At 33.5% G+C, this 121,896-nt stretch overlaps 2 protein-coding genes across 2 annotated transcripts; one reads left to right on the forward strand and one right to left on the reverse strand.

The window, feature by feature from the left end:
* The first annotated feature begins 34,670 nt into the window (after nt 1-34,670).
* LOC114328828 (uncharacterized) lies at nt 34,671-42,160 on the forward strand. Its single transcript, XM_028277776.2, has 2 exons — nt 34,671-34,868; nt 41,853-42,160. Exons 1-2 carry the CDS (start codon nt 34,728-34,730, stop codon nt 42,063-42,065), a joined length of 354 nt encoding a protein of 117 aa, XP_028133577.1. The 5' UTR covers nt 34,671-34,727; the 3' UTR covers nt 42,066-42,160.
* A 19,432-nt stretch (nt 42,161-61,592) lies between these two features.
* LOC114328826 (cathepsin L) lies at nt 61,593-115,603 on the reverse strand. Its single transcript, XM_028277774.2, has 7 exons — nt 115,440-115,603; nt 115,095-115,195; nt 84,554-84,683; nt 78,102-78,325; nt 75,050-75,235; nt 65,566-65,737; nt 61,593-62,116 (listed from the first exon to the last, which is right to left on the reverse strand). The coding sequence occupies exons 2-7, from the start codon at nt 115,185-115,187 to the stop codon at nt 61,911-61,913; spliced, it is 1,011 nt and encodes a 336-aa protein (XP_028133575.1). The 5' UTR covers nt 115,188-115,195; nt 115,440-115,603; the 3' UTR covers nt 61,593-61,910.
* Nucleotides 115,604-121,896: the final 6,293 nt, after the last annotated feature.

Genomic DNA, 121,896 nt, shown 5'->3' on the forward strand with positions numbered 1-121,896 from the left:
TTAAATTACTGACAACAAATATAAAAGACTAAGTGTAACATCAGGACTTAGACAAGGACACCTCCTATCACTGTTGCTATTCAATTTGGCCTTAGATTATGTAATAAGTAAAATATAATCTAAGCTGGTAGGGGGATTTGCGAATCAAGGATAAATAAAGAAAAGATGAAATACATGCTAATAACCAAAACTCAAAGACGAAGAGTTAGGCAGAACATAAGTATTAATGACCACAACTTCGAAGTAGTAAAATAGTTTAAATATCTTAGAGCTCTATATCACTCACTATCATCATTATTAAGATTTAAATTGCGAAAAAAACAATCTAAATTAAGACTGTACCTGCCAATTATTCGCCCAATGGTTACATATAGAAGTGAAACATGGACTCTATATCAAAGGGAAATAAATAAGCTGCTGGTGTGTGAAAGTAAAATTCTCAGAATGATATCTGGCCCTCAAAGAGATGAATTGACAGGAGGGTGGAAAAGGTGCCGCAAAGTTGAATTGGTGACTGTGTATGGTAGTGAAAACATCGTCAGACATATAAAAGCTGAGATAAGATGGGCAGGCTACGTGGTAAGCTCAGAGGAAGACAGAGTGTTAAAGACAGTATTTTTTGAGAGACGGTAGAAGATCAGTAGGTCGTCCCAGAAAAAGATGGAAGGATGTTGAAGAATTGAAGTATCCTAAATTAGTACAAACAGCTTGTAGAATTATTTGCATATTTGTAACAACGATGTGAATCATCTTATTTCACTTTCATAAATTTCGTGAAATCCAATTAGTGAGAGAAAAATTTATTACCATTTTTACACTTTTTAAATAATTGTTTAATTGTGAACGAAAAATTTCAAATTTTGAAAAATGGCTCGGTGTAACAAAGAGCTTGGCCACCCCTGATATAAAGCGTATTCAGAAACAAATTTAAGGTGAAATGGATATGACACCAAAGTATAATATTCGCAGATATGACTGGCCCTTGGTCTTGCCTTATTAAACATTTTAATAAATGGAGTCATTAAATATGAAACTCATTTAAAATGGGTAGAACTTAGTGTTTCTACCAAATAATGAACTCATAATCTGTAATATTTTCAAAGCACATTTTCATCGGACAAAATATTTGATATTGTTTTATGTTATATTTTTATGGTTGTAGATTGTATTTATAACGTGAATTCTCAAAAATTTTATGTTTAACCTTTATAAAAACTTTTTGTTTTGTAGAATGGATTACCCGTAAATAAATATGAATAAAATTACTATAATCTAGTTGATCTGTCAAGCTGTCACACACCTTTTCCAGCACCACCAATCTAATCCAAAAAAGTCCCATGAACTCGTCAAAACCAATCACACCGGTAATCAGTAAACACGCGGATTTCCCAAATAGTTTTCCGATTTTCCGGTAGGTGTGTGTATATCCGCCGCGGAGAAACTGCAGCTTCAGACTGACACGACAGGCGAGAGATGAATTTTCAGATTTTCCCGAAAGCTCACGCGCTTAGAGTGCAGAGTGGGAGGGATGTTGGGGACTAAGACCAAGGTTTCCGAGGGTGAACGTACACGGTGAAAAAGATTTATAAAGAACAATTATGGAGAAGGTGTGAAGATGAGAGGGAATGTAGGTCAACTGGTCAGGGTCCGGGTTGCTAGAATCATCTAGCGAATTTAATAGAAACAATTATAGAATAAAAAAGTAGTGAAATACTTTATAAAAAGTGTTTTTTATTTAAAAATCCCTTAAAGGGTTACAGCACAGAACATTTTCAAAATAAAAAGTTCATCGTCAGTACTGTTTGCCTGAAATGAATATAACCATTTTAATCAAAGCAAGCGTTAAGGCCCAAACCAGACAGGCCACTCTGCAGCGCTACTCTGTGGATCCACAAAGCAGCTTCCGATGATTTACCGTGGGTTCTTATGTGAAGTGGACGTCGCACCCCAGACGAGCGACTGTGGCCAGCCAGCCACAGTCGCCGAGCCTCACTTCTAGTGGCGTCCACTAGTGACAAACGCCATTTAGACGGACCACTTTTGTAGCTGCCGCAGATGTTTACGAAAATTTATAGGGTGAGCACCTAAAATGAACGGTTTTTGATTGAACAAAACAGACTGGATATATGTGATACAAGAACCCAAGGGCATTAAAAGGAAAAGCGTGGGCGTCATATTTGAATTATTTGTTTCTGATTTTAAAGAAGATAGCCCTATCGAAAATAATAAATCCCATAAGTAATATTTTCTCTATTTATATTTACATTTTATTGTACATTGGATGCATTTGAACTGAACAAAACAAATATGTACTCACAATCTTGTTTGTTTATTTATGTTAAATAGTGGGGTCCCAGCCTAGGTCAAAAAAGGTTTTATTGTTTTTTGCTGAAAACAAAACGATAAGATATCAGTTAAAAGAGGGTTTCAAGCTAACATGTTTTTCACTTTCACTCAGTTGTCAGGTTGTATCAAACTATTTTACGCCTGTAGGATACCAGATGTACTGGTTGATTTTTTATGTGCTTCTCTCTGTGATATAGCTGTTTTTGGCTGGTTCTTATTAATTCCATTTATGGAGTTTATTGGTATTTTTTCAAAAGCGTTGAAATTTTATAAAATATTTAAAATTATGGACATTACAAACACTGATTTTGACGAACACACTTTTTAAAAAAAAAATAGCCGGCAAGTTTTTAATCATTTGATTAAACTTACTATTTTTTCTAACCCATTAATTAAACGCCGCACCCTTCCAAACGATCCACTTCGCAGCGTAGTCGCCGGCGCTAGAAAATCGCCTGTTTCAGCCACTCTGTGAATCCACAGAGTAGCACTGCAGATAGGTCCGTCTGGTTTGGGCCTAAGTTGAAATTTTGACTAAGGTTGAAAAAAATACAAGTTTGATCTGTATTTGTCGGAATGGGACGTTTCATCGCCGCCGGTTAATCGCTGCCTTTTCGATGCCACCGATTCATCGCCAGTCCATTTCATCTCCGTCCGTTTCATCGCCGTCCATTTCATCGCCAGTAAGTCAGTTGATTTTGTATTATAGGAGATGCCACGACACGACCTTAAATTCAGTTGAGAACTTAAGACAATTAAAGAGATAAAAAATAATATTATATTAATTTACTCTTCTATTTCTACTTCCCCTAAATTTGATACTAAATAGTACTAAATTTGTAGTGTTAAATGGCTTTTGTAGAAACATTTATGTTCAAGGTAGTGTTAGGTTAGGTTAGGCCATTTCCTAGAATTCCTAATTAATATTAAAAATAAATAAGAAAAGTAACTGTCAAAAATTGGTCGGAGATTCGGAAAGAATCAGTTAGCGATTAACTGACTGGCGATGAATAGGCCGGCGATGAATCGGCCGGCGATGAATTTACCGGCGATGAATTGGCGGCATCCAAAGATCCTAGGCGTCCTAGATCCGTATTTGTAGAGTAGGTAGGGCGAGTCAATTCCTACAGCACTTAGGTCACAATTGACTGATTGTGGACCCTCAAAAGGAGCTGCCGTCCTTAGCTCATTGTCTATCCTGCCATTTCCAGAAGGTGAACAAATCACCAGGGAAGACCTCCCCTATGTCGGTAGGTGTAGGCCAAGACTAGCTGAGTTCACACTCTCGTATTGATGATAACTCAGAACATTTACATAAAACTTGCTCGACAGTTTCGTCGTCTCGTTCACAATTTCTGCGTAAAGGTGTGTCTACTAACCCCAGTGTGTGGAGGTGTTTTCTTAGTTGACAATGGTCAGTTAAAACCAACTGTCAAGCGTAGGTTTTTCCTTGTTATTTCAAGTACTTTTCTGATGCTGACTTTCCAAACTTCCTTAGTGTTACCTTGAAAAGTTTACAACCTGGCACTTCTTCCCACCTGTGAACGGTTTGCGTGTGGGAGCGACATTTGGAAATTTCCGCGATTGTTGTAGTTGGCCAGCCAAAAAGATCACCAGGTCCTAAGAGTCGTAGCTTTTTTAACTAGCTGGTCTGCAATGTGATTGCCTTTATTTCCATTGTGTCCTTAAACCCACCTCAGGATGATGTTGTTACCATCCGAAGCTTAAGCTAGTGAACCATGACACTCAATGACTAACCTTAATGTGACACTTGGTCTATTCAGGATTAGTAGCACTTCTTTGCTACATGTGCAGATTATTATGGTTTTACCGGTCATACCGGATTTCCCAAATAGTTTTCCGATTTTCCTGTAGGTGTGTGTATATCCGCCGCGGAGAAACTGCAGCTTCAGACTGACAAGACAGGCGAGAGATGAATTTTCAGATTTTCCCGAAAGCTCACGCGCTTAGAGTGCAGAGCGGGAGGGATGTTGGGACTAAGACGGGACTAAGGGACTAAGTTTCAAACGGATACCAATTTTAACATTATACATTCACCTAATTATTTCATTCTTTAACTACCCGCGCATCAGGTTATAACATAACTACACGCGGGGCGTATTTTATACGCCACAAGAAAATACACTTAAGAACAGCGGATTTATTTATTTTTTTTTGAAAAAATACACTTAGTTGTTTGTTATAAACCTTATTCGGCATCAGTGAATTCTTGAAGTTCCTTCTCAATAAGCCAATTGGGATTTATAACTGGAAACATGGAATAACTAGATTCCATGATAAATAAAATTACTAATAAAAAAGTTTTTGAAATATGATTTTTTACAGAAGAAAAAGTATTGTTTGTAAAGAAAAATATATTTTGTGCCATAATGACTAAAAAACAATTGAAATATGTACTTATATTACGACTTATATTAATATAATCGTGGCGTATATTGTCCACCAGCGGAAACAACAAATTAATAATAAACTGTAAATTACGATTTTCCCAGAACGCCGATTATAACAAAACTAGAACCAAATTATAAAGCCAATTCCAGTGATAGGTTAGAGAGATAAACAAGATCGAAAATTAAATTTTTAAATATATTTGCAGTGGAATTCTTATATCTGGCGTACAAAATACGCCAGCGCGTGTTGTTAAAGGTTAAAAAGTATGTTTCAAATATAAAGGTTTATTTTCAAATTTCAATTTTAATTGGAATTGAGACACAACCTGCTTTTTATACATTCAATAGCATATGATATAGAAAAAAAAAAGAGGAAAAAAAAAGTTATTAGTTACATTTTATTTTATTTGGAAGAAATACGCGCTTTATTTCATTATACATACTTATCTACAAGGCAAAAGCAAAACTGTGTTTTTTATGTGGAGAAAAAATTTAAAAATCCTTCAATTTTAACCAGAGCTGAAATTCCTATTGAAATGATGTATCGAACGTGAACACTGATTTCTCATTAAAAAAAATATTTTCAGTTCACATGAACGTTTAACCTATAAAGTTTGTACACATACTTAGTAAACATTCTGCATATACAGAGTGGCTGTATAGTGTGACAAAGCTAGATATCTCGGAAACTGTTCATAAGGAAATAACTGAAAATACAAAAATCAAAAAAAATCATTTTCCGAAGAATAGCTTTTAAGTTCCAATTAGAAACAAATATGGTGGAAAATCTATTATACTGGAAACTGTTGAATTGTCATAGGAATAATTTTATTTCTGTTTCTACATATACGGTTTTTTAAATGTCATTTTTGGGTACTACAGAAACGACGTCATCAGTATTCTTTTCATAAAATGTGTTCTTATACGACAGTCTAATACGGAGCATTTTTTTTTAATTCGATTGTACTCCCTTTTTTTTGACGTTCGATTGCTTTTTTTGTTATTTGAGTGGCCTGCTTACGGTAAATACCCTGTACTTACTGTTGTAAAATTATAAGATAACGCTAGAAAAGTTAGAAGAGTAATGTTATGGTAGGGGAGCCCAAGCGGGGATTTTTGCAGTTACTCGAGCGCGTCAGATTATCATATGGGGAGAAACGTGGTACCCTGCAGATGTGCCTCTGCCATATATTGGCTCTTAACACAGGGGAGTTCGTTTAGTGGGGGCCGAAATAAAAAATCTCTCCTTAAAAATACTCGAAATTGTCATATTAAGATAAGGTAAGTTAAGTACATGCAAAACAGTGTATATTTAAAAAATCTGACGATTTGAGTGGGGCGTAAGGAAATTGGTAAGTCACAAAGTTTCACAAGAAAAAAGCGAATATTTCGCGAAATGAACGTCAGATTGAAAAACTAAAAACTACACGTTCAATATTTTTCAAAAATCTATCGAAAGATACCAAACATGACCCTCACAGACAGGGATGAGGGGTAAATTTAAAATTTTAAATACAAAATACGCGATATTTACCAAAATAAACATCAGATCGAAAAACTGCAAAATACACTTATTTAATATTTTTGAAAAATATATCGAATGATACCAAACGCGACCCCACGCGGAGGTGGGGTGGGGGGTTACTTTAAAATCTTAAATGGGAGCCCCATTTTTTATTGCAGATTTGGATTCTCTGCATAAAAATAAGCAACTTTTATTCGAAACATTTTTTCTAATTATGGATAGATGGCGCTATAATCGGAAAAAACCATTAATGGAAATGGAAAATTAAATTAAAAAAAGGCAAGCGCCCGCTAAAATGGAAAATTTTACTTAACTTTTTTTGGTTTTGGGACCTAATAATCACAACCCAATAGGTCCCCACAGCGCTCGAGTGACTGCACATTTAGCATACTTTGCTCCCCTACCATAAAACCAATTCCCCTTAATCTGTTTTACCACCTATCAAAGTATATATCAAAATTGTTGATTTTTAGCTTAAAATATTATGTATTTTAAAAATTCGATATTGTTTAATAGACCAGTAAGGATCTGTTTTTAGGTGGATGTGAGAGGTGGCATTCAGATTTTTGCGGATAAAGTTAGGCGATAACTTCGTTAATAATAACCCACATAACAATGATGTTCGTATCATGTTCTAAGCATATACTACCAACATTCGTCAGAGTATATTCTTTTTAGTATATGCGTAGTACAAGCATAGCATGTACCTTAAAAAACATTCTAAATTTCATGTTCTTTGCACATACTTTAAAGTATATTCTCGTACCGAATATACTGAGTACATTCGTGTACGTAGTAACTCGGAATATTCGTAAAAGTTTATTCTTAGAATGTACCTTTACCGAATATTCTTAGCACATACTTATAAGTACATTCTTAACACATACTTATAAGTAGATACTATTCTCAGAATATACTTTTACCGAATATTCTTAGCACATACTTATAAGTACATACTTAACACATACTTATAAGTAGATACTTTTAAAATATCTTAAAAATAATATATATGTATGTATAGGAAGAATAATGTTAGCCTATAGATTATCAACTTCGTTAAGAATAATTAATGAAATTTAAAAATTTATGTATGTAGGTACTATTAATTAAACTACCGAATTCATTATTTAAAATTGTTTTAATTGTATGGTAAAAATGTTTAAGAATTAATTGTATTAACGAAAAAGGAGAAATTGTCGTTTCGCTTTCATAACTGAAATGCATTTACTATTTTGATTAAGTTTATTGAGTATTCTTATGAAGAATTTTATTTTTACATGGAATTGACATTCAGGTAAGCTGTGTGGCTGAGCCAAAACCCACAACCGGCACAAACAAAGCGGAAACGACCGCTGCATACCTGCATAGGGGTTAGCGGGTAGGGGGTTGGGAACAAAGGAAAAATACAAAATATGAAAATAGTTACTGAATAGGCATTTGGCATTTGTGTCTACACTTAACACTAACAATGTCTATGCTGTGTTGTGAGGAAGACCAAGTATTTCAACCAGGAATAGGAACATGCATAATTAAACGTTTTATTTTGTTTGCTGTCAACTTACAAATAAAAAATTCATTTTGGTACTTCAATATTACTTAAATAGTAAGTATGTATATAGGTACATATAAGCAACATATAAATTTTAGTTATTTACATACATATGTTACATAATATTTATTTGGGTACGATGGGTATATGAATATGAATATATAAATTTATATATTCAGCATTTTTATTTTTATATGCACATAATAACTAAATATATATACCTACTTACCTATATAATATTGATATAACTAACTAAAATTTATATAATATTTTATATTTACTTTTTAAGTAATATTGTAGAATGTACTAACTACATTCTCATATGTAATATGTAAATTTAGTAGAAAGTAGAACCTAGGATGAGATTCGGTGATGCTGAAAACATGCTATATAGCACTTCCTTGTAATATTCTTCCCATATACTAAAAAGTACATTCTTCCTATATACTAAAAGATGTGAGGTAGTACATTCTAAGTATATAAATAGAAGGTTTATAGCACCTTCTTAGAATATCCTAAAAAGTATATTCTTGGTATATACTGAGAAGAAGTGCGGTAGTACATTCTAAGTATATACATAGAACGTTTAAGTACTGTAATGTAGTATATACTCAGTATGTGCTCTGCACATTCGCAATGGTAATTACGCATATTCTTAGTATATACTTTTTCTGAAAAGTATGTTCTATGAATCTACTAAGAACATGAAATTGTTATGTGGGAAGTGAATTATGCTCCTTCTCAAATATGCCCGGAACATTAATAAAAAAAATAAAATATTAAAGAATTTCAAAAAATTTCGTTTTTTTTTCTACTTTCTTTGCTTATAACTTAAGAACTGTCCATTTTAGAACAAACAAAGGTAATTTAATTTTCTATCAGATGCGATTGGTTAAAAATAACTTAATTTATCACCCTTGCTTCAAAATAGCAATAAATATAAAATAAGGGGGCAAAACAAGCCTTATTCAATGATTTTCCATCATTTAGGTTACACTTGGAACCTTCCTAATTCGCTTAGAAAATTTTTGTAATGTGCTGAAACCGTACACCAAATTTCATTAAAATTGACTTAGGTACTAGATTTTGCATAATAATTTTTCAATCTAAAGTTTTTTTTTAAATTAAAATTTTTTAAAATCTTGCACAACAAAATCTAGAACATACAAAGATTTGTCAATTTTTTTACATATAAAGAAGTACTCCACCTATCTAATGCACTTTACAGAATTGAAATCAGATTATTTAAGCAGCCTCAGCAATGTTTTAAAGTTATAAACAATTTTTTGGCTTATAAACAAATTAGTGCTGTGACCAGGAGGGGGTGCTACGGGCTCCTTTATTTAGATGGACTTACCCAAGTTTTTTTATGTATTTTGACCCGTATAACACGAATTTTTTGGGTAACAGTTGATCCGGATGTCGATAAGATTATTATAAACAAAGAACTTGAGGAATTACATATCATCGATTTTTCGCAAAATAAAACATTTTTTTTTTTTTGTATTTCTTGGGTAATTCTAAGCAAAAAATGTTTTTACAAGTTTTTTCGTAGGATGCATAGTTTTCGAGATAAACGCGGTGGAACTTTCAAAAAATCGAGAAATTGCAATTTTTGAACGCGAATAACGTTTGATTAAAAAATAAAATTAAATAGCAATTCTGCTGACAGCATTTGAAAGTTTAAGTCAAATTATACCAGTTTTAATTATTTGCATTGCTAAAATTAATTTTTTTATTATTAACCAAAGCTATTTGTTTATAAGCCAAAAAATTGTTTATAAATTTAAAACATTGCTCAGGCCCCTTAAATAATGCGATTTTAATTCTGTAAAGTGTATTAGATAGGTAGAGCACCTCTTTATATGTAAAAAAATTAGCCAACTTCTAAATGGTCTACTTTTTGTTCAGAAAGATTTTAAAAAATTTGAACTTTTTTAAAAACATTTAGATTGCAAATTTATTATGCAAAATTTATTAGGTCGATTTTAATGAAATTTGGTACACGATTTAAGTATGTTACAAAGAATTTCCTAAGCGAATTACTAAGGTTCTAAGTGCCACCAAAGTGGTTAAGAAACATTGAATAACAACAGGCGTATTTTGCCCACTTATTTTGTATTTATTGCTATATTGCAGAAAAGGTAATACCTAAGACATTTTTTTACCAGTCGTATATCATACAAAATTCAATTATCTTTATTTTATTTATCCACGACTTTGTTCCAAAACGAATCGTTTTGGTGCTGCAAGACCAAGACCAAGACCGCAAGACCAAGACCAATCTCGCTTATCACTACAACAACAGGCTAACACACAAATTTAACTCATATCAACCAGTAATTAGAGCAGGCAGGATTTCGAAAAGGATATAGCACCACTGACCATCTTTTAACAATTAGGACACTAATAGAGAAAGCTAACGAGTACCATATAGATCTGCACTTAGCGTTCGTCGACTGCGAAAAAGCTTTTGACAGCGTGGAAATGTGGGAATTAAAAAAACTAAAACAACATTGACTATGTATTTTAGAAAGGAACTACAACGTTAACAGGGTTTTATTGTTTCATATAGTCAATGGACCTTTATATTTGAAAAAACCGCGGAGTTAATTTAAATGGTTGCGTTTTTGAGAAAGGGGTGAGTTAGGGTGAGTTCTATGCACATTTAGTGCAAACACATCTATAGGAAAATTGTTCCAGGTTAAATTTACTATCGAAATATCACATTTTAAAGTCAAAAATATGGTTTTCTACAAAAATATATCCAAAAGAAAAGCAAGAAAAAACATGAAAGATATCAATTTTGTTTTTTACCTCATAACTTTTTTCCACGGGGATATAGGTATGGGCATTGCTTCACAGAGAAAAAACCCTGTCATTTACAATTTCCAAAATATGATTTTTCAAAATTCGCCACTCACAGCGGTTTTGGGATATTTTCCTTGTTACTTCGCAAACATTGTTCTGTAGCTTTTTTCTACGCGTTTCTAGGAACACGCAATGGTACATTTAGTAGAAAGAGAAGTGTCAATTACCTTTAAAGTGTTCTATCGTAGAAGGCCGTATGGCTATATTTAAGCAAGACATGGTTTTTACTTTTTCTCATTATACCTTTTTTTATTGTATATTTGGGTATACAGAGTTTTTCATTAATAATTGTCCATATAGTACCTGGAGAAACCTTAGCATAAAGTACGAAGATTTAACCTAAAACACTTAAATAAAATGTGGTTCCTTACGAAGTTACAGGGTGTTTTATCTAAAAATTTAAAAATTATTTTTGCTCAGCATTTTAGAACTATTTGGCGTATCCTTTTCATACTTGGCAGAAAGTGCGACTACTATACACCCTACTAAATTGTGATAAAAAAACGTTTCTAGCTACTACCCGAGGTGTACGACAGGGGATAGAGAGGGATAGTGAATGGCTGACCCTTCTCAAATTCTACGCCACTGGAGGAATTACTATTTTAGTGCCATTTTTAGATTCTCCAATACTTTCTACGAAAATAATATACTCTTTACTAGTAACGATAAAGTCATTAGTTTTCGAGATATTTGAAGTTAAATATGAAACGGCACAGTTATTTTGATTAATTTATGATATGATTCATATGATTAAAATTTAAAAATTATTTGTACCCAGTACTTTAAAACTAGTTGGCGTATCCCTATAGTACTTGGCAGAAAGTGTAGGTACTGTAAACCCTAGTAAATTAAGATAAATAAACGTCTCTAGCTACTACCAGAGGCGTACGACAGGGGATAGTGGCTGGTTGACCCTTCCCGAATTCTACCCCACTGACAAAATTGCTATTTTCGTGTAATTTTTTGATTTTCCAATACTTTTTGAAAATTAAGCGGCACAATACATTAATCAAAATAACCGTGTCGTTTCATTTTTAACTTCAAAGATCTCTAAAACTAATGACTTTATCGTTACGAATAAGCAGTATATTATTTTCATAGAAAGTATTGGAGAATCTGAAAATTGAACTAAATAGCAATTTCGCCAGTGGCGTAAAATTTGGAAAGGGTCAACCATTCACTTTCCCCCGTCGTACGCCTCTGGTAATCGCCAGAAACGTTTGTGTAACATAATTTAGTAGTTTGTACAGTACCTATACTTCCTGCCAAGTGTGAAAAGGATACGTCTAATAGTTTTAAAATGCTGAGCAAAACTATTTTTTAAATTTTTAGATAAAACACCCTGTAACTCGGTAAGGAACCACATTTTATTTAAGTGTTTTAGGTTAAATCTTCGTATTTTGTGCTAAGGTTTCTCCAGTAACTATATGGACAATTATAAATGAAACACCCTGTATACATTGTGTAATAAAAAGGAAAGCTCATTTTCTCTACTTTAAAATGGTGTACCGTAAAAAATTCTAGGACTATTTTTAAACAAGATATGCTTTTTCAAAGTGTGACATATACACATGCAATAGTTGGAACCATATGGAAAACTTTTTTAGTATTAATATTATGAAAAAAAAAACGGTAAAAAAAAAGTCGGTGTCAGAGAATGGCAAGAGACTCGAATTGAATCAAAACGAAACGATAATTTTCATTTTTGTTTTATATTATACCATACTCTGTATTAGAGTACAAAATGGCACGTTCCCTATGGGTAATCTGCGACGCATTATTGGAATATTTTCCTACCGTCGCGTCGCCGTTTGGCACTGAGTACCTCGGTTAACAGATTACTTGATTCGTTGTCGAAATTATTTTTCACTCATTTCATCATTCCCCGTTAGAGGTCAGTCTAACCATACTCCGGTGTAAATATTTTAATATTTGCACTATCTTCTCGTTTCGTTTTGATCCAAATCAGTCTTCTTGCAAAGCCTCTTTGAAAAGGGATAGATTCCGAAACATCGGTGTCGGAGGATGGCAAGAGACTCGAATTGAATCAAAACGAAATGATTATTTTCATTTTTGTTTTATATTATATAAACAAAATGACACCTCTCATATAGGTAATCTGCGACGCATTATTGGAATATTTTCCTACCGTCGCGTCACCGTTTGGCACTGAGTACCTCGGTTAACAGATTACTTGATTCGTTGTCGAAATTCTTTTTCACTCATTTCTATTTTAAAAATTGTAGTTATGCTAATAAACTAAGCCTACTTCTACCACCACAATGGGTTTATTGTTAAAATACAGTGTGGGCCAAAGAAAACCGTCCACCTCGATATTTGGCAGTAGGTAGTTATTAGATTTTAAAGAAATGCTGAAACAGGTCGGTTTTTGGATCTAAGGGGGACACATTTTTACGGTACATAAATCTGTCATTTGTCAACCCCTCACTTCCACTTCTCCCACCCCTTATTTTTAAATGGGGAATAGGGGTCGTGTGATAGCTCATTTGAAAGGTTATTCGATTCTGTATTTAGTAATATTAACATTGATATAATTATGTATACAGTGTGTCCAAGGAAAATTATTTTGAATTAAATTAATTGGCACAAAAAAGAAGAATGTATGTAATTTTTAACTCAATATAAATTCTACAGCTGACAGAAAACAAATAAAAATGTTTATTTGATAAATAAACATTATTTGTTGCTTAAATTCAATATTCAACCTACCAAGAGACAGATGGGTGACAGCTTGAACACTGAAATCAAACAAAAAGCAATTAGTGCAGTCACTGAAGATTTTCGCCTCCGATTTAGTTGAACCTCCATCGATTTTCATGAAAATTGGTGAGGAATTAGAGAATACCTCAAGGAACTAAGGTGACATAATGCCAACTTGCGTTTTTACCCTGGGGGTCGATTCCACCCCTTCTCTGGGGTGAAAATTATTTTATTTAAAATAATACCATAAATCGATAGAGAGACAAATTCTTAGCAACATTTTTTTTATAAAGTTATTAAAATAAATGAAAACTTTTTGAATTATTAAAGATCAAAGAGTTTAATTTTTCGTGAGAAAAATCCATGTTTTTAACCGATTTTTCATAAATAACTCAAAAACTATAAGTTTTTTCAAAAAAGTTATTATTACCAAAATTGCAGCTAATAAAAAACGAAATAAACTCATTGCTTAAAAAACTAAATGAATGTTAATTGAAAGTGACGTATAGCTAATTAAATATATATTTTTGAAGCTAATAAAAAACGAAATAAACTCCTTGCTTAAAAAACTAAATTAATGTTAATAATTGAAAGTGACTTATGAATGTATATTTTTTTAGACGAGTACTCAAATCTAAGTATTCAAGCTTAAATAACGAGAAAACGATGCATTTTATAAAATATACGTGCTATGCACTTATCAAAGTACTTCGGATTAACTATCAAATGAGCTCCATAAGAAGTTAATAGCATCAAATTTAAGCAAGTTATGATAAAAATAAGAGAGCTCTTTCGAATTTTTTAGGAAAAAGTGAAAAACAAAACACGCCATTTCCACAAAAATTAAAATTCATAGCAATCCTTACAAAAGTTTCTTTTTTGTTAGTATAAGTAATGATTTCAAAAATTTTGACCGGTTTAGAATGCATATCTTTGAAAAAAATATATAATTTAAGAAAATCAAAATTTTTAAAATTATTGTTATTTTCATTTTCTTTTGATAATAACTCCAAAAATAAACCCCCTCTGTGGCTCAGTGGTAAGAGCGCCTAACCTTTGGATCGAAAGTTCCGAATGGTAGTGAGTTCGAATCTCACCAGGGTCAGCAATTTTTTCATTTATTATAAATTAATAAAGGAAAATAGTTTCTGTCCTTGTGGGATCGGTACTCACCGGAGGGACCGCAGACGTTCGGATACAATTAGCGTCTCTTTGCAAAGACAATGACGTCGACTTTGCAAAGTAACAAGACACTTACTCAACACACACACTACACATTACACCTGAGTTAGTGATAAGTTATACAATTACGTGGCTAAAGGTTCTAGTTCTAAACCAAGGCCAGAATCAGAGAAAAAAAATACTCAATATACGTAAAAAATTATATTTAACCAAATTTTAGCTTTTTCTGTACTAAATATTCTACCGTTTTTACTATTACTCTAGGGTAAAAAATAACCGAGATAGAAACGTTTAAAGCTTAAATTTTGCTGCGACAACCATGAAATCGGGACTATTTAACCTTTTATTTTTAAAAAAGTAAGAAGTTTAAAAGAATAAATTTGACGTGGTTTAATATCCCTTTAAATTAACTTTCAAATGGTTTTTAGGCGAACCTGAATACCATAAAAATTGACGGAGTTATTAAAAAAAAGGCAACATTTTTTGGAAAAATTTTTAAAAGATCAATTTTAAAAAGAATTTGGAGCATAAAGTTTTAATGCTATCGACTTGTTCGGGGTCTCATTTGATAGATATTTTTAAGTACTTTAACAAATGTTTAACATTTTATGTTATAAAATGCATCATTTTCCCGTTATTTAAGCTTGAATACTTGGATTTGGGTACTCGCCGAAAAAAATATATATTAATTACTTATAACTCACTTTAAATTAACACTAAAACATTTTTTTAGTAAGGAGTTTATTTCATTTTTTAGTAGCTTCAATTTTGGTAACAACAACTTTTTTCTAGAAACTTATAGTTTTTGAGTTATTTATGAAAAATCAGTTGAAAACATGCATTTTTCCCACGAAAAATTAAAATTTTTCATGTTTAAAAACTCAAAAAGTTTTGATTTATTTTAATAACTTTATATAACTAATTTTGCTTAGAATTTTGTCTCTCTATCGAATTATGGGGTTATTTTTAATAAAATAATTTTCACCCCCTAGAAGGGGTGGCAAGGACTCCCAGGGCAAAAGCGGAAGTTGGCACCAAGTCACCTTTATTCCTTGAGATGTCCTCTAACCACTCACCAATTTTCATGCAAATCGATGGAGGTTCAACGAAATCGGAGGTAATAGCTCATATATCATACACCTTCAGTGACTGCACTAAATGTTTATTTATCAAAAAACATTTTTTTTTCTGTTATGTAACACCAGTAGAATGTATTTTGAATTAAATAAATTACATATATTCTTCTTTTTGTGTCAATTAATTTAATTAACCAATTTTATTCTTGGACACCCTGTATAAATAATTATTATGTTATTGGTTTTTCGTCTTCCTCGTATATTATGTTATTGTTTATAAGTTTATATTATTGAATAGATAATTGAATAACTTTTGAAATAAGCTAGCACACGACCCCCATTCCCTATTTAAAAATAAGGGGTGGAGGAAGTGGAAGGGAGGGGGTTGACAAAAGACAGATGTATGCAGGGTTGCCAGATTGGGGAATTTCCCCCAAATTTGGGGTATTTTTTCTTGTTTGGTGGATTTTTTGGGGGTATGCACTGAATGGGGGATTTTTTGGAGGAAATTTTTTTTGCATTGGGGTTTTTTGGAGTATAATTTTAAGAACACATTCCATTGCTTGGCCGATTTTGAATTTCAAGTTAAACTGTGATTCACAAAAATCTTTGAATATAAATTCATTTACAGTCGATTCTGCCATCTAGTACAAACTACTTAACTTATTTTGTAAAGCATTACAGTTTTCTTCAATAACGACACAACAAAATTTGGTTTTTGGGCGCTTGATGGTGTATTTAAATATTCATAATGGTACCTATGTGAAACACAGAAAATTGTATCTCCAAGTTTAACTTAACTTTATTTACGTTTCTAGAATTAACTTTGAAGAAGGTAAGAAGGTTATATTTCTGGTGTGTTCAATAATACGCATAATTAATTTAAATTAGTGTTTGTAGACGTGTTAATCTAAAAATATGCCTAAAGAAAAGGAATTGCTTAGGAAATACCGAAAATACCGAGTTGCTTGCGAATCGGATGTGGAACTTAAAGAAAGGTAATCTGTTTAATAGAATTTTAATGGTGTGGGTCATTAATAATTAATTATTATATGTATGATGGATTGGTCCTGTATCAGAAGATGACACAAAATCATTTTGTAAGATATGTAAATGGCAGATTTACAATATTTTGTACAAAATCTACTAAAATTCTACGCTGGTAAAATGACACTTGACAGCCAAAAAGAAGAAAAAATGACAGATGACAGCCCAAAAAGAAGAAGGAATTACAGATGACAGCTCAGAAAAAAGAAGAAGAAATGGCAGATGAATTTTGGGGGATTTTTTTAAAAAAATGTCATTTTTGGGGGAATTTGTAGTTCAGGTTGGGGGAATTGAATAAATCGGTCTGGCAACCCTGGATGTATGTAGTATGTACCGTAAAAATGTATCCCCCTTAGATCAAAAATCGACCTGTTTCGGCATTTCCTTAAAATCTAATAACTACTGCGAAATATCGAGGTGGACTGTTTTCTTTGGCCCACACTGTATAATAAAAATATGAGATGTTTCTATCCAAAACTTAATAGACTCATTTAAAAAGTAGCGATATAAAATTAAATGATTATAGACAGCTATAAACAATTATAGCTAGAATGATCGCCAATATTCGAAACGAGTAGGAACCAAAAGAAGAAGATATATTTAAAAAAGTATTTTATGATATCACTTACCAATTTCTGCGAAAGATACATTCCAATCAATGCAAACAGCAAATTACTTGCTTTTTAAACACGCGAAATACAACACACATCACGATTTGATGTCCATAAATAATCATTTTATCGCCGATAATTAATCGAAACAAAATTAAAACCAGCGAAATAATCTGCTTATGTGGCCTAGGCAACGACACATTCTACTGACTAATAAGTCAGTTAGTCATAAGTTCTAACGACGACTTGTTGCTTGTTTACCCGGCATTCTTGATAATTGATTGGCTAGTTTTTGTGATTGGTATTCTTTTTTGCTTTTTCTCTTAGTCAAGGGCGGATCTGTTTTGAGATGGACGTTGAGAGGTGACTCAATTTTTTTTGCAGAAGTTGCTTGAAAATAAATCAAATTATAATATTTGAGTTATCCTCCCTCTCAAAAAGGTCCGGAACATTGTTTAAATAATCAAAATGTCAAGAATTGAAGGAAAAATTCGATTTTTTTCTTCGTTTTTTCATTATAACTTTAAAAGTATTCATTTGCGAGAAAAGTTGTACTGACATAAAAGTTGCGCAATTCAATTCACTACAATATAGAATTGGTTAAAAATTTAAAAAATAGTCACCCTAGTTGCAAAATAGCAATAATTACGAAAAAACCATACAAAAACAAGTATTTGCATTTTACGTTTTTCAACCATTTATGCTTCACTTAGGACCTTCGTATTTCACCCAGAAAAACTTTATGATACAGTAAAACAATACTGTAAATTTCATTAAGATCGGTTAAATAGATTTTGCAAAATAAATTGTGCAATACAGCTTTCGCAAAAAAAATTCATTTTTCAAAATGTGACAGGACTGAAAATAAAGCAGATAGCAAGTTGAATTTTTTTTTGCTTATAGAAGTGTACTGTACCTTTCATTTGCAATTTTCAAAATTAAAATCGATTAATTACCACGGCCTCAGAAAATTTTTGAAATAAACAATAATTTTTGGTGCTACGCGCAGGACAGCGGTGTTCGATTCACACAGGTTGATCTCCACCAAAATTTCTTCCAATCTTTATCTAATATATTATTTTCTTACTCTATATTTTGTTGTATTTTAATTTTTTAATTCCACAAAAATCAAACTAATTTTATTATTGTTTGTGAAATATTGTTTAAACAATTGTTTAAAAAAATAAACTTTTATTATTTAAGTTAAAATATATGAACAAAGAAAGTTTTTGCTAATAAGTGTTATTTCAAAGGATAGAGTATGTGTTTTTATTTTGCAATAAACAAATTTATTTATTTATATCGAAATGTCATAAAAATTAAAATGTATCAATCATTATCAAAGGTCATTGGAACGCCCAATCAGAGCAACCTATCCGCTGTCCTGCGCGTAGCACCAATAATTAATGTTTATTTAAAAAAATTCCTGACGCCGTGGTGTTAAGCGATTTTAATTTTGCAAAACTGCAAATTTAAGGTACATCAATTACCTTTAAAATGGTCTACTGTATAACGTTGTACGACTTTCTTTTAAAGAGATTTTTTTGATGAGAAAGTTTTTCAAATTTTATACTTTTATTTTATAATATAATATAAAAATAAAATAATATTATTATATAATATATTACATATTATATAATATTATATTATATTCTATAATACATAATATAAAAAATATCATTTTTTACGATTATTTTTGAAATTTCTCATTATAACTTTTTTTCTTCTACATTAAGGTATATATTATATTATATAATAAAATAAGCTTATTTTTTTTACTTTAATGGTGTACTTCAAAAAATTCAAAAATATGAAAAACTACAGATATTATTTTTCAAAATGTAATAAGTACTTGCAACGATTTTTGATTTTAGGATTATTTTTTAAATTTCTCATTATAACTTTTTTTCTTGTACATGAATATACTATATATTGCTCAATAAAGAGGGCTTACTTTCTGTCCTTTAAAATGGTGTATCATCTATATTTAAATAATGGAAACCAAGTGATTCTTTGATATTTTTTTACCTGTGTTATTTAAAATTATTTCTTTTACAAAAATTACATAAACATTAGTCTTAGAAAACATCACTTTAGTTAAAATTATTTAAACGTTGCCATTTAAAAAATTTTCAAAATCAAAGTCCATCTCTTTGTTAGCATTAGCTTCAATATCTTCCTCTGACACCTCAGTTATCTTAGAGTTCCCACAATTAGTACACATGCACATGCACCTTTGCAGAATATTGAACAACTAATTCCTATCTCCCTACAACCGCAGTTTTTTGTACATCCTTTGGTACATTTACATGCTATTTTTTCAAGAAAAGCTTGTGGTGCAGGAGCTTTGACAGTAAATATTGGAATTAATCCATATTTTAAAGTTTGCCCGGCCGAGTCAAGTTGATCCAAAGTATTACCTATAAAAAATAAGATTCAATCATAACAGACAATCACATAAAAAAGTTATAATGAGAAATTTAAAAAATAATTCTATAATCAAAAATCGTTACAAGTACTTATTACATTTTGAAAAAGCATATCTTATTCAAAAATAATCCTAGAATTTTTTATAATACACCATTTTAAAGTAAACAGAATAAGCTTTCTTTTTTATTATATAATATATACCTAAATGTAGAAAAAAAAAAGTTACAATGGGAAATTTAAAAAATAATCGTAAAAAATATAAAAACTCGTTAAAAGTATAAAATCTTGAAAAAGATAACCTCTTTAAAAAGTACAACATTATACAGTAGAACATTTTAAAGGTAAATGATTTCTATTCCTCTTACATGTACCATTGCATATGCCTAAAATTGCGTATAAAAAAGTTACAGAACAATATGTATTTGCGAAGTAACAAGGAAAATTGCCCAAAATTGCTGTGAGTGGCGAACTTTGAAAAATCATATTTCGAAAACTGTAAATCCTAATGACCTCTACCAAACATCATTTTAAAGAGAAAATATGTAAGTTTTTTTTCTGTGAAGCAATGCCTATACCTATATCCCCGTAGACAAAAGTTATGGGACAAAAAACAAAATTTCTTTCTTTTGGGTTTTTTTGTGCTTTCTTTCTTTTTAATATATTTTTGTAAAAAAAGTATCTTTGACTTTAAAAAGTTATATTTAGATAGGAAATTTAACCAGGAACAATTTTTATGTAGACGTGTTTGTACCAAAAGTGCATAGAACTTACCCTAATGTAACCTGTGCCCAGGGACTAATTCACCTATTTCTCAAAAACGCACCCCTTTAAATGGTAGCACTCCGCGGTTTTTTCATATATAGAGATTCATTGACCATATGAAATAATAAAACCCCGTTAACGTTGTAGTTCCTTTCTATAGTACATAATCAATAGCCTAGGCTATTGATTATATTCAAAATAAGATAGCTAAAAGGAACTACAACGTTAACGGGGTTTTATTATTTCATATGGTCAATGGACATATATATATATATATATATATATATATATATATATATATATATATATATATATATATATATATATATATATATATATTGATGCACGTTAAGTTGTGACTTCCGGTATACAGAAGAGGCTGTCCGACTTCCACCTTTTCTACTAGGAATTATTTTTTAAAAATTGTGTATTTGGTAAAAGGGGGGCTTATAAAATGGTTCTACCTATTGAGGGGAAAGGATTTACCAAAATAAATTTTGTATATATATACGTATATACCGAAGCGTACAGCATACGTTATGGCTTCCATATATAGGGTAGTTCAAGGCGCGTTGTCACTTCCAGCGGTGTTGTCATATTTTGGAAGTCACAACGACTCGTCTGCTAGATTTACCTCCTATTTTGAGCGTAATGTGTGATCTTTTGAAACTTTTACTGTGAATACAGTTGCCTGTGTTTTAAAGTTGTCTATTTAAATTAAAATATTGATATTCTTTTGATTATACAGGTTTACAAAAAAATACATTTCGGACTATTTGACGAAACCATATGACTAGGGGGGTTTTTGGGGTCGCTGGTTACGAATCCGGGGTTCGCTAACCTCTATCACGTCAGGTAAAGGTTATTTCAAGGACAAATCAAGATAAATCGACAGTCGCTCTGAAAAAGTATATTAGGAGGGTTTTGGGGTCGCTTATAACGAATCCCGGATCCGCTGACCTCTATCACGTGTAGCTGAAGGTCATTTCGAGGTCAAATCAAGATAAATCAACACAATCGCTGTGAAAAAGTATATTAGGGTGTTTTTGGGGTCCCTGATCACAAAACTGGGGCCCGTTGAGCTCAACCACGTCAGGTAAAGGCCATTTCAAGGTCAAATCAATTTTGTTAACTCCTCCTGATTTGAACTTGAAATGACCTTTACATGACGTAGTAGAGCTCAACGGACCGCAGTTTTCATGATCAGCGACCCCAAAACTCCCTATACTTTCAGAGCAATTGTGTCAATTTATGTTGATTTGACCTTAAAATGACGTTGAACTAGACGAGATAGAGGTCAGCGGACTCCGGATTCATCTTCAGCGACCCCAAGAACCCCCTAATACACTTTTTCAGAGCGACTGTCGATTTATCTTGATTTGACCTTGAAATGACCTTTACCTGACGCGATAGAGGTGAGCAGACCCCGGATTTGTGATCAGCCACTCCAAAAACCCCCTTGTCATATGGTTTCGTCAAATTGTCCGAAATTTAGTTTTTTTGTAAACCTGTGTTATTTATGATAATATGATTGATATTTATTTTAACAAAAATACTAATATATTATTATTGCTGTAAAATGGATTTATTGGAATTAATTAAAAAAGTGTAAGACAAGTAAGTCATTTATTTATGAAAATTATATCAAAAATGTTAATAAATAAATTTGAACTTATAGAAAATTTTAATATTTTAGATTTTATTACAGGCACCGTCCTTTTAATTTTTGATGTACCAATAATAATATGTAATAAAAAATTAAATGGCTAAACCCTCCAGGTGGGGATTACCCGCTAAAAAGCTATCTAGATCCATCTTTTTCGAGCAGATTTTTCCCAATCTGCTACTCGATACTATTGACTATGCTTCTCCATTTCTTTCTATCCTCTTTTGTTTTTCTGCTAGTCTCTAATTCCTGCCCTATATAAATCTTCCTTTAATTCCTGTAACCATTTATTCTAGTTCCTCCGCGTCTCCTTCTAACTCCGGGTCTCCATTGTAAAATTGAGTTTATAGTTGTTGCGCTACCTGCTCTCCATATATGCCCCAACAATCCAACTCTGTGCCCAAATCTGAAAATCTGGAATAATATCTACCCGGGTCGAAACATTTTTTTTTTAATATATGAAAATAGTTATTTATGAAACGGAGTGAGTGCTATACATCGCGTAAGTTCGCAAAAAGTACTTCACGCACAATTTCATACAATATTTTATCTACGATAAACAAATAAAAATACTGTAACTCTTCGTCACTGGAATTCATTTCTATTCTACAATTCTTAGAACTGTGACATATAAAAATTCTAATTTCTTTCAAACCACAAAACTGTCAAATTTTTTTTTGTAATTTATTGCTCATTATGTCATCACCTCTCTTGTGCTCTGCACAAGAGATCTAAGGTTAGAGCTAAGAATAAGGTTGGCTAGGTGCTACGTTTTCTCGACTCTGTTTTACGGAATGGAAGCTTGGACCTTGAATGCGGCATCAATGAAAAAACTGGAATCATTCGAGATGTGGGTATATAGAAGAATTCTAAAAATATCATGGACAGAACACGTCACAAACAAAGAGGTTCTGAGAAAGGTGAATAAAGAAATGGAAGTCTAAAATACAATTAAAACCAGAAAATTGGAATATCTCGGACATATTACACGTGGAGAGAGATACAACTTGCTCCAACTCATTATGCAGGGAAAGATTCAAGGAAAAAGAAGCATAGGGAGACGCAGAATATCGTGGTTGCGCAACCTGAGAGAATGGTACGGATGTACATCAAACGAACTTTTCAGAGCAGCCGTCTCCAAGGTCCGAATAGCTATGATGATTGCCGATCTCCTTCGCGGAGATGGCACTTGAAGAAAAAGAAGATGTCACCATGAAACGCGAAAGTTAAGAAAGAATATTTAATTATATGAAAGTGTGTCAAAAACAGTGAGAAAAAGTAAATCCCATTTAAAATACATTGTTACTTCATGCTTACTTTAAAGCACTGCTATCTATAATGACAGTTTTCACAAACTAAAAATTTATATATTATAATATGACATAGAGTAGATAAAAGTCATTTATTAATTATTAATTGATTATAGTCAGAAGAAAATTAGATCATGCACCCCTTGTTTTTTATAATTGTTAACATACTAAATTACATATCCAATAATTATTGTTATCCATTAAATATATCGATGCAGATCGGCCTTATATCGGATCCTCTTCTATTAGTCCGTTCGCTGACGGTAAAATATTGCAAAACCCATAAATTTTAAAAAACCACTTAAGATTGACATGAAATTTGGCATACACATAGGTAACATATCAAAGAAGAAAATTGATATTGTGCCGATGTTTTCTTTTGCCAAGCAGACATTCCGTTAGCATTTTTAGTCACAACATAATATTCTTTTTCTCATGATCATCTTTCAGTGCGTCACAGTTTTTCGATTTCTCTCTAACGCATTAAATTGTATGTGACAGAAAAAAAGGCACGTCTGGGAATACTTCGGTAATTATTCTAGTTCGGTGATTATTCTAGTTGTCGATAGATGGCGCCATAATCAAAAAAGAATTATTTATTAAATAAAATAATAATATTATCAATATAATCTGTACAATTTATAAGACTATACAAATGAAAGAAAATACCATTTTATAAATGCAATAGACACAATTGATTTGGTTTTATTCCAAATTGAAAATAAAATTTGACAACTGTCAGATTTAACTAAAATGTCACGTTAGAATAAATGTCATAAATGTGTATTATCACGGACTTACCTTTTTTTCTATAATTTGTGACGCACTGAAAAATGTTCATTAAAAGGAGAATATCAATGTTAAAGTATTATTAGAGCAACGCGTTATGGTGTCACATTTCTTTTAATGACCGACACACAAAATATTTTAATGACGGATCCCACACTAGAACCAGATTTTTATTACCTACTGCTGATAAGGTAAAGAGTTATTAAATATCACTCGTTGTCATCTCTGTGTTAATTTGAAATAATAAAATATAAATATTGTAGTTTTGTATTCTAAAATATTTGGAAAAAGTATCTATGTATTTTTTTTTTTCATTTAGGTACACATCATTTTAAGGGATTGTCCGGAAGAGTACAGGCTCAGTATATCGGCAAATGAATTTTGTTTTAAATACCGTCCGTATAGAGGAGGTGCTCGTTGGGGATAGGCGCAAAATCTTAGTCCAGTGCTAATTAAATGCATTAATTTTTTTCGAATTCTGAGAAAACTAATAAGTATTTTTGAAAAATTTAAACGCAGAATGGAAGCTTACATTATTACCGAGGGCAGAAAGTCCCTGAAAACTTATATAATGTTTATTTTAATAACTTATATACCTAATATATGTTTATTTTAATAAAGATAATGGGATGAAAAAACAAGAGAAAAGTTAGTGTGATTTTTAATTTCGAATATTTCATTCAAAAGAAACTTTTTTTATTCTAAGGGACTTTCGGTCCCCCGTAATAATGTTATCTTTCATTCTGGGTGTATGTTTTAAAAAATATTTATTAGTTTTCTCAGGATTCGAAAAAAATAAATGTATTTAAATAGCATTGGACAGAGATTTTGCGCCTACCCCCTTAAGAGAGAGTTTACTGTATTTTATATTATTACTAGAATTTATTACTTTAAACTTTTTATCGCTCTTGATTCATTTTATCGTGTATTTAATTCCATTCAATTGTAATTGTACATTCAATTTTTTTGTAATTTTTACACGTTTTATTACTTTCGAAATAACAATAACTATAAAATCGATTTTTCAGCCTACTTGGGTCAAAAAAATAAACAATTTTCGGAAATTTCGTTAAATGAGAACATTTACCTACATTTCTTGTATTTAAGCTTTTAATAAGATTTTTAAAAATAATTTAGATTATTTAATAGATACATTCACCGGCACGAAAAACGGGCACCCCAAAAAATGGGTCATTTTTGATGGCTCGTATCTCCTAAATCTATTCTCCGATTTAAGTATTTCTTTAATATGTTATAGCCTTATTCTTTAACTATATCGCTGTAATAATATTGTTTCTAGACAGGTAAATTTTCATTGTATACTGGGCGTACCAATCAAACTGGTTTTTTTTTTCAATTTTCACAACACTCTGTGGAATATTCTAGCCTTTATACAATATTGAAATTAAAACCCAACTATAGCCCCAGGTTTTCTTAATGTTCTGTTTGTTATTCATTCGCTTATGTTGGATAATAAAAAAGTTAGGGACTTTAACAATTAAACATGTTCTTTATCAATACATGGTGTTTCTAAATAAGTGCGACAAACTTTAAGGGGTAATTCTGCATGAAAAAATAATGATCGTTTACTTGATAAAGCTATGTCCGCAAATGCTTGCAAATATAAAATTATTTTGCCAAACGATCATTATTTTTTCATGCAGAAATTACCCCTTAAAATTTGTCGCACTTATATTTAGAAACACCTGTATCGATAAAGAACATGGCTAGTTGTTAAAGTCCTTAACTTTTTTATTATCCAACGTAAGCGAATGAATAAAAAAACAGAATGTTAATCAAACCTGGAGCTATAGTTAGGCTTTAATTTAAATATTTTATAAAGGCTAGAATATTCCACAGGGTGTTGTGAAAATTGAGAAAAAAACCCAGTTTGATTGGTACACCCGGTATACAATGAAAATTTACCTGTCTATCAACAATGTTATCATAGCTATATTGTTAAATAATAAGGCTATAACATATTAAAAACATTACTTAAATCGGACCAAAGGTTTGGGAGATACGAGACATCAAAAATTACCCATTTTTTTAGGGTGCCCGTTTTTCGTGCCGGTGAGTGTAGATTAAATTAGAAGTTCATTGCAAAAAAGGAAGTAAACAAAAACACGAGAAAAATGAATTTATATAAGTAAATAGGTAAGTAAATATTATAGATTGAAATAAGTACAGAAAATATATAATTATAGAGATATATAATCACAATCACTTATTGTACCTTCATTTAAGGCTAACTTTAAAAGTAAAGCAGATCTGCTATTATTCATGTTTAAAAACAAAAGGCACACAAAACACTAAGTACGATTAGGACCGCGAATCTACAACAGATAAATGTCTGGAAACCGTTACACAGGGTTGCCAAAAAACGGAAGTCACACCGAGCGGTGTGGTATACGGAAGACGCTACGCGTTGTGTACATAACCTGTATAGTAGCACGGGAGCGACACTAGCGCTGGTGATATACCGTCGAACTAAAATCTGATCTTATGAGTATGTTAGATACGATATGACTTCCAGCGAAATTTTTAATATAAGCCTTCTGATACCATCTAGTAGCCAAATTCGTAAAAATATAGGCAAAACGTTGTGATTTCCGAAAAAATCGGAAGTCATAACGGTATATATGAAGTAACAACGTATTACGAGAATCTACTTTGGAAGTCACATGGATACATGTATCAATATATATATATATATATATATATATATATATATATATATATATATATATATATATATATATTATATATTTTAAATATAATTTATTTATTTATTATTTATTTATTCCACGTTGGTTGAGCCAATTATTATATATTTAATAATGATAACAATAATGATGATGACTCATAATAACTATAATTATTATAATTAATTTTTTTTTTTTTTTTATTTAGTTTTTATTATTTAATGATTTAATAAAATTATTAAAAGATTTAATTTAATTTTATAATTTTAATTATTTTATATTTAATTTATACAATTTTTTTTTTTTATATTATTATTAAACACATTTTGTTATATCATTATTGAAATTTTTATTTATTGATTTGTATCGAATCTATTGGGCGCCATCTATTGAGAAATTGTTGTACCTACCAGCTCAGTCAATGTCTGAATCCATATATTGCAGGAAACTCTTTTCTTTAGAGGTGTGGGATGAAATTAATTCTATAAGAGGGATTAAGGACAAAACTGTAAAAATATGTAACCAAAAACAATTGAAGACCACACTGTGATGAAAAATTTCGTAAATATATTTAAATGAAAGAAAAATACGCTTAATGCAACATCAATCTCGGTAAATACATAGAATAGTGTTAAATGTTTAATATTATAACATGTATATGATACATACTCTGGTTTATATATTTTTAATTCGCCACATGAAGGGATATGAAAACAAAATGGAAGTTCAATGACTCTGAAAATTTGTGTGATTATGGAATATAAACCAATTTATGTAAGTAAGGAATATTTCTCTCTTAAATTTTTATTTTTATTATGCATGCTTTTCTCTTTAAATTTTTGTTAATCATGATATCATGTTAAAGTTTTGTAATGTCACCTGATAATTGTCCATCGAAGATGTTCGAACTGTTTCAACACTCCCAGATGCTGCTATACGTTGAAATTCCGGATCTCCCCAGGTCCATTCAGCTTACAATCTTATTTTTAGTAACTTTCTAAAGTCAAATCTGCTTGGAAACACTTTCCATACGAAAAGTAACTCTTAATGTTTGTTTTTCACTACTTTTTGATTACATTTTCCGAAAATTTATATTTTAAAATCCAAATCTTTTGGGAATAGCTTCACAAAGCGTCTGTTCCCTCTGAAAATCTCGAACCTTCTGCTGAATTCAATTTTTTAAGCTTGGCGTCGTTTTTACAGCCAATCATATTTAAATAAATTAATAATTCATGCTTTGGAAATTTAAATGAACCAATAAGATAATTTTACAAATTATGACATTTAGTCAAAAGGGTATTTTTTATCTAAAATTTGGAAATATATGCCTAAATGGTGATTTTATTCTCTTATTTGAGTAAAATTGAATTAAAGAATTGAATTCATTGAACTTTATAGATTCTTTTCATATATTTTGCATATCTGAGGATACTCCCAATAAGTTTTTATAGCTACTTTAAGCGAACACTGTCCGTACACTTTCTATACCTTTCATCACTACCTCTACAAATTAAAGTCCAAATATTTTCACTATTAATACATATAAAGTACTGATATAACTTTCATATTATTCAGAAATAAATTACCAATCGATAGTACATTAGCCATATCTCAGAAAATCATTTTTCTTTGTTAAAATTGATATCGAATTCTGACATTTCCCAAACCTACAACTTTAATGAGCTGTTTTCAACATTTTGGTCAAATTAACATTAATAAAATCTAAAATTGATCTAACTATTATTCTAAATTTTTAGATTGGAGCCTCTTCTAAGATACTTTCATAAATTTACAAACTTAACCAAATCATGGAGACCGTAGTACATCAATCAACATTTTCTCCAAATGATCTTTAGAAAAAAGTAAATTTTTTATGATTATTAAACAGAAACAAGGTCATCCTGGAACAAATTTGTAAGTTATTCTTTTGGTAAGACTAAATTTCAAACTATTGCATGTTTAGCAACAAATTCATACATTCTATGCCTTTTAAATAGCTTCCTTTATATAGTACGGTCTATTTCAAACTTTCTTGTTACTTAAACTGTATAACTCTAAATAAATTCATTCTATAACTATTAAATCAATTAAAATGCAACTTTAACTTCAATTCCCTTTAGTACTCTCATTCTATTCAACTCTCCAAACCAATCACGTCTCTCGAACAAAACCTATATCAAAATACTTACTTAACTGCTTTGGCAGTGCAAAATCATTAAATTATTTATTATTTAACTTATTCTATCAATTTGGTATCTTAAAATCATGACAATATATATATATATATATATATATATATATATATATATATATATATATATATATATATATAGACTTTAGTTTTTTATTGAGGTTGCAGTCATTTATTTCTAAGGGGCAGGGTAAGAGAAACTCTGTGTTATAATCAAGCTTTCGCAAAATTTATTTGCTTCGTCAGGATTAGCTAAAATTATTATATAGTTATAAATAAATACAACGAAATGAAAGAACATTGCATAAAAATTAGTACAAAAACTTACAACGTGAGGCTTGTTCCTTAATTTGACATTTCTACAAAACATAAAATATCTAAAAAAATCTTTATCCTAATGGTTTTCAAGTTCCAATGTTTTAATTTTTACAATTCATGATAAAAAATATGATTTATTAATTTAGTTCTAAATTTGACTAATGCCAGAAAGACACTTAAATAATGTCAAAAAGACACTCGTAGGTATTTGTTTATTTGATTTTAAGTTGTTAGAACTAGATTTTTGATTATTACTTGCTTGTGCATTTTAAAATTTTAGAAGTTATAGATGTATACACATATATATATCGAATACCAAATACCCAATAACCAAAAATATATTAAATACCAAATGAATATGTAAATGAATGAATGAATACCAAATACCCATATATATGGCATTTATAGATTTTGAAAAGGCATTCGACTCTACAGAACACTGGGCAGTGAAACAATCACTACACAATAGCAGAGTAGATTACAGGTATACAGAACTAATCTCTAATATATATAGTAAGGCCACAACTACGATCCAACTTGAAACAGAATACACATCTCATATCTATCAAAAGGGGCGTTAGATAGGGAGATACGATTTCGCCGAAACTCTTTAACCAAGCACTAGAAGACATTTTTAAGAGATTACAATGGGAAGAATATGGAATCATTATTAACGGCCAATATTTAAATCACCTAAGGTACGCTGACGACATCGTCCTTATCGCTACAGATACGGGATAAATACAAATAATGATACAACAATTAGACCAAGAAGCCAGTAAAGTTGGATTAAATATGAATTACAGCAAAACAAAAGTAATAACAAATCAAGAAGATGAGTTAAGAATCGTAGTTAAACAAAATCAAATAGAGGAAGTGAATGATACATATACTTGGGACAAATAATAAAATTGAATATAGACAACCAAATAGTAGAAATAAAGAGACGAACGAAGTTAGCGTGGGCCTCGTTTGGTAAGCTCAGCTTCATATTGAAGAATAAAAAATACCCTCAATATCTAAAAACGAAAATCTATGACAAATGTATCCTTCCGGTCTTTACATATGGATATTAAACATGGAAAGTTCATAAAAGCGAATATGGACAGAATTGCGAAAACACAAAGAGCAATGGAAAGACAAATGATCAACGTAAGACTGTCTGATAGAAAAAGGAATTCCTGGGTAAGAAATATCACAAAATGCCTTTTCAAAATCTATAAATGCCATATATATGGGTATTTGGTATTCATTCATTCATTTACATATTCATTTGGTATTTAATATATTTTTGGTTATTGGGTATTTGGTATTCGATATATATATGTGTATACATCTATAACTTCTAAAATTTTAAAATGCACAAGCAAGTAATAATCAAAAATCTAGTTCTAACAACTTAAAATCAAATAAACAAATACCTACGAGTGTCTTTTTGACATTATTTAAGTGTCTTTCTGGCATTAGTCAAATTTAGAACTAAATTAATAAATCATATTTTTTATCATGAATTGTAAAAATTAAAACATTGGAACTTGAAAACCATTAGGATAAAGATTTTTTTAGATATTTTATGTTTTGTAGAAATGTCAAATTAAGGAACAAGCCTCACGTTGTAAGTTTTTGTACTAATTTTTATGCAATGTTCTTTCATTTCGTTGTATTTATTTATAACTATATAATAATTTTAGCTAATCCTGACGAAGCAAATAAATTTTGCGAAAGCTTGATTATAACACAGAGTTTCTCTTACCCTGCCCCTTAGAAATAAATGACTGCAACCTCAATAAAAAACTAAAGTCTACATATTATCAGTCAATAATACCAAACTTCTTTATATATATATATATATATATATATATATATATATATATATATATGAAAATTACTAAGTTCTCGGGAAGAACCGCGTTGAGAATTTATAACTCGACGTTTCGGCACCCTTTTTGGAGCCATTATCAAGAGGGGTATGGTTCCGTTCGAGTTCGGGGTCTCAATCTGCCTACTCCCCTCACTCGTGACGTACCAGTAGTGTCTTGTTCTCTAGGAGAACGGTCAAGCGGCACTGAGGTCTCAATCTGCCTACTCCTCAGTGTCGAGTGACGACCTGTCTTCGCCTGTGTAGCTCCTTTTATACTCTCAGTGCGCGCGGGAACTGTATGCGCGGGAGAGGCCTGAGTGGGATCGACTGACGTGGGGATTCGCCGAAGCAGCGGTCGCCATGTTGCCGGCAGTCTTTTGGCGTCATCGCGTGTGTTTAGGCTGTGAGGGCGTTTTTCAATTTCGATGGCTTCACGGATGATTCTCGATTTTAAGGAGCGGACAGGGGCGATGGTTTTTGCTTTCTCGAAATCTATTTGGTGACCTGTCTGAAATAAATTCAATAAGGCAAACACTCTTACAAAACGGCTACCATAAAACCCAAATCAATAGGAGCATTCAGAAACATCTAAATCCCATTCCATCTAATAAAGAAAACTTGCCGCTCGATCAACCCAAAATCTTTCTACCTTTTATCAAAGGTGTCACTGACAAGATTAGTAGAATTCTTACCCCTCTAAATATCAAAACCGTCTTCACTACTCACTCCAAGTTGTGCAATCTTGTCAGATCCGTAAAAGACCAAATCCCCAATGAAGACCATGGTGTCTACGAGATACCTTGTTCCAGTTGCCCACGGACATACATAGGACAGACAAACCGACGAATCCAAAACCGTATCTACGAACATTCCATATCTGTAAAACATTCCGACACTACTTCAGCCCTTGCCCAACATCATATTCAGACAGGTCACCAAATAGATTTCGAGAAAGCAAAAACCATCGCCCCTGTCCGCTCCTTAAAATCGAGAATCATCCGTGAAGCCATCGAAATTGAAAAACGCCCTCACAGCCTAAACACACGCGATGACGCCAAAAGACTGCCGGCAACATGGCGACCGCTGCTTCGGCGAATCCCCACGTCAGTCGATCCCACTCAGGCCTCTCCCGCGCATACAGTTCCCGCGCGCACTGAGAGTATAAAAGGAGCTACACAGGCGAAGACAGGTCGTCACTCGACACTGAGGAGTAGGCAGATTGAGACCTCAGTGCCGCTTGACCGTTCTCCTAGAGAACAAGACACTACTGGTACGTCACGAGTGAGGGGAGTAGGCAGATTGAGACCCCGAACTCGAACGGAACCATACCCCTCTTGATAATGGCTCCAAAAAGGGTGCCGAAACGTCGAGTTATAAATTCTCAACGCGGTTCTTCCCGAGAACTTAGTAATTTTCATTTACCTGACCGCGGAAATCTTTCCGAACAATATATATATATATATATATATATATATATATATATATATATATATATATAAACCGCGGAGTGCTACCATTTAAAGGGGTGCGTTTTTGAGAAATGGGTGAATTAGTCCCTGGGCACAGGTTACATTAGGGTGAGTTGTATGCACTTTTGGTACAAACATACTTACATAAAAATTGTTCCTGATTAAATTTCCTATCTTAATATCACTTTTTAAAGTCAATGATACTTTTTTTTACAAAAATATATTCAAAAGACCAAGCACAAAGAAACCCAAAAGAAAGAAATTTTGTTTTTTGTCCCATAACTTTTGTCCACGAGGATATAGGTATAGACATTGCTTTACAGAAAAAAAACCTACATATTTCTTCTTTAAAATGTTGTTTAGTAGAGGTAATTAGGATATTTTTTCCTTCGTGATTAAATACTTATTTATAAAGTTCCCACAAGTAGGTGCGAATTCTACTGCCGACGAGGCAGTGCGCCCTTGCCAACGCTCTAGAAATTTGAAAAAATTTAAAAAGTAACTTCTATTGAACAACAATCATCATGATTTTTGTTAAATGTTTTTGAACCAATAGATTTTTCTGTAGAACCAGCTGAAAAATTACTCAAACTTTTCAAAAATTTGTTTGGAGTCTCCAGAGAGTACCAAAGAGTGTAACGGATTAAAAGCGATACCTGCTGGGAAACTGAAGCTATATTTTTATGGCATCCTAATATAATTTACTATAATTTACTACTCCCAATAAAAATAGTCAATTACTTATGGATTTAAATTAAAATTAAACTTAAAAAAATTCACAAGTAATATTGATTTACTTAGTGGAGGACTTTCCATTTTTTAATTTAATTTTCCATTTCCAACAACCGTTTTTTTCCGATTATAGCGCCATCTATCCATAATTCTAAAAAATGTCTCGAATAAAAGTTACTTATTTTTACGTAAGGAATCGAAATCTGCAATAAAATACTCTCTATTTAAGATTTTAAAGTAACCACACCCCTCTCCTTGGGGGGTCGTGTTTGGTATCATTCGATAGATTTTTGAAAAATATTGAAAACACATTTTTTAGTTTATCGATCTGAAGTTCATTTCGCGAATTATTCGCTTTTTTGTGAAACTTTGTGACTCGCCAATCCCTTACACCCCGCTCAAATTGATCACGACTGGATTAGGATAGATTTTTTCGGGCTTCCCTTAACGAACTTCCCTCTATTAAGAGCCAATGGGTGCATTCAGCAGACGCAATCGCTAACTAATCGATTAGTGATTTTCTGCTGAATGCCACATAAATTGTGGCATTCAGCATGTAAATCACAAATCGATTACTAATCGATTAGTTAGCGATTGCGTCTGCTGAATGCACCCATATGCTAGAATTACATTTACAGTGTACAAGGTATCTCCCCATGTGATAATCTGACGCACTCAAGTAACTGCAAAAATCCCCGATGGGGCTCCCCTACCATTGGGATTTGAAAAAAGTTTGATGTAAAGCAGGGGTTCTGGCGCCTTTGTTTAGAGATTATTAGGTTGGCTGGCGCCTTTTTTAGAATTTGGGTCGGCGCCTTTTTTATGAGCCCTGCTTAGACGTTTTAACATGGAATATAAAACGCCTACAAAATACACAATACGCCTACAATTTTAGAAAATTTACCTATTGACTAATGCTAAATTTGACAAACAACTGACAATATTGTATTTATAAAGAAAAAAATAATAAAAATTAATGTTAAGAATTTTTTTATATTACAACGCCACGTCAATCGGCAACCAGTTCTACAACTTTGACCCTCATTGGCGACGGCTTTTAGATAGAATGACGTTTTCTCCGTTTTCTCATTACGTATCACAAAAAAGAAAGAGAAAGAAGAGGAGGAATTTTTTGGTTAGGTTTTCTTTGTCAAAATGTCGAAAGCATACGATTTAGATCCTGCTGCCGTTAAAGTTATAGAAGCAAAAGCCCAAAGAAGGGCAGATTTGCGACAACAATTCTTAAAATTAAAATCTAATCCTTTTATCCATGCAACGGGAGAGGGTGGAGCAGTGGTAAGCATATTTTTTGGTTAGAAAGACAGATGTTATGTCATACTTATCAGAATAACATTGGGTTTTTAGTGTATTTATTGAAACCTAGTCTTTAGTTTTTTGTAATGTGTAATTTATATTTAGCATTAAAACCTTAATATCAACTTAATTCTATACAGCTAAATATGTATTTGCTGCTTCTAGGTCTAGGTACTGCTGTAGGTCATAAATTAAATTCTACAGTCTAGGCTGGGGCCAAAAAGTGTTCCATTGAACCTAACGTACCTTAGTACAAATGTACACATAAAAAGACTTACAGCCCTTTGAAGTTACAAAATGAAAATCGATTTTTACCAATACAGTAGAACCCTGATTATCTGTTTGTTGATTATTCGGGCTTCGGATTATCTGTGCATTATATGACGTGCTGGCTGTTATAAAGCATTAGGTTAAAAAAATTCTCAGATACTTAACATATTTTAAAAAATGGCACCCCACTTTTGGGTTTCAGATCCTCTGAGCGCTGTGAAACCCAAATGTCGGTTGTCATTTTTTTTTCGAATTCTCACAACTCTGTGTGTGCTAAAATTGTAGATGTTTTGTTGTTTCCAGTCCATTCGTGTTGTGTTGGGACCTGTTGGGAAAGCTAAGCTATCTATTAGAAAACTTGACCAGCAAATTCAAATAGGTCTACATTCCAGATAAATCTGTCTGCATAGATGAAACACTGGTACCCATCAGAAGGAGACTCTCATTTAGGGAATATATCAAGAATAAGAGGTTCAAATTCGGAAGAAAACAATATAGACTCTGTTGTAAAGATGGCTACACAATGTGTCATGATGTCAAAGTATAATGTGGATAAGATAAAAATTCAGATAGGCCTGCTACAGTATCAACTGTTTTATCCCACTTTTAGATCATGAATGCATTTCAGGATCAGGTCCTATCTCCATTCATAGATCTATATCGCCTGGTGAGAACAATAGTGACGAAACTTCAAAATGAACATTTAGAGATAATCTTATTTGAAGTTTTGATGAAACTTCCTAAACAGTATAACTGACTAATAGGTAATCATTTTGCAGATTTTTTCTAGTAATATGCTTCTAGCCATTTAAACCAATTAGTAGAAGTAATTTTATTTGAAGAAAAGTGGACATTGTATTTATTTTTTATTTTTTTTCTGCGTTACGCCATTATTGCATTATCGAGGATGTTTAATTTGATGTTTCGCCACTATACTTTACCACTACTATACTACAACAGTTTAGTTTCTGTTTTAAATAATTAAAAAATTTACTTTTAAAAATAAATTAAACGCACCAAATAATTCGCAAAATGAAACTAAAGTATAATAGAAAAATAACAAAATAGAATCTTAAGTAATGATTATGTCTGTTCAACACATTGTCTGTTCAAGAAAACGATAAACATGATAAAAGATAAAAAGTAAGCAAAAGAACTATGAATAATAAAATTAAGTTCATCATTTCACTCACGTATGTTTCATATTTCAAACTACTAAAGACTTCTTTTTAGAAATGAATATTGGTTCTCGATAGTGTGGAATTAAACAATACTGAAAAGTGGATAGTAGCTTTCTTTATTTGCTATTTCTAAGTACTTAAGAATGATTGAAACTAAGTTTCTCTATAAGAAGTTTTATAAAAAAAAACACAAAAGCAAAAACGACCACACAGACAAAAGTGCTCATTCGCCACTATTGCGCATTGCACTACTATCTTTAATAAGATATCTAATATTTCAAATATATGCAAACACAGCATAATTACAGATTCGCCAGTGTTGATATAAAGTTTGGTGTGCTTTCGTCGTTAATGCATCTATTTGACAAATTCACAATACCATTAAGACTTGTAGGCGCCCTCTAATAATAAGGAAATTATATAATGGTTAGCCGATATTGCACATAAAAGAGGGCATATTTAGATGTCAGTTGATGGACTTAACTCAAAAACGTTGATTTTCATGTTTCGCCACTATTGTTCTCACTAGGCAATATGATCAGTTGAAGTCATATTCTTCCCCTTTGAGTAAAGGAATCAAGTTTTATAAGTAGTATAACTTGCCTTTGAAATATTACTTGACCCAGCTGTAGTAAATGCTTTTATACCATACAAAACAGTGATAAAGGCCTAAATATCAATTACAGGTTTTAGGCAGAACATTGCTCTTAGTATGTTATAAATCCATGAAGTGAATGTCAGGAAAGTGTTGGAAAATGAAAACAGAAAGCATCGAAAATGTCTAGTATGTTACTTGTGTGAAAATAAGCACTGAAGAAGGAAGGAAGGAAGACAAACCACTCAAAAGAAGGAATCAAAATTAAAATCGCCATTAATCTGTATAACTAATAAAGACTGTTGGTGTTATTTGATTAAAATAAAAATGGATTTTCATAAATTCATATATATTTTTTTCGAAAAATCTTTAATGATAACAAACACATAAAAAGTGCCGAGCTCATTCACTAGTATTACCCATTACACTCCTGTGTAAAAACTTCCATACAGATACATGTATTGCGAAGCATGGCAGTTGGGTTACAGCTTTAATGTTCACGTTAATAGTGAAAGTTGCCCTATGGGTGTTGGAGTGTGTACGACCACAAGATGTGAAACCCAACTGTCAGGTGTCATGGTGATTATTAAGAATGTGTTAAGAAAAACGAAATATTCTATTACAATGAATTATACTTTTTCAGAAATGGCAGATATGCATTTAATTCTGGTTAAGTTTGAGCAGGCTAAATTAGGGCTTTAGATAATTATTTTTTATTTGGTAATTACAGGTGAATACCAAGAGAATAGAACAGCAGCTGCAAGGTGTTATGTGGAAAAATAGCCTAATCGAAATACAGCCAGATGATTATTTCTGTCCAATGTTCATGATTTCCAAGAGACAGGCACATTGCGACCACAACTTGTTGGTAATAATGGTTGACCAAAAGTAGATACAAATGATGAGGGGATTATGTAAGCAATTAAATAAATCTCTGGCGGCAGTACAAGAGTAGTAGCTGCTCAGTTATTTGTTTCTCAGATGATGGCTTGGAGTAGATTCAAGGAACAGCAGTTTTACTAAATTACCTGATTTCTGGCTGAAGATTATCCTAAAATCATAGGATTTGTGATTGATTTTTAACGGAAAACACTCAAAATGTCAATGTTATTAATCATGTTTTGTTTACTGAAGAAGCTACCTTTAACAGAAATGGCATCACGAACCATCATAACACATACATCTGGGCCAAAGAAACCCCCACGCAAAAAAAAAGTCTCTCATCGCCAAAGAACTTAAGTCAATATTTGGCCAGGAATTGTGGATAATTACATAACAGGGCCAGTATTTCTTCCAAACAATTTAATGGTGAAAATTATTTACTTTCTACAAAACGTGTTACCAGAGTACTTAGACAAAGTCAATCTTGTAGTCAGGAAAAATATGTGGTTTTTACAGAATGACACTCAACAATGGCTTTTACATAATAAAATCAGAGAATATCTTTTCGGTCAGTATCCTGGACATTGGATTGGAATAGGCCCTGATGTGCCTATTTCTTGGCCACCCAGAGGTGATGATCTTAACCCAATTGACTTTTACTTCTGGGGTTTTATGAAAGGAGACATATATTCTGTAGCAATTATGAACGAAAAACAACTAAGGAATACAATCACGAAAACTGCAAATCAATTTCGTCAGAAGCTGATGATTTTCCAAAAGATTTGATTTTCCTTTTTAAAATGGCGCCGAATGTGTATTCACGAAAATATGTATAGGTAATTTTGAACATTTCTAAAATCCATCACATATTTGTAAATCTTTAAATAACATTATAGAGACCTGGTAATAATATAAAATTTAGAACTTTAAAAAGGGGGTAAACCCTGTAGTTGGCTGTATACCTTCAATATAACAACGTGGAATGAAGTAAACACTTCTGTTGTATGTAGGCATATATGAATTTATTAAAAAATCCTTAAAATTTATCCACGAAGGAGTGGAAGTACAAAACGTTTTCGGTCAGACTGACCATCATCAGTGTAAACGTCCAATGTACAAGTAATTGTAACTAGCCACACTTCAATAGGTATAAAAACCTTTGAAATACATTATTGTTATATTCTATATTAAAAAGTGGTCGACATTAAGTTGATGTCTTAAGATTTAAAGATCATATGTGAATCTATTTCATCCTTGCTCGAAAATTGCACAAGGTAAGTACTTTTGTTCAGGTGAGAGGTTACGAACCAACTTGGAACCAAGTAAATGCTGAGAGAGAGAACATGTACTGATACGCACCTGAACACAAGTACTTACCTTGTGCAATTTTCGAGCAAGGATGAAATACATTCACATGTGATCTTTAAATCGTAAGACATCAACTTAATGTCGACCACTTTTTAATATAGAATGTAACAATAATGTATTTTGTGGAGTGTGTGGAGTATACCTATTGAAGTGGCTAGTTACAATTACTTGTACACTGAATGTTTACACTGATGATGGTCAGTCTGACCGAAAACGTTTTGTACTTCCACTCCTTCGTGGATAAATTTTAAGGATTTTTTAATAAATTCATATATGCCTACATACAACACAAGTGTTTACTTCATTCCACGTTGTAATATAAAATTTAATTGGAGCATACATAAACATTGGAGCGGTCTAAGGGAACAAAAACCCCATAAAATTTTTTTTATAGGGCACGCAAATTTCAGTGTTATTTTTGTTTAAAATTCCTGCCATAAGAAAGCCACATCTATTTTCGGTATAAAATCTCTTAACAGTTTTCGATATATTGGAAAAAAATCGATTTTATTTTGTACTTCCAAAGGGCTGTAACTTTTTTTTTATGCGCTAAGATATTAAGTGTACTAAGATAAGTTTGGTTCAACCGAACAATTTTTGGTCCCAGAATATTTGATTTAATTTATGACCTACCTTCTTGTGACACCCTTTATACAGTGATGAGTGCCCTAATAACCGGCAAATAACGCAAAAGATAGAAAACATATTAAGTTGTGGGATAGTAAGAGATAAAGCTATTTCTTATATTTGGCTAGTCCGACTTGTCATAATTATACATATGAAGTTGAGAAACATTCACTGATTCCTAATAAATTTACTATTATTCTTAATAAATTAAGTCAGATTAAGACAGATGCTAGTAAAAAAACATTAAGTAGTAGCAATTTTAATTATAAATCAAACTACATAATATTAAAAATATTTTACAAAATGTCATACATGTTATTATGACCGAAGCCAACTAGCTCATTAAGCTAATATCTGAAGATGGCAAACTATAGGTTTCTAACAATAATTCGCCACCTCTACTACACACACCTGCAAAATTAGCCCAACACCTTAAAAATGGGACATGTTTGATGTCTCCAATTTCCTAAACCTGCTGTTCGATTTGAGTGATTCTTTTAGTATGTTATAGCTTTATTAGTTAAGAATATAGGTGTAATAATATTGTTGCAAGACAGGTAAAAGTCATTTTATACCGGGTGTTAAAATCATACTGTGTTTTTTTCTTAAAGTTCGGAACACCCTGTGGAATATTCTAGCATATATAAAATATTAAAATTAAAACTCTATTGTAGACTTAAGCTTTCTTAACATTTTCTTTTTTGATTCATTTGCTTGTGTTGGAAAATGAAAAAGTTATGTTAAGTTATCAATAAATCCTCCTAGTAGGGGAGGAAAGTATGCTAAATTTGCAGTTACTCGAGCGTTATGGGGACCTATTGGATTGTGAAGATTGGGTGCTAAAATCAAAAAAAGTTAAGTTTTTCATAAAGTGTGGGACTCTCCATTTTTTAATTTAATTTTCCATTTCCAACAATCGTTTTTTCTGATTATAGCACCATCTATCCATAATTGGAAAAAATGTTGCGAATAAAAGTTGCTCATTTTTACGTCAAGGTCCAAATCTGCAATAAAAGTTGGGGGCTCCTATTTAAGATTTTAAAGTAACCCCCACCCCACCTCCGTGAGGGGTCATGTTTGGTGCCATTCGGTAGATTTTTGAAAAATATTGAATAGGTGTATTTTGCAGTTTTACGATCTGATGTTTATTTCGTGAAATATCGCAGGGTTAGTATTTAATATTTTGAATAGCCCCCCCACGGAGGTGGGGTGGGAGACTTAATTTAAAATCTTAAATAGGAGCCCCCAATTTTTATTGCAGATTTGGATTCTTTACATAAAAATAGGCAACTTTTATTCGACACATTTTTTCGAATTATGGATAAATAGCGCTATAATCGGAGAAAAATGATTGTTTCAAATGGAAAATTAAATTAAAAAGGAAAAGTCCCCCACTTTATGGACAACTTAACTTAACTTTTTTCTGATTCTAGCACATACTCTTCACAATCCAATAGGTCCCCATAACGCTCGAGTAACTGCAAATTTAGTATACTTTCCTCCCCTACTATGAGGATTTATTGATAATAAACATGGTAGATGTTAACGAACATAACTTTTTTATTATCTCAGATAAGTAAATGAATCAAAAATGAAAATGTTAAGAAAGCCTAAGTCTACAATCGGGTATTAATTTTAATATTTTACATATGCTAGAATATTCCACAGGGTGTTCCAAACTTTAAGAAAAAACACAGTATGATTGGTACACCCTGTATAAAATGTTATTTACCTGTCCAGCAACAATATTATTACAAGGATATTCTTAAATAATAAGGCTATAACATAATAAAAGAATCACTCAAATCGGACCAGTGGTTTAGGAAATTCAAGACATCAAACATGTCCCATTTTTAAGGTGTTGGGTTAATTTTGCCAGTGTGTGTAGTTTCATTTGTTTTTATGTCATAACATATGTTTTCCACCTTTTGCGTTATTTTGCTAGTTTTTAATACACTCAGCACTGCATTTAGTTCCTGCTAATATCAGCCCTTATTTAAGCCCTACTTTGTTTATACAACCCTATTTGTATGTATATTTTAGTTTGATCCTGCCATGCTAAGGTATCAAGCTCTGCAGGTCAGTGGTGTGGATCACTTCAAAGCAAACAGGAAAACTGGTTTCTATGGTTTAGTATTCTTTTGCTTACCCTTAGCAGGATATTTCTATGCCATGTATAGCACTAAGTGGAATCAAGAAGCAAAATTAAGAAGAGGTGAAGTAGCATATAAAGACCGTAACTTCAAATTTATTTAAACTGTATATTTTTGAGACATTCATTTTTAACCTATTAGGGGAATTAAAAACATTGTAGTAATTTTTAAGTGTAAATATAAACTGTAAATTAAGAACGTGTTTTATTACCATATTGATAAGAATATAAATATGGGAAAAAAGTATTTTTCAAATGTGTAATGTTTTTTTAATTTCCTAGCTGGATGCTTTCAGCTTACAAAGCCATCATTAGAGCTATGATACAATAACAGAACTTTAATAAGTAACTAAATTTAGATTTAACAAAGTTTAACTTACGTCAAAGATTTAAAGTATCACTAAAAAGAGAAAGTGATTCCATTTTGAACTGCCAAATAAATCCTTGTTTTTCTATAATACAAAATTTTGGTCGTTGGTTCTTCTTCATCTTCGTCCTTCTTGTATATAGGCTTTAAAGCCTGTTTCTTCTTCAATATTAGCCTCTTAAATTGTTTAAATTATCGCACCATCTTTTTCTTGGTCTGCCAATACTTCTTCGTCCATTTGGTGACATCTCGTGTAGTGGGGTGTGAGTCTAGAATATTTCCAAGCGAATATTCGCGAACATTGGAAAGTTTCCGAGAATATTCGCCTATAAAAAATGGAAATATTCCCCTGACCGCGAATATTCCCGGAAACTTTCAATGGAAAATTCTCGAGAATATTTCCGAGAACTTTCAAGAATGTTTCAGAGAACTTTCCATAATATTCCCGAGAACTTTTGAGAATATTTCCAAGGGCCTTTTGGACATCAGTGTCAGTGACGAAATTTGAATTTACATGGAAGTAGCGCTATTTAATTCACACGGCCGGCGAACCTATACCACTGCCAAGTACAAGAGGAACATTGTTGCCTAAATCTGTACTAAAATTTTAATAAAGATGCACTAGAAATAAACAAACCAATACACGTTGAATATTACGAGGAGTAGTCACGAATCATGATTTAAAATGTATCTTTTTCTTCACGTGCCATATCAGAATTATCCGACGTTGGCGATCACCATTGCGAAGGCTTCTCGATCTTGTGCAATATGGAATAATTGTCCAGCATTTGGTATCTGAGTCCATTCTCGAATGTTTTTTAACCAAGAAACTTGTTTTCTTCCTCCACCTCTACGGCCCTCTATTTTGCCTTTAAGGATCAATTGTAATATTTTATATCGACTTCCCCTCACTATATGTCCCAGATAAGACATTTTTCGATGTTTAACAGTCTTTAGCAGTTCTCTATCTTTGTTGACCTTCCTTAGTACTTCTTCATTAGTTTTTCTTGCTGTCCAGGGTATCTTCAGCATCCGTCTACGAATCCACATTTCCATTAAAATGTATAAACTTTGCAAATCATGATTTGGGACTTTGGGGGTCCTCCTCGAACATTCAGTGTGTCTTGGTTTGTTTATTTCTAGTGTATCTTTATTGTGATTGTATATAGGTATAATGCATGGGAATATTTCAAAAGAAAAATAAAAAAAGAAAAAATTCAAAACTACAATAAAGTTAACTATCATTAAAGCTTTCTGTAAAAACTAGATGGAGTTCAATTCTTAATTATATAAATAACATACAGAACTGTCTGGATGATGAAATATTTTGGATAAAGTTGTAAAAAGTAGCAGTTGTGCTAACGCCAATTGTGAAATGGATTAGACTTTATTGGAAGGCAATATGTTTAAAATATCTCAGGTTGTCGAGGCATTTAAGGATACAGAAAATATTTTTACCGAGAATATTCCATTACTTCCAATCAATAAGTCTGAGGAAAAGGAATGCGTATCTAAATTAGAGAAAAGAAAAAAATGACAGTGAAGCCTGTGCACTATGCTGGAAACTTGCTTGATTCTTCTTTAACAAGACAGAGCCTCACTGGTGAAGAGCATATATTAGCTATGCAGTGTATAGACAAGATATTAACCAATCATCTTAAGTTTGTTGACAAAAAAGAAAAAATTTTTACAGAACTAACAAAGTTCTGTGCAAAAGCAGACCTTTGGTCAATGGATTTTATTTGGCTTTCAGCACGATCAGTAGATTGTATAAGCTGGTGACAAGGTATGTGCACCAAAACTTCTTTAAAAGATTTGGCAATTACAATACTGGGGTTATCAGCTTCCTACGCTGAAACAGATCGTAGTTATATAACATACTCTTTCATACATAATAAAAGGAGAAATATACTGAGAAAAAACTCACTAAAAGGTCATAAACATGGAAAAATGGTATGTGATGAGAGTCATCTGTTGGAAGCAGGGTAAGACTCTAAATCCATATCAGAAAATGAAAGATTAAGCGAGACGGAGAGAGACTCTTCATTATATTCTCTTCATAATACAGAGCCCAGCTTGTGTGAAGACAATTTCGTTGACACAAGAATAGACTCTTACTTATTTATATATTTTATAATTATAATTCCTTGGGACAGTGTGTATTTGGATTCCGAGCAGTAAAGACGTACCATATCGCTCTCGAGATCCAAGTTTTTGTGCCGGTCTCGGCTATCGGCCGGGACTAGTTTATGGTAATTAGTGAAATAATAATTAAAAAACGATTTGAGTGATTAATTCTAAATTACTATTTATGTGATTAATTTTTAACTCAGTGGCGTACTATATTAAGGAAATGTACCACCAAAATCAAGTGCCAAATGGGGGGTTGTATAATGTGCCCCAAATATATACACAGCCTCAACAACCTCCAGTAATATCGCCCCCATTTTATGGATTCCCGAGCAGCCAACAGACAACAAACCAATATATCCCGCCTACTCCATTCCCAAACAATAATCACCAATATAACCAAAACCTCCCTGCACCTCAAATGGATCAACCAAATACATCAAATGCTTCCCAATACATCCTCAGTGGAGAGGAACTTGTCATGGAAAACTCAAGCGATGAAGACGACGAAACCATAGAAAATGTCCATGATTGGCAAACAGTCAAAAAAATTACAAAAAAAAGAAAAGCAAACCCCAAAGATGATAACACAACAACAATGCAAGTGAGTACAAACAACAGATTTGAACCATTAGAAAACCTAACTGATAATAATAACACACCAGTAACACCTAAACCTCGACCTATATTTATCTATGGGGTAAATGATATCAAAAAGATGACTGAAAACCTATCGACAGTCATTAAAGCAGAAGACTACCAGTCGAAAGCTCTCCCAAATGACACAATAAAAATAAACACAAAAACTATTGAGTCATACAGAAAACTTATACAGCATTTAAATAGTACCAAAATAGTTCACCACACATACCAAGCAAAACAAGATAGAGCTTATAGGGTAGTTATAAGAAATTTACACCACTCGATGCCAGTTGAAGAAATAAAAAGTGAACTAGCTAAATCAGGGCATACTGTCCGTAATATCATTAACGTATTACACAGAGTCAATAAATCACCACTGTCAATGTTCTATGTGGACCTAGAACCGAAAGAAAACAACAAACACATCTATACACTGGATTCTATCGGCAATATGAAAGTCAGCTTTGAACCTCCTCACAGAAAGAAAAATATAACACAGTGTCAGCGCTGTCAACGTTATGGACACACAAAAGCGTATTGTACAAGACCTTACGCATGCGTGAAATGTGGAGGAAGTCATCCAACGCCAGAATGTACAAAACCCAGAAATACACCAGCAAAATGTGCCCTGTGTAACGGAGAACACACTGCAAACTATAAAGGCTGCGTAATTTACAAGGACTTGCAAAATGTAAGAAATAATAGACAACGCGGAAATCAGTCAACCCATAATAATCAGAACCCACATCAAAATGTTAACCCAGCACCAACTTCACAGTATCAGAGTCAACAATCACAGTACCAACAACAGAATGGAACCCAATCCTATGCCCAAGCAGTAAGAGCAGGAAATCAAGTAGCTGACATAGGGTCTCAGATGAACTTATTCTTAAACGAATTTAAAGCAATGTTCACCCAACTAATGAATCGAAACAGCATGATCCTTACCACGCTAACAACATTAATTAATAAAATTCATTAGATCTGTTCGAATAGCCGAATGGAACGCAAATGGTTTAGCAAACCATAAAGCAGAAGTAATCCAATTCCTAGAGGACAACATATGTTGTCCTCTAGGAATTGGATTACTTCTGCTTTATGGTTTGCTAAACCATTTGCGTTCCATTCGGCTATTCGAACAGATCTAATGAATTTTATTAATTAATGTTGTTAGCGTGGTAAGGATCATGCTGTTTCGATTCATTAGTTGGGTGAACATTGCTTTAAATTCGTTTAAGAATAAGTTCATCTGAGACCCTATGTCAGCTACTTGATTTCCTGCTCTTACTGCTTGGGCATAGGATTGGGTTCCATTCCATATTATATAATAGACATCCTCTTTGTAGCCGAAACGCATTTCACAGAAAGAAGCCTAATTAAAATACCTCAATACTCAGTCTACCACACTAGTCACCCAGATGGAACAGCCCATGGAGGATCTGCAATAATTATAAGGAACAATATACAACATCATCAAATGCCGGAACATAAAACAGATAAGCTACAAGCAACAATACTTAATATAAATGCCAGGCCTTGGAACTTCGAAATTGCTGCAATATATAGCCCTCCTAGACATAGAATCACAACTGAAGAATACGAAGAACTATTCAACAAGCTAGGTAACAAATTCATTGTTGGAGGTGATTGGAATGCTAAGCATACGAATTGGGGTTCACGACTCATTACACCAAAAGGCAGAAGCCTACTAGATGCCATCAACAACACAAACTGCACCTACTTATCGACGGGACAACCAACGTACTGGCCGTCCGATACAAATAGACTACCAGATCTACTCGACTTCTTTATCCTAAAAGGAATTGCAGCAAACTACACAAACATAGAAGCAAGTTGGGATCTCTCGTCTGACCACACACCAATCATAGCAACAATCAGCACCCACATAATCAAACGACCTGAAATACCCAAGTTGACTTCCCCTAAAACTAATTGGTGTGAATTCAAGTACCAGCTTGACACGAATATAAATCTTGGAATCAGACTCAAAGAAAAAGATGACATAGATAAGGCTATAAACCACTTCACCTGTCAAATTCAGCAAGCTGCATATCGAGCTACACCATCAACTCCAAAGCAAGAAAACAAAAATACCACTTCGAATTATATTAGACAACTAATAGTCGAAAAACGAAGAGCAAGAGGTAGATGGCAAAGAAGCCGCAACATTAATGACAAACACGAATATAATCGATTAACCAGACAATTAAAAACAGCGCTAAATGAAGCACGCAATGCCACATTTGAACACTACATTAGTACCTTGTCTAAAGAAGATCACTCAATATGGAAGGCAACAAAACACTTAAAGAGACCTACAGAACACAACTCGCCAATTAAGAAAGATGATGGTACTTGGGGAAGATCAGACGAGGAAAAAGCTTCAGCATTTGCAGAATACTTAGCTGGTATTTTTAAAGAACACCAAGTAGAGAATAATGATGATGGAAACTTAATAAGAGACTTCCTGGATAGTGCTTGCCCTATGACGCTTCCAATAACACCATTCAATACATCAGAAGTTAAACTAGAAATAGAAAAATGCAATAACCACAAAGCACCTGGATTTGACCTAATAACAGGATTAATACTGAAACATCTTCCGAGAAGAGCATTGGTCATGCTAACTACAATATACAATAGTGCAATCAGACTGACATATTTCCCAATCACATGGAAATTTGCGCAAATAATAATGATTCACAAACCGGGTAAACCTCCAAATAAAACATCATCCTATCGGCCAATCAGCTTGTTGCCGATAATGTCTAAGATCTTCGAAAGACTACTACTTGGTAGACTGAAGAATGACATTAACCTAGATGTAGAAATACCCACACACCAGTTTGGTTTTAGAGAGAGACACTCCACAACACAACAGACTCATAGAATTATAACAAAAATCCTTACTGCTATTGAGGAAAAAAAATATTGCACAGCGGCATTCTTAGATGTAGAAAAGGCATTTGATAGAGTATGGCATACTGGACTTTTATACAAACTCAAATGTATTCTTCCAACCCCCTACTACCTAATCATGAAATCCTACATTGAAGATCGTTACTTCCAAGTAAAATATAACACAGCAACTTCCACATATTTTCCCATTAAATCAGGTGTACCACAGGGTAGTGTCCTGGGCCCTCTCCTTTACCTATTATTTACCGCAGATATCCCAACCACTGAAACAACCCAAATCTCAACATTCGCTGATGACACCACCATAATCGCTGTCAATGAGGACCCTATTATCGCGTCTGCACAACTGCAAAACCACCTTGACCAATTGGGAACATGGCTCAACAAATGGAAGGTGAAAGTAAATGAAACGAAGTCAACCCAAGTTACATTTACAAACCGAAGAGATGTATGCCCAACAATAACACTAAATGATACACAATTACCAGTCAGCACACAAGTCAAATATTTGGGACTAACCCTTGACAAAAGATTAACATGGAAGCCGCACATCCAAGCCAAGAAAACCCAGATCAACATCAAAATACGACAAATGAGCTGGCTTATTGGTCGAAAATCAAAACTCAATATTGAAAATAAACTGCTCCTGTATAAAACTATGATAAAACCAATTTGGACCTATGGTATTCAACTCTGGGGATGCTCAAAGCCATCAAATATCAAGATAATACAAAGAGTCCAATCAAAAATATTGAGGATGATATTCAACGCACCCTGGTATGTAAGCAATAAAACCCTACACGAGGACTCAGTTACACCCTTGGTAGAGGAAGAAATTCCAAGGATCACAAAGAGCTACCTTGATGGACTGAGAAGTCATCCAAATGATGAAGCAAGACTGCTGAACACTCCTCCCGAATTCGCAAGACGACTGAAGAAACTATGGCCAACAGATTTAATAAATTAAATATATACATATTGTGATCAAATGTAAAAAATTATAATAGGAGGGTTGCCACAGGGCAGCTTCTCCCTCATGTATTTAACATTCAAACTATTTGCTTATAGCTTCGATGAAGCAGATTGTAAATGAAAATATATAATAAAAAAAAAATAATTCCTTGGAATTTTGTAGTGTCTTTTATTATTATTTGTTAAGAAAAGAGTTCCTGCTTTAATACTATATAGGAATACAGATTACCTGAAGTAAGTTCCTATAATCAATTTTGGTTAGGTTATTGTATGTTATCTTTTTTATTTTAATATATTTTTAAATAAAACAACTTTTTTACTTTTAATTATAACGACTAATAACAAATATTCGGAGTATTTTTTTTTAATTAAGTTAAATTTTAAAATTTTGGACATTTAATTTTTAACAGATTTTTTCTGTAGTCGTAATACCACAAAAATAAGTAAAGCTAACAACTGATTTGTATAATTTATTAAAATAATTTTAATAAAAATACAATATTTCCATAAGTTTCCGAAAGTTTCCAATATTCCCGGAAAGTTTCCGGAAACTTTCCGGCGTTTGAATCTTCCCGGAAATTTTACATCACTAATCTCGTGCTATTTGTACTACTACCCTATCCTCTGCCATTCTACTAATGTGTTCGTTCTAATCCTGTTTCCGTTTTGTCACCCATCCATTTATGTCTTCTACATTGCATGATCTTCTTATGTTTTCGCTTCTCTCTCGTTTTTTCTGCTGATATTATCATATTATATTTCTTAGCTATTGTATTGAATATGTGTGTTAATCTTTGGAGATCGTCTTCTGTCTCGGCGCTTAATGCGGCGTCGTCTGCATAACATAATATTTGGATTTCTTTGTTCCCCATCCTGTAACCATGACTTTTACGTACTGCTTCTATTATTTCGTCCATTATTATATTAAAGAGAAGTGGGCTTAACGACTCACCTTGTCTGACTCCGCTTTGTACTGGTATAAACTGTGTTAGTTTTCCATTTATCTTTGCCTGTATTCGATTATGGAAGTAGACGTTTTCGATGGTTTGTATAATATTGATTGGTATATGTTTCTTCTATAGAGTAAGTGTAGGACGTCTTCGACTTGGATGCGATCGAAAGCCTTTGTCAGGTCTATAAAACATAGATATGCTGGTTTATTGTACTCGATTTCTGGGATGGTCGTTGGTTGAATATTCTAATTTAATTTTAAGAAGTGATAGTTATAAGAAATTTAAAAAAAAATCTAGGGCAGCACATATGAGACTTTCACAAAACAGATTTAAATAATTTTGAGCATGGTAAGGTTTTAAATAACCTACCTTCTGAACCGGCAGAGTGAAAGCAGTATTTTAACATGTTTTGTGAAAGTCTCATGTGTTATTCTAGATTTATTTTTTATTTTTTACAACTATCACTTCTTAAAAATTAAAATCTGCAACCAACGACCAAAGTTTTTTATTATAAAAAAACCTTGTTTGGCAGTTCAAAAATGGAATCCCTCTCTTTTTTCAGTGGTACTTTAAATCTTTGACGTAAGTGCAATCCAAATTTAGTTATAGAGTTCTTCCATTTTAGCATAGCTCTGATGATAAAAGCACTCAGCTAGGAATTTTTTTCCGTGGAATTTATGGCTTTGGTGTGAACCAATTAGCCAGACTATGTTAGATTGAATAATTAATTTGTGTAAAATGTTTCATAGTATCAAACTTGAGCATGCTGTATTCATTTGTTTTGTTGGTAATATGTAGCATTAAAAAATCTTTTTCCTAGTGTTCCTCCTATAGAAACTTTTGTTTTAGTTAAAAACCTTTTAGAACATAATAGTACAAATCCGATCATTGCATCTGAAATTTTACACCTTCTTGAAATTTGCATAAATCAAGACTATTTTGAATTCAATAATCAAATTTACACAAACAACAGTGCAGGACTTATTATGGGTAATCCTCTAAGCCCATTACTATCAGATATATTTATGAACCAACTTGAAACAACAATTTCTAAACACCCCGTATTTAAACAGTTCTTATATTGGTGGAGATACGTGGATGACATACTAGTCTGCTTTACAGGAACTAACAGACAACTTGACCAATTTCTATCATACATTAATTCACTTCATAGTAATATTGAGTTCACAATAGAAACAGAACAGAATAATTCCATAAACTTTCTAGATGTAACGATTACCAGACTACACAACAAACATGAGTTCTCCGTATATCATAAACCTACCCATACTGACACAACTATACACAATTCATCATCCCATCCTACACAACACAAATTAGCAGCCTACCATAGCATGATACATAGACTGACAGAAATTCCTATGACAAAAAATAAATTCGAGACAGAACTAAATATTAGACAAATAGCAGTAAACAATGGCTATAACGAACAAACAGTTAACAACATTTTAAACCAAAAACTCCATAAGAAAGCCTTGAAATTAGTGTATCCACCACCACAGAAAGAACCCAGTACCTTCTGCCCTCTCACATATACTGGCAAAATAACAACAAAAATAGCCAGATACATAAAAAAGAAAGGAATAACGCCAGCTTTCAGAACTAACAACAACTTAAGCAAACATATTAAAAACAATAAAAGCCGAAAGAGAAAGCAACTACAGAGTGGTGTGTACAAACTAACTTGTGGTGACTGTCCGAAAACTTACATCGGTCAAACTGGCAGAACTTTTGACAAACGGATAGCAGAACACAAAAGGGCTTTCAACAGTAGAAAAACAGACACTTCTACATACGCACTTCACCTTCTAGATCATAATCATTCTTTCAGTGAAGAGTTTCAAATTCTACATATTCAAAATAAAGGCCTTAAGCTATCACTTTTAGAATCAATGGAAATTAATAAATTGAAAAATACAGATATAATTCTGAATGACCAACTCGAGACAAACAGCTCCCCACTCCTCAACCTCTTCAGTTAAAGACTTAAAAAGGCAAACACATTGTAAAATATATCACTTGAGAAAGGCACTTTGCCGAAACAGCTGTAGTAATAACATAGTTGTAATAAATTTTGTGGAAGTATAGAAAACAAACGTTTTTCAGTGTTTTATTGTGAGATAAAATGAACTTCCATCAAGTAACGGTCGAATCCATCAATTAATTAAAAAGAACTTTACACACTTCACAAATACTTTCGTTTTCCCATTCTTTCAGTGTCATAAGTGTGTACAAAGCATATCAGTTTTTCAATTTTCAAAAAAGGAAGTCAATATTATCATCATCCAGCCTTCTGCATCCAAAGTTGAACATAGACTTCCCCTAATTTCTTCCAGTTCTGTCGATCTTGGACTTCCTGCAACCAATTCCCAGCAACCCTTTTGACGTCGTTTGTCCGTCATGTAGGTGGGCTGTCTCTACTTCTTCTGTCTGCTCGTGGTCTCCACACTGTAATTTTTGGGGTCCACCTCCCGTCCTTCATTTTGGCTACATGGTCCGCCCAATTCCACTTCAGCCATGCTATTCGCTCTGTGACGCCTGTCCTTCTTCTGATTTCCTCGTTTCTAGCCCTGTCTCTGAGAGTCAGTCGGTCAGTAAATTCTTCTTTGGGTCACTCAAGTTTGGTTGCTGTGGCCTGGGTTAACGATGTTTCTGCGCCGTAACGTAAGTGATAACTGGAAGCACATATTGGTCGAACATAATTTGGCATATTGCTCTTGAAGATGTCTGATAGAACTCGATATGCGGCCCATGCCCTAAGTATTTATATTTATGGACCAATGCTATTTCGTTGGAGTCGACTTTTATTTTGTCTTTCCTAAATTTATGTTTAAACCAACTTTCTTACAAGGCTACCTGTAAGAAAAGGAATTAATAATTGCAAAATATGAAATTCATATTGTGCAAACGACCTTCATATCTCTACCAAAGTCAAATTTGAGAAACTGAAGAACCGATGCATATTAGAGACCAAATATTGTACATCCTTCAGTTGTATTCTGCCATACTTAAAGTATGCAAGACATCCACACCATATTATTTGTTAGGTATTCAACATGCTACACAATTGTGTTTTCAGTCCGATGATTTCCCATATGTGTTCTTTTCTGTCTTGTAATATTCTTCATGATCTCCATACATCCATTTCCATAGATTTTAATCGTAATTTTTGTCATATTTTATCCATATCCATATTTCTGCATATACAGGGTGTTTCATTGGGAAAGTAACATACGTTAATTATTGTAGAAAGAAGACACTTAGGCAGTCTCAAAAATGCCATACTAACTTAATGTGTCTTACTTCATTAATAAAAAGATACTGAGTGTTTTATTTATTTTGCCATTTTCTTATTCTTCTCTTGGGCGCCAGTCAATTAGTTTTCTGGTCCATCTTGAGTCTTTGAAGTCTTGTCTGATGAAAATAGGTCCGGTTCAGCCGAACTTCCGGGTTATCGGAGGCCGACTTATCGGGGTTCCACTGTACCTTCAAATTGCGAGATAATTGGAAATAATAAAGCTGACATATTAGAATAGAAATATGCTTTATTGTCATGAAAAATTTAACAATTTTATAGACAAAGCTTACAAGAATCATAAATAAAAACAATAACAAATACAATTTACTAAAATTATACAAATCGTCAATATAAATAAAACATAATAAAGTCAAATAAAAATCAGTAACAATCTATTGCAAAATTAAAAAAAATTGCAAATTGCGTAATCTACCTTAAGAAATTTAATAAGTTATGCTGCTGCATATGACACTCAAATATAGATTAAGATTCTACTTATACATAACAATACTGTAATTTCTTAGTTATTGGTTAAGAAACTCTGCTATTGAATAATATGGTCTTTCAGATAAATAGGCTTTAGTCATTTTACGGAACTTGGGGAAAGATGTTGCAGATTTAAGTTGTAGAGGGAGATGGTTGTATAGTTTTTTTGCAGAATATAATATAGATTTCTTTACTAACTCACTGGACGGGATCGGTAAATAGATGTCAAAAGTAGAATTTCTGGTGAAATAGTCATGTCTAGGTCTTTCTGGAAAAACATGTAGATGTTTACGAATTAAGCAAACAGTTTCTAAAATATATAAAGAAGGTAATGTTAGAATTCTGTGATCTTTGAAGTAGCTTCTGCAATGTGTTGTTCTTCTGAGGCCAAACAGATATCTGATTGCTCTTTTTTGCAATTTAAAAATAACATCGGATTGGGCAGCTGTACCAAAACCCCAAAAAGGCAGACCATATCGAAGATGGGACTCGAACAATGAAAAGTATGTTATTTTGGAAGAGGCTAAATCCATTTCCTTAGAGACAGATCTTATTGCAAAGCAAGCTGAGGATAGTTTCTTGCTTAACACATCGATATGAAGGGACCATTTAAGGTTGCTATCTAAAAAAATACCAAGAAACTTTACAGAATCAACGATACTGATCTGGCTGTTATGAAGAGGTAAGGGTTGAAGAGTTCCTTTATAGGGTAATGCTACTGTTTTATCTACGTTAAAAGAGAGTAAATTAGAATCTGACCAGGATTTTATTGTGAGTAGATCAGAAGTTATAGTAGCATGAAGAGTTGCGATATTTGAGTTGCTCCAAGTGATACTGGTATCGTCAGCAAAAAGAAAAACTTTTCCATCGATTTTTAAACTAGTGATGTCATTAATAAAGATAAGGAAAAGTAGAGGACCCAATACTGAACCCTGCGGTACCCCACATACAACATTTCTGAGACTAGAGTCTGTATCATTTGCTCTAACCAGTTGTTTCCTATTTTCCAAGTAAGATTGAAACCAGTTCAAAGAAATACCTCGAATTCCATAGAAATCTAGTTTTTTTATCAAAATGTCGTGATTTACACAATCAAAAGCTTTGGCATAATCACAAAAAACAGTGGCAGTGTGGAGATTATTGTTTAATGCTTGATAAACCTCATGTAGTACAGAAAACATGGCATCGGTGGTACATTTATTATTTAAAAATCCAAACTGATTTTGTGATAAAATCTTGTTATCAACGAGAAAGGACATAAGTCGGGCTTTTAGGAGTCTTTCAATAATTTTGGAGAGTACCGGTAGTAATGCAATAGGTCTATAATTGCAGGCAATAGATTTTTCACCACCCTTATGAAGAGGAATAATGATGGCCGTCTTTAGGCACTCTGGAAATTTACCTTTCTCAAAAGAATCATTTATTAGAGAGATGAGGACTCCCAACACATTGTCTGGGAGATTTGAGAAAATTTTTATTGATAGTCCATCGGTACTACAGGAAGATTTGCTTTTGATACTATTGATTGTTTGGATCAGTTCAGATTTACCAACCGGTCTTATAAAGAATGAATTCGAAACCTTTCCTGAATTAGGGAGATAGGAAATGGGATCTTGTTGTGACACAATAGTTGATGTTATATTTTTACTCACATTAACAAAATATTCATTTAGATTTTCTGGGTCTGGAAGGGAAAATGTTTGAGCTGTGTGAGTTTTATTTCGAAGATCGTTTATTATGGACCAAGTTTCTTTTGCAACACTTTTGGAGCTTCTGAGACGATTTTGATAATACAATTTTTTAGCCGATTTTATAAGTTTTAAATAGATTGCCCTGTACTTGGTGATATATTCAGTAACAGAGACGTTGGTAGTAAATTTCTTGATATACAGTAGTGAACGCATGTTTTTGGCTGATATGCGGACACCTTTGGTAGTCCAGGGTTTGCGATGTTTTTGCTTAATTGTGATTAAAGGAAATGCTTTATTGAAGATACAGACCAGCTTATTCAAAAAATCACTGAAATTATAATCGACGTCCATGGAAGGAAAGTGCCACTCAGAGGTTAAGCATAAATTTTGGAATTTACGAAAGTTCCGACCGGAAAAAATCCTGCCTAAACGTCGAGTTTTCGAGGAGGACTTGCTAAAGATGTTAAACTTCGTATAAACCGCTTCATGATCAGATAGTCCCGCATTAACAGTTGTAGCGCAGACATCAAGGGGTGAGAAATCTGAGACAATATAATCAATTATGGTAGATGAAGTTTTTGTAATCCTTGTAGGAGAATCAATGTGCATTGATAGACCATATGATTCAAATATGTTGACCAGCGATATTTGTGTAGCACAAGCAGCAGCATAATTAATGTTGAAGTCCCCGCATAAAATTTTTCTGCTTTTATGGGGCAGGTCATCTAACAAATTAAGTAGGTTCTGAAAAAATAGTTCCACGGAAGAGTCAGGTGATCTATAAATGCAAATAATATAAAGATTAAGGTTCTTACTGTAAACTAAGGAAAACTCAAAGAATGCTTCACTTAATAGAAAGTCATATTTTGTTACCAGAGAAAAATCATTATTTGTAGAAAGAATTAGGGTGCCTCCATGAGCTGAACTTGGACGGTCATACCTAGCAATAGTGGAATATTTTTCTACAAAAAAAGGCTCGTTGACTTCAAGCCAGTGCTCAGTAACCGCAACTATCGGTGGAAACCCTAATTCCTCTAGAAACAGAAATAATTCATCAGTTTTATATCTTATAGAACGAATATTAATCAGAACCATGCTAAAGTTGTTATCACTAAAATAATTTGAGGATTCTAGTCCCTCAGAACACGTCGTGATGTTTAAAAATTTCATTAATTAACATTTCATTTCATTATTAACAAAAAATGCAAGTGAGAATCCGTTAAAAAGACATCATAACTACTGCCTGCGTTCACACTGATTTAAAGCAATATTTTAAAAACAATGACAACACAAAAAAACATGTTACGGTGAAAACTTTCTACTAAGAGAAGAGGCCAAGTTATCATCGAGATTGCGACTTGGACATACTAAGATAACTCATGATTTTATATTAACGAATGAACCTCCTGCGACGTGTTATGAGTGTGATAGTGAACTAAGAGTGCAACATATATATTAATAGAATGTCCTCTCTTTTTACGTGCCTTAGGACTGAGTAACCAAATTTGATATTAACTTTTTGTTCACTTCATGTAAATACAGTTCAGTGCTATAACACTTTCGAGGTTCAATCGAATTGTAAATAAAAAAAATACTTTATTCAATTTTAGAGCGAAATGAGAACCCAGATCTAAACAATAAATCTGAAAATTCTCGTGGAACCACTTTCTGGTAACATCCTTAATTTCTGCCTTTTACAATTTATAAGGCTAGCAGACGATGAATAAAGGAGACGAAAGGGATTCTACAATATGCAGTCACATTCCTTCTATTCGTCTAGGAAAATTTCCAACGAAAGTTGATTCCGTGTACTCAAAATATGAGTAAAATTAAAAATTAAAAACAGCTTATGATTAATTTCGGCATCAAAAAATAGGCAGTTTGGTTTCGTTTCAGAGGTGTTCATTTAGCACCACTAAAGGGGTCTGGAGAGACGGAAATGGACGTATGGGGATGGTGGATCATCTTTGAACGGAAATGAAACATAAACTGTTTTTAATTTATTCAATTTTATTTAAAATTTAAAAATACACAAAAAAAATTGTATGAAGCTTCATGCTAGTCTACAGTCAGGGGCGGCGTAACAGAGGCCACCGCAGCATGAAGTCTGATATCAGGTAAGTAAAAATCGGTTATTGTTATATTCTTTTACGCTATGTGTTTAAGGGGGAGGGGGGTATGGTTTGAAATCAACAAATCAATCACATTTTCGTGAATTTTTTTCGAAGCTATGGTACAATTATTTTATTTTTAAATTAAATAAGCATATTAAGTACAATTCAAAGAATATTTAGAAAAAAAATCAATCCAAAATATCGAAAAATAAGCCATTGGTGACAAATTTTGACAGGCAGCTCACAAAAAATGGATTTTGCGGTGGACATCAGAACTCGACACTCGATCATACGAAACAAAAAATTCAAAAAGATTTAATTAGCTTAGGAGTTTCACGAGGTCACAACGTCGAGTTTTTTTATTTTTAATGATTTTTGAATTATTGGTATCACTCAGAAATAAAAAAAAATGAAATTTTTGGTAAAAATTTTGTGAAAATCAACAGATTTATTATTGTTGAACAAAAAATAAGCAAAAAAAGAAAGATATCTCGACGTTGTTACCTCATGAACATGAAATGTCTAAAGAAAATCTGTGCAAAATATCAGGTAGATCGGCCGAGTAGTTTTTCAGTTACAATGTCCACCGCAGTTGAAAAAGCAGTTTTGAGAAAAATGCGTTTAAAGTTTTGACAACTGCATCTTCATCTTCTTATTTGTCTGCCAAATCGTAAAGTGATGCACATTGGAATATGTTTTTTGAATCGAGGACTAATCTACAAAAGAGAAGGCGAACAGTTGTTTAACGTTTCTCACTACGCTCAAGCGTGTTGGCGCGAAGTCGCGGCAAAGCGAGTCGAACATAGGGATATTCAACACCCTGTATCTCTTGTAATTTTACTCCGATTATTTTGAAATTTTCAGAGAGTATTCTTGAAAGTATGAACTTTTATATGAAATAATAAAAAAAATTAAATATTTCAAACCATACCCCACCCCCCACCCCTTAAATTTAAGAATGTAAATTTCTAAATAGACATATTCGGCAAGTGAATCATTTTAGAAATTTAATCGCTTCCGGTCTCCCGAACTTTAATGGTGGCGACGATAAACTATAATGCTTTGTAGGTACGTGAGATATAAGCATCCCTCTACGATTAAGAATGCTAAAAGGCTACGTATTTAACACGCTATTATACGGTGTAGAGGCCTGGACCCTCAAACAGAACAACATAAAAAATATTGAAAGTTTTGAGATGTGGTGCTACCGTCGAATGCTGAAGCTAAGTTGGGTTGAAAGAATCACAAATCTTGAAGTAATACGAAGGATAGGAAGAGACCCAGAAATTTTGTTAACGATAAAACGAAGAAAACTCGAATATTTGGGTCACCTGATGAGAGGTCATAAATACGCATTACTTCAAAATATAATGCAAGGAAAAATAGAAGGAGAACGGAATCCAGGCCGTAGAAGAATGTCATGGATGCGGAATTTGAAAGAGTTGTTTGGCTGCACCACTAATGAACTTTTTAGGTCAGCTGTAAACAAAGTCAGGGTAGCCTTGATGATTTCCAATCTCCGATAGCAGTGGCACAAGAAGAAGAAGGTACGTGACTATTCAAAGATTTGAGAATTGCAATTTTGGGAATGTTGGAACAATATTTCTACATCTAGAAATGGGTTTTTTCTTTACGTTTACGTTTAGTATTTCTATACAATAATTACCTATCCGCAGTAGTTTCATCTATCTTAATTTGTTTGGTTTGAATTTTGGGTTATTTGTGTTGTTTCACGGTTATAGTTGCATCAGTTTGGTACGCATTTATTTATCAATTTATTGACGACTTTTCTTGTGTAATCATTGGACAATCTTTCAACAGATAAACGATAAGATAAGGAAATTATAACACTCCAAAATTGTTTCGGAACAAATCAAACAAGCTTATAATTTTCTAAAACATTTTTTGATAGTTTATATATTTTATGTTAAAGTAAAAAGTTCTACCCACAGATTTAGCCTCTAATTGTTTATTAATTGTTTAAACAATAAAACTGTTTTGTATAAATAATTTTAAAAATATCTGTGAATTATAATCATTCATCATTTTACTTTGATCCAAAATTTTTCTATTTTCTTTTTATTATGCTGAATCCGAATATAACATTATAATTCAAAAATTTCAAAAAAAATTTTTAGTATGTCTGCGTGACTTCGAACCATATGGGAAACTTTTTTATTATCAATTTTACTAAAAAAAAGTTATTCTACATGAAATGCTCTGAATGGTCTTAAATCTAAGATACAACCATATCAGAAAAAATATGAATCTAACTCAAGACTTAAAGTACGTTTATATTCCACAATATACAATTTTAATTTTAAGATGCAATTACATCCTCCTAATTAAAAAATTAATTTTTGCCAATTTTTCTCAAATTACGGATGCCCAACATTATTTTATTACAAATTATGATAACTAATTTATTATTAATTTTACGAAAAGACGTCATTCTTTATAAAAAGCTCTGCATTGTCTCAAAACTAAGATTCAATCGTAATATATCACATTTTATCAACTTTATACGAGGTATGTCTAAAAACATGAATTTGGCTCAAGAGTCAAGTACCTTGATATTTTACAATATTTCAACTGCAATTATATAATTGCATATTTAAACATAGTTTTTAATTGCGAACATCTTTTTATAGTAAAATTTTTTAATCTTGTAAAATATAAAGTTACTTTACTATCGAGCAAAATTAATATTTTTGACATACCTCGTATAAAATCCATAAAATTTAATATCTGATGATTGCAACTTAGATTTAAGCACAGAATTTTATGAAGAATAACTTTTTTTCGTAAAATTGATAATAAAAAAATTTCCCATAGGTTCCAAATTACGCAAACACACCGTTACACTAAAAACGTTATCGGTGACTAGGTGGTCATCCAGATTTCAAATTGTGCATGGTATAAAGCAGAACTACATGACAATTTTAAAAATAATATCTAAATAGTTATTTATGATGTAAGTTTGTGAAACCGCATGTGAAAGTTTGCAGAATGAGCGATAGCGAGTTTTGCAATTCACATGAGTGCCTTAAAAATGTACTTTTTAACACGCATATCATACAATATTTTTTCTACAAACGTAATTACAGGACAATATCTACAATAACTTTTACTTGAACTTGACCGACATTCAATTTTTATATTTTTTGACATTACATCAAAATTGCCTATACAGTCAATACGAACTGCAGTGCCTTAAAAATTTTTTAAAGCACTAGTGCCTTAAAGTAGCATTTTTAACGCTCGTATGGAGTGCTAAAAATTGCATTTTTAACACGGTCGTAGAAAAATATACTAACTTCCTCAGACCGTGAGGAGAGAATGACGGCTAATAATTTAAAAAGTAAAATGGAACAGTTTGAATTTGTCTTCCTTTTACAAAATAAAGTTTTGGAATCTATACATCTAGCTCTCACTCTTTTGTAGTCCAAAAATATGGATCTCTCACGCGTAACAGTACTTTTACATAACTGTAAAGACTTTTTATCTAATCTTAGACAAAACTATACATCACAACCGCTAGTTCAGAGAGATCTTTTTCTAAACTTAAATTAATAAAATCATATCTTCCTAGCACAATGTCACAAGCATTGAAAATGAAGTTGCTCATCAGATAGATATTAATAAAATTGTAAATAAATTTGCTGATAGTAGTGCACGAAGAAAGTTGTTCATCTCATAGAATAATACTCAATATGTAATAATGTAATCTTTTATTAATGTTTGTTCCATTTTATTCTATAAATTCTATACCAATAAAGATGAGAAATGTAAGTTGTTATAAACAGTGCATTATTAACACAAATAAGTTTTTGTTACACAGTGCATTATTAACACAAATAAGTTTTTGTTACACAAGTCGTATTTAGTAATTGTTTAAAGGGGGCCCCATTTCCAATTCTGGACGACGTAGTTTGTTACGCCACTATCTACAGTCCAGCTAACTGTACCATTTTTTTCTTTCAAATTTAAAAGTTTCTATGAAATAAAATACACAAATCGAATTCAAATTTTATTCTAAAATATACAGACTTCAATATATAGCTATTAGAATTGGTAAAAATCATAAAAGAAAATAAAATGGCACACCTATTTTGTTTTTTTTATTTATTTACTATATTTTAAGTTGTAATATCACCAATATTAAAAAACATACATCCTAACCTAACCTAACCGAACAATACAGATACTTTCAGGACAAACTCAAAACATGATTCGAGACTTTCGCTATTTTAATTACATTACTAAAAATTTACTTTCTTGTTTTTATTTCTCTACTTTTTGGTTTTTTGTTTAAACTGAGCATTATTTATAAATTTAAACTAAAGGATAGCTGGCTTGAGTTGCAATACCACAGGAATTGTTCCTGTTTCTGGCCATTTTGATGTAACCGTCTAGTCCCCAAGATGGACCCCAGGAGTTCTTGACAAGCCAGTAGTCTTGGTCGTCTTCAGTACCATAGCCAACAACGAGGACACCGTGATCTAATTCTTCTGAGCTGCATTCAGGCTCATAATATACACCTATAATAACAAAAAACATTAACACAACATTAAGATTAACAACCAAAGTGATAACAAACAAACTTTATGAAATTATAACATTAGCAGAAGAACGACCAGGTTAGGTCGGGAAGATCATGCACCGACGCTATATTTATAAATGAGGCAAGTTCAAGAGAAATCATTAGAATACAACATACCGGCATATTTGTTTCGTGGACCTTAAGACAGCATTTGACAGGGTCAAATTAAAGGACGTTATCCACCATTTGTTATACTCAAGAGAGGTACCTCTAGGAATAATTAAAACGATCAAAAATATCTACCAGAACAACACAGTAAAAGTAGAAGATTAACTAACTGACCCAATTGATACTGGCAATGGGAGAAGACAGGGGGATTCCCTGAGTGCTTTATTGTTCAACCTGACCATGAATGAAATAATAAAAAAAAGTAAGAACTAAAAAAGTGTAGCAAATGGGAGAAAAACAACTTCTACTATGCAGACGATGCAATACTAATCTCTCAAAGTGAAGATGGTTTACAACGTATGCTGCACCAACTGAATATAACCGCCAGATTTAACATGTTAATTTTCCCAAAAAAGACAAAATGCATGGTTATAACAGCAAATCCAATAATGTTGTAACAAAAGAATACTTTTGACCGACCCCCGTATAACAGGTTCTATCTTGACAGCCATATGTTTACCGAAATATCGTGGTGAATGGCGCAGCGAGAGGGGAGGGGAATGAATTCTGGCGAACTGCGCGAACAACTCAAGGAACGCGAGGAAGACGTCAGTGGGTCCAAGAAAATCCTGCAAGCACGACTCAGGGATGTTCTTAAGAAGAATGGAGATGAACCTGAGACATTCCAATTCCAGTCAGCGGAAAAAGCAGTACTAAAGAAAATTGAAGAAACGTCTACAAAAAATAATGAGAAATTCGAAAGTGTTTCTCAAAAGATAGATGAAACATTTAGAAAAAGCGACGAAAAATTCGAAAATGTTGCTAAAAGATTTGACGAGACTTCTCAAGTAATTAAAGAAGCTTGTTGACAGAACAACGAGAAAGTTGAAAAAGTTTGTAGCCAGAACAATGAGAAATTCGAAAAAGTTTCTAGAACACTCGATAAGATACAGAAAAATGTAGACGACGTAGAAGAGAAGATCAAACAATTAGAGAGTATGATAAGCAATACGAAAGTTCTACCACCAGTAATGTGGTAATAACATAACATAACATAATATAACAGTTAATGCAGTAATTTCAGCCGTAGAAGAGAAGATAAAATAACTAGAGAGCATGATAACCAATACGAAAGTGCAACCACCAGTTAATGCAGTAGCTTTAGATCCTGTAGTGAAAGAAGAATCACCGAAAGACGAAACGTCGCATCATATGAGATTCAAATTGCCACCATTTGATGGAAAGTCTTCTTGGTCCATATACCTTTGACAATTTGAAGCTATTGCGACCGCCAATCATTGGGCTGAACAAGAAAAGGCTGTTTAGTTGACTGCTGCTCTACGAGGCGATACTGCAGATATATTAAGGTCAACTTCTAAGGGCCAAGAAAAATGTTACCAGACCTTGTTCACCCGTCTAGAAAAACGCTATGGAGACGCTCATCTACAAGTATACAAAGCACAACTGCGAAGTAGAAGTCAACGAGCAAGTGAGAATCTGTAAGAATTTGAAGCTGATGTTGCTCGTGTGGTAGTAGATACTTTCGTCAATAGGTTGAAAGAAAGTGAACTATACGACTAGCGAGGCCGAAAGTTTTAGATGAAGCGCTCGCTACTGCCTTGCAGCACGAAGCAGGTAGCCAACCGTGGAAAAAGGCGCTAAACGAAAGGATGAACGTTTGGAGGAAATGGTATGGAGCGTGGTTGACACAACGCCGAAGAGACGCGCGAAGAGGGCTGGAAGAGTTCGTTCAAATACAGATGCTCCCTGGAGACGGCCATGCGGTGAAAGTTGTAATCACTGGCTTAAAGTAGAGGAACAGCTTTGTCCTGTGCGACGAACCACCGTCGTTAATGAGCAATGGCAGCCCCAGTTACAAGACGCCCAAGAAGATGATCCATGTGTAAAAAGAGTATGGGATTGGATGCGTCGAGGTGAGAGACCTAATGACTCTTGCAAACATTAGTGCATGTAGTCCAGAAGTCAAGGCCTACTGGAGCCAATGGAATTGTCTGCCACTAAAAGATGATCTTCTGTACAGAACCTTTGAGAACGATGACGGTACAGAAACTAAGCTTCAGTTGATTGTACCTTAAAGTAAAGTGTCAGAAGTATTGCGTCAGTTGCATGATGGAGCATCAGGTGAACACTTTGGTATTACGAAGCCTCTGCAAAAGGTTCAAGAACTATAAAGGTTCTATTGGGTGAAGTGTAAAGATGATGTAAGAAGATGGTGTCGGAAATGTGAACTGTGTGCATCCAGTAATGGTCCAGTTGGTAAAATGAGAGCACCCATGAAACAATACAACGTTGGTAGTCCTATGGAAAGAGTAGCAATCGACATTGCAGGTCCATTTCCGGGAACCGATGCTGGAAATAAATAGATCCTGGTAGCAATGGATTATTTTACGAAATACAAAACGTTTGTAAAATGATTGGTGTCAATAAGACCAGAACGATACCCCTGCATCCTAAATCAGATGGAATGGTCGAGAGGATGACCCGAATGATGGGTAAGCACTTGTCCAAAGTTGTACGTGAACACTGGAGATATTGGGACCGGCACATTCATTTATTCCTAATGGCCTACCGCTCGGCCGTGAATAAAACTACAGATCAGACCTCAACCTGCCTGATGTTGGGTCGTGAAGTTCATTTGCCCTGCGACCTACAGTTTGGCGGCAGACTTACCGAGGAACATGCTGCAGGCGACGAATATGTCGACCGCCTGAAGTTACGAATGAACAACATTCATGAACTTGCCCGACAACACATCCAGATATCCAGTGACAGAATGAAAGATCAATATGATTCTCGATGCACGAATAGAAGCTTTAAAGTAGGTGATCTTGTCTGGCTTTATAATCCACAACATCGTCGAGGTTTGTCTCCTAAACTACAAAGACAGTGGACTGTTATTTCTTTTGAAAGGGTGTATGCAGAGCTGGAGAGTTCTGTAGATTCCGCCATCCTGAACCTTCTGTTGATGGGGACGCTCAGATCTTAAGAGGGGAGCAGTGTAACGAAAGAATACTTTTGACCGACCCCCGTAAACAGATTCTATCTCGACAGCCAGATGTTCACACCAAGACACAGAGTCCCACCAGAGCTCAATCCTTTGATACCGTAGGTATCTGAGATGACTCAATTTTCCCCTTAGCGGGAGTGAGAGCCGTATGGCTAAATCTGGATACTGAGTATAAACTAAAATACACCGATAGTGGACAAAAAGTCATATTATATGCAGATGAAAAACATGAATTTTCAATAAATACTTACCTTGATTGTAGAGTTGGAAGGTTTCATGGCTAGCATCGATGGCTACGGAGACTGGTCCGACGGTGGCGACAGCAGCCTTAAGGGCATCTTCGCTTCCAGATTCGATATCTACGAAACCTTTGTCAGTGGCTCCCACCTTCTTGGGATTGAAGTGGCACTTCTCGTCTTCGGCCTACAAATCAACAAATATTTATGTTTGACAAAAGTGATCACATTAAAATAAACTCTAGTGCCTTAATTGAAATTCAAAGTTATAACTCCTTCTACAGTCGGAAAAATGAAAGAATACACATGAACGATCACATCAATCACTTATTTTGTATTTGCTGTCTTTTTCTATAAATAAAAAATGTTTGTTATAGAAAAAGGCAGCAAATAGGGCTTTTCATCGATTGTCATTTGTTTCGAGCTTCTGTCATGTATCTTCTTCTAAAAGTGCCTATCTTCTGGAGATGTTGGCGACCACATTGACCCATCGTATTTTATTTACGGCAGCTCGAAATAGATCAGTTGACGTTAGACCAGTCCACTTCCTAAGATTGGCCAGCCAGGATATACGTCTACGTCCAGGGCCTCTCCTGCCCTCAATCTTGCCTTGTAGAATCAACTGCAGCAGTCGGTATTTTTCATTACGCATAATGTGGCCGAAGTAAACCAATTTTCTGTTCTTTACGATGTTAATTATTTCTTTGTCTTTTCCTAGCCTCTGGAGAATAGTTATATTAGTTGTGTGGTGTATATATGAGACCCTCAACATACGTCGGTAGCACCACATTTCAAACGCCTCTAACCGGTTTATGGCATCTTCTGTCAGGCTCCAGCTTTCAACTCCGTATAGGAGGACACTAAAGACGTAACATCTAAGAATTAAATTAAATCTCAATTCAATGTCAATTTAAAAAGTTGCCACCCCTATAATTTGGTCCCTATAAAAAATCTAAAAATATACAAAAACACGTCAAATTTATTTGTGAGGGGGACATTTTATAGACCAGTTTTCAACTAAATTACACTAACCCTCTAGCGGGGGCGCACACAACCCCCAAAATCTTTAATGAAAAGGGGGGTTGAGGGATACCTCATTTTAAAGGTCGTTTGAATACCTTTTCAAAAATACCACATACATTATATTTCTTTTCAGTAATTTTAATTTTTTTATAATTAATTTTAGTAATTAAATATCGAATTCAGAATTCCAAAATTTTTTTTTGGAGTATTGAGCTCCAAATTGAATTTTTTTTTGGGTGTTAAAAGTATTTAGAGTATTTTTTTGAAGTATTTTTGGAAAAATCAAGTAAAACCGTAAAGATATTAAGTATAGAGTTCAGAACTCCAAAATTTTTTAGAGTATTGAGTCCAAGATTTTTCCAAAAGTACTGAACAGAAATATAACGTATGGGTATTTTTGAAAAGGTAATTTAATGACCTTCAAAATGAGGTATCACTCAACCCCCCTTTCCATTAAAGATTTTGGGGGTTGTGTCCGCCCCCGCTATAGGGTTGATGTAATTTAGTTGAAAACTGGTCTACAAAATGTCCCCCTCACAAATAAATTTGACGTGTTTTTGCATATTTTTAGATTTTCTATAGGGACCAAATTATAGGGGGTGGCAACTTTTTAAATTGACACACTGTATATTAATATTATGTGACACATGACAGAAGCTCGAAACAAATGACTGTGAATGAAAAGCCCTATTCGCTCTGAGCTTCGCTGGTGTCGCTCCTAGTGGATTATAATTCAACTTTTACCGGTAATTTTTAAATTTATTATTAAATTGATATCGCTTAATATTTACAACGCTAAAAAGTAATTAAATTGTAAAAGATTTTTTTAAGATTTTGCTAATCATTTTGACGTTCTATTGATGAAATATTAATTTCTTACTTCGGATACTTTCACAATTATCGTGTAGATGGCGTAATTTATAATTACATATTACGGAACATTAAAAAACGTAAATTGGGTATTTAAAACGTAAGTATATTTAAGAGGCTACAGTAGCGAGCAACAGGTAGCAGCAAACGCGTTCCAATATTGCGGCTCTAATTTTGAATATTTTGTCGAGATATTTGGCACACATATTCGTAATATAATAAAGAATGGCGGTACAGAGCCCAATCTTAGAAATATGTTAGTACGTGGAAATTACTCTATAACTAAATAAAATATTGAAAAAAGGAGCCTGTACCGCCATTAAGAAGAAAAAAATAATAAACTTTCTTCAAATAAACTTTTTTATCTCATGCCTAGATTTTGTGTAATCTTGGAACTACTAAAATTTTTTATTTCTAATAAGAAATCGAACATATTATAACTAAATAACTAATTAGGCAACATAGAGAAATTATCAGTGTCATTTTGACAAACCTGCGTCAGATTTTCTCTAATTTGTTCTGTCATCTTTATTGATATCAGTCCAGTGCAGTAGTGTGTTAATTTAAGAATTCGTTATAGTTGTTTCATAGGAAAATAGTGTTTATTGATAGTTATTTATTATATTTTTGTTGTTGTTGTATAAGTTGTTGGCCTGTTTGAAATAATAGATTGTTGTTAATTGTGTTTTAGTTCAGTTCTATGTAGGTAGGTAAGTATATTTTACGTAAAAACATTTCGAATTCTAATGCGAGTATAAAGATTTAGGAGGATATTTTATTTTTAACATATTATCAATAGTTTAACGAAATGGGAAAAGTTAATCAAACGACAAATAAAGCGAATAATTCCAAGAAAAAGTCCATTAAAAGCCGTGCCAAAATTATGAGAACATCGAAATTGGAGCCACCACAAATTTTAACAATGTAAGTACCTATGAGAAGTAATCTACTGTTGTCATACATAAAAAAAGTGTGAAAAGTTGTTTCCCATGAAAATGAAATTCGTAATAAATCTATGTTTAGGTACAGAAATCCTGACTACAGTACAAATGCCAATTTTTTTAGGTAGATATTCATAGTCCTGTCGCCAAGGGGGTACAACGGCCTCCTTTATTCAGATGGTCTTACCCAAGATTTTTTTATGTATCTTGACCCGTAGAACACGAATTTGTTGGGTAACAGTTGATCCGGATGTCGATAAGATTGTTATAAACAAAGAACTTGAGGAATTACATAACAGCGATTTCTCGCAAAACAAAACATTTTTTTTGTATTTTTTGGGTCATTCTAAGCAAAAACTGTTCTGACAAGTTTTTTCGTAGGATGCATAGTTTTCGAGATAAACGCGGTTGAACATAAAATCGAAAAATTGCAATTTTTGAACCCGAAAAAATTTATTTTTGCTAAAGGTGATACAGTAGCGATCAACAGGTAGCAAAAACGCGTTCCAAGATTGCGGCTGTAATTTTGAATATTTTTTCGAGATATTTGGCACACGTATTCGTAATAAAATAAAGAATGGCGGTACAGGGCCCAATTTGAAAAATATATTAATATGTGGAAATTACTCTGTAATTAAATACAATATTAAAAAACGAGCCTGTACCGCCATTAAGAAGAACAAAAAAATACAATTTCTTCAAATAAACTTTTTTATCCGATGCCTAGATTTTGTGTAATTTTGGAACTACTAAAATTTTTTATTTCATTAGTAGTTCCAAAATGACACAAAATCTAGGCATCGGATAAAAAAATTGAAGAAAGTGTATTTTTATAAAAAGTGCAGGAGCTAACAATGCCGAGGAAGATCTATCAGGCTGCATCTCACTTCCCGCCTGTCCAGCACGGTAAAATTCCAACAAAGCTTAGTTCCGAATACTCAGATTACGAGTAGAACTAATCAAAATAATAAATAATCATTCCATGAAGTACGACCTAACCTTGTAGATTTCCCTCGGCCTTCTTAGCTCCGGCAATTCGTTGGCTTGCAAATTTTAGAAGCCACAAGCCACGATTGGTTTAACCAGAAGACTAGTTCTAAGTTTTATTTTATTTTTGATATTGTTAATATTAGAAGTAAAACTTTCGTTCGTCTTTAGCAGATACCGCCACGGCATTCATGCCATCATTTCGTTGTGAACCGATAACGGTAGCCCGAATTTTACTAGTTCAAAGAGAATGAAATATGCACCTCTGATGGGACCCTAAGAAGGGTTAAAGGGTGTTCTAGAGTGCCTTTGGCGCTCTATGAACTAAATAAAATAAGACTGCTCTCGTTTCGCTTCACAATGAAATTATTATTTATTATTATTTTTTCGTACAAATACCTATGTTAACATAAAATTTTCACCCATTTGGGTTTATTTTTATAAATATTTATTTACTAATAACAAAATTGTTTTCGGTTACTTCCATTTAGCGCGCCTATGAGTTAAATTGTCAATAATATTAATCTTACATAATGTCAAAGATTACCAATGTTGCCAAAGTTTATGATACTATCTCCCGAAGTTATATTTTATTGCTACCTGTTGATCGCTACTGTTTACTCTTAAGGTAAAAATATATACCACAGCTTTGACCAACTAATATTTTTTATAATTAATGTATGACATTTATGTCAAATTTCCAGTAAACGTTTACAGACTTGTCACTACTGGCGCTCCCGAATTTATAAATATCCCCTCTACGTACGAGCTCACAGCGTATACAAAATAAGTGATTGATGTGATCGTTCATGGGTATTCTTTCATTTTTCCGACTGTAAGTAGAGTCTACATGCATTTCTGCTAATCTCGCTCATAGCATGGTCGCCATTCTTTGCGCATCTCATAGACAAAGTAAAATTTGCGAAGTTGTATTTTGTAGTTTTAGTTGTCGGAGATAATAAAATTAAAATCATTCTCCTAAGTTCGTTCGTCACTTTGCGCCATCACTTTCTTCTCCTTATACAAAGAACAGAAGTGGGACAATTAGGCAAGGGAATGCGGGATAAATAGTCGGACAGAAGCGGATTTTGCTCGTGATAAGTAATATGGACAAACTATACGGGGATATGTTGAATTAGTCGTGTACATCACTTTCCCACACGGGAGGAAACCAGAGCGGAAGACGAAGGTAGTTATAAGGGGTCAAAGTCGCGGTTTTTATTATGTTTTGTGACGCTCATGATCGAGATAGTGCACCAAAATTTGGAATAAGTAGATCATGACGTAACTAAGTAAAATTTTCAGGGGCGGAACCCTGCGTGGGGAAACAAAGGGGTGGGAGCAGGGTTGAATATAAAAATTATAAGGGATTTTTTACGACGTTCGTGATCGAGAAATTTGGGAATAAGTAGATCATCACGTAACTAAGCAAAATCTCCAGGGACGGAATGCTGAGGAGGGACAAAGGGGTAGGGGCCGGGGCGAATATAAAAATTTAAGGGATTTTTGTGACGTTCGTGACCGAGATAGTGCACCAAAATATGGGAATAAGTAGATCATGACATTACTAACTAAAATCTCCAGGGGCGGAACGCTGCGTTGGGGACAAATGTTGTGCTGCGTCACAAAAAAAATAATGCAAACTGCGACTTTTACCCCTTAAAACTAACCTCATCCCCAACTCTGGTTTCCACCCCTGGAGATTTTGCTTAGTTACGTCATGACCTACTTATTCCCAAATTTTGGTGCACTATCTCGATCATGAGCGTCACAAAACAAAATAATAAAAACCGCGACTTTGACCACTTATAATTACCTTCGTCCCCCACTCTGGTTTCCTCCCGTATGGGAAAGTGATGTACACGACTAATTCAACATATCCCCGTATAGTTTGTCCATATTACTTATCACAAGCAAAATCCGCTTCCATCTCTTGGACTAAAATGTTAGTGTTGTCAAAATGAATTAACAAATTAAATCCCAAATAAAAAACAAAATGCGAGTCAAAATCAGACAGCGTCCTAAAAAATATAATATGGATAACTGAAAGTTGACAGAGTGCACACTAAATTTCATTAAGTACCACTGTCGATATGCAGTGCGAAGAATTATAATAAAAATGAAAATAAAAAAGGAAAGAATTTGGAATTTCAGTACAGTAATGGAATACACTGACAAAAATAGCAATCGTGTGAAATGCAGTCATAACTACCAACTTGAAAACGATATCAGTTTATAGTAAAACAGTAAAACTATGAGGAAATTACTTTAAAAAATCGTAAATGAAGGGGTGTATGCATATAAATCAGTTAAAACAAGCTGAGAATGAGAACACCATCATCACGAAAACTTTGTTTACGGTTAGCAAACACCATTTCTATGTTACTACACTAAGCACCAAAATTAACGCACCACCTTAAAAATGGGACATTTTTGATGTCGCGTATTTCCTAAACCTGTTGTCCGATTTTAGTGATTTTTTTAGTATATTATAGCTTTATTCTTCAAGAATATCAATGTAATAATATTATTGCTAAACAGGTAAGTGTCATTGTATACCGGGTGTAACAATGATACAGTGTTTTTTCCTCAAAGTTTGGAACACCCTGTGGAATATTCTAGCGGATATAAAATATTAAAATTAAAACTCAACTGTAGCCTTAGGCTTTCTTAACATTCTGCTTTTTGATTCATTCTCCTATGTTGGATAATAAAAAAGTTAGGTGATTTAACAACTAGCCATGTTATTCATCAATACAGGGTGTTTCTAAATAAGTGCTACAAACTTTCAGGGGTAATTTTGCATGAAAAAATAATGACCGTTTGCTTTATAAACAGATGTCCACAAATTCTGCGTTTCTGAGATACGGGATGTTGAATTTTTTCTTACAAACTGATGATTTATTTATTGCTCTAAAACCGGTTGAGATATGCAAATGAAATTTGGTAGATTTTAAAAGGTAGTTATTGCGCATTTTTCGATATACAATTATGAATTTTATATTCGCCATTGGCGTGCATACGGGATGTACCTAAAATATTTATACCCGTATGCACGCCAATGGTGAATATAAAATTCTTAGTTGTATGTCAAAAAATGCGCATTAACTACCTCTTAAAATCTACCAAATTTCATTTGCATATCTCAACCGGTTTTGGAGCAATAAATAAATCATCAGTTTATAAGAAAAAATTCAACATCCCGTATCTCGGAAACGAAGCATTTGTGGACATCTGTTTATAAAGCAAACGGTTATTATTTTTTCATGCGGAATTACCCCTAAAAGCTTGTCGCACTTATTTAGAAACACCCTGTATTGATGAATAACATGTCTAGTTGTTAAAGTACCTAAATTTTTTATTATCCAACACAGGCGAATAAATCAAAAAGCAAAATGTTAAGAAAGTCTAAGGCTACAGTTTAGTTTTAATTTCAATATTTTATATGTGCTAGAATATTCCACAGTGTGTTCCAAACTTTGAGGAAAAAACACATTATCATTTTTACACCCGGTATACAATAACACTTACCTGTTTAGCAATAATATTATTACATCTGTATTCTTGAAGAATAAAGCTATAATATACTAAAAAAATCACTAAAATCGGACAACAGGTTTAGGAAATACGAGACATCAAAAATTACCCATTTTTAAGGTGGTGCGTTAATTTTGGTGCTTAGTGTATATTTATATGCAATACAATATTATATCCTGACTTTACATGATAATATCATATTCCTTAAGTCCAAAATTCGATTTTTCGATTTGATCGGTTATATCGAATTTGGTTCGAGATATCTTTTTTTTATTATCTCCCTTTATTGACAATCAGATATAAAACAAACATCTATAAGTCAATTTGTTGGTCTTACATTAAATTAAATTATTGTAAATGTGGTGACGTGGAGAGGTAAACATCCAGCGATGTTTACTCAGTTACCTCTTAGGTCGGAGGGCCAGCTTCTTCTGAGTCTTCTATTGTGGACAGGTTGCAGTAGTGGATGAAGTAGTGGATTAGGATGGTCTTCTAGTTTGTTGTGGTGTTTTCTGTTGTTTTCTCGGATGACTTCGGTTACATATGGAATTTTTAGATCTGTGTGTAGAGTTTGGTTTGATACATACCATGGTGCATTAACTATTGCTCGAAATATCTTGGATTGCGCTCTCTGGATAATCACAGTATTGGATTTGCTAGCACAGCCCCACAGTTCAATGCCATAAGTCCAGATTGGCTTTATCACTGCTGTATATATTACCAATTTGTTTTTTATTGAAAGGTGGGATTTTCTTCCAATGAGCCAGTAAAGTTCTTTGGTTTTTAGGTCAAGTTGCATTCTTTTCTTTGTTATATGGTGTTTCCAGTTAAGTTTATTGTCAAAGTGTAGCCCTAGATATTTGACTTGATTACTTTGTGGTATTTTTATTTGATTGATGGTTACTGGTGGGCAGGTTCCAGTCCGGAGAGTGAATGTTATATGGGACGATTTTGTTTCGTTTACCTTACTTCCACTTCTTCAGCCATATTTCAAGTGAGTTTAGATGCTCTTGGGAGATTTTGTGTTGCTGCAATAGGATCGTCATGCTTGGCAAAAATAGCAGTGTCGTCTGCAAATGTCCCGATGGTTGTTTTATCATTTGTAGGCAAGTCATATGTATATAGTATGTACAATAATGGCCCTAGTATGCTCCTTTGTGGTACGCCAGAGTGAATAGGCTTGCATTCCGAGACTTCTTCATTAACTTTTACTTTAAACTGCCGTTCGTGTAGGTAGGATTTCAGTAGGTTGTAGTAACTTGCTGGGAGAATTCTTTTTATTTTGCATAACAAGCCTGGATGCCAGACTTTGTCAAAAGCCTGACTGATGTCTATAAAGGCTGCTGTGCAGTACTGCCGATTTTCAAGTGACTGGGTGATGGCGTTGACTATACGATGGCATTGTTGTATCGTTGAATGGCTTTGTCGAAATCCGAATTGATGATCTGGGATCCAATTTTGTGGATTTATTTCTGCATTTATTCTGTTTAGGATAAGTCTTTCAAGCAACTTGGAGATTGTTGGTAATAAGCTGATAGGCCTATATGATGAGACATCTAGAGGGCTTTTGCCAGGCTTTGGTATCATAATTATTTGTCCAATTTTGAGTGCTTTGGGCCAGTAGTCACATCTAAGTATTGCATTGAATATGTGCAGTAGTTTAACTATACCCTTTTTGGGTATTTCTTTTAACATTTTTGCGGTTATCAGATCTTCGCCTGGTGCCTTCTTTGGGTTTAGGGTGGCAATTACGTCTCTAATTTCTTTTGGAGTAAATAGTTTTATTCGGTCCTGTACGAGACATCTAAGTAGCAATATGATATTCGTAATTTACGTGAAAAACACATTGAATTGATATATCATAAAATGCCTTAAGTAAAAAATTTGGTTTTTCGACTTCGAGGTCGGTTATCTCGAAGATAGTTGGGATTCGGATGGAAGTAAACGGAAATGCCGTTTAGATCGGCTCCGTGTATTGCAGGGGTGGCGACGGACAAACGAACGAACACTTTGTGAATTTATAAATGAAAACGAAGTTTTCGCTGAAAAACATCACCGCTATCACATCTTGATTATAAACAGCGACTCGGGCATGTAGGTATATTTATATTTACATTAGATATTTAAAGAATGACACTTACCTTATATTTGTAGCTTGCTTCAGTGTCGATACCACCGTTGGCTTTAATATAACGAAAGGCGTTATCCATTAAACCCCCATTGCATCCGTTGTTGCCGAATTTAGTAGAGCAGTCGACCAAGTTTTGTTCAGAAAGGGAAACCAATTTTCCTGTTTTCCTGTAGTGTTGTCCTTCGAGAGATCCAGTCTAGAAAATACAGAATAGTTTGAACTAGGAACGATGCACAAAGAACGATATACACTTCTGCAAGAAATTAACGCTTCACATTAAAAATTGGTCATTTTTAATGTCTGAAATTTCCTGAATAAGGGTCATATTACCCGTATGCGCGCCAATGGTAAATATTAAATTCCTAATTGTATATCAAAAAATGCGTAAAATAACTACCTCTTAAAACCCACCAAATTTCATTTGCATATCTGTGAATATCGCATGCATGCGGTTTTAGAGTAATAAAGAAATCGTCAGTTTGAAAGAAAAATTTCAACACCCCCTATCTCGGAAACTAAGCATTTGCGAACATATGTTTATAAAGCAAACTGTCAGTATTTTTTCTTGCAGAATTACCCCTTAAAGTTTGCCTAATTATTTAAAAACACCCTGTATTGATGAAAAATAAAGCTAGTTGTTTAAAGTACCTAACTTTTTTGTTATCCAACATAAGCGAATGAATCAAAAAACAGAATGTTAAGAAATCATTAGGCTATAGTTGGGTTTGAATTTCAGTATTTTATAAATGCTAGATTACACTTATAGCAAGTTCCTGAGTCAGGTTTTAGTAAACATTAACTAAGACTTATTGTGCTGTAAAAATAATAATAATAATAATAAACTCAAAAGTGACTTGTCTGCTTATGTCCTCCGACCACACTAATTAATGTCCTTAGGTATGATTATATGTGTAATTTGTATTGGTAACATATTTTATTTATATTCATAATATGTATTTTTTGTTCTCTATATTGTATGTAATTTATATTTTAATCTATTGTTTTTTTTCTGTAAATGGTTGTAACCGTATAAAAAAAAATAATTATTCCACAGAGTCACGCAAACTTTGATAAAAAATCACAGTCCGTATACAATGACAATTTACCTGTCTAGCAACAATATTATTACAACGATTTTGTTAAAGAATAAAGCTATAACATATTAAAAAAATCACTTAAATCGGACATGTTTAGGAAATTCGAGATATTAAAAATGACAAATTTTTAAGGTGGTGCGTTATTTCTTGGAGAAGTGTATTTGTTTAAAATCATAAAAATTGTGTATACATCTAGCACTACTGGAGGGGCTCAAGGCCGAAAGCAGAGGATTTACTAATGTGATGCTTATAACCTAGTGGACTCAAAACGGCTACTGGCGATGATGATTATAGATAATTCAGTAGATATGGTCAATAAAAGTTTAAATATATCGCTGGTACCTATAATCAATGTGATTCCTAATACATTTTCAGTGAAAATAATAACTCTTTGATAAGTGTTGGCGATACATTTTTTTTATATGCGTGTCTGCGAATATTATAACTCCCAAAATATTTATGACGAAAATATTTAGTTCTTAATAAATGCCGAAGAAAACAATTATTTCCTTTTCTGTTTTCGCGAAAAAAATAATTCCTGGAAGATTTACAGCGAAGGAATCATTTTTTAATAAGTGACTACAAAAAAAAATAATTTTGTTAATGTACCGGCGAATACTATAATTTCCAAAAGGGTGTGGGGAAAACAATTACTTCTTTAAAGATGTCGGCAAAAATAATTATTGCTATTTACGTGCCCAAGAAGATCATAAATTTAAAAATATTTGTGACGAAAAGAATTATTTTTAGACCAGGAACAACAAAAAATAATTCTTTTTATCTGTACATCCCTGAAGAACATAACTCCCAAAATATTTATGACGAAAACATCTACTTCTTAACAACAACAGATGACGACGAATACAATTATTTACGTTTCTGTTCTTGCGAAAAAAATAACTCCTTGAAGATTTACATTAAAAATATTTAATTAATCGGCAACACCAAAATTGTTTTGCATGTACATCATTTTATCACTCCAAAAACCTTTAGAATAAGCTTTTGTAGATTAAATTCTGTACAGCCATTTCGGATATTATAATATATTATTATGATTACATACACACACATACAAGCACGCCCACATACACACACATACATTCACATACAGATCTGATGATCTACTCGAAAAGTTACATCGATTGGTGATAAGTTAAGTTGTTTCTGATGTGAATTGACGAAGTTACATTTCCGTACAATGCCAAAACGTCCTAGGAAAAGAAGCCAAATATGTCTTAGCCGTCGCTTTAGGATTATTCTTTTCGCCGCGCATTATTTGGATTCATAATCTTTGCAAACATAGAAATAGAAATGATTTTTTTTGCTGTCATTCATCGAAGAGTAATTATTTCGGCCGAGAAATTTTTAGTAATATTAATTTTCGTGGAAACATAATAAGAAATAATTCTAATTTTTTTTGCAGGTAATTATTGTGAACTTTTTCTGATCACCGCACCGTATTAGAAGTTATAGTCTTCGAGAGTATAGAACAAAAAAATATTTTTCGCTCTAATTCATTCAGGATCATACTTTTCACCGCGCATTATTAGGAGTTATAATCTTCATGAATACAGAATTAGAAATAATTTTTTTCAATGTTATTCATCGAAGAATAATTATTTTCAACGAGAACTTTTTAGTAATTATAATTTTCGTGGACCCACAAACAGAAATGATGTTTTTTGCTCATACTCTAAAAAAATAATTTTTTTCGCTAACACTTTATTCGGGATTATAATTTTCTCAATTATATATTCGAATATAATATTTTTCGCGGCGTTCATTGAAAGTTATACTCTTAACGGCATTTTTCGGAGTTATACTTTTCGTAGGCGGCGGCGATATAATATGGTCCATCTAGTTCAAAATTATACGGGACAAAATAAGCTATTAAAGTTACTCCTTGGCATTAGCTCGTAACTATGTCATGTCGAAAGATTAAAATAAAAATAAAGCACAACTTACAGCACTGAAACTCCAGCAAGATCCGCAATGCCCTTGGTCCTTAACAGCAGTAACGGCACCCTTTGGTCTCCAATCAACTTCGGAGGGTAACTCTACGTTGGCTGGTTTTATGAAAGTGACGGAATCTTCTAACTCTGATTGTCTCAACAGGTTCTTCGTTTTGTTGAAGCCGTTGAGAGTATCGATGAATTCGTGGTGGAGCATATCAGCGTATTTGTTGAGTCCTAGCATAATTCAGAAATGATTATTATTCAAAATTCAGAAATGTTTTATAAATACAGTAATTACTTAAAATAGCTCTCCTCATAAAACAAACAATATTTATTCCCCCATAACCATTAGTCGTTTGTTGACCAGAATATAAAACAAGATGTTTTTTGTTATAAATAAAAATAATACATATTTAACAATAATTAACAAAAATATTCTAAACTTATCAGTACAGTAATATAAGTTTATAATAATTGTAATAATCCATACTTGGGATATGATTACTCCAGACACAAGAACACGTAATGATAAAGAGTAAAAAAAAAATAATGGTTAATAAATTAGGTGAGTATTGTAGACTATGGAATTTAAATATCAACATGGACGAGTAAATCTTATGGTGTTTAGACAAGGGCACAGTATAAAGAGGGACAGTAGAACAGTAGAACCACTCTCCGAAAAATTGGAAGTAAAATCTTTAGTCGCGCATAGCGACCGCGCAATCTTCCCAGTCGCTTTTGCCCCACTCTCGCATTGCTAGTCGCATAGAAACGTACGGTTTTTAACAGGGAAAACCCGCATCCACCACTGGTGAATTACCAATTGCGTACTGCCGGTATTCCTTCTTGAAATGAAAGTGCCGACATGGAAGAGATTTTTTTACTGTCCCTCTTTATACTGTGACAAGGGGGTGGAAATATTAAAGAAGAGTGGAAAATAAAGGGAGAAACATGCTGAAAGTGAAAGTCGTTAATAATTATTGCTATTTGGGAGTGAAATTAACACAGCGGCTATCTTTTAGTGTCCACTTTAACGAAAAAGACGAGAGGTTAGAGCAGCTATAAACATGGCATTTTTGAAAGGATAGTCCGATATATTCTGCCTTATGGAGCTCCAGTTTGGGGACTTGCAGAATTTGAGAAAGTTGAGGAGGTAAGAAGGTTTTTTTATAAAAGAAATGTTGAATATTCTGAGTTACTGTTTAAACTAAATGTTGGATTTAGAAACTTTGCAGAGCATGTGTATCTATTTACGATGAAGTTACATAAAAATAATTATATCAAGAGAGTGCTAGAGTATGAGGAAGGACATCTGCCAAAATTTCTTCTTCAGGAAATGATAAGAGCTAATTATGATTGAAGAAGAGATTGGGAAAACTTGGGAGAGAGATGCAGAGTGGAATTTAATACAGAGTGGGAAGATAGGAATTTGTGGGTGGATAAGCTAGAACAGGTGATACGAAGCGATTCGCGCTGGAATAAGGGAAAGAGCATTGGAGAGAGAGCAATTGAATCAAATTTCTGCAATCATTATAGAGATTTAATTCTGGGCCTCTGAGGTAAACTACACTATGTCGACATGGTGTTTTTTTAATAGGTTCCTTTAATTAACTTATTTTATTAGTGGGATTATCCAAATTGGTTATATATTATCATTAAAATATTGTCTTTCAACCAATTATGGGATATATCAGTTTTTTCTTAACATCCTGAGTACTCGTAAACTTTGTTGCAAACACACGCTAAACACAGTGGCTCGAAAAGACATAATGTAGTTTACCTCCGAGGTCCAGAATTGGACTTGGCATTGACATGAGTTATATATGAGTGATGAAGTGTAATGATTTAAGGTGGATATTTAGGATTAGATGTGGTTTGTCCTACAGAGGTGGGTCTAGAGATGAACTATAGTAAAACCAAGACTATGACAAACCAAGAAGACAAATTAGAAATAGTAGTCAAACAGAATAAATTAGAGCAGGTGGCAGAATACATATACCTGGGACAGATAGTAAAGCTGAACAGGGACAATCAAACAGAAAAAATAAAAAGAAGAACTAGATTAGCATGGGCATCATTTGGTAAACTATCATATTATTATATTCTAAAAAATAAAACGTACCCTCAATATATGCGTACGAAAGTATTCAGCAATGGACAGACAGATGCTGGGTATCGTTTAAAGACAGGAAAAGAAACTCATGGACCAGAGAAAAAACAAAGGTGAACGATGTATCAAGACAGGTTGCAAAACTTGGCCAGTCACACTCTGCACCAAAAAGATGAAAGATGGAATAAGCCAATTCTACACTCGCGACCATGGGAACAGAAAAGAAAAAGAGGAAGACCACATGAGATGGACGGAAGACTTTAAAAGCAGCTTTACATCAAGGCTATGCAAGTCTCATACTATGCAAGTCCGTCTTGCATGGTATATCTCTTGCCTAGCCTGACTTTCTTATATCAGAGCTATTTCTGTGCAATTTTTGATACCAATTTCATTGTTGCCCACCAAAGAAATATACCAAAACATTAACTTGGATTTTTCACTTGGAAATTTCAGTCGAACATTAAATATATTCAAGTATAAATCACAAATTATTATTACTTCCAATAAATAACATTTAAATTTACACAAGAAGATTAATTTTTATTCTCAACTGTAAATTTTGTTATATTGGCAACATGACATTTGACAACTTGCATCAAAATAGCATGAAAAATGAAGAACATGTTTTAATTTTTCGTCTAGCACAGGAATTGCATGGTTCTTGTCTAGCATGAAAATAGCGTAATGTAAAACTGTCTTAAGAGATCGGCAGGAAAGGACTGGATGCAGATCGCCCAGAATTAGAGACCAATGGAGATTAATAGGAGAGGACTATGCCCAGGAATGAGAGGTTTAAGGCTGATTAGATAGATAGATCGGTAGATAGATAGATAGTGGTGTATTGTATCTCAATGTAGACCTGACGATAGGAAGGTGTATTATTTGTGTAATGAGAGGCGGTGGAAGATATTCTGCATTTCATGGGGCGATGCTCGGTACTACGTGAATACAGAAATAAATTGGTTCGGAGATTGGAAAGGGAGGAATTGTTGGAATTTATTGAGACGTTTGGACTGGAGGGAATTAGTTGGATACGCAGGGTAACATGGAAGTATAGATATAATCTTGTGTTGGAATATAATTATTAGCCTCCTGGCATGCTAACATGTAATAGCTATTTGTATAACAAGGGAGGAAAGTGCTACTTTTCCTCCCGAGAATGAAGTTTACTGCCCGACGCGTAGCGGAGGGCAGTAATCATTCAAGGGAGGAAAAGGCACTTTACTCCCATGTTATACATATGGTTTTTCCACCTTCCTCAAATAACAAGTCATTTTTTCGTTTTTACTTAATTTATTTATGTAACTAACCAACAAAATTTATTAGAACTAAAACTAACAAGTATGTGGAATATAACTGTCAACTGTCAAATATAAGTCAAAAATATTAATGTAAACATTGTTAAATCAAAATAACAATTTACTGTTTTTTACCATTGTGCAAAATACAGGGTGTTTTATAAATAAACGTTAAAATGTATAGATACTTACGTAATAAAAATAGATATTGTACAGGGCGTCAATAAGTTGTATTTCATGAATGAAATATCATGACGTCACTTTTACTTTTCCTCCCTAGGGAGGAAAAATATTTTCCTCCCTAGGGAGGAAAAGTACAACTTTGCTCCCTACAATCAGGTCCGGAAAAGTATACTTTCGGTAGAGGTAGGTGGAAAAATCTTTTTCCACCTACCTCTACCGAAAGTATACTTTTCCGGACCTGATTGGAGTTCCGGAGCAAAGTTGTACTTTTCCTCCCTAGGGAGGAAAAGTAAAAGTGACGTCATGGTATTTCATTCATGAAACATAACTTATTAACGCCCTGTACAATATCTATTTTCTATTACGTACGTATCTATACATTTTAACGTTTATTTAAAAACACTATGTATTTTGCAGAAAAACAGTAAATTGTTATTCTGATTTAACAATGTTTACATTAATAATTTGACTTATATTTGACAGTTGACAGTTATATTGTACCTACTTGTTAGTTTTAGTTCTAATAAATTTTGTTGGTTAGTTACATAAATAAATTAAGTAAAAATGAAAAAATAACTTGTTATTTGAGGAAGGTGGAAAAACCATATGTATAAAATGGGAGTAAAGTACCTTTTCCTCCCTTGAATGATTACTGCCCTCCGCTACGCGTCGGGCAGTAAACTTCATTCTCGGGAGGAAAAGTAGCACTTTCCTCCCTTGTTATACAAATAGCTATTTAAATTCTTCATGTAAAAACTTTTCAGTTTTTGTGATAAGGCAAATAGCGGAGAAATCATTAGAATATAACAAACCAGCCTTTTTCTGTTTCATAGACCAAGAGAAAGCGTTTGATAGAATCCAATTAAAAGATGTGATACACCTACTATATGACAAAAATTTACCACTGGATATCATAAAACTGATAGAAAACATATCGCCGCCGCCTACGAAAAGTATAACTTCGAAAAATGCGGCGAATAGTAGAACTTTCAATGAACGCCGCGAAAAATATTATTTTCGATTATATGATTGTGAAAATAATTATAATCCCTAATAAAGCGTTAGCGAAAAAAATTAATTTTTGAGGAGTATCAGCAAAAAACATTTCTGTTTGTGATTAAAAGTGATTGTTCTGTGAAAAATATTCTGTTACGCTGATGACACCGTGTTACCCGTTGTCCTAGGTGAGCGACGGAAAACGACGCGACGCGATGCGGTGCGATGCGATACGATGCGACCAGTAATTCACGCGACGTGTGGCTTATGTAGCGTCGCTTTGCATCGCTCAATCTAGGACAAACGTGACGATGTCAATTCATTCCTATTCTTAACTATGGGGAAGTATACGGTAGTGCTACTAGAAAATTCATATTAAATACTTAGCTTAAAAAAAATTCCAAAAACGAAGAAGAAAGATAACAAATATCATGTATTTTAGAGCGAAATAAATTTGGAGTTTTATTGTTTTATATTCGAAATTAATAAATAATCCACGCTTCTAAATACTTAGCCATATTCTAAATACTTAGCTTTAAAAAAATTCCATAAACGAAGAAGGAAGACAACAAATTAATATCATATAAATATTTAGAGCAAAATAAATTTGGAGAATTTCATCATTTATATTCGAAATTAAGAAATAATCCACGTTGGTTTAAAGAGTATACTTTCGATTATATCATTGAAGCTTTTAAACCCAGTTTCAACTGTTAATAAGTAATTTTCAAAAACCAATTTCTATTACAGAGATGCTGTTACTGACTTTAAGATATGTCACACTGCGTGCGTCGTGTCTGGTCGCGAACAAAACAAGTTCGCACTTCGTCGCGTCTTGTCGTAGACTGATTAACCCGAAAACGTAGGTCACACACAAATACAACCATTACTTGATATTTTCGCGTCGCGTCTTGTCGCGTTTGTCGTTCAGCTAGGACAACGGGTTAGTAGCAGAGTGCGAAGACGACCTACAAAGATTATTGCACGAGTTCAACATTAACGCAAAAGAAATGAACATGAAAATATCAGCCCAAAAAACAAAAAGCTTAGTAATTGCCAAAGAACCAATAAGATGCAAATTGGAGTTAGACAATCAAATTATACAACAAGTAATGACTTTCAAATATCTGGGAATTAATCTATCAGCCGACAACAATATCGAAGAAGAGGTAAAGACCAAATAATTAAAGCCAGTAGAACGGCCGGATGCCTAAACGACACAATTTGGAAAAACAAACACCTAGATTGGAAACAAAGGCCCGAATATATAAGTCAGTTATGACATACACGGCCGAAACAAGACCAGATACAAGCAAAACACGAAGACATCTGGAAACCAACGAAATGAAGATCTTAAGAAGGATTGCTGGAAAAGGACTACAGGATAGGGTAAGAAGTGAGGAAATCAGAAGCATATGTAGGGTAGACAATATAAATACCTGGGTAAAGAACAGAAAAGAAGTGTCGAATGAGCACATAAGCAGGATGTCTGAATCAAGGATAGTAAGAATAGCCAGGGACAAGTCACCGTTAGGCAGGAGAACTGTAGGACGCCCAAGGAAAAGATGGAATGACAACTTAGGTGCAGAATGAAAGGCACCGTTGAAGAAAATAAGGCAGTACTGCCTATATAAAAGAAGAAAAAGAAGATGTAAAAACTTTTAAAATTTTTTGAAATGTAATTTATATTTATTAATTAATGAGTCGACATTTTCCTCCTAAATAGAATAATTCAACAAATTATTTAACCATCTTCACTTGGGATGGATTATTTGGGAATCATTAAATAATTCGCGTCCTTATAGACAAAACGTCAAAGAGAAGGATGTAGCAGGGTGTATATATTTTTCTATTTTGAAATATGTACTAACTTACCTAATTTATAAGAAACCAATCCCAAAGCAAAGAGCTTGTTGTGTTTGGCAACTTTATGTTTATTTTCCATAAAGATCTTCATACGGAACTTTTCCTCGGTTGGGCTTTCGTAACTTTTTCTGTGTGTCATCTGCAAAGAGATAAAAATATGATACAACTGTTTGCGTTTTTGTAATAGGTAATTCAATTAGAGGTACTTTTTCGGCGTGGATTTGATGGCAGATTGTGCATTAATCGTGTTACCTGAGGTTTTTATTCAGTATTGTCTTTCCTGGAAATTTCTTCCTGGAAAATCTTAGCCCGACACAGCGTCTAGAAAATGTTCAGCCGTTCTTTGAGGAATGTGTTTCGTGCGCTTAGAGCAACTTATGGTCCGCATAATCGGCCTACCAAACGCACAATTCGCTATACCAACAGTAAACCCAGTTTTCATTATTAGATAACACGCGACCAAATAGACCATATTCAGCTCATACGGGGTATTCCCATCTCGGCTCACTATAATCCTTTAGTCCTTTATGATACCCCATGTACATTTTAAAAACCCCAGGTCGGCTCGAAGATTAACAGGTAGGTAATAGTACCGCATTAGTAGGTATGTATAATATAAATTTTATCTTGGAATTATAGATTAGGGAAAGTTTCTTAATAACATAGAAAAACATCCTACCCTCAATACCCCTTCCTTCAATATTGTACAGAAATTTTGGGTTCTTTGCGAATTTAAGAAAAAGTTTCTCTTCGTTGGAAATGTTGGCCGTGGAATCGATTTCGCTACTGATACATAGGATAAAGCTTGGTTAGATGTTTGAGACATATTGACTGTTTGGGTATCTGCTACGCCACTGTTCATGTAGTCAAAAACAATTACGTTTTTGTCTTGAAATTATACCTAATTTAGCTTCTATGTATAACGGTAAAGGTTCAGCTCTTTATCCATTTTATTTCTAGTTGAAAGTACACTAATGTCACTGTTTTTGCACTATGTTTTACAAAGCACGACAAAATACAGAACGATGTTACTCGCTCGACACCTCGTAGTGGAATCAATTTATCTTTCAATTAACTACGAAATAGTTCAGTATTCAGACAAAATAGAGTATAATGACATCTTTAAAGCCCAGTATAAGTGTAATGTTTAATTAAAGAGGAAAATTGTTATTAGTGTGTGAACGTTATAATTTGAGATGTAAAATTATTTGATAGTAACAATTAATATCCCATGAGCCGAGCTGGTATATTTTATATCGGGCAGTTTTAATCTTTGCGCCGACTTGGAACATTTTTAAAAGACCTACCTGTTTCTTGGGCCGAGATAGGCACTGCCCGCTCATACAGCTTGACTTGTCGTATGTAACAACTTGGCGTATTTTACGCAGCGCCGGATTAACCATTAGGCGGCCGTTAAGGGCCCGCGCACTTGATAGGGCCCGCGTTTCACTCATATGCATTAATTAATATGGAATTATTTAAGAAGTAATTAAAAAAAAATGTAAAATGTTAAATAAATCAAATAGGGCTAACGGAGACAAAGAAAAAAGAGAAAGGTGAATTTATGATTTCCAATCAAACTCAGTTTTTCTTTTGTCTTCTTTCAAATATGTCAGGAAAACAACCGACTTCAAGCCAAAATTAGGCAGTTATCTGCAACGGAATTTTATGTTCCATGTTCTAAGCATTTCCTCAATTTGGTAATTTTTTGCAAGCAAATTTTGCTTAGAAGCTGTTAATTATTTTGGTATGGTTCAAGAACTATTCGTTTTTTTTTTTTAATTTCTACCCACCGATGGGTCTTATAGACCATTCACTCACGGTAAAATAGAACCTTTGAATTTTAAAGAAGAGTTTAGATTGACATGAAATTTGGCATACACATAGCTAACATGTCAAAGAAAAAAAGTGATATTGTGCCGATGTGTGCTTTTGCTCTCAGGTGCACTTCTCGGGGATGAAAAAATATACGGTCAAAATACGTCCGGAAGTAGATACATTGACTAATTCTAAGCAACTTTTGTTCAATAAAGTTTTTTACTGAGTCAGTAGTTTTCGAGTTATTTGCGAGTGAATATGTTCATTTTTCAACAAAAAATCACATTTTTAGACGGTTTTACGCAAATAACTCAAATAGTAAGTATTTTGTCGAGAATTTGTAAATATTTTATTGAAAAAAATATTCTTAGTAAAAATATAGCTTATAAAAAAGTGAAAAAGTTGTACTTGTTGTTGTTCTTGTTCGTCAAATTCCAAATCGAATATTTCAACGTGAAATAACCAAAAAGCACTTTTGAAGTGTTTAAAAAAGCTTTATTTTTGTAAAAAAATCAAAAATGAATAACCATTTTCAATTTCGTTGCAAAACGAAAATACATCCGAACCATATTCTAGTCCAATCAGAGAGTGCTGCAAGCACCCCTACCGGTTTCGAAACTTATTAGTCTCTCATCAGGAGGCACATATGCTGCTCTCCCCGATCCAACCAAAACAAACCCCAGCGTGCAGTCCCGGATTGCAACGAACGAAATGGCATAGATGCCCTAGCGAAATATATATAGTGAAAAGTATATTTTATAGTGAAAACTTAGTCCTTTATTTTTGTATTTTAAAAAAGTTTCTAGCATTAAAAGTAAGCAAGATACGCTCAAAATAAAGTTGATTCCTTTTTTTGGGTAAAAAAAAACTGGTGAAAATCACCTCCTAATTAGCATCCCAAATGAAATTAATCGTTACCGCTTCACATGCCACTGTACTTATGCATTGTTTATATGCTCTGTAAGTTTTGTCGATATAAAGTGCTTATTTATGAAAGGGCTGTAGTAGAAAGGGCTTGAACAAGTCACTAATGACGCGTGTATGCAAATTTTGAACAGCCATATCTTAATCAATTTTTGTCTTACAGTAAAACAAAAATCCAACATATTTGGAAAAGCAAAACCTATATTTTTTTACTTTTGATTTTTGAGTATTTTTGATATCACTAATAATTTAAATGAAGTTATTTTGAAAAAAAAAAAGACATTTTTTCGATATTAAAAAAAACTGTTTAACTTTAAACCTCAATGTTTTGAAATATAAGCACTGTGAACCAGTGAAAATTACAGATCATTATATAAATAATGCATAAGTACAAACTGGGGGGTGATTTTCAAGATTTTTTTTTTTTGAGAAAAAGGGACCAACATTATTTTGAGCTTAACTTGCTTAATTTTGATACTAGAAACTTAAAAAACAAAATTTAAGCTTTTTTAACACTCTTAAAGTTGTGATGAGTTTTCACCGAGAAGTGCTTCGTTTTTTGGTTGTTTACGTTGAAATATTCCATTTGAAATTTGTTGAATAAGAACCATGGATTCTGGATCTACATACTTCATACATATAGGCCTGGATCCCGCGTACCAAAAAAATGTTGATTAATAGCAAGCTGAAAATTTGTTAATAGCTTAACGGTGTCTAGTCGGACAAACTTTGATGTACGGGAACACTGGAACAGGGGAAGTTTTGATTGTGGAACAGTTTAAAAATTTGGAACGTCAGATTACGAAAACGCCCCATGTATTTTGTCGGACAGAACTTCCAATTGATTTGTTACCGTTTCATTAAATTCTCATGCAAAAATCAGACTGCTATTTATCACCCATATAATTCCTGTCATTTGACATGTTCTTCGTGTTAAACTTATTAAAATGTCCAGTTGGTGATAAATACTAGTCTGATTTTTGCATGAGAGTATGAGAATTTAATGAAATGGTAACAAATCAATTGCAAGTTCTGTCCGACAAAATACATGGAACGTTTTCGTAGTCTGACGTTCCAAATTTTTAACCTGCTCCACAATTAAAACTTCCCCTGTTCCAGTGTTCCCATACATCAAAGTTTGTTCGACTAGACACCGTTAAGTTATTAAGAAATTTTCAGCTTGCTATTAATCAACTTTTTTTTGGTACGCTGGATCCAGACCTAATCCACTACTGTTTTTACTTTTGTATACGCTATATTTTTTATAAGAATATTTTTTCGATAAAATACTTAATTTTTAAGTTATTTGCGAAAAACCGGCAAAAAAACGTATTTTTTTTTGTTGAAAAATGAACATATTCACTCGCAATTAACTCAAGAAGTATTAGCTTATTGAAAAAACTAAGACTATACAGTCATAATACATTATGTAATATAAAATTTATTTGTGACAGAAATGGAATTTCCAATATGGAATGTTTAGATAGTATAAAAACCTGTATTTCATTGTTCCTTTCGTAGAAATTGGTATTAAAGCTTTTTTAAATTATTATTGTGTGTGGAATAGATTGTATATTGTTTTTAAGAAAAAAATCAACAATAAGACTAACAAAACCACAAAATGTAAAACTAAACGCCAATTCTTTTAATTGTTTTTTATAAAAAAAATGTTGGAGGATATTTTTTAGAAGAAAATATAAAGAAATTAAAAATAGAGAACTACGAATCTGGGATATTATGTTCGAATCGGATAGGCAAACTCGATTTAAAAAAAGGGATGAGTATCTGACAAATTGTATGCAAAAAATCTGGATCTTTTTCCCATCCTGTTTTCTTAATAGATAAAATGCCCACTCATTCTTCAATATCTTCTATAATACAGTAGAACCCCGCAAATCCGAACTAATTGGGGGGACAGCCTGTTCGGATTCCGAAAAGTTCGGATTATCCGAAAGTTAGCCTTAACTAGTAGTTCAAAGCTTTCATTGTGATTTTGAGTAGCCAAACGTTCTCGCAAGAGTGTGGACAATATTTTTGGACTCAAGTTGACTACGAGAGAACCAAAGTAAGTTTGTGTTTAACCTTTATAAACACTTTATTAACCTATATATTAAAGTATAATATTTATTTTTAAGAAATTTTAAATTTCAAAGTCCTAGTAATCCTACATTGTCCAATTTTCTGGATTTACTCTGTATAATAAACATGTTTTTAAGTTTTTGTCTTGAATTTTTAAATTTTTTTCACTTTCCGTTGGTTCGGATTTGCCGAAAGTTTGGATTCGCGGGGTTCGGATTTACGGGGTTCTACTGTATAATATTATAGCAGTGACACCTGTATTTGAGGCATTAATTCTTCGCGCTATTAATGATCGGCTTTGAGATATATTGGGGAATTCTATTTCCTATGTTCATTCCGATATATTTTTGTTTTTTCTGTACCCATTTTATTAACCGGATCTATTTTTTGTTGTTTTCCTTTTATTTTCATTCCGTTGTTGCTGGTAACAAAAGTTGGTTCTTTAACTGCATATTATTATTATTGTTTCCAGACGTCTACAGATTTTTATATGTATTATGTACTTTAAAATTTTCTTTAGTTACACCAGTCATAAATTCAACTCAGCGGAAAAATTTGATAGTCATTATTCTGAAATATTAACCTTGGTTTTTGTATTATGTTGTAAGGTGTATGTGGTGTCGTCTTTCCGAAACTATGTGGAAATATGACTCAACACACAATGATACAGAAGCAGAGGGCGGGGTAATAAAATCGGCAATTTTATACTGATAAGACAGTAATTGAGGTGATACCAAAAATGCCAGACACCTACATTATTAGTCATTTCATATATTTATAGTTTAATTAAAAAAGATTAATAAGAAATTATTAATTTGTGATGAAAAATGGTGGTAAACAAATTTCGCATTAAATTCATCTCTACATTCCAAAATATTGTTAAATTTCATCTGTGATATCTTATGATTAATTGACACTTCAACCACGATTTTATCCCTTTTGAAAATGTTATATAAAATAAGCAAAAAAAGGAAACTTAGTGCTGAACCAGGTAGCGTTTTTCTAAAAATCAAATTTTCCTCATTTTCCGCAACTTTTCCCAAGTAAAATTTTTTCGTTTTTGTGACCTGCCCAGTGCCGGATTTACCACTAGGCCGCCTAGGGCCGCAAGCAAAAGGGGGCCGCCTAGGGCCGCAAGCAAAAGGGGGCCGCTATTCTACTAAACATGTGATACGATATTTTACAACGTTTTGACAAGAGTAGCAAAACATTGTAAAAGACCGCTACATACTGAATATGACTTGCAACATATACAAATCTCTAAATGAGTACGAAAACAGCGACGCACAAGCCCTTTTAGGAGTCCGTGTATGGAGAAGAGCAGCCACAGACAGGCAAGGGTGGAGGCAAAAAATAAAGGAGGCCAAGGCTCAATTTGGGCTGTAGTGCCGTAGAAGAAGAAGAAATGAGTACGTATTGAGTCTGAGAGACACCTCTGATTCCTATGAAAAAAGAGGAAAAGAGTTGTCTAAAAATGAAACCTATATTCTTGAAATAAAGAGACGCCTGAAAAGAAAAGCTCTTCCTGGCAAAGACAAATAATAGGAATCCACTGAACCCCACTTTAATGGCAAATAAGACTTAAACATTAATGCATTCAATGTTATACCTAATTGACAGGCTTTATTCAGAATTGAATGCAAGGTCCGAAGTTTATTTCAGTCTTAATGAAGAATTTGGATTTTTAAACAGCTTATCGTCAATTTCCAATGAAGAAATCAGGGAAAAAAGCTTCTATTTTGGCTAAAAAGTATCGAATCCACATGATAGTGACTTTGGAGAAGAGTGTGTTACAGTTCAAAGGCTTTGTTGAAGGATATTTGATGAAGAAAGAGAACCTCATGTGATGTGAAGTTATGGGGGGCCGCTCGGGGTAATTTGGCCTAGAGCCGCAAGTACCCTAAATCCGGCACTGGACCTGCCGTTATGCCTTTCTTTTACAGGTTCATTATCTTGAAAACATAACAAACTTTTAAGTGGCAGGAAGGAGAAAATAACGGAAAATGACCTATTAACATTACATGTTTAGGTCATAATTAACAACCTTAGGACACCAGTAGCCCTTATGTCAAAATTTGTAGCTATCGATTCGTAAAATGGTATAGAGGAGAAAATACTCGCAGCACATGCGATTTTCTTTATAAAAAAAAATAAATATTCAAGCAGATGTAAACACCAGTTTTCACATATTTACTTTCCTTGAGTTCATTTTTCAGTACATTCAAAGGAATTAGGAAAAAATCGTGATTTAACTTCTATTGATACCATGATACCCGACAGTCTATGATTGATTCGATTGATTATATGTGTTCAGGGCTCAGGATATAGTGTAGGAAACAGAGGTTGAACCTCGCAAAATGGACACAAGTCCGGTTTTATTTTTTTTTCTGGTATATCAAGGGGTGCTTATTATGAGACTAACATTTTCTTAAAAAGTTTCGCCCCAGAACACCCCTTTTCATCCCTTTAAAGGGGGTAATTTGTGGTTTTTGCAAAACGTAGCCCTTCCTGTACGTTTTGCAAAAAATTTACTTTATAGTAAAATGAAGAGGACTATATTTTCTACTATTTATTTTGCGACAGCATATGTCTATTACCCACCGTTTAGCGGGCGCGGCGCCTCAAAGTTGACAAGTTTTTAAAAAAGATGTTTTTAAAAAAAATTATTTTCCCTAACTGTAATGAAAATTAAGAACAAACCCTCGGGCAATTAATCACAAATAAGTGGCTGATTTTTTGGTGTAGGTTTCATTTAAGGGCAATTGCATTTTTTTTTTAATTACAGGGTGTTACATTTTAAAAAACCCCTTTTTATACCATCTGAACCGCCTATGCTAGAGTAAAAAAACTTTCAGCGATTATCTATGTGCTGGTGTTATTTATAAATTTCTATAATGCACCCACATTTTTTTCCGAAACCACCCCTAAAAAAAGGAGAATTAATAAAAAAGTGATTTTTTTTGGAATCTTTCACACACCATGCCCTTTACTAAAATGCTTCACATATCATTTTGTGCACGTTCTTATTACCCATGCATGGACATGGACACCAAGAGCGATTTCTTAATGCAACCCCGTAGCCAAAAAAAAATAAATAAAGGGGTGGTTGAAAAATTTTTTTTTTGCTTTTTGACCCATATGGACATATGCTCCATCAATAGGGTTTTTCATAAATATATATGATTACTGCAAAATCCCTGCGGAAACTACCCCTATCCTTGAAAATAAACTGCAGAAACTACCCATATCCCTTGGACAGCATGTTTTGACGATTTTCTCATTACCTATGCATTTTTTAAAATAAAACTTATACAGAATTAAAAACGCTTATTTTCTCTACAAATAAGCTCCTATGCATTTTTTTCGTATAAGCAACCGTTACGGCACAGTGGCACTGTAAACCTCAGAAATGCTTTGGCGAGCTCCAGTTTTTGTTTTTTTTTTTCGTCACCTATTCATTTTATGGATAACGTACTTATGGAAAATAAAATAACACACTGTCTGCTACACATTATGATCTACACACACTCAAAAATGTTTTGCATATTATCTGTAACGCCACTGAACGTTTCTCATTTGAAATTTTTTGCACTGATTTTTTTTGTCTACTAAAATAATGTATTTTATTGCTTGTTTTTTGTTTCTTAATCGTCGCAAAGATTCTCAGTATTCATATTGCGTTCATCAGTTTTCGAAAACCGATATTTGTAAAAATTGGTTTGCGTTTTATTCACTTTGTAGTGAACAATATGAATAGACAAGTAATATCTGAGTTCAACAGAGCTAGAAACCGTTACTTTGATTGAGGAAGGCCACACACAAGTCGAAGTTGCTGTCCGGGTTGGAGTTAATCAGTGATGTGTCTCGGATTGTGAAAAAATATCGAGAGACGAATTCTGTTAGCGATCGTCCAAAAAACGGAAGACCCAGAATTACTACCAATGTCCAAGAACGCTTTTTAATGTTAACTGCCCGGAGAAACCCCTCTATGACTGCCCCAGCTATTAGAAGAGAGCTCCAGCAAGGTCATAATATTGTAATTTGCGATCAGACTATTAGAAACAGGTTACATTCGGCGAATTTATTTACAAGAAGACCATTGTTTGTACCAAAGCTTACGTTAGAGCAGAAAAGGACTCGACTGGAATGGGCCAATGAACATTTACAATGGCATGACAACAGATGGGGAAACGTGTTATTTTCTGATGTAACCAAAATTAACCTTTTGTCGGATAATCGTCGAATTAGGATTTGGAGAAACCCAAATCGACAGGATAGACTTAACCAAGCTGTCCAAAGAGTTCCATATCAAGGTGGCTCCATAATGTTTTGGGGCGGCATCATGCTAAATAATAAAACTCCTTTAATTCCTATTGTTGGTAACATGAATGGACAAATTTATATTGATACCATTCTTAGGCCTGTTGTACGCTTGTGGCGAGGAGCTGTTGGTCCAGAATTTATTTTTATGGACGACAATGCGCCTCCCCATCGTACGAGACATGTGGCAGATTTTTTAGAGACAGAAGATATCGTCAGATTACAATGGCCACCTTGCTCACCTGACCTCAATCCCATTGAGCACGGATGGGATATGCTCAAAAGAAAAATTCAGTCCCGGCAGCCATCCCCAAGGACACTAAAAGACCTCAGAATAGCAGCGATTGAAGAATGGGGCACCATGGATCAGAACTACATTAATACACTTATAAAGAAACATGGGACATCGCGTTCAGTCTTACATTGATGCAAGAGGTGGAAATACGACATATTAAATATTAGTTCCTATGTCTGTACAAATTTAAAAAAATATATTTATAATACATATTATAAATAATAATAATAAATTGTTAATTATTTAAATTTTGTTTATTGTTTTTTTTTTCAAAACATACAATTTTATATATATGTTATAGTCAAAGCCCGAAATTCAGGCACTCCTAGGTTTGACTAGGCAATCCTCAGGTCTGACTGACGGTCTTAGTCAAAGCCCGAAATAAATTACAGTTTCGGCCTTTGACTAGTCAAACCTAGGAGAGACTAAGTTGGTCAGGCAAAGGCCGAACTTTAATTTTATGAAACGGGGTTTGACTAGTCAAACCCCGATCAGCTATTAAAATGTCGTAATTTGTTAGATTAGGTTTAATAAAACGTCATTTTTTAATTTTAATGTTTAATTTTATTCTTATATTGTCGAAATAATTTTTTTTTTATATTAGTGTTTATTCTCACATGTTGATGTTGACGCATTATGGCATTTATAGTTACAGAATACATTAGACCTTTTACACATAATTTTGAAGAGCATTTCTTATTGCAGTAGCATTTTATAAAGTCTTGTCCTCCAAATTTAGAATCTTTTGTACTAAGTTTTCTTAGAGACATTTAAGAAAATTCTCTTTGCATTCTCTTATTCGATTTCTTGAAAAAAGTGTGTTTATTGTTCCCTATTTCGTACCAACTCTATATGAATCGTCAATTGTTTTATCTTTTATGATACCCAAAATATTTCGAGCACCTTCTTTGGCTCTATCAAAGCTAAGGATAGGTATTGTTACAGTTTTTCCATTCTAAATTGCAGGAAATTTTTTTCACTTAATTGTTTCATAGCATTAAGGCGAGTTACGCTTACGTATTTTGCCCGTACTATTGTCAGATATTTTATTATCTATTTTCAAATTCAAGCAGTAGGTACATTAGTATCTATGCATTGCATAAATGTAATACACTCATAATGTCAACCCACCTGTAGGCTGAGCACTATCAAAAGTAAAGGTCCATAAGGGTACTAAGTCACCATAGTACTAACGAAGGCCGTGGACCGTCGTCACTAGCGCAGGAAGAAAATTGTCAAACAATTCAGATTACTTCTTCAGATGTGGTTTGTTGTATTTGCCAAAAAGAGAGCTCTGACGCATATACACACTTTTTTCAACAAATAAGAGAATGCAAAGAAAATTTTCTTAATTTCGAAGACGTTCTGTCTCTAAGAGAAATTAGTACAAAAGATCTAAATTTGGGGGACAAGGCTTTATAAAATGCTACTGCAATAAGAATTGCTCTTCAAAATTATGTAAGTCTAAAAGGTCTAACGCAGGGCTTCTCAATCTGTGGTACATGTACCAATGGTGGTACATATCATTATGTGCAGTGGTACACAAAACACAAAAACACAGCAAAAATTTATCATATTGTAGTTAATTAGATTAACTACCGCCATAGGTATTTTAGTTAGGTGGTACCAAAACTAATTATAAGAATTTTGTGGTAGATACATGACTCAAAAAAATTGAAGGCCACTGGTCTAACCTATTGTGTAACTTTAAATCCCATAATGCCTCAACATCAATATGTGAGAATAAACTCTATTTTTTTATTTTAATTACGACAGTATAAAAATAATAAATATTACAATTAAAAAATGACGTTTTATTAAACCTAATCTAACAAATTACGACATTTTAATAGCTGATCGGGGTCTGACTAGTCAAACCCCGATTTCATAAAATTAAATTTCGACCTTTGCCTGACCAACTTAGTCTCTCCTAGGTTTGACTAGTCAAAGGCCGAAACTGTAATTTATTTCGGGCTTTGACTAAGACCGTCAGTCAGACCTGAGGATTGCCTAGTCACACCTAGGAGTGCCTGAAATTCGGGCTTTGACTATAACATATATAATAAACTATTTTGTTAAAAAAAAATAGATTTCACCAGATTTGGTGGATAATTTTGAAAATATTACATTATGCAAAACATTTTTGAGTGTGTGTATGCATATTTTATTTTCTTTGCACCCTAAAGCCACAGTGGTGGCCCAAAATCAATCTTGATTATTTTCTTTATTAATTCTCCTTTTTTTGGGGTGGTTCCGGGGAAACTATGGGGGTGCATTATACAAATTTGTAAATAACACTAGTACATGGATAATCGCTGAAAGTTTTTTTACTCTAGCATAGGCGGTTCAGATGGTATAAAAAGGGTTTTTTAAATGTAACACCCTGTAATTAAAAAATTTGCAAGTGCCCTTAAATGAAACCTATACCAAAAAATCAGCCACTTATTTGTGATTAATTGCCGCAGGGTTTCTTCGTAAATTTCATTACAGTTAGGGAAAAATAATTTTTTTACAATCATCTTTTTTAAAAATTTCATGTCAAAAATGTCAACTTTGGGGCGACATTCCCGCTAACCGGTGGGTGATAGGACATATGCTGTCGGGAAATAAATAGTAAGAAATATAGTCCTCTTTATTTTACTATTGAGTAAATTTTTTGCAAAAAGTGCAGGAGGACCTACGTTTCGCAAAAACCACAAATTACCCCCTTTAAAGGGATGAAAAGGGTGTTCCGGGACGAAATTTTTTAAGAAAAAGTTAGTCTCATAATAAGCCCCCTTGATATACCAGAAAAAAAAAATAAAACCGAACTTGTGTCCATTTTGCGAGGTTCAACATCTGTTTCCTACACTATACTAGTAGGCTAGAAGCTAGAATATCAAGCGCCTAGAGATGAAAATAAAATACTACATAGAAGTTTTTATAGAAGGAGAAATACGTACTGAAAGAAGCAGTTCTGTGTGATTTTGATTTATTTTCGTTTAATTATATTTTCTGAATATATGAAAATCTCCGAAACCAAACAATATTTTATGTTAGACCGTTAATAGGATCGTAATTAATTTGTTATCTCAGCCCTTGATCGTCGAATAATCTGTGCAAAGACTGGTTTAGGTTCTACCATAAAAGAAATTCACTCGTGAATTCACATTTTCACCCATTTTTGTTTTCACCCAATTTTGAAAAAATGTGAAAACGTTGAATTATCCACGTCCGTCTGTCCGTAAACACAACTACTCCGTCATTATATCAGGTAGAATCACAAATGAGGTGTCGAATGAAAACTTATCACCCAAGAATGGTACTTAAGGTGAGAAATTTGCCATAGGACTTCCGGTTTTAGAAGTGGAACCGGAAGTAGTGTTTTAAAGTCGCTAGGATAGTACAAGCGATATATTATTCGACGCGCCTTAGCAAGATCAGAACAAATATATACTTCCGGTACCATGACTGTCTGTCGGTCTGGCCGTCCGTACGCGAATAGAACTCCTCCGTTATTAATACAGATAGAATTACAAATGAGGTGTGAAATGAAAGTTTTTAACCCAAGGATCGTAATAAATATGAGAAATTTGACCTCGGACTTCCGGTTTTAGAGTTGCAACCGGAAAAATTACTAATAATTTTTTTTTTGAAGTGTGACTTTTTACAGGAGAAAACGTATTGTTTATAAAGAAAAATATATTTTGTGCCATAATGACTAAAAAACAATTGAAATATGTACTTATATTACTACTTATATTAATATAATCGTGGCGTATACCTATTGTCCACCACCGGAAACAACAAATAATAAACTGTAAATTACGATCTTCCCAGAACTCCGATTATAACGAAACTAAAACCAAATTGTAAAGCACATTCCAGTGATAGGTTAGAGAGATAAACAAGGTCAATAATTAAATTTTTAAATATATTTGCAGTAGAATTCTTATATCTGGCGTACAAAATACGCCAGTGCGTGTAGTTAAAGGTTAAAAATAAAGCGTATGGACTCTGCTGGACTTGCATGAATCACCCCGTAAATTTAAATTTATGTTTAGAAAGTGCACATTTTTATTTTAAAATCGACGGGTCTCAGCATTTTTTGATTTTTTGAAACAAGAGCAGAAATAATTTTCTTCCATAAGTGCCTTCCACACTATATCTACGGGGTCCTACAACCTCTGCCGCATCCTGCATTTCGAACTCCACCTTTTTCGATAGGTTCACTCCTCCTCATTTAGGTGGCGTTCAAGTAGCACCTTAATGGGGCGTTCAAAAATTTCCCCCTCCTCCCTCCAAACTTCGTTACGTAATACTTGAACGGCCCATTATCTCTCATTATTCCTCTGATTCGTTCTCTCCATTCCAATGCTGGTCTTCATTCGCTATGACTGTCCCTAGGTATTTTTTATATCTTTAATGGAGAGTTGTGGGTTTATTTTTTCGTCCTTTATTCTAAGATATTCTGTTTTGTTTATACTGATTGTAAGTCCCCCATCTTCATATTCCTAGGTTAACTTTCGGATCATATAATCCATGTCTTCCTCATCATTGGCCATACTCACTTGATCGTCCGCGAAAAAAAGATTAAAAAATAAATGAAAATATATTATAAATATGATAAGTATATTTTTCTACAAATGAAATGACATTCCTATGAGAGAGGAATAAACCTACTAAACCTACCTTTTATAATATAGTTATTTAATGACCGTTTTCCTGTGTACATAAAATATATTTTTTACAATGCTAATAATAACAAAACAAGTACTGTATTATTATTCTCTTTTAAATATATTATATACCTAAACAATATGTTTATTCTTGCATCATACATCCTACTTGTAACATGATATAAAAATAATATAATATAATCTTTCCATGACAAGGCAGTTGCTGGCACTGGACAAACCAGAATTTGATTACGTAAATTAATATGTTTTGGTTTTGTATTTATGATAAAAGGTGATTCGTTACTTTACAATTTTAACGGTAGCTTTAGACTTTAAGGGCGTAGGCGCAAAATTTCGCGTCAATGTGTTTTAAATGCATTTATTTTATCTAATCCTGAGAAAACTAATACATAATACTGCTGTCGCCAGGAAGGTACAACGGCCTCCTTTATTTAGATGGACTTACCCAAGTTTTTTATGTATTTTGACACGTAGAACACGAATTTTTTGGGTAACAGTTGATCCGGATGTCGATATGGGCCTGAATCCCGCGTACCAAAATAAATTGATTAATAGCAAGCTGAAAATTTGTTAATAGCTTAACGGTGTCTATTCGGACAAACTTTGATATACGGTAACACTGGAACAAGGGAAGTTTCAATTGTGGAACAGGTTAAAAATTTGGAACGTCAGACTACGAAAACGTCCCATGTATTTTGTCGGACAGAATATCCAATTGATTGTTACCCTTTTATTAAACTCTCATGCAAAAATCAGACTGCTATTTATCACTAACATAATTCCTGTCATTTGGCATGTTCCACGTGTCGGACTTAAAACGCCCAGTTGGTGATAAATATCAGTCTGATTTTTGCATGATAGTTTAATGAAAGAATAAAAAATCAATTGGAAGTTCTGTCCGACAAAATACAAATTCAGGTTAAAAAAAAATAAAAGTTTATTTTATTTGGAGCAATATTTTATTCTACAGCAGTGTGAAGAGTCATTCAGTAGTTGATGTAAAAACATATACTGTGATATAAGACAAATGCATATTGAAAACGAATGAGAATAGGCAGCGGTAGGTATGACATATATTTTGGACATTCACAAAAATGAACATGGACAATATTAGAAAAACTCAAAGAGCTATGGAACGACAGATGCTTGGTATCTCGCTCATAGATCGGCAAACAAACGAAGCAACCCGAAACAAAACAAAAGTAAGGGACGCCGTGGAACAAGCGGCTAAATTAAAATCGAAATGGGCTGGACACAACGAACGTATCGAAAATGGTAGATGGAGCAAAGAAGTTGGAAACTGGCGACCGTACGAAGCGAATAGACCAAGAGGAAGACCTCAAATTTAAATGCGCTGGAGTGCTAGAGCGACGACATCACAGCATAGAAAACGCAAAACGTTTCGTTTATTATGCTGTGACGACATCAAAAGAGTCGCAGGGCCAGTATGGCAGTGATGCGACAGCTACCGATTTTTTGGTAGATCTACCGAATACCTTTCAAATCTATCGATCTACCTCATTCTCCTTTTGTTCTACCGAAAAATCAAAATTCTTAATTTTCAAATTAATCTGCCGATTTTTTTTCTTCTACCGAAAAATCAAAATTATTAGAAAAATTAGCGGATAGATTTGGCAACGGAGTTTAGTCAATTTTCAAGAATTCTTCTTGAATTGCTTTTACTAGCCTATGACACAATGTGCGAACCAGCAGATACGGATTTACCGATATCAATTTTATGAATAGTCCTTTGTCCTTTTATATTTTGGGAGTAAAATGTATCTACCTGAATCTGAATAGTGAATACTGAAGGATTGTGGCTTATTTTGGTATAGAAGATAATTCCAAACTAAAAACAGTACTTAAATTAAAATCTTAAAACAGGAGAAATTTCTTTTGCACCTTTTTAACTTACAGTATTTCGACATAACTAAAGCACCATAAAAAATCTTCTCGTTCTTAATTGTTTCAATATCCGACATTGTTTTTTTAAATGATTATAAAGTGTAAAAAATCATGTCTTTGCCTATAAAACATTGCTTGTAGATTTTAGAGAAAAATGTTTCAAATAAATATTCTAATAGATCTTAATAGTTTCTAATTTGAAATACATAAACAATTGGAGATAATTGCTAAAAACCCTTATTTTTGCAGTAATTTATAAATGTTAATAACTTATAACTGTTATTTATTATAACAAAAAATTTTTAACTTGTTTACACAATTATACAGCTTTGAAATAGGAATATTTGTATTTTGAAAGTTAATAGGTACACGTGTGGTAAATTTTTTAAGTCTACAACAGGAAAAAATATGCAGTTTTATTTTATTATAAATAAATTTATTCCTTATAACAAAACTAAAGCATCCTTGATATTTACTATTACGTTAGTTAGATGGCTCTACTCGAGTTATATGGATTCAAAAAAATAAAGAAAATTGCTCTATAATATCTAGAAAGCCGAGAAAATACAATTTTGAAGGTATACCGATTTTGATCTTTGAATGATTTTGGTGATTATTGATCATTATAATATGATGATGAATGTAGTTTATTTTTGAATACTCGTACCTAAAGTATCATTTTTTTGCAATGTGATAGCAAAAGACGCAAAAAATGAAATCTACCGAAATTTGACGATTTCTACCGAAACAATAGAAGCAGTCTCCCCAAATTTTGTCCAAGACCTGTGGCAACACTGAATGTGGAAACGCCTCACACATAACAGGGATGAACGGCGAGAAATGGGAGAGGTCTTTATTCGACAATTCGAATAGAAAAAAAAGGCTATAACAATGACATATTGCATGTCAGTGTCTACGTTCTGAAACATCCACGTCAGTAGTTAAGGGTTAAAAAACAAATATTATCAAAACGATATCCTCTACAGCTACAACGAATTAGTAAAAACACATCTATCATTTAGCTTTCGGCATCCTTTACACGTCATTTAATACAAACACAACATTATAAATTACTGACTGATACACTAACCAAGGGTTATCAATCTCGACTCTATAAATAAAATCGAATCACAATAACTTTTTGGCCTACATATTTTTGTCTCATTTGATTAAATCACTTCTTGTCTTTCAATGGATTTCTTGGTACAATGATAATCAGGACTGGTACGAAGTTTAGAAAATTCCAGATCTTCAGTCAAAACAATCGAAAGAAGGAAGCTACGACGTAGTTCTTGTATTGTTTGCAGATGATGTGTCAATATCTATAGTAAATATAAATAATAAATGATAACAAGTTTTTTTCTGTTATAGTCACAAATGATATTGATGAATCCATTTCTCGGTATTCCAACTATCAGCAACTGGTACCGTGTTTAAGAAATGCCTAGTTCTTCCAAGGAAGCCACAACGAGATTAGTATTTTTTGTTCAGCGATAATTTATTAATATTTAAAAGTAAATACAAATAGTAGAGGACCGATTAAAGATCGATCTGCACCGAGCTGTTTAATGGATAAAAAATTATGGGATATGTAACTTAGTGTGTTAACAATATTATAAAAAACAAGGGGTGCCCGATCTAATTTTGGTCTGACTAATTAATTAATAATTAAAAAGTGAATTTTTTTTATAAATTAAAAAAAATACGACCCGTGCAGATATCTTATAGTGAAAGGAAAGATCGAGGGAAGGAGAGGACTAGGAAGGAAAAGACTATCGTGGCTCAGAAATATCCGACAATGGACAGGACTAAATTTTAAACAGCTAATAAGAACAGCTGAAGACAGAGAAGAGTTTGCAATTGTAGTAGCCAACCTCCATTGAGGAGACGGCACTTTAAGAAGAAGAAGAAGATATGTATCTATTATTTCAGATTTATTGGATCATTCTAAACAAAAAAAGGTCTTTTGTAATGTTTCTCTTAAGATGATCATTTTCGAGTTATAAACAATTTTTTCTGAAAAACTGAAAAAAGAACGAAATATGACGATTTTCAAGGGTCAAAAACACAAGTAAAAAATATTATTTTTGTAATCACGAAGTACCTAAATTCAAGTTCAAACCTTCTTCTATCAGGTCCCGGTATGAATTTTTACTGTGTTTTATTCCAAAAAATATTATTTTAATTGTTAATGAGGAAGATTCCTTATGGAAAGACGGGCGATCATTAACAACAAAAAACAATATTTTAAAATGAAATAAATCCAAAATACTTATCAAGAACTAATAGAATAGGGTTTGAACTTGTAATTTAACTTCGTACTTCGTAATTTATTTCAAAAATGATATTTTTTACTTATGTTTTTGAGCCTTAAAAATCGTCATCTTTTGTTCTTTTTTCAGTTTTAAATTGTTTAGAACTCGAAAACGATCAGCTCAACAGAAATATTACAAAAGACCTTTTTTGGAATGAACCAAAAGATCTAAAATATAATCTGCCCGGGTCAATTTTTTTTTAATTTATAAAAAGTCATTTTTCAATAATTATTAGGTAATTAATTTCAGAAAAAAAATAGATCGGGCACAACTTGTCTTTTATAATTGTTAACCTACTAAATTACATAAATGATTTTTATCCGTTACAACAGATCAGTGCAGATCGACCTTACAGAGGCGTGCGGTCCATGGAAGCGGGGGAAGCACCGCTTCCCTATTTATACTTCGATATAAGAAAATATATTATTAATTAATATTTAATAATCAAAAAATTTTCCCTAATCCAAGTAATCTACATATTACCTAGGCAATAGGCATTGAAAAATATTAAAAATTAATCGCGTACGAACGAACTCAATATGCATACAATTCAACTATTCGGTCCACTCCTGACAGAAGCGCATCTCAAAATCGCCGCTTGTCATGCAGTTGTCCCGTTTAAAAATTTGTCAGGGTTCAATGACCGCACCCACTATTCGCGCGAATTTTGGTACCCTGGAAGCGATCGTCCTATCGCCTTCCCGAAAGTGAGATGCTCCGACTGTTACTGCTGCTAAGAGGTGCTTAGTAGGTATTACATACACATACATTCGCTTAAAGAATCTTTTATTTGATCGCTGATCTTTTATTTGACATTTTACACAAATTAAATGGTATTGCATTTTGTATAAGACAAATTGATGACTTTATTAATACGATAATTAAAAAAACGAGAGCAGTTTAAAAATATTTGGGATAAAACTGAACATATGGGGTTTGAACATGAAAGAAAAATAATGAAGATTGATAATTGAGGAGACAGAGAGACAGAGAAAACAGAGGAAACAAAGAGACCCTTTGATAATATTCTACAACAAATGAATTCTAGCTTTCAAAATTTTAACGATTTAGAATTTGTAGAATTATATATAATCTTAATATTTCTAATTATAATTCATCAAAATTTCCCACAGTGGAATTTATTTCACTACGATTAAATGATGAAAATTTTTTGATATCCCAGCTTTGCATTCTCAGTTAAGTGTCATTTATGAAACAACTGACATTAATGATAAAGAAATACCCAGAAATCTGGGATTTCTGTATAACTACTGGTTTAAACAAGTCACTGTGTGAAGTGGTCGCTTTTCATTCACAGTCATTTGTTTCGAGCTTCTGTCATGTGTCACATAATAATAATATATCTACGTCATACGTTATTGATATATACCAATGTTACAAACCAAAGACGTATGGCGTAGATATATTAATATTATGTGACACATGACAGAAGCTCGAAACAAATGACAGTCGATGAAAAGCCCTATTAGTACTAACTATCCCAGCCACAAGTGCATCAGTTGAACGAAGTTTTGCAGTATTAAGATGCATTAAAAGTTTCAAATTAAGAGTTTAAAAGAAATTCAACAAGCGAAGACAGACTTTGAAAGTTAGCCCTATTATCCACTGAAAAAGACTGCATTCAACAATTATCAGAACTTGATAGGAGAATAGACCTCGAGTATAAATAAGTGTCATTTTAGTGAAAGTTTTGTGTTGTGGAAAATGCCTCGGAGTATAAAATTTTTTTTAATAGGATTCTTCTTTAGAAAACCAAGATCGGCGCGAGGACTCAAGGCCCGAACTAGCAATACAGATCAATGATAGGTCACTAGTCACTAGAATTAGCGGGAATAGAGGCCTCACGCATTCACGCGTCACGGATTTAGTGTGTGATTCCTTCTACCCAGGACGTCTCACATAAGTACTTTGCTGATAGAGAGCCCCTGCGCATTAGAGTGTTATCAGGAGGGAAGTGGCTCGACCCTCGACCCTTAAGAAAATATTTTTATATCCTTATTGAATCGCTTCCCCTTTCGAAGAAGTCACCGCACGCCACTGCGACCTTATCATCATATCTTAGACTAAAAACATAGTCCATTCTCTCACGGTTTTTGCTCTAAATTTTAAAAAGCCGCTTGGATTGACATGAAATTTGGCATACATATAGCTTACATGTCAAAGAAAAAAAGTGATATTGTGCCGATGTGTGCTTTTGCCCTGGGGGTGACTTTCACCCCTTCTTGGGGATGAAAAAATATATGTCCAAAATAAGTCCGGAAATGGGTAAACTGACTAATTTTAAGTAACTTTTGTTCTATAGAGCTTTTTCGCCAAGTCAACACTTTTCGAGTTATTTGCAAGTGAATATGTTCATTTTTCAACAAAATAACCACATTTTTAGACGGTTTTTCGCAAATAACTAAAAAATTAAGTATTTTGTCGAAAAAAACGTTCTTAGCAAAAATATAGCCTATAAAAAAGTAAAAAAAAAATGGTGTACGCGTTAGGTCTCTGGATCTCGTAGAACCAGAGTTATAGCCAATGAAAAATAGATTCATATTCACCAAATTTCAAATAGAATATTTCGACGTGAAATATCCAAAAAAATAAGCACTTTCTGGGGAAAACCTATTATAACTTTTTTAAAGTGTTTAAAAAAAGCTTTATTTTTGTTTTTACAAAAAGTTTCTAGCATTAAATTTAAGCAAGTTACGCTCAAAATAAAGTTGGTCCCTTTTGTTTTTGCAAAAAAAAATCGGGAAGACCACCCCCTAATTAGCAACGTAAATTAAATTAATCGTTACCGCTCCACAAATTATTTTACTTATGTTGTGTTTATATGATCTGTAAGTTACATCGATTCAAAGTGTTTATTTTTGAAAAAATTTGGTTTCAAAATAAAATTTTTAAAGATTTAAATTTTGAAAAATATGTTTTTTTTTCAAAATAACTTAAAAATTGTTAGAGATACCAAAAATCTCGAAAAACAAAAAAAGATAGATTTGCTTTTCTGAATATCTTGTACTTTTTTGTTTTTCTGTTGGACAAAAATTGATTAAGATTTGGTGTTTCTAAATTTGCATACATTCGTGATCAGTGACTCGTTTAACCCCTTTTAACTACAGCCCTTTCAATAATAAGGACTTTGAACCAATGAAACTTACAGATCATATAAACAATATATACAGGAGTCAAGAAACTTATGAAGTCGTAACGATTAAGTTCATTTAAGATACTAATTAGGGGGTGATTTTCTCGATTTTTTTACCAAAACCAAAAGGGACAACTTTATTTTGAGCGTAACTTGTTTAATTTTGATGCTAGAAATTTTTTTTATAAAACAAAAATGAAGCTTTTTTTAAACACTTTAAATAAGTTGTAATGAGCTTTCCCCGAAATGTGCTTCATTTTTGGTTATTTCACGTTAAAGTATTTCATTTGGAATTTGACGAATATTAACCTATTTTTCATTAGCTATAACTCTGTTTCTACTAGGTGTAGAGACGTGATGTATACACCATTGTTTAAAATTTTTTTACAGGCTATATTTTTGCTAAAAATGTTTTTTCGGCAAAATACTTACTATTTGAGTTATTTGCGAAAAACCGTCTAAAAGCGTGGTTATTTTGTTGAAAAAATGAACATATTCACTGCCAAAGAACTCGAAAAGTATTGACTTAGTGAAAAAACTCTATAGAACAAAAGTTACTTAGAATTAGCCAGTTTATCCATTTCCTGACTTTCTTTGGACAAAAATTTTTTCACCCCCAAGAGAGGGTGAAAACCACCGCCAGGGCAAAAGCACATATCGGCACAATATCACTTTTTTTCTTTGACTTGTTAGCTATGTGTATGCCAAATTTCATGTCAATCCAAGCGGTTCTTTACAATTTAGAGGTTTTGCAATATTTTACCGTTAAAGAACGGACTAACAAAGATAAAATGATTTCTTTGTGTTCTCTCAATAAAAATAACTTCTTCAGAAAATAAAAATAGAAATTGGCGAGTTCTTCCATTGATATATATGTAACTATAGTAATCAAACAAACGTTTTCTCCAGAAAGTAAGGATTGTTTTTTAATTATTAACAATTTAGTGCGAAAAATGCGATTTTTTCAAATTTTCGATTACCATTAAAAAGGTAAAATAAAAATAATAAAGCAATAAAAATATTCGCCCCTTGTAAATCTTCTATTGTTGAAAATTTGTAAGTTGTCACCACAAACTGTGCAGGTATATCATTACATTATCATTTATCATTCATGTCTCTTAGAAATAATTAAAATTCAATCAGACTATTCATGTTCAAGGCAACCATTTATAGACTTTTGAAAAAACAAAACTTGTGTATATAAAAATAAACCCAGATTTTTGGACACTCCTGAAAGGAAGACATGCCATTACTATTATTTTTATTACTTCTTTCTTTCTATACTTTCTTCTAAGAAAAAATTTGTTGGATGAGGCGATATTTAAGGGAAATTCTCAAACTGAGAATATAATGATCTAGTAATAGTTTTTATGGTAGGGGAGCAAAGTATGCTAAATTTGCAGTCACTCGAGCGTTATGGGACCTATTGGGTTGTGATTATTAGGTCCTAAAACCAAAAAAAGTTTAAAGTAACCCCCACCCAACTCCGTGGGGGTCGTGTTTGGTACCATTCGATAGGTTTTTCAAAAACATTTTGAAAGTGTATTTTGCAGTTTTTCGATCTGATGTTCATTTTGCGATATATCGCGGGGTTTATATTTAAAATTTTAAATTTACCCCCCACCCCTCTCCGTGGGGGGTTATGTTTAGTACCATTCGATAGATTTTTGAAAAATATTGAAGACGTATTTTTTATTTTTTCGATCTGACGTTCATTTCGCGAAATATTTGCTTTTTTTGTGAAACTTTTTGACTCATCCATTTTCTTACGCCTACCAGCTTTCTCCCCATATTATGGTAATCTGACGCGCTCGAGTAACTGCAAAAAGCCCCGCTTTAGCTCCCCTACCATTATCTATTTTTGTGAATATAATAATTTTATTGTTCTGCTTTGAAGTTCTTTTGCTACAAAAACTGTGGATTCTCAAAACAAGAATACAAAAAAAATTATTGTGCTTTTCACTTTTTTTGGTACATATTAATGGTATAACTTGTCCTCTTTCATTTGATACCTGTACTGCATGAAAATACTAGATGAAAATACCGAAAAGAACAAAAATTAATTTATACACATAGAAATTATAGAGTAGAGATATTTAGTACAATACAGCCAGTTTTATAAAACAGTTCCCCTGAAAATTGTGAGGAATAGAAAGGTAGGGAATTATCTTTTATCTTAATTAAGTACATGGTGAATATTGAGAATAATATATTCAATGGTAATATAGAATTGATTTATCTTTCCTAATAGTCGGAGAGATAGAAGCGGATTTTGTGCGTGATAAGTAATATGGAAAAACTATACGGAGATATGTTGAATTAGTTGTGTACATGACTTTCACCAACGGCCGGAAACCAGAGTTGGGGCCGAGGGTAGTTATAAGGGGTCAAAGTCGCGGATTTTATTATTTTTTTTATGACGCTCATGATCGATATAGTGCACCAAAATTTGGGAATAAGTAGGTCATGACGTAACTAAGTAAAATCTGTAGGGGCGGAACGCTGCGTGGCCGACAAAGGGGTGGGGGTAGGGGTGAATATAAAAAATATAAAGGGTTTTTTGCGACGTTCGTGATTGAGATAATCGACCAAAATTTGGGAATAAGTAGATCATGATATTACTAAGTAAAATGCCCAGAGCCGGAAACCAGAGTTGGAGATGAGGGTAGTTATAAGGGGTCAAAGTCGCCGTTTTTATTATTTTTTTTTTGTGATGCTCATGATCGAGAGAGTGCACCAAAATTTGGGAATAAGTAGGTCATGACGTAACTAAGTAAAACCTCCCGGGGTGGCACTCTGCGTGGCCGACAAAGGGGTGGGGCAGGGGCAAATACAAAAAATATAAGTGTTTTTTTTTGCGACATACGTGATTGACAGAGTGCACCAAAATTTGGGAATAAGTAGACCATGACATAACTAAGTAAAATCCTCAGAGCCGGAAACCAGAGTTGGGCATGAGGGTAGTTATAAGGGGTCAAAATCGCCGTTTTTATTATTTTTTTTGTGACGCTCATGATCGAGAGAGTGCACCAAAATTTGGGAATAAGTAGGTCATGACGTAACTAAGTAAAACCTTCCGGGGTGGCACTCTGCGTGGCCGACAAAGGGGTGGGGCAGGGGCAAATACAAAAAATATAAGTGTTTTTTTTTTGCGACATACGTGATTGACAGAGTGCACCAAAATTTGGGAATAAGTAGACCATGACATAACTAAGTAAAATCCTCAGAGCCGGAAACCAGAGTTGGGCATGAGGGTAGTTATAAGGGGTCAAAATCGCCGTTTTTATTATTTTTTTTGTGACGCTCATGATCGAGATAGTGCACCAAAATTTGGGAATAAGTAGGTCATGAGGTAACTAAGTACAATCTCCAGGGGTGGAACGCTGCGTGGCCGATAAAGGGGTGGGGTAGGTGTGAATATAAAAAATATAAGGTGTTTTTACGACATGCTAGATTGAGATAGTGCACCAAAATTTGGGAATAAGTAGACCATGACTTAGCTAAGTAAAATCCCCAGAGTCGGAAACCAGAGTTGGGTATGAGGGTAGTTTTAAGGGGTCAAAGTCGCAGTGTGTATTATTTTTTTGTGACCAGGCACAACATTTGTCCCCCACGCAGCGTTCCGCCTCTGGAGATTTTACTTAGTAATGTCATGATCTACTTATTCCCAAATTTTGGTGCACTATTTCAATCACGAACGTCGCAAAAAAACCCTTACATTTTTTTATATTCAACCTTGCCCCACCCCTTTGTCGACCACGCAGCGTTCCACTCCTGGAGATTTTACTTAGTTACGTCATGACCTACTTATTCCCAAATTTTGGTGCGCTATCTCGATCATGAGCGTCACAAAAAAAATAATAAAAAACGGAACTTTGACCCCTTATAACTACCTTCCCTCCCCATTCTGGTTTCCGGCTCTGGGGATTTTAATTATTTATGTCATGGTCTACTTATACCCAAATTTTGGTGCACTATCTCAATCACGAAGGTCGCAAAAAACCCGTTATATTTTTTATATTCACTCCTACCCCCACCCCTTTGTCGGCCACGCAGCGTTGAGCCCCTTGAGATTTTACTTAGGTACGTCATGACCTACTTATTCCCAAATTTTGGTGCACTATCTCGATCATGAGCGTCATAAAAAAAATTATAAAATCCGCGACTTTGACCCCTTATAACTACCCTCGGCCCCAACTCTGGTTTCCGGCCGTTGGTGAAAGTCATGTACACAACTAATTCAACATATCCCCGTATAGTTTTTCCATATTACTTATCACGCACAAAATCCGCTCCCAGCTCTTAGACTATAAAGAGAAGATAGAGAAGAACATGAGCTTCCTAATTAATAATAGGTTTTGTTTTTAATATAATTGGTGCAATCGGGATCAAGTGATTTGCTTCAGTTTTCTGTGATTGACAAAGAGGTCATGATTGATTTTCTGGATAAATGCAGAATGTAAAGTTGACACCATCTATCTATCGCCCGTCGGCAAATTCAAACAAAAATATAACTCCAGACCATCTTTTACCACCTTTAGTCCAGACAAATTAATATATGTATTTAATATATTTTTACCACCAAAAATGAGATGTTTTAATCAAATATTGCTTCAAATATAATCTGCAGAATAATTTTGAATCACGTTCCGCTAATGAACTTGCTTTTTTGTCCTTAAAAGTAGAAAAAAGTTTCAATTCTATTGCTTAATATTTCATCTAAATATAATCGTCTAACAATTTTAACTGTACTAATGCCCAAGTATACATTTTCAAGTGTTAAACTGATTGATTTACAATGAGTAACCCGGTTGTAAAAATACCGGCGTGTGCCTTATCACAAAGGGACATCGGTTTACTCGAATTTCATAACAATACAAATGTTATCTGTTTGAATTTGCCGACGGGCGAAATATCTATGGACCCGACTTTAAATTACCATTCAATGTTATTGACCATTCTGTAAGAAAAAAATATGAAGAGGAGGCACAAAATGCTGTCCAAATATATCTCCTTCCTACATGATACCATACACACAAATTTCATGTTGCCAAGCAAAGGAGTCACGATATGGGGATTAAATTACTCAAACACACCTCTTATTCACAAGATCTGGCTTCATCTAACTTTCATGTGTATTTTCAACTGAAAATAAGTCCAAAAGCTCTTATACCTATTTCTTTTGACTGAAACCAATACAGAATTGATGCCTGGTTTGCAGAGAAAGATTTTTTTTAATCTAGAGGCTAGGTTTACCCTAATAAATCTATCCAACTAAGAGATTATACTGAATTATAGAATACTATGGCTTTCAAATTTTATTGGCTTCTAGAATAGTAGATTAAGAATTTTTGAATAAATATTGGACAAACAAAGACTACTGTACAGAATATGCTGTTTGATACTGTTAGCTTGAGATGTACAAGGTGTCCCGAAAAGATTGGTCATAAATTATACCACAAATTTTGGGATTAAAAATAGGTTGATTGAACCTTACTTACCTTAGTACAAAATGTGCACATATACAAAAGTTACAGCCCTTTGAAGTTGCAAAATGAAAATAAATGTTTTCCAATATATCGAAAACTATTTTTTACTGAAAACTAGAGATTTTTTACTGAAAATGGACATGTGGCATTCTTATGGTAGGAGCATCTTGAAAAAAAAAATTATAGTGAAATTTATGCACCCCATAAAAATTTGATGTGGGTTTTGTTCCCTTAAACCTCCCTAAACTTTTGTGTATGTTCCCATTGAATTATTATTGCAGTAAGTACTGTTACTTAAACATAACATAATGTTTTTAAAACTTTTTTTGCCTCTTAGTACTTTCTCGAAAAGCCAGTTTTTATCCAGATATTTTGAATATTTGTCAAATCCACCACATATTTGTATATGGTAAAGTACGATTATAGAGACCTGGTAATAATATGAAAAATTTATAATTTACATTTTTATAATATGAAAAAATACTAAGAGGCAAAAAAGTTTTAAAAACACTGTGTTTAACCAATCGTACCGCAATAAAAGTTTAATTGGAACGTAGACAAACATTTGGGGGGTTTAACACTAGAAAGCAGAAGGGGTCAATTTGGCCCCTGTTGCGATTTATAGTTATTGTAGTTTTTTTATTTGAGGCAATAATATTTTCATATTTTATGACTTTTAATATTTTGATACAAAGCCTTGTTTAAAACAAAAAAATATTGTTTACTAAATTTATTTAATGGTTTTTTTAACAAATCTACCATAAAAGTCTAAAGGGGCCAAATTGGCCCCGTGTAAGTTATTATCATTTTCTGGTAAATTCGACGATCCTTTCTTTCAAATTCCTGTTGAATGGGTAAAATTATATTTATGCATGTTTATTGTAAATGGTTACCCTTATACTGGTACTGATCATCTACATAATACAGATACAATTGTTGGCGAACACAAGTGAACACAAAGATGCAATTATTGGTGTAGGTGTAGAGGACCAAATGACACGTATTTCTACTACAAAAGCAACTTCAAGAAGATGGCCTATGTACGTGTTTTATCATACTCTTGACTTGGAAGCAATAAATGCATGGATTATTTATAAAGAAATAACTGGAAGTAGACTCAGTTTCCGTAAGTTTATTCTTCGGCTGTGTGAAGAATTATGGGCCCCATACCTTGTCTTCTGAAATTTGGAACTACGTCTAGCAACACCAGGTCTACCAACAACTATTACTGTTACTATCCAAAAACGAAAAAAATATCAGTTGAAAATATTTTGTAAAGGAAATCATACTTCAAATCATTGCCAGGGTTGTAACAAGGCAATGTGTGGCAAATAATTGTATGGTGTTCCGAATGTTTTTGATGGGCAGCGAATGTGTTAAACAATAAAAGTAAAAAATAAAATTAGATTATACCATCTAGTTGATTTAATTTCTTTAAACTGAGTTTTAATTGATTAAAGAATGTGGGGCCAAAATGATCCCTTCCGGCTTTCTAGGTAGGTATGCTAAGCCAGACATTCTAGTGTTAAAGGAACGAAACCTCCATAAATTTTTTATGTAAACATATTAAAAAAGAAGCCGCATCTCGATAAAAACTGGCTTATCGAAAAAATACTAGGAGGCAAAAAAGTTTTAAAAACATGGTGTTTAATTAATGGTACCACAATAATAATTCAATTGGAACGTACATAAAAGTTTGGGAGGGTTTAAGGGAACAAAACCCCATAAAATTTTTATGGGATGGGAAGAATTCCGCATGTCCATTTTCAATAAAAAATCTTTAAGAGTTTTCGATATATGAAAAAAAAATCGATTTTCATTTTGTAACTTCAAAGGGCTGTAACTTTTTTTGTGTGCACTATTGTATATAGGTAAGTGAGGTTAATCAACCTATTTTCGACCCCAGAATCTGTAGTATAATTTACGACCAATCTTTTCGGGACACCCTGTATAATGACTACATCTAATGAGATAATTCTCATTTTGAATATAAATATGAGTATAGGAGATTAGCCAGATGTTAAATTTTAAGAAATGAGGTAAGTAAAATTAAAAATTGTTTCAATAGTTTCACAGGGAAACATCTTTTTTGTTTTTAAAAGGTTAAAAATAATCTTAGATAATATAGAAGGGGGATTAATACTAACAGAGCAAAATACAATATAAAAAAATATGCAGCTCTATGCTAGAACATAGGTAATACAAAACACAGAATATATAGAAAAAATAAAGGTCACAGCTTCCACATGAACTTATTTTTCCTCTCTATAATTTTAATCTATGTACTTAAAAATATTGACAAAAATATGTCTTGAAATAGCTCCTTTAGAAAATAATAATAACTTTTGTTGATGAGTAACTAATACATGTGTAGTAAAAAATAAACAACTTACACTTGATCACTTGATTACCAAACTATTATTGATAATATTCAATAAATATTTATATTAAACTGGTGAGGAAATCAAATTTTTTTATTGCTTCATTGGATAACTGTCTTCAAAAACAAAGAAGCTATTGCATTGCGTCAGCAAAAAAAACGGGATTCATTCATGTATGTTTTCTATTTTAATCCCTAACAAAAAGCTTTTTGAAAATTCTTTAGATAATTTTTGGATTTCGCAGTACTTAATACTTATTGTATTTAAAATTTAGGTGCTAAATTTTAATACTACTGAAATATTAAATATTAGATAGAGAGGCAGAATTTAACCCTTAAGTACTAACATCTTAAATCAATGGCGTAAACACTAACTAACCGCCTGACAGACGGGTTTAACATTTTAGTGGTAATTTTTGTTTTTGTTAAACATTTTAATGCAAAAAATTATCTCGATGACTTACTGAAAGTATTGATTATCTAAAAAACACAGTAGTTAATCTCGTTTTTTTGTATTTATTAAAATAAAAGACATTATAACAAGAATGGAAGGATTGTTTGTGTAATTTTTTACTCCTGACAAAAAGTGTGATAAAAATTAAACAAATTAAAGAATCTTAATAAAAATTTATAATCGAGTTAAACAAATAGTAAGAAAAATGAAAATAATAAGGTTTTTAAAAAATGTTAAAACAAAAAAAAACTGACAGGTACTACACTTAGTACAGTGTAGCAATGGTAGTCAGTGACAACATTTTCATCACAAATTGATTCCACTTCGCTTATGTCGTCTTCACCTCATATAACCCTTTTAAAAGAGGTTCCTCAGGGTATTTATTCCCTTATTTGATGTTTTTTGACAAACTGGGGCACATTATGTGTAATGACGAACTGGGCACAAATACTAACACCCCGTCTATTAGACGGAAGTCACACTTTGAGCCTAAATATCTTTCGAATAAAAACTTGCAGCAACTTGCCGAATTCAGTACTACTAAAGAACAACCCAACTTGAAAAGTCATAAACGGGTGACCTTCAAAATTTTCTAGGAATAGAAATATCCCACTTTCGATAAGCGATGCCGTCTGAGAGACGAGGTGTTAGTACTTAAGGGTTAATAATAAGTTGTTTGAAAATACAAACTTGCTTTTATATATGTTTTATATGTAATTAATAATAAAAAAAACTGACCTTGAAAGCAGTCCATTCTTCTTGAACCAAATCAACAAAGGAAATGGCCTGGCAACCCACAAAAAATGCAACAAAAAGCAGCAAAAACTTCATGATGTATCCTGGAAAAATTATTATTAGAAGTACTCTTCAACAATTACGCTTTGTACAGTTTTTTATAGACGTTACTATAATTGTAGTTATTAAATAAATTATAAATATATCTGAAGGTTACCAAGCTTGTTCTATGATCTAAAATCGTAGAAAAGGGTAGAAACCCTTAGATACATTTTACCAAATAACACTACAAAAACGTTGTAAAATGTAAAATCCTTTGTTTAAGAATATTAAGAGTCTAGGACTTACCTATTTAACAAAACTATTAACTTGAAGGTCTTGACAACAAATGATTTTCAAACTGTAAATTCAACTGTTTATTAATAATGGCAGTGGTCCTTCCCAGAACGATATCAACAAAGAATCCCACCCCACTTCCTCTACAATCAGTCAGATGATTCGTATTTCTTGGAGTGGGGGAAGCTAAAGGACAAGAGAGGAGATGTTGATTATGGCTAATATTACAAATCTGCAGAAAGGAAAACAAAATAATATGTACACTGGTCAAAACGAAAAAGGAGCCACTTATAAAAATGTTCGTAGTTTTCAAATCCAAATCATTCCTTTTATCATTACATAATATACAGTCGAACCCGCTTATTAGAGTACCGGTTATAGGAATATCCCGGTTTAAGGAATAGAAATTTGAGATCCCGAAGTACCGGTTATAGGAATATCCCGGTTTAAGGAATAGAAATTTGAGGTCCCGAAACGTTTCTATTTACTCCTTAATAAATTTATCCGCTTATAGGAATATGTTTTAATTCATTAATATCGCTTAATCGAATATTATTCAAGTGGACGAACCAGTTTTTATTCATATTTTCCAAAAAAATTAAAATTATGTCTGGGTTATTATATTTTTCAGATAATAAATACTTTATTACGCACCAGTTGGACCCTTTTACGAAATACAACAGGCCATAAAATACCTACTTTTACTTGTCTCACAAAACTTGTAAAAATTTCTATTGCGACCTACCTCGTTGCAGTTATAAATTTTATTGGTTAATGGTTTATTAACTTCGACAATACAATGGCAGACAAGAATAGAAATGTTCTCTTTTATTGATAACCGCTTTTATTTTAACAATCCGTTTTTTGCCTGCCAATGTGCCAATTCATCAAAACACAGAGTTCGACAAAATAAAGGACGAATATTTTTAAGAGTTGTTTCGTTTGACGATAATTTATCGGTTTTCGAAGATACTGAAGATTTAGAACAAAACAATGAAACCACCCAACTCAATATTAAAGCGAAAGATGAGGCAAAAGATGAAGATGTTTTCGATTTTGTGGATATTCCATCCAATTTGGCAAGTCCTAACCGTTTGTAATATTATAAGAAGATTTCTGGAGGGCCAATTCAATGTAATTTTTTCTAATTTGTATAACTTAAAGATTTTTCAAAAAAAAATGAGAGGTAATTTTGGCGTATGCATTTTAAATAAGATAATATATACATGTTTACATATTGCACACATTTCATGCTTACTAATGGATTTATGCACAGAAAATGTAATTTGGTTTTTTAATAAAATAAGTTACACTGCTGTATCATTGACATTAGAGGACCTAAAACCATATAAATATAATGTAAATGTAGGTACATACATAGCATGTACTATTATTATATAGGTCTATTCAGTAGGTACACTTATTTCTACCAGCCATCAATGATCGGGTATTAGAATATCCCGGTTATAGGAATATTTTTGCTTGGCACGAAGACTATTCCAATAAGCGGGTTCGACTGTATTATTTTTATTTGATTAAACCTAAGGCTTTTCGCTATAAATATAGCAAGGTTTTTGTTACTGAACTGTAAATTTTCTTGTGAAAAAAAATAAAAAGTGATACAGTGGAACCTCGATCATCCGTCTCTCTATTAACTCACCTCTGTTAACCGTCAGGGTCTATACATAAGTTGTTATATTGACTACATAAGTAAAAATTTAGTCATCAATTCATTTTGTTTGAGCATTGCGATAAGCCAAACGAAATTTGTTGAAATGTACACGTGCAGTTATGCCACCACCGCATTTTTTTATATAAATAAATTTTTGTTCTTATTCAGGACTCTGGATTAAATTTCAATTTTGATAAATGATACCATGCTTTTAGAGTTCTATTGTTAGAATCGCAAGCCGAAAATAAAAACGCACGGCACAATAATTATTAGATTTGATGATTTTACGTCGATTAAGAAATTCAGCCGTTGCAACATGTGAAGTAACAATAAAACAAACAAAGATTTCGGAATATTTTAAATCAAACTGATTCGACTGTACTAACATAAATCCCTCTAATATTGTCAAATAAAACATACAAATACAATTTGAGAGCTATATGTACTATGAATTTTTTTAATGTTCTGGTAACCGTCTTTTCGATTCTCCGTCATACCCTTGGTCCCGTGCCCTGACGGATAATCGAGGTTCCACTGTAAATGTGGAATATTCGATTTATTTTTTTAATAACAGCGGTGCTAAAAATTATTTTAAAACAAAACTAATAGCGTGTATGGGCTCCTCTACCTCGCTGAATTTCTGCACAACGTCCAGACATAGGCGTCCAGACATAGACGTCCTACTTTCAGTCACATATTTCGTATAGTTTCTTGATCTAGTTGTTCCCATTCTTCCACAAGAACTTCCTCGATATGTTGTAGGTTTCTTAGTGGCTGACGATCCTTCAAGCGCTTTCCGATTGTATCCCAAATTTGTTCAATTGGATTCAAATCGGGACTCCTCGCTGGCCAGTCCATAACCTGAATAACTCGCCAAATAACTACTGAGTGTACTGGGTCAGATCGAGCAGTCATTTAAAGTTATCCCACTAATTGATATCCCATTAATTCTTAATAACTTTATTAATTCTTAATGTCTACTGGGTATACGTAAATATTTAACTTCCTACCTAATGCAATAAACAATTCACATTAAATTAAGTTAGTGCTCGTATTTCGTTTTGATCAGTGTATTAAATAGGGGCATCCTTATTTTTTTATTATATTATTTTTCAAAACATTAGATATAGACAAAGGAAAAGGATATACGATGGGAGAAAAATAGACAAAAATCCTCTGTTATGCTGACGACGCAATCTTAATCTCCGATAACGAGGATCACTTACAGCGAATGGCACAAACTTTCAATACACTGGCGAAGAACTATAGCATGAAAATATCAAGCTAAGACCAAATCCTTGGTAATGTCGAGGGAACCCATAAGATGCACATTAGTAACTAACAACGAACTAATATATTGAACAAGTCTTGAGATTCGAATATGTGAGACTCGAAATATATGTAGTTATGGAGTTGTTAAAGAGAGTGCCGAAAGCAAGCAAAGAAAAGTAAAGCCAATTACGTATCAGGATGTCTGAGGGATGTCATCTGGAGCAATTAAAATATGAAACAGGAAGGGAAAGTACACAAATACAAATCATGTGTAAGACCGATCATGACGTACGCGATAGAAACAAGATGTGACACAGGAGAAAGCAAGAGCATACTGAGAACATCGAATCAGAAATGATAACGTTGAGGTCAATAACTGAGAAAACACTGAGAGACAGAATACCGAACGACAGAATAAGAGATATCTGTAACATACAAGGCCTAGTAGGATGGGGAGGACAAAGAAGACGAGAGTGGAATCAGCCTGTGATGAGAATGGACAGCGAGAAAATAGCCCGTAAAGCCAGAGATTCAAAGCCAACAGGCAAGAGACCAATAGAAAGGCCCTTTAAAAGGTGGCGAGATAGCTGGCAGTCAACATCACAGCTACGAATACAAGCTCAAAATCGGTTAAGACAGGTCAAGAGGTCTAATATAAAAAGAAGAAGAAGAAGAAGAAGAAGATATAGACGATGGTCTAAAAATCAATTGACCTAAATAAAAAATCACCTAAGAGCATCTCTTCTCTATTGCGCACAATACGTAACGAATAATAAAACAGCAGGTATAGGGGCTTTTTAATTAAAGCATTTCTGTATCAGCTTCTTCGTTATCAAAGTTTAACGTTAATGTTATCATAATTTGTATAGGCAATCATTAGCAACAGAGCATTAGAAATCAATATAGTAGAGTATCTGCTTCATCTTCATAAATTGTGAATTGGTAGGTACTTATATTACTGATCAAATAGGTACACGTTAGACATAGCTTCATCGGAGTTCTCTTCTGGATCCTTTTACTTTATGCACTATGGTTATGGTAGATCGGGTCAGGGTCCATTTGTTAGTCCTTCAGACACTCAAAAAACCTCCTAAGGCGCGTCCATTGTACCATCCCTATCATACGGACTAGGCCCATAAGATCCTGGTTGTCAATGTTCCTGAAGACCATAGGTCCTTCAGGCCGCTTAAAAGTAGAAGTTGGGCTGTAAGACTTTTGGATGGCCTTACTATGTGGAGCTTAGACTTTCTTATGCCTCCACAACTGGCCCAGATGTCCTGGAATTTCCGCAAAATATCTCCTTGGGACTACACCAACCAGTACTGAAGGGTAGTCCAATCAGAGGTTCGGGTCTCACATGCAGAGTGGATGAGCCCAGTCTTGCTGGGCATCAGTCCATTCGTTTCAATGTTTGTCCCGGTATCCATAACAAGTTAATTCTATTGGTCAGCGCAACGTCAACCAGTTCTCTATTGAACCAAGAACCAGCTTAGAACTGACTTTGTCATTGTCAGAGCAGATACAGGTGGTCCGGCCTAAGCAAACCTTATCTATTATCTTCTGAGCACATATCAGGATCGCAAAGATCTCGTTCTGAAAGATAGAAGGAACCACACCCCCTCCCAGTGTAGCAATCGTTGGATTGTTCGTACGAGCAAGTCCATCAGGGCCTGGTCGACAGCTTTTACCATGAACCGACTTTTCCACAGACGCGTGGATTTCGTAGACGCACGCGTCTTTTCAGGACAGCTCCGCTTGAGAGCCGCCTCAATAAGTCTCCCATAGCACCACTAAACTCCAGAAACTCGTCCATTGTAAATACCGACGCATCTATCCCTTCACGGACAATCAGGCTGCAAAGGCTATCCCCTCAACTCCTCAAGCAAACGATCCTCTAACAGTTTCGACACCGGTTACAGTGCATAACCTCTTGAGCTGTCGCTCTCGGTATTTAGGAATTGTCTCTACACCTTTTTTGTCCTCCTCACTGGAGCCTTTCAGGTGATCCTCCTGACGAGTCGTATATTCGACTGAGCCTTGGGGACAAGCCAGTGCGAGCCCCAGCTTTGTCCCTTTCATTCTGCAGAGCCGCAACTGAATAGTCACGTGCACCCTGAATCTGCCAAGGTGCCAAGAGGAGCTCGAAGTCGCTCAATGTGAACCCAATGGCAGTCTCCGGTATTAGAAAGGGAAGTTTCTTCTAAAGACTAAACTGAAGCGCAGGGCTCTGACTAAGACCCACTACCACGAAGCACCGCCCGAGCCTGGTTTTTTGTAGCCCCTGTCCTGTTTCTTTTTTCATCGTTAACCTCTTAATACCTGTTTGTAAAACTGAGAGGTCATCATCTGTATCTCTTCCTTTTGAGTCACCGCAGCTTCTCAAAGAGGCACCGTTCACGTAGAGGCCTTCTACTAGCGGGCCGGAGACCCTAATGGAGGATAGCGTCGTTACAGCCCCCAGGGGAGCTTAAATAGAACTCTCTGAAGGGGTGGTTTCGGAGGCCCGCAAGTGAAAGTATTCCGCCCAGAACGGAAGAGCGGGAATGCGGAGACCCCTGTAGGGGAGCCATTAGCTGCTACTAGGGACACGAAGGTCCACACGGGGAGTCCTCCGATAATAGTGAGGAGGAGACACCCGTTGTGGGAGCTTACCACAGCTTCAGAGCTGATATACCACCCGGGGTAGCTACTCATCTGAGAGAAAGAGTTTGATTTTGTTTTTGATTCATGATCCCTTAGCAGGTCCCCCGACCAGAGCCCCGTATGACCGGATAAGCCGACTTACAATGGGGTTTCGCCTTTTTACCCCCAGAGAAACGCTACGGTCGCTACTATTTCAGCGACCTTCCATCCATAGCGCGTTACCTTCATCTCGAATACGAGGAGCTGGTCCACAGCGGGGTTTTGGTAGGAGATTAAGAGATTTTACCCCCTTTCTTTCCTCCTTAAGCCACTCTAGCCACAAATTTTCTTCAGCAGTTCTCCTATCCGCCACCTGGAGACGCGCCAGATAGGTAGGTATCTCAACATCCTGGACTCCGTATCATCGAAGTACTTTTTCGTCGAATGTCGAATTTATTTTCTTTGACGAAAGGTGCATAAAGCTACCTTTATAATATACTTGTAATAAAATAAGATATGGCTTCACAGCTAACATATTATACCTATTTCTTCTTCTTAAGGTACCTTCTCCATTACTGAAGGTTGGCTATAACTAAACAAATTGCTTTCTATCTTGAGCGGTTCTTAGTATCGAATGTGTGTCCAAAAATTTGCAAGTCAGGCCCTGGTCCCCATGCTGGTGTTTTTACAATCCGGTTACTCATTGTAAATCAATCAGTCTAACACTTGAAAAGCTGATATTTGGGCATTAGTACAGTTAAAATTGTTAAACGATTATATTTAGATATTAAGCAATATAATTATTGAAACTTTTTTTCTACTTTTAAGGACAAAAAAGCAAGTTCATTAGCGGAACGTAATTCAAAATTATTCTGCACATTATATTTGAAGCAATATTTGGTT

The sequence above is a fragment of the Diabrotica virgifera genome, chromosome 2, assembly GCF_917563875.1.
Source record: "Diabrotica virgifera virgifera chromosome 2, PGI_DIABVI_V3a".
NCBI lineage: Eukaryota > Metazoa > Arthropoda > Insecta > Coleoptera > Chrysomelidae > Diabrotica > Diabrotica virgifera.

Excerpts from the sequence above, each read along its gene's own strand:
- LOC114328828 (XM_028277776.2), top strand. The coding sequence starts at position 34,728 with ATGTCGAAAGCATACGATTTAGATCCTGCTGCCGTTAAAGTTATAGAA. Across the intron at positions 34,869-41,852 it reads CGGGAGAGGGTGGAGCAGTG|TTTGATCCTGCCATGCTAAG; the intron begins GTAAGCATATTT and ends TGTATATTTTAG.
- LOC114328826 (XM_028277774.2), bottom strand. The coding sequence starts at position 115,187 with ATGAAGTTTTTGCTGCTTTTTGTTGCATTTTTTGTGGGTTGCCAGGCC. Across the intron at positions 65,738-75,049 it reads AAGCAAGCTACAAATATAAG|GCCGAAGACGAGAAGTGCCA; the intron begins GTAAGTGTCATT and ends GTTGATTTGTAG. Across the intron at positions 62,117-65,565 it reads CTTCCAACTCTACAATCAAG|GTGTATATTATGAGCCTGAA; the intron begins GTAAGTATTTAT and ends TTGTTATTATAG.